Source organism: Oratosquilla oratoria, chromosome 3, assembly GCF_046742065.1.
Source record: "Oratosquilla oratoria isolate Oo_2021 chromosome 3, ASM4674206v1, whole genome shotgun sequence".
NCBI lineage: Eukaryota > Metazoa > Arthropoda > Malacostraca > Stomatopoda > Squillidae > Oratosquilla > Oratosquilla oratoria.
The window spans coordinates 14,617,960-14,749,407 of NC_134779.1; the positions used below are offsets into that span (position 1 = coordinate 14,617,960).

At 40.9% G+C, this 131,448-nt stretch overlaps 2 protein-coding genes across 3 annotated transcripts; both read left to right on the top strand.

Annotated features, from left to right (window-relative positions):
* The first annotated feature begins 20,639 nt into the window (after positions 1-20,639).
* Positions 20,640-22,067, top strand: LOC143041654 (uncharacterized). Its single transcript, XM_076213664.1, has one exon. It carries the CDS (start codon positions 20,640-20,642, stop codon positions 22,065-22,067), a length of 1,428 nt encoding a protein of 475 aa, XP_076069779.1.
* A 2,740-nt stretch (positions 22,068-24,807) lies between these two features.
* Positions 24,808-118,173, top strand: Uggt (UDP-glucose-glycoprotein glucosyltransferase). 2 transcript variants are annotated; one of them, XM_076177340.1, is made up of 28 exons: positions 24,808-24,907; positions 31,498-31,759; positions 31,925-32,223; positions 34,746-34,862; positions 35,659-35,828; positions 52,678-52,897; positions 57,641-57,830; positions 58,240-58,454; positions 58,591-58,827; positions 59,381-59,554; positions 59,666-59,847; positions 69,942-70,191; positions 71,937-72,146; positions 77,146-77,229; positions 78,977-79,133; positions 79,223-79,523; positions 79,892-80,101; positions 80,578-80,689; positions 91,223-91,335; positions 91,863-92,030; positions 93,776-93,859; positions 94,457-94,631; positions 98,913-99,095; positions 100,180-100,283; positions 100,397-100,568; positions 111,858-111,974; positions 112,623-112,752; positions 113,889-118,173. In XM_076177340.1, the coding sequence occupies exons 2-28, from the start codon at positions 31,504-31,506 to the stop codon at positions 113,912-113,914; spliced, it is 4,656 nt and encodes a 1,551-aa protein (XP_076033455.1). In that variant the 5' UTR covers positions 24,808-24,907; positions 31,498-31,503; the 3' UTR covers positions 113,915-118,173. The 2 variants fall into 2 exon arrangements, with proteins under 2 accessions (XP_076033455.1, XP_076033465.1); XM_076177350.1 differs by lacking the exon at positions 93,776-93,859.
* Positions 118,174-131,448: the final 13,275 nt, after the last annotated feature.

Below are 131,448 nucleotides of genomic sequence, written 5' to 3' on the forward strand. Positions count from 1 at the left end.
CCAACTTTAATCAGGAGATCTTTTCCACCAATGCAATCTATCCCCTTTAGTGACCTGAACACTAATGATATCACCTCTTTCTCTTTGATCTTTCAAAGATGGCAGACACAGTGCTTTTGGTTTTTCCTCATATGGTTGTGTGTGTGCGTGTGTGTGTGTGTGTGTGTGTGTGTGTGTGTGTGTGTGTGTGTGTGTGTGTGTGTGTGTGTGTGTGTGTGTGTTTTCATGTGAGTATGTATTTGTGTATGTTTCCGTGTATGTGGGTGTATGTGCATTTTTTCGTGTGTGTTTGTGTGTTTTTGCGTGTGCTTGCTTATTTGTAAGTTTTCGCGTATTTGCCTAATCGCAGTATACTCGTACAAGAAAGGAGTAACGCTCATTGGATCCCGTCTCCTACTCTCCAGTTCTGTCACACCTAGCCTCAAATGTGTGTGTGTATTTGAGTGTGTGCATATGTATACATGTGTGTAATATGACGCTATCCGACTGCAACGCTAATCATGCATGGCACTTCCACCTGGCTAGCTGGACTGTTGCTTACATGTGTGTGTGCACGTGTGTGTATTTGTGTATTTGTGTGTGTGTGCGCGTTTGCGTGTGTGTATTCACATTGGTCTTTGGATCACGTGCTGGACGAAAGCTATTTCCCTCCAGGAAGAGAGCTCAGAGCTCGTATGACCGATCTATGGGTATTGCTGTGACCTTACACGCACACACACACCCAACTCCCCGCCCACGAGAGTTGGAGTAACGACTCGAAGCGCAGTGATACTGAAATTATTTCAGCCCTGGGCAGGATTCAAACCCGGAACACCGTAGTAACAGTCGGGGACTCTACCAACCGCGCCACCGAGTCGTGTATGTGTGTGTGTGTGTGTGTGTGTGTGTGTGTGTGTGTGTGTGTGTGTGTGTGTGTGTGTGTGTGTGTGTGTGTGTGTGTGTGTGTGTGTGTGTGTGTGTGTGTGTGTTTACCTAGTTGTATTATACGGGAAGGGAGCTATGCTCGTGGTGACCCGTCTTTGTATCTCTCAGCATCAAGTTTTTTCTTAAAATCTTGAATAGTGTTTGCATACACTGTTTCTTCGTCCAGTTTGTTCCAAGTATCTATCACTATGTGTGGGAAGCTATTTTTCTTTTCAGATCTCTTCTGTAATTATCTTTTTGTTAGTTTCTTTTCGTGTCCTCTTGTTTTTCCATTGTCCCATTTCAATAAGTCATTCTTATCTAAGATTTCCATTCCCTTCATAATTCTATAGATAGTAAGTCTCCTCTTTCCCTTCTTTGTTCCAGAGTTGGTACAGTAATTCTAATTTGGACAGTCTTTGTTCATATGTCATTTTGGAAAGAGTTGGTGCCAGCTTTGTTGTTGCTCTTCGTATTCTTTCTGACTTCTTTATATTCTTTTTGGTACTGGGTGTCCATAGTGTTGCTGCGTACTCGAGTTCTAGTCTTATTAGTGTAGTTAATTTTTTTTATCATTTCCTCGTCCAAATAGGCAAATGCCACTTTTATTGACCTCAATATATTATAGGTTTCTCCGACTATTTTATCAATATGCTTATCCGGTGTCATGTCTTTGCTGATCATCACTCCAAGGTCTTTTTCCGAGTTTACTTTTTTTACCTCTTCTTCACCAATTTTATAATCTCTCGATATACTGTTTTTGCTTTTTCCAAATTCCATTATACTACTTTTCTTGATATTGAATTTCACTTCCCACTTTTGAGTCCATTTCCAGATCTTGTCCAAGTATGTGTGTGTGTGTGTGTGTGTGTGTGTATTCACTTGGTCTTTGGATCACGTGTTGGACTCGTGATCGACAGCTATTTCCCTCCTGGAAGAGCTCAGAGCTCGTAGGTCCGATCTATGGGTAATGCTATGACCTTGCACACACACACACACCCAACTCCCCGCCCACGAGAGTCAGAGTAACGACCCGAGGCACAGCGATACCGAAATAATTTCGGCCCTGGGCAGGATTCGAACTGGGTGCTGGGAGCACTTCTGCTTCCCAGTTCAGCGCTCTACCAACTATGCCACCGAGTGTGTGTGTGTGTATGAGTGTGTTTGTGTGTGTGTGTGTGTGTGTGTGTGTGTGTGTGTGTGTGTGTGTGTGTGTGTGTGTGTGTGTGTGTGTGTGTGTGTGTGTGTGTGCACGCGTATGTGCGTATGTGTATATGTGTGTGTCTGATGCACCATGGTCTTGGATCACGTTTAGACTCATGATCGACAGCTATTACTCTCCCGGATGAGACCGCAGTTCACATAAGCCCGATCTATGGATAATGCTCTCAATGCTTTTTTAATACATGAGCGGACCCAGACTGTTGAATTACCAGTCGAGTACGGTATCACTACACCGTAGATTTGCCTAGTTGTATTTTCCGGGAAGGGGAGCTATGCTCGTGATGTCCCGTCTTCATATCTCGTTTTATCTAGACTGTTTTCAAATTCGTGTATCGTTTTTGCACACATCGCAGTTTCATCTAACTTGTTCCAAACGTCTATTACCCTCTAGGGAAAGCTGTTCTTTTTCAGGTCTCTTCTATAACTGTCTTGATTTTCTTTCCGTGTCCTCATGTATATCTACTATCCCATTTTATTAGATCCTCTCTATCAATACTTCCTATGCCTTTCATGATTCTATAAATAGTTATCCTCTCTCCCTTCTTTGCTCTAATATATGTAGCTCAAGTTTTGCTAGTCTCTCTTCATAGGATAGTTCTGAGAGTGTTGGTGCCAATTTTGTAATTGCTCTTTGTATTCTTTCAAGTTTTGTTATACATTTTTTTGTACTTGGTGACCATGTCGTCGCAGCATACTCCAATCTTAGTCTTATCAAAGTGACTAGTATTTTCTTCACCATTTCTTCATCCAGGTATGTAAATGCCACTTTGATTGTTCTTATTAAATTATAAGTTTCTCCAAAAATTGTGTTTATATGTTTCTCAGGTGACATATTATTCGTAATAATGACTCCCAGGTCCTTCTCATTTTCTACTTTTTTAATTGCTTCTTCTCCCAATTTATATGATCCCACTATTCTTTTTTTGTTTCTTCCAAATTCCATTATAATACACTTCTTAATATTGAATTCCATCTCCCACTTCCTACTCCATTCCCATACTTTATTGAGATCATTCTGCAGTGTGCGTGTGTGTGTGTGTGTGTATTTACCTAGTTGTACCTAGTTGTATTTTACGGGAAGGGGAGCTATGCTCGTGGTGTCCCGTCTTCATATCTCATTTTATCTAAACTATTTTTAAATTCATGTATTGTTTTTGCACACACCACTTTCTCATCTAACTTGTTCCAACTGTCTATTACTCTGTGAGGAAAGCTGTTCTTTTTCAAATCTCTTCTATAGCTGTCTTTTTTTATTTTCTTTCCGTGTCCTCTTGTATTTCTGTCATCCCATTTTATCAGATTCTCTCTATCAGTAATTTCCATGCCTTTCATGATTCTGTAAATAGCTATCAAATCTCCTCTCTCTCTTCTTTGCTCTAGTGTCTGTAGTTCAAGTTTTTCTAGTCTCTCTTCATATGATAGTTTTGAGAGTGTTGGTGCCAGTTTTGTAATTGCTCTTTGTATTCTTTCAAGTTTTTTTTATACATTTTTTTGTATTTGGTGACCATATCGTTGCTGCATATTCCAATCTTGGTCTTATCAGGGTAATTAGGATTTTCTTCACCATTTCTTCATCCAGGTATGTAAATGCAACTTTGATTGTTCTTATTAAATTATAGGTTTCTCCAAAAATCTCATTTATATGTTTTTCAGGTGACATATTATTCATAACAATGACTCCCAGGTCCTTCTCATTTTCTACTTTTTTTATTCCTTCTTCTCCCAAATTATATGATCCTGTTATTCTGTTTTTGCTTTTTCCAAATTCCATTATACTACATTTTTTTGTATTGAACTCCATCTCCCACTTCCTACTCCATTCCTGTACTTTATATAGATATCTCTGTAGTGATTCACAATCTTCTTCTGTTTTCACTCTTTTTAGTAGTTTTGCATCATCTGCAAAGAAGCTCATATAACTTTCAATTCCTTCATCCATATCATTAATATATATAGCAAACATTATTGGGGCCAGTACTGTTCCCTGCGGAACACCACTTATTACTTTATCCCATTTTGAGTGCTGGTCTCTTATCACTACTCTCATTTTTCTTTCTTGCAAAAAGTCTTCCATCCAATTTAGTATTTTTCCCTGTATTCCTCCTTCAGTTTCTAATTTCTTAAGCAACTTCTTATGTGGTACTTTGTCAAACGCTTTCTTTAGGTCTAGAAATGCACAGTCCGCCCATCCATCTCTTTCTTGTATTATATCTATTAGCCTTGAATAGAAACATATTAAATTGGTGACGCATGATCGTCCTTGTCTGAATCCAAATTGCCTTGGATTTAACACTTTGTTTTTTTCTAAATATTTTACCCATCTTTTTTTTTATAATTCTTTCACAAATTTTTGCTATTGTACTTGTTAGAGAGACTGTTCTATAGTTTGTAGGTTCTTCTTTATTTCCTCCTTTATATATAGGTACTATATTTGCTTTTTTCCAATCTTCTAGAACTTTTCCTTCTTTCAAGGAACTGTTTAGTATGCTATGTATTTTGTCTGTCAGTTCATTCCTGCATTCTTTCAGAATCCAGTTTGCTATTTCATCTGGTCCATGCGATTTTCTGACATCAAGATTACTCAAGTGTGTCAATATTTCATTCTTTGTTACTTCCATTTCTTCCATAGGGGGGAATTTCTCTTTCCATTCGATCTCTTCAGGTTGTATGTTCTCCCTTGTAAACACTGATTTAAAATGTTTGTTCATAATTTCCGCCATTTCCATTTCCTCAGTGTATTCAACTCCCTCTTGTCTTAATTTCTCCAAGTCTTGTTTGTTTTTCAGTTTATTGTTTACAAATCTGTAGAATAGTTTTGGTTGATCTTTACACTTTTCTATGACATCTTTTTCATATTTTCTCTTTTCCTCTCTGCACGTTTGTACATATTCATTTCTATAACCGGTATATATTTTCCATTTTTCAGGTCTTCTGTCTTTTTTCCATCTGGTCCAGGCTTTGTCTCTTTTGTCTTTTAACTCCCTACAACTTTTGTTGTACCAGCATTTTACATATTCTTTTTCTTGTTTTTGTCTTGGGACATACTTTTCCACTCCTTTTTTGTAATTTTTTGTCAAAATATTCCATTTCTCTTCCACTGTTGTTTCTTCTTTGTATATTTCTTCCCAGTTTTCTTGTTGAAAGAATTCTCTTATTTTATCAAAGTTTGTTTTTTCATACATCATTCTTCCTTTTCTATATTGCTCATTTCAATTCTTATATTTTTCATCATTAAGTTCCAGTTCAATCAATATGTGGTCACTTTTACTTATTGGTGTTTTATATTCAATCTTTTCCACTATTCTAGGTTCAGATGTAATTATTAAGTCTAGTCTCGATGGTTCTTCTTCATTTCTATACCTAGTGTTCTCCTGTATCCATTGTGTCATTGTATGGTCAGTAATCATCTCAAGTAGAGCGTTTCCCCATGAGCCGTCTCCACCCTTTACTGTCATTTCTTCCCAGCAGATTTCTTTGCAATTAAAGTCGCCCATCATAACTATTCTTCCTCCATCTTCCATTATTTTATTTAATGTTATCTTTGTGTCCTCTAACATACTTTTATGTTCACTCTCTTCCCATGAGGCTGTTTTCGGAGGCACATAATTTATCACAAATTTTCTGCTCTTCTTATCTCTGTCTTCCACTTCTATCATAATCATCTCTACTGTATTCTTTCCATATATAACACCCCTCACGTTTATATCCTTCTTAGTCAGGAACATAACTCCACCCCCTTGCTTTTTCTCTCTGTTTTTAATCCAATAATTATATGCATTATGTCCTACACTGTTGGGTGGTAGTGGGCCTTTTAATTTTGTTTCTACAATTCCCATTATGTCCGGTTCTTTTTCTTTCAAATAATCATTCAGCTCATTCAATCCTGTTATTAATCCATCTATATTTGTGTAAGACACTCTTAGTTTTCTGTCACTTCCATTGTGTTCTCTTTTTCCCTGTTGTTTTTCTCTTGTATGTCGAACTGCCTTAGTTTCATATTCACTACTCTCCAATAGAATCTCTCTTTCTCTGACTCCGTTCTGCTCTCGTTTTTTTTTTCTTAGCTTCAAGTCTTTTCTGTTTTTCTTCCTCTCTTTCCTCTTTATTCATTTCCCTTTTTATCCATACCTTTTTATATTGTTCTCTTGTTGCTAGTTTCCCTGTTTTGGATAAGATATTCTCTGCCGTCGTTTGTGACCTGAATTTAATCTTAATTGGTCTGGTCTTATCTGTACTATACTTTCCGAGCCTGAATTTTTCCTCAATTTCCTTCATAATTTCTGGTTCATCTTCCTGAACTAATTTTAGTAAACTGCTTACTTTTTCATTTTCCTCATTGGTTCTTGAGGTTCTATCTGGGTTATGTTTCTCTTCCATTCCTAATATAATTATACATTTCTTTTTATCAGCTAAGTCTCTTACTATATTCTCCTTCTGTCTCATCACTTTAATAACTGAGTCTTCAGTTTGTTCTCTCATTTGCTGTTTAATTATATCAGTAAATCCATCTTTACTGTTTTTCTTGAATTGCCTTCCATCCCTCTCTGTTTTCTTTATTATTCATCTTTAACTCTTCATTCTCCCTTTTTACTTCTTTTAACTGTCTTTTTAGGTCTTCTATTTCTTTAGTTAAGTTTTTGTTCGCCTTCTCTAGTTCTTCCAATTTTTCAACCCTCTGTACAATGTTGTTAACATGACCGAACCTACGCTCCAAGTCCTCGATCATCTTATCGACCTTCTCTTCTAGTCTTGTCAGTCGGGGTGGGGTGGGGGGTGGGGGGTTGTGTCCCCCCACCCTCTTTAAATCCCTGGAAAATATTCTCATCCCTTTCTACTGTATCGCTCTTATCTATACTTCTAATCTTTACATTTTTATTAGACATTTCATCGTCGCTCAGCTGGTCGGGGGGCCGTTTGTTTACCTTTCTCCTGTCTGTCTGGGCCAAGTCTTCTCCTTCCTCATTTCCTTCCATTTCCCCCAGCAATCCCTCCCCTTCTCCTCTTTCCCTACTTTCCCACTATCCCACGAGCAATTTCCCCCCACCCTGCAAATACAATAGGCACTTCTCTTTGCTTTGGGATCCACGAAACTTCAATTTTCTTCAGAACGTCTTCTAAGCCGTCCGTTCGTTGAAGTGTGTGTGTGAGTGTGTGTGTGTGTATCTACCTAGTTGTATTTACCTAGTTGTATTTTACAGGAAGGGGAGCTATGCTCGTGGGGTACCGTCTTCATATCTCATTTTATCTAAACTATTTTTAAATTCATGTATTGTTTTTGCACACACCACTTTCTCATCTAACTTGTTCCAACTTTCTATTACTCTGTGAGGAAAGCTGTTCTTTTTCAGATCTCTTCTATAGCTGTCTTTCTTGATTTTCTTTCCATGTCCTCTTGTATTTCTATCATGCCATTTTATTAGTTTCTCTCTATCAATAATTTCTATGCCTTTCATGATTCTGTATATAGCTATCAAATCTCCTCTCTCTCTTCTTTGCTCTAATGTCTGTAGCTTAAGTTTTGCTAGTCTCTCTTCATATGATAGTTTTGAGAGTGTTGGTGCCAATTTTGTAATTGCTCTTTGTATTCTTTCAAATTTTTTTATACATTTTTTTGTACTTGGTGACCACATGGTTACTGCATATTCCAATCTTGGTCTTATCAGAGTGATTAGAATTTTCTTCACCATTTCTTCATCCAGGTATGTAAATGCCACTTTGATGGTTCTTATTAAATTATACGTTTCTCCAAAAATCTTATTTATATGTTTCTTAGGTGACATATTATTCATTACAATGACTCCCAGGTCCTTCTCATTTTCTACTTTTTTTATTCCTTCTTCTCCCAATTTATATGATCCTGTTATTTTGTTTTTACTTTTTCCAGATTCCATTATACTACACTTTTTAGTGTTGAACTCCATCTCGCACTTCCTACTCTATGCCCATAATTTATTTAGATCACTCTGTAGTGACCCACAATCTTCTTCCGTGTTTACTCTTTTAATAGTTTTGCATCATCTGCAAAGAAGCTCATATAACTTTCAATTTCTTCATCCATATCATTAATATATATAGCAAACATTATTGGGGCCAGAACTGTTCCTTGTGGAACACCACTTATTACTTCATCCCAATTTGAGTGTTTGTCTCTTATCACTACTCTCATTTTTCTTTCTTGCAAAAAGTCTTTCATCCATTTAAGCAGTTTGCCCTGTATTCCTCCTTCAGTTTCTAATTTCTTAAGCAACTTCTTATGTGGTACTTTGTCAAAAGCTTTTTTTAGGTATAGAAATGCACAATCAGCCCATCCATCTCTTTCTTGTATTATATCTATTAGCCTTGAATAGAAACATATTAAATTGGTGACGCATGATCGACCTTGTCTGAATCCAAATTGCCTTGGATTTAGCACGTTTTTTTTTTTTTCTAAATATTTTACCCATCTACTTTTGACAATTCTTTCACAAATTTTTGCTATTGTACTTGTTAGAGAGACTGGTCTATAGTTGGTAGGGTCTTCTTTATTTCCCCCTTTATATATAGGTACTATATTTGCTTTTTTCCAATCTTCTGGAACTTTTCCTTCTCTCAAGGAACTGTTTATTATGCTATGTATTTTGTCTGCCAGTTCATTCCTGCATTCTTTCAGAATCCAGTTTGCTATTTCATCTGGTCCATGCAATTTTCTGACATCAAGATTACTCAAGTGTTTCATTATTTCATTCTTTGTTACTTCTATTTCTTTCATAGGGGGGACTTTCTCTTTCCATTCGATCTCTTCAGGTTGTATGTTCTCCCTTGTAAACACTGATTTAAAATGCTTGTTCATAATTTCCGCCATTTCTATTTCCTCTGTATATTCAACTCCTCCTTGTCTTAATTTCTCCAAATCTTGTTTGTTTTTCAGTTTGTTGTTTACAAATCTGTGAAATAATTTTGGTTGATCTTTACATTTTTCTATGACATCTTTTTCATAATTTCTCTTTTCCTCTCTGCACGCTTGTACATATTCATTTCTATAACTAGTATCTATTTTCCATTTTTCAGGTCTTCTGTCTTTTTTCCATCTGGTCCAAGCTTATCTCTTTTGTCTTTTAACTCCCTACAACTTTTGTTGTACCAGCATTTTACATATTCTTTTTCTTGTTTTTGTCTTGGGACATACTTTTCCACTCCTTTTTTGTAATTTTTTGTCAAAATATTCCATTTCTCTTCCACTGTTGTTTCTTCTTTGTATATTTCTTCCCAGTTTTCTTGTTGAAAGAATTCTCTTATTTTATCAAAGTTTGTTTTTTCATACATCATTCTTCCTTTTCTATATTGCTCATTTCTTTTCCTATATTTTTCTTCATTAAGTTCCAGTTCAATCAATATGTGGTCACTTTTACTTATTGGTGTTTTATATTCAATCTTGTCCACTATTCTAGGTTCAGATGTAATTATTAAGTCTAGTCTCGATGGTTCTTCTTCATTTCTATACCTAGTGTTCTCCTGTATCCATTGTGTCATTGTATGGTCAATAATCATCTCAAGTAGAGCGTTTCCCCATGAGCCGTCTCCACCCTTTACTGTCATTTCTTCCCAGCAGATTTCTTTGCAATTAAAGTCGCCCATCATAACTATTCTTCCTCCATCTTCCATTATTTTATTTAATGTTATCTTTGTGTCCTCTAACATACTTTTATGTTCACTCTCTTCCCATGAGGCTGTTTTCGGAGGCACATAATTTATCACAAATTTTCTGCTCTTCTTATCTCTGTCTTCCACTTCTATCATAATCATCTCTACTGTATTCTTTCCATATATAACACCCCTCACGTTTATATCCTTCAACTCTCTACAACTTTTGTTGTACCAGCTTTTTACATTTTTTTTTTCTTGTTTTTGTCTTGGGACATCCTTTTCCTCTCCTTTTTTTTATATAAATTTTTGTCAAAATATTCCATTTCTCTTCCACTGTTGTTTCTTCTTTGTTTATTCCTTTCCAATTTTTTTTTAAAGAATTCCCTTATTTTATCAAAGTTTGTTTTTTCATACATCATTCTTCCTTTTCTATATTGCTAATTTCTTTTCACGTATTTTTCCTCATTTAGAGTGTTTTATATTCAATCTTTTCCACTATTTTAGGTTCAGATGTGATTATTAGGTCTAGTCTCGATGGTTCTTCTTCATTTCTATACCTAGTGTTCTCCTGTATCCATTGTGTCATTGTATGGTCAATAATCATCTCGAGTAGAACATTTCCCCATGAGCCGTCTCCACCCTTTACTGTCATCTCTTCCCAGCAGATTTCTTTGCAATTAAAGTCGCCCATCATAACTATTCTTCCTCCATCTTCCATTATCTTATTTAATGTTATCCTTGTGTCTTCTAACATACTTCTATGTTCACTCTCTTCTCACGAGGCTGTTTTTGGAGGCACATAATTTATCACAAATTTTCTACTCTTCTTATCTCTGTCTTCCACTTCGATCATAATCATCTCTACTGTATTCTTTCCATATGTGACACACCTCACGTTTATATCCTTCTTAGTCAGGAACATAACTCCACCCCCTTGTTTTGTCTCTCTGTTTCTAATCCAATAATTATATGCATCATGTCCTACACTGTTGGGTGGTAGTGGACCTTTTAATTTCGTTTCTACAATTCCCATAAGGTCCGGTTCTTTTTCCTTCGGATAATCATTCAGCTCATTCAATCCTGTTATTAATCCATCTATATTTGTGTAAGACACTTTTAGTTATCTGCCACTTCCATTGTATTCTCTGTTTCCCTGTTGTTTTTCTCTAGTATGTCGTATTTCCTTACCTACATGTTCACTACTCTCCAATAGAATTTCTTTCTTTTTTTTCTGTTCTGTTCTCGTTTTTTCCTTAGCTTCATGTCTTTTCATTTTTCCTCCTCTCTTTCCTCTTTATTCATTTCTCTTTTTATCCATACCTTTTTATATTGTTCACTTGCTGCTAGTTTCCCTGTTTTTGCTAAGATATTCTTTGCCGTCGTTTGTGACCTGAATTTAATCTTAATTGGTCTGGTCTTATCTGTTCTATACTCAACGAGTCTATACATCTCTTCAATTTGTTTCATGATTTCAGGTTCATCTTCCTGAACGAATTTTAGTAAACTGCTTACTTTTTATTTTTTCCTCATTGATTCTTGTGGTTCTATTTAGGTTATGTTTCTCTTCCATTCCTAATATAATCATACATTTCTATTTATCTTCTAAGTCTCTTACTACATTCTCCTTCTGTCTCATCACTTTAATAACTGAGTCTTCAGTTTGTTCTTTCATTTGCTGTTTAATTATGTCAGTAAATGCAACTTTACTGTTTTCTTGGATTTTTCCAACCCTGTGCTTATTTTGCTATGTCCTCTTTGTTGTCTTTATCATTCCTCTTTAATTCTTCATTCTCCTCTTTTACTTCTTTTAAATGTCTTTTTAATTCTTCTATTTCTTTAGTTAATTTTTTGTTCACCTTCTCTAGTTCTTCCAATTTTTCAACTTTCTGCGCAATCTATGCTATGTTACCAAACCTATTCTCCCAATGTTCGATCATTTGTTCAAGTTTTTCCTCTAGTCTTGCTAATCGGGGGAGGTTGGTATCCGCCCCTACCCTCATTAAATCCCTGGAAATTATTATCCTCACCTTCCATTGTGCTGTTCTTATTTATATTTCTAATCTTTACATTTTTGTTAATCCCTTCACCAAAATCATCGGTCCTTCTCTTGTTTACAAGACGCCTGGCCTCATGGACCAATTCCTCCCCTGCCTCATTTCCTTCCATTTCCCTCAGTAATCCCACCCCTTCTCCTTTTTCCTCACTTCCCACTACACCACGAGCTTTCCCCTTCCCTGTAAATACAATAAGGTACTTCCTTTGCGTTGAGATCCACCAAAATTTCACTTTTTCTTCAGAACTCCAATCTTCGCCGTCCATCCGACGAAAGTGCGTGCGTGTGTGTGTGTGTATGTGTGTGTGGGGGGGGGCCGTGCGCGGGTGTGCTATTGCGTGTGTGTATGCATATCTCTGTATGCGAGTGTGTGATCTACCACTATCTTCGATCACGTGCTGGACTCGTGATTGACAGCTATCACCTCCCAATGAGTGTTCATAGTTCATCTAAGTACGATCTATAGGTAATGCCGTGACCTTGCACACATACACCTTCAACTTCGCGCCCATAAGAGTTGGAGTGCCAGCTTGCAGCGCAGCAATGATGAAATTATTCCCTGGGCGGCAATCAAACTCGGACCGCTGGCGCTGGGGTAGCAGTTGCGAGTGTTATCACTGCTCTGTCGAGCTGTGTCTTATATGTGCCTGTATAGGTGTGTGTGTGTATGTGTGTAATAATAACAATAATAATAATAATAATAATAATAATAATAATAATAATAATAATAATAATAATAATAATAATAATAATAATAATAATAATAATAATAATAATAATAATAATAATAATAATAATAATAATAATAATAATAATAATAATAATAATAATAATAAATGTGGCAGCCGAAGGCTGAAAATACACATATAGGTGATAGGGTACATAATAAATGATTACCTATACATTTTATGATACTTAAGTGATTGTGCACTATACAAATATATAAAACATGAACATATAAAAGTGATAGATGCGTCTTAGTGTTAATATGATGTTTGGATTAGATGTTGTTTAGAAGTGTACAATAGATGGTATGGGACTGTGTTTACATCTGTTTCTGCGGGGTGCTTTGAAAGGCTCGAGTCTATTGTGATGTCTTGTGGCCTGGGCATTACGGTCAGCTTCCGACGGTAGCAGGTTATGGTGGCGAGGATGACGTAAAAGCTTGAGGCCGAATTTTCTTAGTGTCTTCTTGTGATGGTCGGAGAGTTTGGGCAGGTTGAGGATGGTTAAAGCAGCCTCGTAGTTGGAATAAGAGGAGCTTAGAATGATTTTGCATGGAGGGGGTCCAGGCTGGAGATGCAGAGCAGAGTTTAGGCAGAATAAAGGTGGAATATATATTCTTCAACTCCTCTGGTGTTCCAAGTGATTTCATCCTTCGCAGCATCTATAGTCGATAAGATGATAGAAGGAGGACCGGAGGAGGTGTATGTACTTTCATTTGCAATGATATAGCATTCAACCCCCGTACAGACATTATGAATAACGAGGGCCTCGAAGCTGTGTGGATAGAAATGCCGTTACCTAAACCGCATCCCATCTTACGTGGGGTCTGTTACAGACCACCGAAACAGATGTCTTTCTATAGCACATTAGAAACTACCTGTTTCAATCGGGTCAATATGCATGGCCAAGAAATTATTATTCTATGTAATTTCAATATGAAACTGGCAAGAACAAACAATGACCTTGTTAAGGCAATGAGGGACTTGCTAAAAGTTCATGGTCTGATTCACCTGATTGACGAGCCAACTAGAATAACAGGCACTTCCAGTTCCATCATAGATGTTATCCTGGTATCCGATTGTAATAAGATAACGCAGGCTGGTGCTTGTGATTATGGTTTTAGTGACCACAAGCTCATATATTGTACTAGGAAAACTAGGAAGACGACTTACAATAAGCACAACACAGTGAAGCTTCGTTCCATTCGTTCCACTCACGGGAACATTTTGTAGATGAACTGGGTAGGACAGACTGGTCGCCAGTACTAAATTGTTCTGATGTTTATGAGGCTTGGTCTAATTTTAAGTACACCTTTCTTACTATGATTGACAGAGTAGCGCCTCTCAAAGAAATACGAATAAAGCAGAAGACAGAACCATGGATGACAAACGAAGTACTGGGTTTGATTAGAGATAGAGGCAGATTTATTGCCAAATTTAGGAAAAGTAGAAAACAGGAGGACTATAATGGCTATCTATGCTATAGGAATCAGGTGAAATATTGGAAGGAAAAACCCAAAGTTGATTATTGTATTAACATGGTGAACCAGAACAAACACGATTTAAAGAAGCTTTGGCAAACTGAAGAACCTAGAAGCTCACACTAAGCCTGGTAACAAAGCAGACAGGATAGGACTCATGATAAACGGCGAGCTTAACTCTGATAAGAATACCATAGCTCTTTTTCACAATCATAGTCACTAAACTAGTAAAATCCCTCCCAACGGGTTCTGTGAAGTTTGGGCTGGGATACGTTCAGGAGTACTATAAAGATAAGTCCACAAAGTGTTTCTAACTACATAAGACCACTCAAGAAGAAGTGTTTAAATTACTGGCTAACATAAGTGTCAATAAGGAATAAGGCTACAGGATTAGACGATATTCTTGCGAGGTTTGTTAAGGATGGGACCACAATTATAACTCCTCCAATAACTCACATAATAAATTTGTCTATCAGGTCAGGATTTATCCCGAGCGACATGAAAAGGGCTCGGGTAACACCTGTTTATAAGAAAAACGCAAAAGCTGAGGCAGGAAACTACAGGCCTGTTTCAATTCTTGGTATTATTTCCAAAGATTTGGAACGTATCGTATACAATCATTTAGATACCTTCCTCCGGGAACGTAATCCACTATACACCATGCAATCTGGTTTTATATGGAACTACTCAACAAACACCAGCTAAATATACCTTTACTATCTGATAAAACAGAAATGCGACAGAGGTAACTACACGGGTTAAATTTTGTTGGATCTACAAAAGGCATTTGACGCAGTGGACCATGATATTTGATTAAAAAAAAACTTCAGTCATTAGGAGTGGCGAATATTGGCTGGTTTAAGTCCTACCTCTCAGGTCGCAAACAACTTGTACAGATAAATGGAGCCTGCTCAGGTGACAGAGAGATAACTTGTGGTGTACCACAAGGTTTAATTCTGGGACCGCTTCCGTTCCTGGTCTATATTAACGACATTCCAGGTGCGATGAACTGTAAGTTACTGCTCTATGCAGATGACTCCGCACTAATTGTCTCAGGTAGGGACCCAGTTGAAGTACAGGAGGCCTTGAGTGTTGAACTGTCATCAGTCCAGGCCTGGCTCATAGACAACAAGTTGTCGTTACACCTTGGTAAAACGGAAAGTATTGTCTTCGTATCAAAACCCAACCTCAGGAAACACCGCGGTGCACGGGCCAGATGTGGGGATAATGTCTTGGAGTCAAAACAAGAGGTAACTTATCTTGGAATACCCCTAGATCGGTCACTCTCAGGGAATGCCTTAACGGATAAAATTTGTATCCAAGTGTTCACATAAAGTTAATTTTGTCTACAGAAAAGCCAGAAATGTTGATATGGAAACAAAGAAGCTTCTGGTCTCAGCTTTGATACAGCATCACTTTGATTACGCTTGTAGTTCTTGGTACAGTAGTCTGAGCAGAAAAAAACAGTCTCGGCTACAGGTTGCATAAAATAAGATCATTAGATTTATGCTAAATTTACCTCAAAGTAGTCATATTGATATAGAAGAATTAAGCAAAGTAGGAATGTTATCTGTAAAATATCGTGTCCAGCAGCTGGAACTAAATCATGTTTACAATGTTGTTAATAGTTCTGCTCCTTCATATGTGAGCTGTAATTTTATGTTATCTGCTGAGAACCGAACCAGGAACAGTCAAGGGTCTTTTATTGTAATTCATGCAGGTTCCTTCACCAAAAACAGCTTTCACTTCACAGGGGTTCAACTATGGAACTCACTACCTATGTCCATTAAGCAGTCAGATAGCAAGGTTCTTTCAAGAAAAAAGTCAAGGATTACTATATATCTCAGCTATGGGCCGAGAACAGCCTTGATTTTATGTACTACTAGCCTAGTGAGGGGTACCATACTCCTTGAGTAATACCATCCAAATCTGCGTTCAATCATAACTGTTCTGGCCTCCCCTTTTGTCCTCCAGAGGTACAACAATGTTTGATGTTCAAAACTGGTTTCCACTTTTGTTTTGCTTGTCATAGTATGGTATATATCTCAGGTATGGTCCGAGAACAGTTGTGATCTGATCATAATACAAGCCTGGTGAATCAAGGTACCAGGCAACAATGTAATTGGACCTTTCCCTCGATCTCCTTGTTGTTTTACTCATACGTGTACTGATCCCCTTTACCCTACTTCTGGTGCTTCAGGTTATAATGTACTACTTCCTGGTGCCCAAACTAATGTGTAATTTCCCACTCCGTCCTGAGGTACAGGTAAATTTTGGAATTAATTAATAGGTGACCCAAGTTACCATGTAACATTCACTATAACAACATGTTGATATTGTTGATGGTCTGCTAACTTCTATCCCGTGGTACTTGATATTTACTCTTACCCTGGAATGGACCCCCCTTTATTGTCCTACACTTGCTGCTACAGCAGTAGAATAATGTAGTATATCATTAATGGTACTACAATGATCTGGTACTCACTCATACTATTTTGGTACCTTTTAGTAATATTTTGTTGTTCCTGATGCATAATGCGATGTTCCTTATTATGATGGTGCTCAAGTTTTGGTCTCAATATCCTACGTGTTACGAACATTTTAGCAGTATTAGCAAATTCATGATAATGTTTATGTGCCATATGTGTACTGATTGGTATTACTCATAACTGTCTCTGGTCTCCTTAACCCCTACGTATGTTGTCTGTAACTTAGTGTAGAAAAACAGTCTAATGAGGACCACAATGGAAATAAGCTTACATTTTTTTTTATCCTCGGCAATTGTAATTGTTATTTCGAGCTATGTGTTCTTTTCAATATCTGAACTTCATGTATATTGATTCATTGCCAAATAAACTTACTTAACGGTGTTTGTCTCATGCTGCTTCCGGCCCAGTTGGTCATCAATAGTGATTCCCAGTAATGTAGTGGATTTGGTTATTTGGAGAGGTTGGGTACCGATTGTGACATTTGGAGCAGGTACATCCTTCTTTGATGTGCAGAAGTGCATGGTGACCGTTTTTGTACTGTTAATGTTCACATGGTTGTCAGTCGTCCAGGCTTGTAGCTTATCAAGAGTAGCCTGCAGTGGAGAGTAGTCAGGAGATGTGTTGTCAACGGTGATGCCAACAGCTGAGTCGTCAACGTATTTCCACTAATGGGAACTGTCAGCTAGAGCATCGTTAATTAACATTAGGAAGCACAGCGGTCCCATCTTGCTCCCTTGGGGGACTCCACAGGTCAGGTGTTGCGGGGTAGAGATCAAGCCTTTAGACCTGACACACTGTCTCCGCTCACTCAGGAAATCCAACAGGCATGTTACTAGGTTGGGATGGAGACCAATTTCTATTGATTTCCTTATTATGTTGGTATGGTCAACCAGATCAAATGCTTTTCTAAAATCAATGAAAGTGAGAGCAAGGGAAGTGTTACGTTTGTCTAAATTTCTGTGAATAAAATCAAGTAGGTCAATTAAGCAGTGAGTAGTGGATGAAGTTTTGATGTTGCCAAATTGCTGGGGATCTATTTTATTGCGTATGTTACTATATGCCCAGTTGAAAACAAAGTCCTCACAGATGAGACTGGGGATGGGCGTGATGGCAATTGGCCTCAGGTCATTTAAGGACTGGGGGCTGGGGACTTTAGGGATGGGGGTGACATATGAAGTCTTCCAATCTCTGGGGCATTTATTTTGAGTTAGAGAGGCATTGATTATCGAACAAAGAGGAGTGGCAAGTTCAGGGGCAAATTCCTGGTAGAGCTTTAGTGGGAGGTCAACTGGTGTGGTGGATCTTTTAGGATTGAAGCATTTTAATTTTTTAACGATTTCAAACTCAAGAACATAGGTGGGGGAAGGGGTGACAGGTAGGATGGGAGGAAGGCGGGATCGAGCTTGGGGAGACTTTGACATATAGTAGCAAAGTGACTGTTGATATCCTGTGCTGCGTGTTCAGGAGGTGACTGAGAAATGCAAGGGAGAAAAGATGACTGGTTGTTCAGACCACATATCTATTTAATCTTAAAGTACCATTGGCTGCTATTTACCTGTTTGAGATGGCTGACTTTGCTTGGATAATATGATATTTTGGCAGTCTTAATTTCACGGATGATTTTGTTGTATAAAATACCTTGTTCCTCTGTCCCATCAGCCGTTTAATCCTTGGTGTAATCCAGGGAACGTCTGAGGGGTGCATGGTCAGAGTCTTGATGAGAAAAAAGTGGTGATAATCCTCAGTGATGGTATTAACATAATTATCCCACTTGGTGTCAATATCATCCACTAGGAGAACTTCTGACCAGGGATGGTGTACTATCCACTGCCCAAACGCTCCCATGGTTGAGTTAGGGGTGGGCCTGTGAGTTCTGACAACAGCTGAGCCAACAGCTGGAGAGGTGGTGGGAACTGGGGGCCAGAAGATAGAGAGGTGAGTGCTTCGTTCCATGGGTGGTAGGGGCTGGGAGGGTAGGTAGTAATGACTGGTCAATCATGATAAGGTCAAAGCTATTCTTACCATTCGTTGGGAAATCTATGACTTGAGTAAGATGGAGTTGATTTAGGATGTCTGATATGTCCAATTGATTGAAGTCACCACATATGACGATCTTGGCAGCAGGAAATCTCACTCTCAGTGCATCTGCTGTATCAATGATGTGGGAGACGAGCAGCTGCGCGGTGGAGGAGCGGGGAGGGTAGTACACAACACAGAAAATGACAGATGTTGTATGGCGAGGATGGGAGGGAGGCGACACCCTCACCCACAAAACCTCCACTCCCCCGGGGGAGTGTCAGGTGTGAAGGGTTAAGGGTTGTCCTGCAATACATTACTACACACCCTCCTCATTTGTCAGTCCTGAGATGGTGGAAAAGTTCGTAGCCCACAATTTTACACACCTCAGGAACCACTTGCCACGCTTCAGTAATGGCTACAATGTCAGCGCTGGTATATTTCACTGTTGTTATAAATACATCGAGTTTATTGTTAAGTGATGTTACACTGGATACCAATAAAGAAGGAAGATCATACCATAATCTTGGCACTCCGAAGTGTTTGTACTTTTTTTTTTTTTTGGGGGGGGGGGTGAGGATTTTCTTTTTCTTTTTCCTGTGGTAATGACAAGGATGTTTTTTTTTTCTCGCGTGTTTACTTTGCCTTCGACTGCGGTTGCGGAACAGAAGAAATGCTTTCAGGTGCACAGTAACGTCCACAGAGGGGTAGCCTGAGCCTGCCCTGAAGCGTCACAGGTCGGTGAGGCGGTAACAGAGCTTGGGAACACACATTGTCATACACTAACACGGGCATTACACTTCACAAATGTTTCAAGAATTGAAGATGGAATATCCAAGATCACTGTCAACAGTATCATGAAGAAGTTCTTAATAAGAGAAGGGTGAAGGAGTCAGGTCAACAGGCTGACCTCGGCTACTTGGTTAATAAGGATCAGGGAACTGTTTCTTGTACACTTCAATCAAATTGAGTTGGTGACTGAAGGTCGGAGTTTCGTTTGTTTCATTCGTGTAATCCGTTTCCAGATCCACTTGGCTCACTGAAATCGCTATGCTTCATTTTTCCTGTTGCCATGTTGATTAACTCCTCGCCATCATCATTGCGAAATTTACAGCACTGATGCTCATCCTGGGAAGTAATTTGGGACGTCTATTCTTCTTTGTCTCATAATTTATGTTGTTCTCCATTAGATCATACGGCGACGAGGATTCCACATCAATCGCCGTTTCGCCCATCGTAGCTTAATTAGTCACTGTATAATTCGTGCTGTCAAATGTTCCAAGTTCCAGGCAAATTCGCCCTAAACATTAAGCTAGTAGACAATGTCGCGTTCAAATGTACCCTGAGTGTTTGCTTCGGAGTATGTGTGGTGACGTTGTCTCAACCACCGACGCCGGCCGCGCCTGAGACGTTTGCTTCCTTGGCCGGCCCAACCCAGACTGATAATGTTACCAGCGTGAGCGGAGGCGTATACACTGGACAAGGCTCACAGCTTGCTCACGCACCCCACAACCAAAGGGAAGGCGGCTAATCAGAAGGTTAGACAATCTGACGGGACCCTTCTGTGAGCCCGCCGCGGGGTTTAAAAGGACGGCCTCTTGCCAACCGAATTGAGGCCTTCGAGCTCGCCAACAGAGACGCCATCATCGACGCAGGTCTTTGAGGCAAGCTTCTTGGCTGGTGCCACGACTATCTCACCGACAGACGAGCCAGAGTCCAGTTCCAGGGATCCTACTCCAGCTACCAGACCTTTGCCAACGGAACTCCCCAGGGCAGCTCCCTCAGTCCGACCCTCTTCAACTTCCTGGTCGACCAGATTCTCCGCACCACGACTCTGCCGAGTCTGACCTAGATGGTTGCATACGCCGACGACTTGGTCATCGTCTCAACGTACGACTCCTTCCACGGCTGTCAGAGGGCTCTCCACTGCCTTCAGGAAACTACCAAAGACCTGGGCCTCAAGTTCTCCGCACCCAAGACCAAGGCCATCCACTTCAGCCGGACAACACCCACAGCCAACCTCTGCCTCAACGGACATGGCATCGAGTAGGTCAACGACCGACACCTCAGCTTCACAAGCCACATCAAGTACGCCGCCAAGAGAGTCCGATGCCGTCTCAACGCCATGAGGGTCATCAGCGGTCTTCCAGGTGGTGCCAACTCCTACGTCCTCCATCGAGTTTACCAGACAACCATCCGGCCAATCCTCGACTACGGAAGCGTCGCCCTTGCCTTCGCGTCCAAGACAGCCAGGCATCACCTTGACGCCATACAGAACAGAGCGGCCCGACTCATCCTAGGAGTTCCATCCTGGTCCTGCACCCAAACCTGCCTCCATGAGACTGACCTCATCCCGAGCCAGTTCCGACACGACGCCCGCCTGGCAATCTTCACCGACAAGGTTCTACGCAGTCCCAGCCACCCCCTCCACAGCCAAGTCCGCTCCGCCCTCGAGAAGTCCAGAGAAGCCTTCAAAGACAACACCTGGCTCCTCCAGACGGCCGATAACTGGCGACTCCACACTCCAGTCGACGACTACCTCCCGGAGATTCAAGACCGAGCCGTCCAGCCACCCTGGGTCAAGCCTGCTGCAGCTCTCCGGGTCAACCGGCCTTACGACAGCAAGTCAAGCGCCACCCCCGACCAAGTCACGGACGCTGCCTACCAGAGCATTGCAGAAGCAGAAGACGGCCACGACACCGATCCTCTAGTATATTACACTGACGGCTCTGTCAACGCAGACGGTACAGCAGGTTTCGCCTTCGTCGCCCCGCACTCCACCCAGTCCTTCAGAGCAACCGACGGGTCCTCCACCGTCCAGACGGAACTTGCCGCCATCAGAGAGGCCATCATCGACTCGAGAAGCCAGCCAGAAGATGTCATCGTCATCCACACCGACAGCCAGGGCGCCATTGACAACATCCGTAACCCTCACCGAGACAACATAGCACTCAACAGAGACATCCAGGACAACATTCAACAAAGTGGCAAGACCTACGTCATCAATTGGATCCCCAGCCATGTTGGCATCCCAGGCAATGAAGCAGCAGACGCCGCCGCCAAGACCGGTACCCGGAAACCTGAACCAGACGTCGTCATCAGAGTCAGCAGACGCCAGACCAAAGCCCAGTTCCGCCGCACAGCCCGCACCAGATGGCAGAGTCTAATCCAAGACACCCAGTCCGAGTCCCTCCAGTGGAACATCAACCTACTAAGCACCAGGGAAACCAGGACCGCCCTCAACCGACTGCCAAGACGCACCCAATGTGCCATCAACGCCATCAGAGTCCGAGCCAAGACGTACAGACAGATCGCTCAGAAGTCCAACATTTGTGCCTACTGCGACCAGGATATCAGATGTCAGCACGTCCACGACCTCACCGAATGTCCCCGCACCTCCAGTCTCCGCCGGCGCCTTCTCGACCATCTCCCGATGGAGGACCACGTTGGAGACACCACCCAACTCCTGGCCATCTACATCGTGACATCCCAGACCCTCCGGTGCTACATTGAGCTACAGGATTACCACCCCTTCAACCCACCGCGGCGATAGTAATCAATGCCTGCTTACAGCCCATCCTGGGGACAAGTTTGCGACAATGTCCCATTCCCTCTCCGGTGAGGGATAAACCTACAACAACAACAACAACCGAATTCAGAACAGCCTCACCAACTGTCGCAGCAACAACTCACCTTCAGCTCCAAGACCTTCTCTTTTCTGGCATTGATGGAGGACCTCTAGCTCCAGATTTCAGGCTCGCCATATACTCGCCTTACCTGGCGATTGGAAGAGATAAAGATTACTGTATAGTTAGGAGTTTGATTTCTTTCATGGTTGTCCATACTAGAACACTACATATATTCCTCACCTCTGTTCAGAGGAGGTTCGCTCCCGACCACTGAGAGTTTGTTTCCTATCCTTTGTTTTCTCTCGATCTTGCTTATATCCTTTAGTCTGCTTGGGAGCCATATATTACTGACGCATATTCCAGTCTTGGACGGATCGAGATTTAATTTTTTTTTTTCATCATCTCTTCATCCGTATAGTGAAAAGCTAATTTAATCTTTTGCTGCAGTCCGTAAGTCTCTGCCACAACCCTGTTATGTCTGCAAGGTGTGTGTATGTGTGCATCCGCGTCCATGTGCGTGCCGTGTGTGTGTACAATCACAGTAGCAGGCATTGTATTGAGGAGGAAATACATCCATAATCACAACCATTCTGAATACAAGGAAAACAAAGAATATACACATCAGTGATATTTCTGCAGATAACAAACATATCTAAGATGTCCATTATTTAAAAAGAAATTAGGAAAAATTAAGATAATTCCTCGGAGCTATATATGTATAGGTTTGTGGAAATCGGTCGTTTACACCCTGGAATTGCTATAAAAAAAATGATAATAAAAAGGAGAACATAAGAATGAAGGAGACATTAACAACTGTCATCCCTGTCCATAAAGTTGTCTAACCGTTTCTTAAACAACTGATAGTTTCAGCTCTCACTACATGGTTCGTTGACCACCCTGTTAGTAAACCAATTCTTACCTTTTTCATTCTTCAATCTAAATTTGTCCTGCCCTGTTGTCTTAATATGATGATCTTGTTTGCGTCAAGGTCTAAATATACAGGTCAGACCGTTAGAATTCTTCTGCGCAGCTTCTGACGTCATTTGGCTGAGTCCATTTTCTCTTTGTGATACACTGAAGAAAACTGTGAAACGCCAAGGAAGACAGGAACTATAATATTTTATATATTATATATATATATATATATATATATATATATATATATATTATATTCATATATATAGACAGGAACTATAATATTTTATATATATTTATATATATATTTTATATAATATTTGTCAGAATATAACTAATTGCGTGGAGCGGTGCGAGCGAAGGCAACGTCATTTTCCAACGACGGACCAGCTTCAACTGACAGCTATAGGACCCGCTAACCCCACTTTGAACAGCCAGGTGACGTTCACGGGCCCGCTGCGCCAACTCCCTCGAAATTCGGTCGGAAGTGGTTAGACCTTATATTCTTAGATCTTGGTTTGCGTCACCCTTGTTAAAGCCTTTAATCCACTTGAACACCTCTGCGTCTTTCCAGAGAGTGTAAGTTAAGGTGCCTAAGCCTCTCTTCGTAAGGTTAATTTCTTAGCCTATGTATCATTTTGGTCATTCTCCTCTGTACTGATTATTGTGAGTTGATGTCCATTCTATAAGAGAGAGACCAAAACTGCACCGCATAGACAGGATGGGTCTAATGTTAGACAGAGTTTGATAACTACCTCTGCACTTCTATTCATAACCATCCTAGCAATGAAACCCAACGCGCTGTTAGCTTTATTTCTGGCGTTAATGCACTGTTTCCTGAATTAGAGAAAGAGGTGACTTTATCTACGATATTCAAAACTAGAAAACGCATAATAATTATGACGAAAACGACAATTGCAACGTTTATAATGCAAAACTTTTGGGGAGAGCGGAAAAATTATACTAAGCTGAAAATTGTAAATGGAAGATAGAGAAATCTATGGCGGGTCATAGGAGCAGCCACTGAATTATATACAACCGTCATATCCCAGCATGATCGCTAAATAGTATGAAAATGACGAATGTACTATAATATCCAGAATTATATATGCAATATCTACCTCTTACGTAGTTACGGGAGGTGACTTTCACTTTATATTCGTTTTTCAAAATTAGAAAACGCATGAAAGCTGCGAAGCCAAGAAAATCAATTCGACCTCTATGCCCAGATCTTCACCATCCAATTTACTGTCTTCTGGATCTGGCTGAGAGTGATCTGACGTCTGATAGTACAGGGGCCTCCTCAGAATATATTTCATATTGATATTCTCTCGTATATACGATATTTGGGTTATTGTGGCTAAATCAATTTGTATTTTGTTCTGAAAAAGTTTGACTCAAACTTTTTGTTCTGAAGTGATCCAATTGAAATTTAGTTTACTAGAAGGATATACAATTGTCAAGCTTGATTTAATAGCAAATTTTTTATTCGTAAGTTCATGCCAATATAAACATTCAATTTTCTACGATTTAGGAAAAAACTAAAATATTATTTGTATAAACGCGCTACATTTCGTCATTCATATCTGTACATGTCTGTGTGTGATTGGTAGAGCGGCGTCGTGTAATAAGTGCAACAAAGAAGTAAATATAAAACAAAAGAGCATCAAATTTAAGACAAAATCTTCTTAAACGTATTCATTTGTTTTTTACAAGCATTTCAAAACTACATATACAGATTAAGTTTTATGTGACAAATTTGTTTTATTCTCTATACACATATGATGTTTTGACTGTGTATGTTTTGAACTATGGGAGAGTAACAAATAGGTTGTATTATTCACATAAAGTAAGTAATACTTGATAGTAGTTTGTACTATATATGTTTACAATAATAGTGTATTTGTGATTTATCCTCATGATATGATGTGGGAATAGAATACACCAATATTGTTGAAGGCCTAAGGTAAAATTAAAAATGTGTTCCCATGTAACTTGTAAGTATTCTCATAACATTTAAGATGACATTCTGAAGTGATTGAAAGGGAAATATTGAAATTAATGTACTGTACTGATGCTGTGTGGCTCTGCTGTTACGCATTTTTTCGTACATGGTTATAGAATGGTAGTGTTTTTTTTTATAAACCTTATTTTTTTACATCATTTTTCAAAGCCAGGTATCTCTAGGTTAATTTCATATGTGTGTGTGTATATATATATATGTATATTTATATATATATAAATATATCTACACATATATATATCGCTTGTTTGCGAAAATGTCGTCATAACTCAAAAAACTGAATTTTTTAGTTATCTATACAGATAGGTAGGTCAATATGAAAATGGAATTCCTGATATTTGAGCTGAAGTAGCTTTCATTGGATGCAAAACGTTGCTATGAGTATAATGATGCAATTTGAATTATCCATCTAGCTGTCCTAGTTCTCGAGATATTGCATTTTGAATGGAATTAAATTGGGCCTATTTTGTCCGAGGAAATCATGCCGAAACGTGCGGTCTGACTAATCGCCGATCAAATGTAAACAATGACGGTTTTTACTGACAGGCACAATTTTATATAAAAAATTAGCATATGGTTGCATTATTTGACCTATTTTCTATAAGATGTGTGATTTTCATGTAATTTGATCATAGAATTACGTTTTTATCCTCTGCAAAATTACCCACCACAGCTACGAATACCATCAAATTACATGAAAATCACACATTTTAAAGAAAATTGTTTGAATAATTCAATTATATGCAAGCTATTACACTAATAACCCAATAGTAACAAACTTAATAGTTTAGTTTGATCCATACCACCAGTGATCATAGATAGCGGGCAGGACGAATCGTAGCTGTGGTTCGTAATATTACGGAGGATGAAAACGTAACTTCTCTTTGATCAAATTACATGAAAATCACACATTTTAAAGGAAATATTTCAAATAATTCAACTATAAGTCTATTACACTAATAACATAATAGTAAGAAACTTTATAGAGTGAAGTTTGGTCCATACCACCAGTGATAGATAAGATGGCGGGATGGATGTTGATGTTGTTATCCGATAATCCGACCCAATAGAAAAAAACTAATTAAAACCATCGATTTCTCAGCTCTACCCTAACACGCTGCCTTTATTTTGGTATTAGAATAATCCGCGATACTAGTAGTTTTGGTTCATTATGGTCAGTTGCCCGCACAATAAATTTGTTAGCTCATTTTTTACGTTGAAACATATACCAATTTTCGATCTACTGCTGAATGCAGGCCGCCATGTTTATCTTATGTTTTTATTGACCGACATGTAACTGATGATGTGAATGTTTGAAATTTACTACGATCGTAGTAAATGCACTCACACAACATTTTTATTAATTAAATTTCCCGCGGTATGTAAATTTGGCCGTTTGAATGGCGTGCGCATAAAATGACGCGCTATTGTGCTCGTCATCGACGGTGGCGCCTCTGGTGGTGTTTGACCTACCTAATACAGACATATTCATCTTCAAACACGGATTTTTTTGGTAACAGTGTCATATCTGTAGCTCAAAAATTGACCGCTAGGGAGTGCTAAATGTCCCAACGACATAACCTTACATGTTCCAACTTGTTCCAACAAATATTTTAGACTTAGTAAAAATTATGATTGTTTCAACTTCTATAAACTTTAGAGGCGTATTTGATGCTCAATTTTTTTTTCCACCTATGGTGTTTGAGGGCATTTTATAATATTGAGATCGTTTTGAAACTTTGAAATGCCTCTCCTGAAAAATTCGATATTTTGAGTTATGACGACGTTTTCGCAAACAAGCGATATGCATAGATATCTAAAAACCTAAAAGATACTAATTATAAGATTATCAACTGTCAGAATGCTGTTGATTTCAGTACTATTATATAATATACATGGGTATATAGAAGGGATATCTCCCCATCCTCTCATTTTATGCAATGGGGGCACGGAGAGGGGGGGTCGCCGATTTAATGAAGTGGCCTTGCTGTGGATGTGCTGTGTCTTGCGACACTGCTTCTGACCCAGGGCAGTGGCCAAGGTACAGGGATGACCCGTCATTCAGGAGGTGCTAAGATAAGAGGGAGGGTGGAGGGGTGTGGAGTGGGTGGGAATGATTTTATGCCTTTTTCTTTTTGGCTACCCCCCTTGTTAGGGGGAAAAAGCCTTGGTATATGTATGTATGTATGTATATAGAAGTGGGGGAGGACAGTTGTCTCTTCCTCTGGGAAATTTGTGAGAGGTTTGCAAAACTAAAATTGGTCAAACAGCCAGTTGTATAATACACAGACCCAACCATGTGAATGGTTTGGAAAGGTTTTCATTAAAAATAGATGTGAAAGTAGAACTTACATAAAAACAGTAGGTACATACATATACCAAAGGCTTTCTTCCCCTTACATGGGAGGCAGCCAAAAACAAAGGCATAAAAGCCACTCCCACCCATTCCATCCCCATGTACTCCGGTCCCATTCACCACCCTCCCTCCCTCCCTCCCTCTCGTCTTGGCTCCTCATAGATGACTGGTCATCCTTGCATCCTGCTCACTGCCCTAGGTAAGAATCAATATAGCAAGACACAGCACATCCACAGCAAGGCTGCTTCATTTAATTGACGACACCCCCCTCCATCCACCTCATGCAGAAAAAGAGATGAGGAGAAATCCCTTCAGGCTGCACTAAAATATCATTCACACATACACCCTCAGCCCCCATCCCCCACCCAGTCCCTTCCATGCATCACAGCATCATCTGTACACAACCATTCTTCACTCACCCCTACCTTCTCTCATCTCCCTTCTTTCCCCAACAGATATTCCCCTCTTTCCCAATGCCCCTTTTACCCCATCCATCTCATCCATGGTCGCCCCCCCCCCTCATGTTCACGCCTTCCAACTTTACCTTCCCCACATATCTTCTACTAATCTTTCTTCACTCTTTCTGTGTCCAAACCATCCCAATACTCTTTAATCAACCCTATCTCCTAACTCCCTTTCCACTCCTGTTCACCTCCTCCCCTCCTCAATTCTCACTCTATCCAGCCTAGTAAATGCTACCATACTTCTGAGGCATTTTATCTCAGTCACATTTAACCTCTTCAATACAATTCAAATACTTGTGGGCAGCATCAGGTGCCCGATGTACAATGATTTGATGATGCATCACAATATAAATATAAAGTTACAGCTGTATTACTCATTCTCTTTCATTCTGAATATTAATAACTACAGAAAATATGATCAAGCCAGTTCATAGAATATAGGGGTCACTCAGCTACAAACACGTTATAGATATAATCGAGACGCCATCCCTGGCATCCTCATATACTTACTTGCGTCTCATGACACCTACATAGGCGTCATCATATGGAAGGGGTTAAACTCTTCCTCTCTTATGTTCCATGTTTCTGCCCCATACAGTGCTGTTGGCACAGTCACTCCATACAATCTTCTAGTATCCATTCCCAAATGTCTGTTTTTCATTACACATTTTAATCCACCAGGGCACTTGCTTCTCTCACTCTGAATTTTACCTCCACCTCCACTCTTCCCTTTCCTGCCACATTTGCACCCAAGTATCTAAAGCTGTCCACTTCCTCCAGTCGCTCTCCCTTAATACTCACTTCCAATTTGCTGCCATACTCTCCTCTTGTACATCTCATCACCTTTTACCCACATTTATCCTCAACTTCCTTCTTTCACACACCTTCCCAAACTTCATTACTAACATAATCCTTCCTCTGATCCTGCTATAAGTGCAGTGTCAGCAGCAAACAACGACTGGTTTATGCCACACTTTTCTCAATTTTCTTTAACCAGCTCCAATCTCAGCCCCATTACCCATGCATTTACCTCTCGCATGACCCCATCCATGTATGAATTGAACAGTCAAGGCAACATAAAACATCCCTGGCAAAGCCCCACCTTTACCTCAAACCACTCACTCTCTCCATTTCTAATTCTAACACAGGCTCTACTACTATTGTAAAAACTCTTGACTGCTCTTAATAACTTTCCTCCTATCCCATATGTATGCAATACCTCCCACATTTCCTTCCTGTCTACCCTGTCATAAGCCTTTTCCAAATCCATAAAGACCCAAAAACATCCTTATCTTTTCCTAAAGCTTTCTCACATATCTGCCTTACCACAAAAATCTGATCCACACGACCCCTACTTGTCCTAAACCCACATTGTTCCTCACCAATTACTCCCTCTGTTCCTCTTGTAATCCTCTCAATTAAAACCCTCCCATAAGCTTTCCCAACTACACTCAACAAACTGATCCCTCTAAAACTACTACACTCACACTTGTCCCCTTTTCCATTGTAAAGTGGTACTATACAGGTACTCCTCCACTCCTGTAGTACTCTATTCTCTTTTAGACAAACATTAAATAACCTCACCAGCCAGTCCACCATCACTGTACCTCCCTTTTTAAGAGATTCTGCATGACACCCATCCAATGCAGGTGCCTTACCTACTCTCATCATTTTAATAACTGCTTTCATCTCATCTTTCCTTATTTCTCCTCCATTTTCCTCACTCATCAGTGTCATTTTGTTACCACTTCCCACTTCAACTACCTTTCAATCACTATCCTCCTTCACATTTAGTAACTCCCTAAAATACTCACCCAATCTTCCTCTTACTGCTGTCTCTTCCATTATTATCTCTACATCTGCACCTTTTACCTTTTTCTTATCTAGTTGGTTGACCTCCCTCTCTTAATTTCCTTCCAAAACATCTTTTCATTATTTTCAAAATATTCTGTCAAGAGTCAACACGGTCAAGACAGTAGGTACATACATATACCAAGGCTTTTCCCCCCCTTACAAGGGAGGTAGCCAAAAAGAAAAAGGCATAAAACCATTCCCACCCATTCCATCCCTAAATACACTCCACCCTCCACCCTCCCTCTTATCTTAGCACCCCAGGAGGTGCTAAGACAGTAGGTAAATTGTGTATATTTAACAAAAGTTAGTTGTATATCATGCTGCCCAACCCAACCCCACTTTTAAAAAATCCCTGTAGATGTGCATATATATATGTGTTGATTAAAATAGAAATACAAATACTTATATCCCAAGCTTACTTCATAGTGAACATAGATAGGAAAACATATTGTAAAAGAGAGAAAATGAGAATGAATGCCAGAAGAATGAACCCCAAAAAAGCAGAAACTTTTGTAAAATCAAAATGTGTAAGGAATGGGATGATGATGAGATTTAGAGTATCAGTCATTCAGTCCTTTATACCAGGTCTCTTGTACAGGAGACCTATGCCTCTGAGGGAATGGGGTAACAGCTACTGAATTGGCCCATAAGTCACTTAAGGAAGTTATGTTGTGTGGAGCAATGTAGAATGAGGTGTTAATTGTCTTCTGTGTGGTGACTGCATCTGGAGCAGGTTGCTTTTCTGACCAGGTGTTGGTATTGTTTTACTACTCAGTGATGCATTGAACATAGTCATATCAGTATGGTTCTTGCATGATGGGAGGTAATTTCTCTGTAGGGCTGATTTCTGCAGAAGTTTGGTGAAGTATGGAATTTGGTGGTCAATCTTGAAATTCTTGTTTTGTGATTTAAGCATATATGTGTTTTTGTTTGGATGTGTTGTGTGCTGCTGATGGTAAGTTGTTGTAGATGTTTGAACAATGTACTACTGGTGTTTTTTGCAGTGTTAAGTTGGTTGTGGATGTGTTATGTAATGTTTTAGTTGGGTCTTGTGGGTGGCTTTTGCATAGAAGTGTGTCTATCGTTCTCATTTGCTGTTCACTGGGTAGGATTCTGGTTTTAACATGTAGATGTTGTATTGGCACTTTAGGGCATCTGATTATTGTTCTCAAAGCTTTGTGTTTTCAGGGTTAGTTTGAAAGGTGCCTGTGTTTTATTTCTTGACTTCAGAGAACCATACCTATGAGGCATAGGTGAATTTAGTTCATATGGGTTCTCTGCTGATTAATTAGAATTTCATTCTATGGACCAAAACATGCTTGCTCTTGATTTTAATAAGTTTATCTTCTTTTTTATTCTTACTATTAGGTCCTCACTCCAGAAATCATCAGTAATGTTGCTCACTCCAGACAATCACAAACCAAAGAAACATTCAATAGTATAATTAAATGTCCAGACCCTCCCATTAGAAATGAAACATTTCTTGTCATTGCTGTAGATGTCTGGCATATCTTTGTCTGTTACTACCATAACTTTTTTTTTTTTTTTTTTTTTACAATAATACTTGAGTGATGCTTGTAAGAATTGCTGATGGAGTGGCCTTCCTTGGACAGGACTTGCAGTACAATTACATGAATTTTGAGATTTAGATGATAACTAGGAGTTTTTTAAAGGTCTTTAAGAAATCCTTGATTGTGATGAAATTGATAATGAAGTGTACTAAACTTGCTTTCTTGTTTCAGCATAAAATGGCTCTTGAAAAACAAGGGAAAACAGTATCAGGACTCGCCCTCCATCTCCTGCCTCTAATGCTCATGTGTTTATTTCCATTGGAAACAAAATGCCAGACAAAGCAAAAGCCAGTGACCACATTTCTTAATTCGAAGTGGAGTGATACACCATTGCTCTTGGAAACTGCAGAGTACTTAAATGAAGAAAATCCAACTCACTTCTGGGGATTTGTCAACTCTGTTGCAGAGTTAGATCCTGACTTCTTGGATTATAGTAAGTAATGAACTAACTGGCTTGTAATGTAAAACTGCATGTCATAAATTCATATTTGAATCTTTTGGATTCTCAAACCGGGAAAAAAGTTGGGTAATTAGATATATTGATAAGAAAACTAGAATTGAAATTAATCTTGAATAATGGTGATCTTTTGATTTGCAGAGAATGATCGGGAACGGTTGGATGTTGGTCTGTCAGAGGCATCACAGTTTCTCTCATTATCACAAATCAGTCTCTTGAAACTTAGTCTTTCAATGAGAGTTATGTCACCCAAGATAGAAATGTTCAGGCAGGTGGCATTCACACGGGGCCTGCCTGAAGACTGTGAAGCAGTTGTTGATGTGAATGGCAAGTTGACCTGCAGTGTTGAAGAGTTGGCAAAATTGATTGAGAAGGGTGATGGAAGTAAACCTTTTATTTATCATTTGGATCATCACTATCCAGGCAGTGAAAAAGGGCAGGTAAATACCTATGACTTTATGTGATTTTGTGTTTATGAGGATGCTTATGTACATGTACAGTATATTGTATATACAATTTATATACATGTGCAGAGTTATATATGTAGACATATTACTATTATCTTGAGAGAAATATTGTTTAAACTGATGTGGTAATGGAAATAATGGGAATAGCTTTTGTCTTGTAGGGATTTATGGAAGGTTAGCCTCTTCTCCCCACCCAAAGAAGCTAATTATTGTCTTGGGAGTTGATTTCTGTGAAGTATGCAATATAGCAGTCTGTTGTGTAGTGTTTTTTGCGATCTGAATGTGTGCAAATTATTGTATGGACATAGTGTGAAGTTATGTTATTGTAGGTGTTTGAGTAGGATTCTGCTAGAGATGTTTTTGCATTTGTTGGGCTGTGTTAGTATTATGTAATGTAAAGCGGTGGATGGGTTCAGGGGATCTTTGTTAAAACTGTATGCCTATCATAATCATGTGTTGCTCTATGGAAAGGGTTTTGGCTTCTTTAGTATATGTGTTCTATTGGTGTTGTGTTAGTGCAACCAGTTATTATTCTAAATGTTTTATTTAGTGTTATTTGTAGGATACCTTTGTAAGGTAACATACTATGGAAGCATAGTTGTTGTTGTTGTTGTTCCCTAGACTGTCTGTCCGAGCAGTCCTGTCTCCCCAAGGAATACCACGGCTGAAATGGGGTTTTCCCACAAATCCTTTATGGAGTGTATGTTGTGTTGTTTGTGTGTGTGATCATGTACAATGCAGTCTTCCATGATGTGTTGAATAGTATGGGGTGAAGTGTTACATCCTATGTATTTGTCCACAATGCAGTCAACCAGTCTCTTCTGGTAGCTTAGAAGGGCTGGGTGATGGCCGCATCACAGTCTGGCCAGGTGGACTCGGTCCTTTCGTGGGAGAGAGGATTCAGAAGGATGGATATCAGGGGGTCTGGCATGCAGCAATGTGTTGTCTTTTAGTGTGTTAATGGAGTAGCCTGAAGGGATTTCTCACCGTCTTCTCCTTTTCTGCATGAGGGGACAGAGATGGGGGGTTGCTGATTTAACGAAGCGGCCTTGCTGTGGATGTGCTGTGTCTTGTGACACTGCCTCTGACCCAGGGCAGTGGACAAGATGCAGGGATGACCTGTCATCCAGGAGGTGCCAAAATAAGAGGGAGGGGAGTGGAGTGTGATAGGGATGGAATGGGTGGGAATGGTTTCTATGCCTTTTTCTTTTTGGCTACCTTTCTTGTAAGGGGGAAAAAGCCTTTGGTGTATGTATGTATGACTGTCTATGTAGCCTTATGGTGTGCCTTCGGGTCTGCTATGTATGGTTTGTTAAGCCCTTGAGGGGCTGGATTTGGGGTATGTATCTTTGGGATATTGATGTGATATGTGGTATGTACTGTATGATTGTATGTTACTTTCTTTATTTGTTTTTAAATGGTGATTATTTTGACTACAATGTCTCACTTGTATACATTTTCTTCTGATTGTGGTGTACTCAGCTAAGGATAGTGGTGTGGTATGAATTTGAATGTCTCGCAAGGGAAAGTTGTTTAAAAAGAGGGAGATGAATGTGCTGGTAGAGAACAAGAAAACCATGAGGAAATAGAAAAAATATGATGTATTGCCATTATTATTTAATTTATTCATTTATTTGGGAATGGATGCTAAGGGGAGACTGTATGAAGGAGTGATTGTGCCAACAGCACTGTATGGGGCAGAAACATGGAATATAAGAGAGGAAGAGAGAAGTAGTTTGAATGTGTTTGAGATGAGGTGTCTGAGAAGTATGATGGGGATTACTAGGCTAGATAGAGTAAGAAATGAGGAGGTGAGGAGGAGAACAGGGGTGGAAAGGGAGTTGGGAGATAGGTTTGATGAAAGAGTATTTGGATGGTTTGGACACATGGAAAGAATGAGTGAAGAAAGACTAGTAAAAGAGGTATGGAAGGCAGATGTGGAGGGAGTGAACATGAGGGGACATTCTAGGATGGGGTGAAAGGGGCTTTGGGGAAGAGGGGAATGTCTGTTGAGGAAGGACGGGAGAGGACAGAAGACGGGTGAATGGAAAATGGTTGTATATGAATGATGTTGTGATGCATGAGGTGGAATGGGTGGGGGGATGGGGGGTGAGGTGGTATGTGTGAGCAAAATTTGACGCAGCCCGAAGGGATTTCTCCCCATCTTCTTTTATGCATAGGGGGACGGAGAGGGGGTGGTCGCCGATTTAATGAAGCGGCCTTGCTGTGGATGTGCTGTGTCTTGCGACACTGTTTCTGACCCAGGGCAGTGGACAAGGTGCAGGGATGACCCGTCATCCAGGAGGTGCTAAGATGAGAGGGAGGGTGGAGGGGTGTGGAGTGTATTCAGGGATGGAATGGGTGGGAATGATTGTATGCCTTTTCCTTTTTGGCTACCTCCCTTGTAAGGGGTAAAAAGCCTTGGTACATGTATGTATTTATTTATGTACTTATTTTTTGTCAGTGACACAATGTAATATGTCACATCTTTGTAGATTGGTGTTGTGCTTTATGGAGAACTTGGTACAGCAGCCTTCAGAGATTTTCATGAAGCTCTCAAACCATATGCTTCTTCAGGAAAAATTGATTATGTTCTTCGACATTATGTAAAGGTAGTAGTTTCTGATTAATGTATTGTATAGTATTAATTGTTAGTATTTTCAGTCTTATTTTCTTCTTTCTTCATTCCAGTGTCATATTCCCAGTCATCAATAATTTGGTTTGTCATTTTTGTACTAATAGTTTATTTATTTATTGACTTGATTTTGCTTCATTTAATGTTATCATATTTTTTCTTTTTTAGAATATTTTCCCTAAGATTACATTTTTCTTAACAATTGTTGCCTAAAGTTTCATAAGTCTCATCCACACAGTTCTCACAGACAAACAGGATTTTTGTCTGTCCCCAACCACTGGTATACTTAAATTTGAGACTGAACAGAACAAAATTCTTACAAATTAACTTTTGCTGTGACCATGATGCATCATGTATTACATGCCAATATGGTTAGCAGTACAATTGATGATACATGTCTGCTCTACCAGGCCACTTTAAACATAATCAAACACATCTGTGCATTTACAAAAAATTCAGTTCTTGACAGAACACAAATGCAGTCATGATAAAACAAGGGTGGAGGACTTTTGGCTCGAATCTAAGTGGTCACTTTTCACCATAATTCCACTGACATAGGGCTAACCAGCAACAACAACATCAGTGGTAATAACTTGCAGGAAAAGTGCAGAAAGGGGACTAAATTAATTTTTATAGAAACATCAAATTTTTATAGAAGGTTGTTATTGATTGATTCATAACTTTATGATTGTCATCAATCTTGAATATTAGATTGAAAGAATGGTGTCTTATAATTATGATCCTTTTCATGGTCACCGTTAATGCATTTACAGGAACCATCTGGAAGGCGGGTAAGACTTAGTGGCTATGGAGTGGAGCTGCAGATCAAGAGTACTGAGTATAAGAATCAGGATGATACTGAGATTAAAGAAGAAGGAGCAGAGCATGAATTAGATGAAGAACAGGAACAGGAAGTGGAAGGATTTGTCTTTTCAAAACTCAAGTAGGTTATTCAAATACAAAGATATTACCCCAACTCCATTAGTGATTATGCAGATAGACCTATTTGATTGTTAGTTTGAATAATTGCTTGCATGTTTTATATGATATATGGACCTGTCTGTATAGGTATATACATACAAATACCAAAGGGTTTTTTCCCCCTTATAAGGGAGGTAGCCAAAAAACAAAGGCATAAAAACCACTCCCGCCCATTCCATCCCTATCACACTCCACTCCCCTCCACTCTCTTCCCTACCTCTTATCTCGGCCTTGCTGTGGATGTGCTGTGTCTTGCGACACTGTTTCTGACCCAGGGTAGTGGACAAGGTGCAGGGATGACCCGTCATCTAGGAGATGCTAAGATAAGAGGGAGGGTGGAGGGGTGTGGAGTATATTCAGGGATGGAATGGGTGGGAATGATTTTATGCCTTTTCCTTTTTGGCTACCTCCCTTGTAAGGGGGAAAAGCCTTGGTATATGTATGTATGTACTACTCAATCCATGTATGAATTGAACAGCCAAAGTGACATAACACATTTCTGGCAGAGTCCCACCATTACCTCAAACCACTTTCTCCATTTCTAATTCTAACACAGGCTCAGCCACTCTTCCAAAAACTTTTGACTGCTCTTAACAGCTTTCCTCTTATCCCATATATCTGCAATACCTCCCACAGTGCCTTCCTATCTATCTCATCATTAGCCTTTTTCAAGTCCATACATACATATACCAAGGCTTTTTCCCCCTTATAAGGGAGATAGCCAAAAAGAAAAAGGCATAAAATCATTCCCACCTATTCCATCCCTAAATACACTCCACTCCCCTCCACCCTCCCTCTTATCTTAGCACCTCCTGGATGGTGGGTCATCCCTGCACCCTGTCCACTGCCCTGGGTCAGAGGCAGTGTCGCAAGTCACAGCACATCCACAACAAGGCCGCTTCATTAAATCGGCGACCCCCCCCCCCTCCATCCCCCCATGCATAAAAGGAGAAGACGGAGAGAAATCCCTTCGGTCTGCGTCAAATTTAGCTCACACATACTACCGCTCCCCCCATCCCCCCACCCATTCCACCTCATGCATCACAACATCATCCATATACAACCATTTTCCATTCATCCCTGTCTTCTGTCCTCTCCTGTACTTCCTCAACAGACATTCCCTTCTTCCCCATTCCCCAAAGCCCCCTTCACCCCATCCAGCCATCTCATCCTAGGACGTCCCCTCATGTTCACTCCCTCCATATCTGCCTTCCATACCTCTCTTACTATTCTTTCTTCATTCATTCTTTCCATGTGTCCAAACCATCCTAATACTCTTCCATCAACCCTATCTCCCTATCTAGGAGTTCAAATCCATAAAGACCCAAAAAACATCCTTACTTTTTCCTAAAGCTTTCTCACATATCTGTCTTACCACAAAAATCTGATCCACACAACCCCTACCTGTCCTAAACCCACTCTGTTCCTCACCAGTCCATCTGTTCCTCTTCTAATCCTCAAAATCAAAACTCTCCCATAAGCCTTCTCAACTACACTCAAGAAATTGATCCCTCTGAAACTACTACACTCACACATGTCCCCTTTTCTCTTGCAAAACAGAACTATACAGGCACTCTTCCAGTTCTGTGCTCTACCCTCTCTTAAACAAATATTAAATAACCTCACCAGCCAGTCCACCATCAGTATACCTCCTTTTTTTTTTTAGACATTCTGCATAACACCTATCCAACCTGGGTGCCTTACCTGCCCTCATCATCTTAACTGCCTTCACCTCATCTTCCCTTATTTCTCCTCCATTTTCCTCACTCATCAGTGTAATTTTCTTAGCACTTCCCACTGCAGCTACCTTTCCCGCCCTATCTTCCTTTACATTTAGCAAAATATATGTTAGTAAAAATCATCTTCACGTCCATATTGGGATACAGGCCTGAGGGAATGACACTCTGTCTTTGGACAAGGTTCAAGATATCTCTTTGTCAGCTTCAATTGCAATTGTATTTCCTTCACCTTTTTGGTGCAGTAATTCCCCTAAAGACAGAAGTGCTGGGTATTGCCCATGAAATGCCAAATACTCCTGTGAGAGCTGACAGCAACTCCCCTTTTCATAAGAACATAAGAATGAAGGAGACTGCAAGAGACCATAAGGCTTACACTAGCCAGTTCCATGTCATCCCCATCTTTAAAGTTGTCTAACAGTTTCTTAAAACAACTGATAGTTTCAGTGCTTACTACATGGTTACTAAGTCTTCCATTCGTCAACCACCCTATTAGTAAACCAATTCTTGCCTATTTCCTCAAATCTAAATATGTCCAATTACTGTGAGTCCTGCCCTGTTGTTTTGATATGATGACCTTGTTTGTATTACCTTTGTTAAAACATTTGATCCACTTGAACACCTCTATTAGATCACCTCTGACCCTGCATCTTTCTAGAGAGTGTAAGTTGTGCCTAAGCCTCTCTTCATAAGGTAAATTTCTGAGCCCTTGTATCATTTTGGTCATTCTCCTCTGTACTGATTCTAGTGAATTGATATCCATTCTATAGGATGAAGACCAAAACTGTACCACATAGTCAAGGATGGGTCTTACTAATGCTAGATAGAGTTTGATAATTACCTCTGCACTTCTATTTGTATCCATCCTAGCAATGAAACCTAATGCTCTGTCAGCTTAATTCCTGGCATTAATGTACTTTGTTCCGAAGAATACAAACGCTTCGGTACTCCTTACCCAAGGATACGCGGCGCGTTTCTACCGCTAACACTGTGTGTGCTTGAAAACACCTCACTCCGAGGGTCTGGGCAACCATTATCCTCAGTAAGGGGCCCTCCTGGGGCAAGGGGGGCCCCCCCTTCCCCCACAAGGGTAGGAGGGTAGAAGCTCCATTGTCTAAGCGGTAGCGATCGAGTCAACATCTCTCACAGTCCGGCTAACACTGAAGTCCAGTTCGGGGACCGTTTCCCCGCTCCTGTGCTTGTATCAGGAAATTAATTTCCTGCGCCAATCCCGACATCGTTCGATTATCTCGAACGCAAGGCACGCAATCGGCATCGGCCTTCTACACCCTTCCAACGGCGTCCTTTGTGTGGAACGTCCTGCATCGCCGCCTTCCCCCTGCTTGGAAGCGCTTGAGACCCCTGTCCTCCCTTTATCCCTCTCTTTAATCTCCACCGGGTATTCTCCGCTTCTCTGTAAGTATGGAATCTGGTCCTAGTGTTGTTGTTCGCGATAGCATGTGTGCCTTCGCCCGTGGTGAATTTCGCTGCCGGGCTCTTCTCCCACCGACAACTGTGGACCCACACTCTTGGTGTATCCATTGTCGGAATCTGGAATGTTCCCCTTCATCCCCGTGTACTACGTGCGCTCAATGGGGTGATAAGCAGTGGTCCGCGTATTTTCATGCTCACCGGAAGGTGCAGCCACGGGTCAAAATACGCGGGCAAGGCAGATGGCTTCCCCCCTCACCCGACACAAAGAGAAGGCATGCTACGTCGGCGGAGGACGCGGGCAGTTGTCTCCCCCCTCCTAAGCGTAGTAAACGGAAAGGTTGTACAATAGCCGCCCCGAGTCAGTCTCAGGCTAAATTGTCTCCTGTTCCTGCCGAAAGGGGGGCTAGTTTCGACGGGCACGCGCTTCTGGCCCCCGCGAACTACCCCCCGGGTACGAGCTTTTTCCCGGATGCGTCCGCTGGCCCCGCGATGCTACCCGGCAGCTCCACCCCCCCACGGACAAAGGAACCGAGTTCGGAGATTCGGAGCGCGTCAGCCTCTTCTCCTTCTCGGGTGACCCCCAGTCCCACCCCTTCCACCTCTCGTCAGACGAGCCGGGTCATCACCGGAACCCTTTCTATGCCCGGTGGGCAGGAAGCCCGAGGTGTACCCACACGCGCGTTCGTCGTAGGTGACTCAGCTTCGTCCAGAGGAGGCAGTCTCCCCCTGGTGTCTCCCGGACCATCCGCACCCAGGCGGGACCCTCCAAGAGGACATTCCCCGGACCTCCTCCCCACTCTCTGTTCACTCGTCACTACGTTGAAGGAACAGATGGAGGCCCAACGGGAATTTTTCCGCGCTTCTCAAGCGCGGTTCGTGCACCGCACGGAAGCTCGTGAGGAGTCTCTGCCCCCAAGGGCCCCCCTCGACCAGCGTCCCCTTGCTCAGGCCCCCCCCTGAACCCATCAGTGACGAGGATTGTAGCGTGCGGTTCCTCTCTGCCCGTGCCGACCTCTCCTACGCCGACGACGATGTCCACAGCGCCGTAGGGGGGGGGCCACGCTCCCTTTCCCCTCCCGTTTCCCAGTCGGAATCCTCGATGGTGGTCCCACCTTCCTTCTCGGACGTCCTCGCGAGGGTTCGGAGGGCGAATCGACTGGGCCCCCCGAAAGAAGAGGAAGCCACATTCGAGTCTGACATCTTCATGACGGCCAACTCTCAGAAAGCCCAGCCTACTCCCCTCCACCTTCCATGGAGTACGCAGACGGCGAGAGCCATGGCGATGGCCTGCTTCGATCTCGCAACAAGGACGACCGAGAAGGCGCGTTGGCTTCCGGTCCCATTGGAACACCAGAAGCGCTTCTACACCCCATCGGGGTCAACCCTCAGAGCAGCCTCGATCCCGGCGAGGTTACCAGAGCTGGTTAAGGCGGACGCCGAGTCGCTGCGCAGACGAAACGTCCTCCTCTCCGGCAGGGAAGTCAGCGACCACATTCATTCACTGGCTCTGTCCCTGGCGGTGAACTCCTGGCTAGAACGCCTCCTTGCCTCGGCGAGGGAGTTCTTACCCAAACTACAACCCCAGGAAGAATGCGACCTCCAGGCTTTTTTGGCAAGCACGAGCAGAGCCCTGAAGCATCAGGCTTCCTGTCTCTCAACGTCCTGGGCCAACTTCGAGTCCCGCAGGAGAGACACCATCCTCGGGGACCCCAGTGACCCCCTCCTCAGGGAGATTTATGCTCCTTTGAGGAGGGCCCCCCTGCTCACCCACACGCTGATTCCCCCGGATGTGGTGGACTCGGCAATCACTAGCACCAACCAGTTGCTACACAACAGAGCCATCGAGAGAACAGCCGTCTCTAGCTCGAGGCCAAGGACCACCCCCCCATCGACCCCTCGGTCCTTTCAGACGCAGAGGCAGCCTTTTCGTCTCCCTAAGCGGGAAGACGGGCCCCCTCCCCATTCGAAGTCCAAAGCCCAGACAGGAAAGCCCCGCCCCTTCCCCAATAGAGAACAGGGGCGCAAACATCATAGAGGCTCTGGACCCCAACGCAGGAAATTCTATGAACTCGCCTGCCCTCCCGCACATGATAGGAGGTTGCCTCTCTCTCTACTGGAGAGAATGGGAGGCTGACGGGGCGTATGACTGTACCATACTGGTTATCAAGGCAGGCTATCTTCCTTTTCACATCATCCCCAGCCTCTCCCCCTATCCCATCCAAGTCAGCAACTACCATCCGGACTTGGATCGCGGGCGGGACCTAGTGGAGGAAATCTCCACTGCTCCAGAAAGGAGCACTCGAGGAAGTCTCAACTCCGGACCCGGGGTTCTACTCGAGGCTATTCCTAGTACCAAAGGCTACAGGGGGGTGGAGACCTGTCATCGATCTGTCTCCTCTCAACAAGTTCCTTTCCCTGACGAAGTTCCGGATGGACACCCCAGAGGCCGTGAGGGCGTCTATCAGGGAAGGGGACTTCATGGTGTCCCTGGACCTCCAGGACGCCTATTTCCAAATACCTGTCCATCCCTCATCCCGAAAATTCCTCCGCTTCGTCCACAAGGGCACCACTTTTCAATTCACCTGCCTATGCTTCGGCCTCTCCACAGCACCCCAAGTCTTCACCAGAGTGTTCAAACTCGTCTCAGCGTGGTCCCACTCCAGAGGGATTCGCCTACTCCGTTACCTGGACGATTGGCTGATCCTGGCACACTCCGCCCAGCTATGCCGCGACCACCTGGGGACGGTCCTAGCTTTCATCCGCAAATTGGGCTCCACGGTCAACCAGACGAAGTCAGATTTCATTCCAAGACAGAGAGTCACGTACCTGGGTATGGTTCTGGACTCTTCCCTCATGCAGGCATTCCCAGTAGAGAAGCGAATCCAGAATCTCTCTTCCCTCGTCGTGCAGGCACTATCGACCGGGTTCCTCACGGCCAAACAGTGCCAAGTCCTCCTGGGCCACATGGCCTCCGTCGAGAGGTTAATACCCAGGAGCAGACTGAGAATGCGACCCCTACAGTGGCTCCTCAAGTCCCAGTGGTCCCCGCTAAGGGGAAACACCCGTCAACACATCACCCTTACCAGAGAGGTCAAGCATTCTCTTCTCTGGTGGAAGGACCCGTGCAACCTGCTCGTGGGGATGCCCCTCGGCCCATCTCCCCCCGAAGTCCTCCTCTTCTCCGATGCCTCCAAGGAGGGCTGGGGGGCCCACCTCAACGACGATCACGTCAGCGGTTCCTGGTCCACGGTCGAGCGGACAGCCCATATCAACTGGCTAGAATTGAAAGCGGTACTGCTGGCTCTCCGTCACTTCTCGGGTCAAATCTCGGGGAAAGTTGTGGGCATCATGTCGGACAATTCCTCGGTAGTAGCCTACCTGAACAAGCAGGGGGGCACAGTCTCCCAGGACCTCTGCCATCTCACTATGGAGATCCTCCTATTAGCCGAGAACCTCCAAGTGACACTCAGAGCTCGCTACATCCCAGGGAAGAAGAATGTCTGGGCGGACCACCTCAGCAGAAGGAGTCAGGTAATCAGCACGGAGTGGTCCCTCCATCCGGAAGTGGCGACCTTCCTCATCAACAAATGGGGCTCCCCTCTGGTGGACCTTTTCGCCACCAGATGGAACCACCAGCTCCCGGTGTATTTCAGCCCTCTCCCGGATCCGCTGGCAGCGGGAGAGGATGCTCTTCTGCAAAGCTGGGACAACCTCGACACCTACGCTTTCCCACCGTTTCCCTTGCTCCAGAAGGTGCTCCAGAGAGTACGAACCGCATCCAACCTTCGGATGACTTTGATCGCTCCCTGGTGGCCGGAAGCCCCATGGTTTCCAGACGCCCTCGAGCTAGCAGTGGAGGAGCCCCTGGCCCTTCAGGGAAGACCCGACCTTCTACATCAACCAGTCAACGGGGCCTGGCACAAGAACCCGTCAGCCCTGGCACTTCACGCGTTCAGACTATGGTCCGGATCCTCCTAGAGAAGGGTTTCCCCAAAGAAGTGGCAGAAGACATGTCCTCCCCTATTCGCTCTTCCTCAGCTGCCCTTTATCAAGGGAAGTGGAATGCTTTTGCAGAATGGTGCCACTCCCGAGCAATAGCCCCAGAGCAAGCCACCATTCCTCTGATTGCCTCCTTCTTCCACTTCCTCCGGAAGTCCAAGAAGATCTCCCTCTCGGCAGTGCAGGGCTATAGGGCAGCTCTTAATCAGGTGTTTTCTCTGAAGGGCATGGATCTAGCCCTGTCTCCAGAAATTTCCATGCTCTTCAGACATTTCAGAAAATCATGCCCCCCCAGGGATATAACTACTCCTCCATGGGATGTGGCATTAGTCCTCAACGCTCTGCGGGGCCCCCCTTACGAACCCCTCCGAGATGCTAATTTCAAGGACCTCACCTTGAAGACAGTCTTTCTCTTGGCCCTGGCGTCTTCCAAGAGGGTCGGGGAGTTGCATGCCATCTCTTATCGAGTCGCCCACTCGAAAGGATGGCAAGAGGTCTCCTTCACTTTTCTGCCCCAATTCGTTGCCAAAAACCAGGATCCGGCCAAAGCCGACCCTAGATTCTGGTCCTTTAGTATTCCTTCCTTGGACGACTTTGTAGGGGGCGAACATGCAGAAATGGTCCTATGCCCGGTACGTGCTATCCGGACCTACCTCAAGAGGACGAAGCATCTTAGACCAGACTTGCCAAGACTGTTTGTCTCTACCAGGGGTACACCCAAGCCCGTCACTAAGACTTCCATTTCTTACTGGATCAAGGAAGTCATCCGCAGGGCCTACGCCTCGAGCCCCACGGATTACCCTGGAGCAAAAGCTCATGACCTCAGGGCAATAGGACCCTCCCTAGTCTTCCGAAAGAATCGGTCAGTCAACCAGGTCCTTCAAGCAGGTATATGGAAGTCCCAGACTACGTTCACTTCCTTTTACCTCAAAGATGTCATGTGGGAATCCTTAGGGACCTTCTCTCTAGGCCCCATAGTGGCCGCCCAAGAAGTCCTGAGATAACATACCCCGTACCAATGGCACACAGCCAACCCTGAAGCCTCATCCAAGTTCTGGATCGGCAACCACGGGGATACCTATCTCAAGTCCTTCTCATACTCCTACATTCCCTTACCTCACCGAGGGCTCTCAAGCATTCCAAGGGAATCAGTTCGAGCCCTACAAGGGGTACAAAGTGAGTATGCCCTGTCTGTCTCCACTCTGGGAACAGATCCAGGTGCCCTTCACAGTTTCGGGGAATGTATAAGGGTCTGGTCAACGTAGATCTTAGCACTCTACATTTTCTCCTTACGAGGGTTTCCCAGGCTAGACAAATACTTCCTTCCCCCTAAGTCCAAGTCTCCTTGGGTAAGGAGTACCGAAGAGTTTGTATTCTTCGGAACAAATGTAATTTTCGCAGGAAAATTAATTTTTCCCTGATACAAACCTGAGGTACTCCTTACCTCTAATGGCCCTCCTCATCCACCCCGCTAGTAGTTCCTTCTCCCTGGCCTGTCAACCCTCGTGACTAATTTCATACCTGGCTCAGACAATGGAGCTTCTACCCTCCTACCCTTGTGGGGGGAGGGGGGGCCCCCCTTGCCCCAGGAGGGCCCCTTACTGAGGATAATGGTTGCCCAGACCCTCGGAGTGAGGTGTTTTCAAGCACACACAGTGTTAGCGGTAGAAACGCGCCACGTATCCTTGGGTAAGGAGTACCTCAGGTTTGTATCAGGGAAAAATTAATTTTCCTGCAAAAATTACATGTTTCCTGGATTTAAGATCAAGACTAACTAGAAGTCTGAAGTCTCTCTTGCACTTAGTTTTCTCAAAAAACATGTTATCTGTTTTTGGAGATGTGTAGCCCTGCATTTAACGTGCTACACTTTGAGATATTGAAGTTCACTTGGCATTTCACCAATCTTGTGAACAATTTGTTAAGATCATCCTGCAGAATCTGTGTGTCATCTCCTGACCTAAATTAGGCTCCTATTTTAGCGTCTTCCACAAACTTATTACATACATACATACATATACCAAGGCTTTTTCCCCCTTTCAAGGGAGGTAGCCAAAAAGGGAAAGGCATAAAAACACTCCCACCCATTTCATCCCTAAATACACTCCACACCCCTCCCACCCTCCCTCTCATCTGAGCACCTCCTGGATGACGGGTCATCCCTGCACCTTGCCCACCGCCCTGGGTCAGAAGCAGTGTCACAAGACACAGCACATCCACAGCACATCCACAGCAAGGCCGCTTCATTTAATCGGCGACCCCCCCTCTCTGTCCCCCCTTGCATGTAAGGAGAGGACGGGGAGAAATCCCTTCGGGCTGCGTCAAAATTTACTCACACATACTACCCCACCCCCCACCCCCCCGCCCATTCCTCCTCATGCAATCACAACATCATCCATATACAACCATTCTCCACTCACCTCTGTCTTCCGTCCTCTCCCTTCCTTCCTCAGCAGACATTCCCCTCTTCCCCAAAGCCCCCTTCACCCCATCCATCCACCTCATCCTAGGACGTCCCCTCCTGTTCACTCCCTCCACATCTGCCTTCCATACCTCTTTTACTAGTCTTTCTTCACTCATTCTTTCCATGTGTCCAAACCATCCTAATATTCTTTCATCAACCCTATCTCCCAGCTCCTTTTTCACCCCTGTTCTCCTCCTCACCTCCTCATTTCTCACTCTATCCAGCCTAGTAACCCCCACCATACTTCTCAGACACCTCATCTCAAACACATTCAAACTCCTTCTCTCTTCTTCTCTTATGTTCCACGTTTCTGCCCCATACAGTGCTGTTGGCACAATCACTCCTTCATACAGTCTCCTCTTCGCATCCATTCCTAAATGTCTATTCCTCATTACACTCTTTAATCCACCAAGGCATTTACTCGCTTCTCTCAATCTACATTCTACCTCCACCTTCACTCCACCTTTTCCTGCTACACTTGCACCCAAGTATCTAAAACTATCCACTTCCTCCAGTCTCTCTCCCTTAATGTTCACTTCCAGTCTACTGCCACTTTCACCCCTTGTACATCTCATCACCTTACTTTTACCCACATTTATCTTTAGCTTTCTTCTATCACATACTCTCCCAAACTCTGCCACCAGCTCCCTCAATCCCTCCTCCGACCCTGCCACAAGCGCAGTGTCGTCCGCAAACAACAGCTGGCTCACCTCCCACTTTTCTCCATTTTCTTTAACCATCTCCAATCCCTGACCCACTACCCTAGCATTCACCTCTCGCACCACCCCATCCATGTATAAGTTGAACAGCCAGGGTGACATAACGCATCCTTGACGAAGTCCCACCTTTACTTCAAACCACTCACTCTCTCCATTTCTAATCCTGACACAAGCTCTACTACTCTCATAAAAACTGTTGACAGCTCCCAAAAGCTTTCCTCCTATCCCATAAATCTGCATAACCTCCCACAGTGCCTTTCTGTCTACCCTATCATAAGCCTTTTCCAGATCCATAAAAGCCCAAAAAACATCCTTCCCCTTTCCTATAGCTTTCTCACATATCTGTTTTACCACAAAGATCTGATCTACACAACCTCTACCTGTCCTAAATCCACACTGTTCCTCACCAATTACTCCTTCTGTTCCTCTCCTAATCCTCTCAATCAAGATCCTCCCATAAGCCTTCCCTACTACACTTAACAGGCTAATCCCTCTGAAACTACTACATTCACACTTGTCCCCTTTTCCCTTGTAAAGAGGAACTATACAGGCACTTCTCCAGTCCTCCGGTACTCTACCCTCTCTCCAGCAAACATTAAATAACCTCACCAACCAGTCCACCATCACTGAACCTCCCTTTTTCAGACATTCTGCATGGCATCCATCCAGACCAGGTGCCTTACCTGCTTTCATCATCTTTACAACTGCCTTCACCTCATCCTCAAACTTATTAATATCATTAATAATTCCATTGTCCAAGCTATGTACATAATGAACAATAAGGGGTCCAAAACTGAGCCCTAGGGAACTCCACTAGAAACACACTCCCATTTTAATTTTACACCATTTATGGTAAACCACTGTTTCCTGTCACTGATCTAAGATCTAATCCATTCTAACACTTTTTCCTCCTATGCCATAGGCTTCAATTTTAAATAATAGTCTCTTCTGGGGCACCTTGTCAAATGTTTTGCTAAAGTCAAGGTAAATAACATTGTAACTATCATTGTTACCTGACACCTTATATACATTAGTACCAAGATAAGAGTGAGGGAAGAGGCTGGAGAGGAGGGGAGTATGTTAGGGATGGAATGGGTGGGAGTGGATTTATGCCTTTGTTTTTTTGGCTACCTCCCTTATAAGGGGGAAAAAACCTTGGTATATGTATGTAAAAAGATAAAAGATTAATCACACTTGCTTTAACCTTACCCTTGGAGAAACCATGGTGTGAGTCACGAATCAAATTATGTCTCTCAATGTGATCTCTGAGTCCATTAACTATTATTGATTCAAGCATTTTACCTATAACTGATGTCAAACTGATTGGTCTGTATTTGAATATAGGTGATTTATATCCCTTTTTGAAAACAGGAAAAATGCCTGTCCCCAGGCAGTAGGCACAAAACCAGTGTCTACTGACTTGTTAAATATTTCTGTTAACTGGTCACATTCATACATACATATACATATACTAAGGCTTTTTCCCCCTTACAAGGGAGGTAGCCAAAAAGGAAAAGGCATAAATTCATTCCCACCCATTCCATCCCTGAATACACTCCAACCCCTCCACCCTCCCTCTCATCTTAGCACCTCCTAGATGACGGGTCATCCCTGCACCTTGTCCACTGCCCTGGGTCAGAACCAGTGTCGCACGACACAGCACATCCACAGCAAGGCCGCTTCATTAAATCGGCAACCCCCCCTCTCTGTCCCCCTATGCATAAAAGGAGAAGATGGGGAGAAATCCCTTCGGGCTGCGTCAAATTTTGCTCACACATACTACCTCACCCCCCATCCCCCCACCCATTCCACCTCATGCATCACAACATCATCCATATACAACCATTCTCCATTCAACCATGTCTTCTGTCCTCTCCCGCCCTTCCTCAACAGACATTCCCCTCTTCCCCAAAGCCCCCTTCACCCCATCCATCCACCTCATCCTAGGACGTCCCCTCCTGTTCACTCCCTCCACATCTGCCTTCCATACCTCTTTTACTAGTCTTTCTTCACTCATTCTTTCCATGTGTCCAAACCATCCTAATACTCTTTCATCAACCCTATCTCCCAACTCCCTTTCCACCCCTGTTCTCCTCCTCGCCTCATCTCAAACACATTCAAACTCCTTCTCTCTTCCTCTCTTATGTTCCATGTTTCTGCCCCATATAGTGCTGTTGGCACAATCACTCCTTCATACAGTCTCCTCTTAGCATCCATTCCCAAATGTCTATTCCTCATTACACTCTTTAATCCACCAAGGCATTTACTCGCTTCTCTCAATCTACATTCTACCTCCACCTTCACTCCACCTTTTCCTGCCACATTTGCACCCAAGTATCTAAAACTATCCACTTCCTCCAGTCGCTCTCCCTTAAGGGGGTACGCGACACCTGGGGGGGTGAATTTGGTCAAGATATGGCATTTTTCAAAACTGTGTTCAAAATGTTCGTATACCACTTAGAAATAAATCCCGACAAATAATTTTCCAGCCGCGCGCAATTTAAAGGTCCTGGGTGAGGATTAAAGGGACAGATTTAAAGGCGCAACCCACACTAGAAGGAGGCGTGCCACTTAGGACCTTCAGGCGCAGCGAATAACGTTGAAATTTGATTGAATTTACACTCGCCCAGTGTATCAACGGCCAATACGATTGTGGAGGGGAAGGGAGGAAGGTGGAGGGAGAATATTTCGCCAACTTTGTGCGAAACTAAGCGTTAGTTACCGGCTAGCTCTGAAAAGGGAAGTACGCATGTCTCATGAGCTCTCATTGCAATCTATTACTTTAGCTAGTACATATTACTCTTTAGTACAGTCATCATGGGTAGCAAAAAGAACAAAGAACATCACAATGACAAAAAACAGCAGTTAAAGATGGCAAGCAGTCAAAGACAACTAAAGATCTCACCACCTCTCTCACTCCACCACCGCCCTCACCTGCACCTCTGTGACGGTGACAGAGGTAAAGGACAACATTAGACTAAACAATTCAAAGAGGAAGATTAAATCCAAAGAAGAAAGCAAGAGGAAAAAGATCAAGGCTATACAGGAAGAAGAAAGAAGAAGGGACATCATATGATGCTGGAGGGGGTGCCCTACCAACATAGATTGGCGAGGGGAATCTGATGAGGAAAGAGAAGGCGCCCACTACTGGAAAATAAACCTCTTTCCAATGATTTAGATACCCTGAAGACCCCCAGCAGTGGGGTTTCATATGAAGAAACCGCCAAAGGTGCAAAAAAGCAAATTATATGATGTCGTCTGTGCGTCGTCACTACTGTGACATACTTATACTTTAGTTTTTCAGTATTTAAAGTACTTATAATTAAAATATGTTGATAATTTTTACTGTACTTATTATATAATAAGAATTAAGCCATGAAAAAATCAGTCAAATTGGTGAAACTATAAGCAAGTTACAGATATATTCATATTTCAAGTTGCCATATCTCCGTTCGATATTTTTCTACTTTTTTTTTAATCATAAAAAATCTAATATACATTAGATTTAAATGAAACTTACAGGGAATATTACTTTTAGTAACTGCTAGGGCCGATCGTTCGAATATTTTGAATAGAATGAAAGAGTTCGGAGTAATAATGGAAACGAGCAAAAAAATTGTATTTTTTCACAATTTTTGCCAGCCATTAAAATTGAAATGCCTGTATGCAAAAGTATAAAGGAAATTGTTCAATTACTCAATGACCGGCCCTAGGTGTGCCTACTGACTAATCATAGCCAAAATATAAAACAAATTGGTCCACGTATTATGGTGCTGTGCACTTTTAAATGTCGCTACTGGTATACGTACATGTGTACATACATCATTCTGCTTCACCTAAAATGTAGGCAATATGGATACCTATTTACCTGAGAAGTTTCAGCTCTTTACTCTAAATATTTTAGAAAATGACCTCCAGGTGTCGCGTACCCCCTTAAGGCTCACTTCCAGTCTGCTGCCACTTTCACCCCTTATACATCTTATCACCTTACTTTTACCCATATTTATCTTCAACTTTCTTCTATCACATACTCTCCCAAACTCTGTCACCAACTTCCTCAATCCTTCCTCCGATCCTGCCACAAGCGCAGTGTCGTCCGGAAACAACAGCTGACTCACCTCCCACTTTTCTCCATTTTCTTTCACCATCTCCAATCCCTGACCCATTACCCTTGCATTTACCTCTCGCACTACCCCATCCATGTATAAGTTGGACATAACACATCCTGGACGAAGTCCCACCTTTACTTCAAACCACTCACTCTCTCCATTTCTAATCCTGACACAAGCTCTACTACTCTCATAAAAACTCTTGACAGCTCCCAGAAGCTTTCCTCTTATTCCGTATATCTGCATAACCTCCCACAGTGCCTTTCTGTCTACCCTATTGTAAGCCTTTTTCAAATCCATAAAAGCCCAAAAAACATCCTTCCTCTTTCCTATAGCTTTCTCACATATCTGTTTTACCACAAAGATCTGATCTACACAACCTCTACCCGTCCTAAGTCCACACTGTTCCTCACCAATTACTCCCTCTGTTCCTCTCCTAATCCTCTCAATCAAGATCCTCCCATAAGCCTTCCCTACTACACTTAACAAACTAATCCCTCTGAAACTACTACATTCACACTTGTCCCCTTTTCCCTTGTAAAGTGGAACTATACAGGCATTCCTCCAGTCCTCCTGCACTCTACACTCTCTCCAGCAAACATTAAATAGCCTCACCAGCCAGTCCACCATCACTTTACCTCCTTTTTTTTATACATTCTGCATGGCATCCATCCAGACCAGGTGCCTTACCTGCTTTCATCATCTTAACAACTGCCTTCACCTCATCCTTCCTTATTTCTCCTCCATTTTCCTCACTCATCACTCTCATTTTCTTAGCATTTCCCACTGCAACTATCTTTCCCTCCCTATCCTCCTTCACATTTAGCAACTCCCTAAAATAATCTGCCCATCTTCCCCTTACTGCCTTCTCTTCCATTATCATCTCTCCATCTGCACCTTTTACCTTTTCTTCTCTACTTGATTCACCTCCTCTTCCTCTCTTAATTTCTTTCCAAAACATCTTTTTATTACTTTCAAGATTTTCTGTCATACTCCTACCCCATTTCACATCTGCTCTCCTCTTTGCCTCATTTACCTTTTGCTTTACTTCTCTTTTCTTTTCTTTGTACCTCTCATATGACTCCCTCATCCTATTTTGTAACCAATCTGTGAAAGCTTGCTTCTTCTTTTACAACCTTCTTTGTTTCCTCATCCCACCATTCACTACCCTTCCATCTATTTCCTCCTGTCCTTCTTGTTCCACACACCATCTTTGCACACTTTGTGACTCCCTCCTTGAACCATCCCCATTCCTCCTCCACACCTAGCTCTACTCTATCCTTCACTCCATTCCACTCCTCCTTCAGCTTCTTCTTGTACTCCTCCTTTTCCTTTTCATTTAAAGAGTTCACTCTAAGCACCTCCCTACCTTTTGTCCCTTTCCTCTTTCTCCATCTATCCTCCACTCTCAACTTACCTTCCACCAAAAAGTGATCTGATATTCCCCCACATGTACATCCTTAACTCTTCCTATCATAGTCCTTTTTACCACTACATAATCCATCAACGCTCTATCTACCACCCTTCCATCCACCACCCTCTTCCATGTGTACTTATGCTTGACTCTCTTCCTAAACACTGTATTTGCTATCATTAACTCTCTTTCTAGACACATTTCCACCATCAACTCTCCACTACGATTCTTTCCTGGAACTCCACATTTCCCAACCACTACATCAATTGGACCATTTCCTACCCTAGCATTAAGGTCTCCCAGTACTATTACATTGACATTTCTCCCTAAATCCTCTATGCACTCATTTAAATCTATCCAAAAGGCCTCCCTTTCTTCTACACTCTTCTCACTGCCAGGCCCATATGCACTTACAAAGACCCACATCTCCTTTCCTAGTTTCACCTTCATCCACATTATCCTTGAGGAAACTGCCTTCCACTCCACTACACGTTTACCTATCTCTTCGCTTACTAGAACTGGTTACAGATTTCAAATTTACACTCCATGAGCACTCTTGGAAAAATTTCATTTGGACCCAGGGAATTTGTATCTTTTAGTCTTTCAGTCTGCTTGACTACAACCTACTAATGCTGATATTAGTTTACTTTCTTCATCCCCACTTAAAATTGGATGGCAGTTAGGTACCTTATCTAATCTCTCTTTAGTAAACACCGAGAGAAAATATTTGTTATACCCCTCACTCATTTTTTCCTCTGATTCTATCATGACACAGCATATCCACAGCAAGGCTGCTTTATTTAAGAACTTCATTTGAGACCTTCCATATTAAGGGGAAAAAGCTCATGGCATATAGATGGTTTATGTATATACTTATTTATATTTTTGTTTGGTGGCCTTAGACATAAAAGATTTTATTGATTCAATTTTGTCCCTAAGGGAGCTTTATCCAGAGAATGTAGCTGATTTAAAGAATCTTCAGCAACATCTTACTGAGTCTACTCATGAAATGGCACCCATGAAGGTGTGGCAGCTTCAGCATCTGAGTATGCAGGCGGCGCAACGCATCATGACTGCACCCAACGAAGAAGCCCTTAATCTTCTTGTCCATATTGCACAGAACTTCCCCACTTTAGCGCGCTCTCTTACCAAGACAAAGGTTTGTTTTGTGCTGTCAGACTAAAGACTATGATGCACAGAGTTTTATTTATGTATTTTTTATTATTATTATCATTATTATGACCCGTCATCTAGGAGGTGCTAAGATGGGAGGGAGGGTGGAGGGGTGTGGAGTGTTTTCAGGGATGGAATGGGTGGGAATGATTTTATGCCTTTTCCTTTTTTGGCTACCTCCCAGCTAAGGGGGAAAAAGCCTTGGTATATGTATATGTATGTATGTACCATTATTATAACACAAAGGAGGTAAAGAGAAGAGCAGACGAGAATTGGGGTAAGAATATGACAGAAAATTTGAATCAAGCAGAGAAGAAAAGGTAAAAGGTGCAGATGGAGAGATGATAATGGAAGAGAAGGCAGTAAGAGGAAGGTGGGCAGAGTATTTTAGGGAGTTGTTAAATGTGAAGGAGGATAGGGAGGAAAAGGTAGTTGCAGTGGGAAGCATCAAGAAAATGACTGTTATGAGTGAGAAAAATGGAGGAGAAATAAGGAAAGATGAGGTGAAGGCAGTTGTTAAGATGATGAGAGCAGGGAAGGCACCTGGGTTAGATGGCTGTCATGCAAAATGTCTAAAAAAAAAAAGGAGGTACAGTGATGGGGGACTGACTGGTGAGGTTATTTAATATTTGTTTAAGAGGGTAGAGTGCCAGAGGACTCGAGTACTGCCTGTATAGTTCCACTTTACAAGGGAAAAGGGGACAAGTGTGAGTGTAGTAGTTTTAGAGGGATTAATTTAAGTGTAGTTGGGAAGGCTTATGGGAGGATCTTGATTGAGAGGATTAGGAGAGGAACAGAGGGAGTAACTGGTGAGGAACAGTGGGTTTAGGACAGGTAGGGGTTGTGTAGATCAGATTTTTGTGGTAAGACAAATGTGAGAAAGCGTTAGGAAAAGGTAAGGATGTTTTTTTGGGTTTTTACGGATCTGGAAAAGGCTTATGACACGATAGACAGGAAGGGGACTGTGGGAAGTATTGTAGATATATGGGATAGGAGGGAAAGCTGTTAAGAGCAGTCAAAATTTTTTATGAGATTAGAAGAGCATGTGTTAGAATTAGAAATGGAGAGAGTGGTTTGAGGTAATGGTTGGACTTCGATTTATACATGGATGGGGTGGTGTGAGAGGTAAATGCAAAAGTAGTGGGTCAGGGTTTGGAGATGGTTAAAGAAAATGGAGAAAAGTGGGAGATAAGCCAGCTGTTGTTTGCTGATGACACTGCTTGTAGCAGGATCAGAGGAGGGATTGAGAAAGTTAGTGATGGAGTTTGGGAAGGTGTGGGAAAGAAGGAAGTTGAAGGTAAATGTGGGTAAAGGTAAGGTGATGAGATATACAAGGGGAGAAAATAGCAGTAGACTGGAAGCAAGTGTTAAGGGAGAGAGACTGGAGGAAGTGGATAGTTTTAGATACTTGGGTGCAAATGTGGCGGGTAAGGGTGGAGTGGAGGTGGACGTAGAATGAAGACTGAGAGAAGCAAGTAAATGCCTTGGGAGATTAACAAGTGTAATGGGAAATAGACATTTGGGAATGGATGCTAAGAGGAGAGTGTATTTACATAGTTGTATTATACAGGAAGGTAGCTATGCTCGTGGTGACCCGTCTTTGTATCTTTCAGCATCAAGTTTTTTCTTAAAATCTTGAATAGTGTTTGCACACACTGTTTCTTTATCTAAATTATTCCAAGTATCCAGTACTCTATGTGGGAAGCTTTTTCCAGATATCTTCTATAGTTATCCTTTTTGAGTTTCTTTTCATGTCTTATTGTTTTTCCATGGTCCCATTTTAGTAAATCATTCCTATCTAGGATTTCCATTCCTTTCATGATTCTATAGATAGTCAGCAGATCTCCTCTTTCTCTTCTTTGTTCCAGAGCTGGTAATTCCAATTTGGACAATATTTGTTTGTATGTTAATTTGGAGAGAGTTGGTGCCAACTTTGTCATTGCTCTTTATATTCTTTCTAATTTCTTTATATTCTTTTTAGTACTGGGTGTCCATAGTGTTGCTGCATACTCCAGTTTTGGTCTTATTAGTGTAACTAGTATTTTATAAATAATTTCCTCATCCATTTCCAGATGTTGTCCAGGTCTAACTGTAATGATTCACAATCCTCTTCTGTTCTTACTTTCTTTAGTATTTTTGCATCATCTGCGAAGAAATTCATATAACACTCTACTCCTTCATCCATGTCATTTATATATATGGCAAACATGATTGGAGCCAGTACCAAGCCATGTGGGACACCGCTTATCATTTCTTCCCAATTCAAGTATTTGTCTAATTACTACCCTCATTTTTCTCCTAGTCAGGAAGTCTTCCATCCATTCCAATAATTTTCCTTTGATGCCACCTATTGATTCTATTTTTCTTGTTAGTTTCCTGTGTGGTACCTTATCAAATGTTTTTGTAGGTCTAGAAAGGCACAGTCCGCCCATCCATCCCTTTCTTGTATTATTTCCAGTAGTCTTGAGTAGAAGCAGATCAGGTTTGTTGTACATGATCTTTGTCTAAATCCAAATTGATTTGGATTCAGTATAATTTTTTCTTCCAGATGTTTAACCCATCTACTTTTGATAACTTTTTCACATATTTTTGCTACTGTGCTTGTTAGGGAGACCGGTCTGTAGTTGGTTGGATATTCCTTGTTTCCTCCTTTATATATTGGTCCAATATTTGCATTTTTCCAGTCCTGTGGTACCCTTCCTTCTTTGAGTGAGTATTTAGTTATATTGTATATTTTGTTCCTTAACTCCTCTATGCATTCTTTCAGTATCCAATTTGCAATTCCATCCAGACCATGTGATTTTCTGACATCAAGGTTTTTTATTTGGTCGCTGATTGCCTTCTGTGTTACAGTTATTTCCTTCATTGTGGAGGGGGGGTGGTTTCTCTCTATTCCCTCACAGTTAGGTGAATTTTCAATTGTGAACACCAATTAGAAGTGATTACTCATAATTTCAACCATTTCTAGTTGTTCTGTATATTCATAATTTCCCTGGCACAGGTTTTCTATTTCTTGTTTATTTTTTAGTTTACCATTTACATACCTGTAAAATAGATTAGGTTGTTTCTTGCATTTTTCTATTATTTCTCTTTCATAGTTTCTCTTTTCATCTCTGTGTATCTTTACATAATCATTTCTTAGTTTCATGTATGTTTGCCTTTTTTTTTTCCATCTTTTCCAAGCTTTTGTTGTATGAAGGAGAGATTGTGCTGACAGCACTGTACAGGGCAGAAATGTGGAACATAGAGAGAAAGAGAGGAGGAATTTGAATGTATTTACCTAGTTGTATTTTACAGGATGGAAGCTATGCTCATAGTGACCTGCTTTCGTATCTCTCCGCATCCAGTTTATTAAAAATATCGTATAGTTTTGGCACTCACTGTTTCTCCATTTAGTTTGCTCCAGACATCAATCACTCTATGTGGGAAGCTATTCTTTTTCAGGTCTCTTCTTTAACTGCCCTTTAGCTTCTTTTCATGGCCTCTTGTTTCTCTTCTGTCCCATTTTAATAAGTTGTCTCTATTGAGAATTTCCATCCCTTTCATAATTCTGTAAATGGTCAACAAATCACCTCTCTCTTCTCTGTTCCAGTGTTGATAGATGTAATTTCTCCAATATTTGTTCGTATGTCAAATTTGATCGTGTAGGTGCCATTTTTGTCACTGCTCTTTGGATTCTTTCTAATTTTCTTATGTTCTTTTTTGTGCTAGGTGCCCATAGTGTTGCAGCATACTCTAGTTTAGGTCTTATTAGTGTAACCACTTTTTTTTTTTTTTTTAACACCAGTTTCATGTTCGTTTCTCCCCGCAAGCTCGGGTTATATAAGGAGTCAGATGTTTGTCCACTATGTTATTTCTGAAGAAGCCCTGGTGGGCGAAACGTTAAATACATTGGATCCCATATTCTGCGTTTGGCTTCTCTCCTACAGATGTATACAGTATTGTTTTCAGTTGCTTAGTTGTTAATATGATATGGTAAGTTAAAGAAAGAATATACTTATTATAGTGTTTTCGTATTAGTAAACTCATAATAGGCATCAGCTAGACGTGGTCATAAGTATGTAAATATCCTTCATCCATAATTTATCAAACTCTTCCACAAATGCCTTAGCTGCAGGCTAGCAGCCTCACCTTTCGACAACACGTGGTGAACCTGGTAACGCTCTTGAAAGCAACGAAACCACCCAGCACTCACTATGAACTCATGTGAAGCGTATTCTTCACCTGCACATTCTTTCAACATGTGAAATTAACTTGTAGCCTTACTTTGCACTGCTTGCAACGTCACTCTCACATTTCTTTGCCTATTATCTTCCAACCACGTGTATAGCAACTTTTCCATCTCTGCCATATCTGCCGTACGCGATGCCGGTTGCCACAACTATCTTACGCGCTGTGCTGCCAGACATGTACAGTAAACTTATAATAGGCATCTGCTAGATGTGGTCGTAAGTACGGGTGGTCGTAACTCGCGTACATCGTAACTCGGATAGTGACTGTATATACATATATTTATATATATATATATATATACATACATACATATATATACATATATATATATATACATACATATATATATATATATATATGCAGATGGGTGGTGATAGTCGTAAAGTCGAACAGTCATATATCAGATAGGTCGTAACTCAATGACTATCTGTGTGTATATATATATATATATATATATAAATATATTGAGATTCATAATCTAATTCATTTCTTTCAGGTGAATGACAAAATGAAAAGAGAAATATTGAAGAATCAGAACACATTTCGTACCAATTTGGATATTAATCCGCCTGACGCTGCTCTCTTTGTCAACGGCATGTATTTTGACATGGATTTCACAGATATGTTCACACTTCTAGAGTACATTCGCAATGAACAGAGGGTCATGGAAGGTCTTCATAAACTTGGTGAGTAATGGTTAACTGTCTATGTACCAAGAGGCTTCTTTCCCCCTTACAAGGGAGGTAGCCAGCCAAGGCATGATACACCCACCCCCATCCATCCAACGCCTATCTGCCAATTTGTTTCCTTTCTATCTTAGCTCCTGATGGTTGAAGGTTCATTGGGTTAACAGTGGTATTTTGGAAAGATTTAATGGTCTTTTGTCATCAGTCATTGGTAATGGGTTTGATGGGTATATCTCTTCATATTGGATCACATTATTGGAATAATGATTTGGTTTAACACCAAAAACTCCCTAATTCAGAAAGGGCTAAGATGGTGTCACTTTATGGAGGGATTTTTGAAGCAGAGATGGGTAATGATAATGACAGAAGGAAAATTAATGTTGTATATTGCAAATGTCAACAATTTCAGGTGTATCTGGACCTGCACTCAGAGCCTTGCTTAACCTGGATGCATCTGAAAGCAAAGAGGCATATGGTGTAGACATCAGGGACTCTTCAGTTATGTGGTTAAGTGACATAGAAAAGGATCGGGCATATCGCAAATGGCCAGCTTCTGTGAATGAGCTCCTTCGTCCAACTTATCCAGGAATGATCAGGAATCTGAGAAAAAATTTCTTTAACTTGGTATGTATTGTGAAGAAGTCATCATTTCTTTTGTCATTATTTTTCATTTTCCCTGTAGATGTGAATTTCTGTGGTACAAATTTATGGGTATTGGTGTCTATTTGTTTATTTATTTATTTTATTTTATTTTTTTCAGGTGATATTCATGGAGCCAGCCAAAGCTTATGCCTCTGGTCTGTTGACGCTAGCCCAGAGTTTCTATGACATGAATGCCCCTGTCCGTATTGGTTTGGTCTTTGTAGTAGACCCTGACCCTGTCATTACGGGTTATGTCGATGCAGGTGTTGCAATGCTGTGTGCATTCAACTACATCACTTTGAATAAGGCTGGACAGGAGGAAGCAAACTATAAGGGACTCCTATTCTTGGCAGAAGTATGTTTCTTTGTATTGCCGTCACATTTCAGTGTTGGGAGATCCATGACCTATTTAGAATTCTCATAATTTGATTGAATCTGGTATTAGAATTGTACTATAGTAGTTTTTCTTTTAATTTCTTACTTGGTAGTTTGACTCTTAAAAAAAGGAGAGGGGAGATGCCAAACCTGTAGTAATACTTCTTACATCTGTTATTTCACAATGAGTTTTTGAACAATAGAATAGTATTTTTTTTTTTTTATCTAAGTTTTGTATAGTGCTTCAAATTAAACATATATATATATATATATATATATATATATATATATATATATATTTGCTGTATTTTTTTGTATTCATCTCTTGTATTTTGTTTACTGTGTGCTGTATTTTTGTGTTCATTATAACTTTTGTGTTTCCCATGAGTTTTGGAAATTTGATTTACTCCCTCTCCCCCTACCAGAAATCTACTTTTCGCAAGCTTGAGAACTCACGGAAAAAGTTAATTAACAATTATTTTGCTGTCGTTTTTAACAGAAAATATATATATATATATTTCTTCTTTTTTTAGATACACAATAAAGTAGGTGGAGAGGTCACAGTGAGTGATGTCACAGCTGCATTCAAGTCTGAATTTCCAAGTGTGGATTTAGATGATGTCTTCGGTGAGGATTCTGACTATGACACTGGACGCAAACTAGCTAAGGAATTTTCAACCAAGGCTGGCTTTAGCAGTTTCCCTCAGGTGATGAATTGATACATACATATTTACCTCCTTGTAAAATTCTTGCATTGTCATATTTACATTTTCATATTTGTTAAAGTGACAACTAAGAGGAAACTTTTCTTGAATTAGGCTTTGATGAATGGAATTCCCTTGCCGGAAAAACATGTCAATGGAGATGAAATGGAGGAAGCAGTTTTGACAGAGGTTATGCATACAACAAGAAATTTGCAGCACTCTGTGTATAAAGGAGAACTTACTGACAAGGATGTTGTTATTGATTGGCTTATGGCAAAACCTAACATCATGCCCCGGTAAGCATAACCATATGGATTTGTATTTACCTAGGTATACCTTATGGGAAGGCTGAGCTACGCTTTGAATCTCACAGTATCTAGTTTGCACTTAAATTCACCTGGTGTATACACACACAATTGTTTCATCCAGTTTGTTCCAGACATCCACCACTCTTTGGGGAAAGCTGTTCTTTTTCAGGTCCCATCTATAACTGTCCTTTTTGAGTTTCTATTCATGTCCCCTTATATTTCTCTTATCCCAATTTAGTAAGTCATCTCTATCAAGGACTTCTATGCCTTCCATGATTCTATAAATGGTCAATAGGTCACCTCATTCTTTTCTTTGTTCCAGGGTTGGTAACTCCATTTTTGAAAATCACTCCTCATTAGACAGTTTTGAAAGTGTTGGGGCCATCTTCGTAATTGCTGTTCGGATTCTTTCAATTTTCTTTATATTCTTTTTAGTACAGGGTGTCCATAGTATTGCTGTGTACTCCAGTTTTGGCCTTATCAATGTAACTAGCATTTTCTTTATCATTTCTTCATCATTTCTTCGGGATAGGAGGAAAGCTTCTAGGAGCTGTCAAGAGTTTTTATGAGGGTAGTAGAGCTTGTGTCAGGATTACAAATGGAGAGAGTGAGTGGTTCGAGGTAAAGGTGGGACTTCGTCAAGGATGCATTATGTCGCCCTGGCTGTTCAACTTATACATGGATGGGGTAGTGCGAGAGGTAAATGCAAGGGTAGTGGGTCAGGGACCGGAGATGGTTAAAGAAAATGGAGAAAAGTGGGAGGTGAGCCAGCTGTTATTTGCTGACGACGCTGCGCTTGTAGCAGGATCGGAGGAGGGATTGAGGAAGCTGGAGAGTGTGTGATAGAAGAAAGCTGAAGATAAATGTGGGTAAAAGTAAGGTGATGAGATGTACAAGGGGTGAAAGTGGCAGTAGACTAGAAGTGAGCATTAAGGGAGAGCGACTGGAGGAAGTGGATAGTTTTAGATACTTGGGTGTAAATGTGGGAGGAAAAGGTGGAGGTAGAATGTAGATTGAGAGAAGCGAGTAAATGCCTTGGTGGTTTAAAAAATGTAATGAGGAATAGACATTTGGGAATGGATGCTAAGAGGAGACTGTATGAAGGAGTGATTGTGCCAACATCACTGTATGGGGCAGAAACATGGAACATAAGAGAGGAAGAGAGGAGTTTGAATGTGTTTGAGATGAGGTGTCTTAGAAGTATGATGGGGGTTACTAGGCTAGATAGAGTGAGAAATGAGGAGGTGAGGAGGAGAACAGGGGTGGAAAGGGAGTTGGGAGATAGGGTTGATGAAAGAGTATTGGGATGGTTTGGACACATGGAAAGAATGAGTGAAGAAAGACTATAAAAGAGGTATGGAAGGCAGATGTGGAGGGAGTGAACATGAAGGGACATCCTAGGATGAGGTGGATGGATGGGGTGAAGGGGGCTTTGGGGAAGAGGGGAATGTCTGTTGAGGAAGGACGGGAGAGGACAGAAGACAGGGGTGAATGGAGAATGGTTGTATATGGATGATGTTGCGATGCATGAGGTGGAATGGGCGGGGGGATGGGGGGTGAGGACGGGTATGTGTGAGCAAAATTTGACGCAGCCTGAAGGGATTTCTCCCTGTCTTCTCCTTTTATGCATGGGGGGATGGAGAGGGGGGGTTCACCGATTTAATGAAGCGGCCTTGCTGTGGATGTGCTGTGTCTTGCGACACTGCTTCTGACCCAGGGTAGTGGACAAGGTGCAGGGATGACCCGTCATCCAGGAGGTGCTAAGATAAGAGGGAAGGTGGATGGTGTGGAGTGTATTCAGGGATTGAATGGGTGGGAATGATTGTATGCCTTTTCCTTTTTGGCTACCTCCTTTGTAAGGGGGAAAAAGCCTTGGTGTATGTATGTATGTATGTATGTAGCAAGTCGTAGGTTTCTCCAACAATTTTATTTATCTGTTTATCAGGAGACATGTCTTTGGTGATAATTACTCCTAGGTCTTTTTCAGAACCCTCTTTACTTCCTTTGTACCAAATTTATATTGTCCTGATATCCTTTTTTTACATACATATACCAAGGCTTTTTCCCCCTTACAAGGGAGGTAGCCAAAAAGGAAAAGGCATAAAATCATTTCCACCCATTCCATCCCTGAATACACTCCACACCCCTCCACCCTCCCTCTTATCTTAGCACCTCCTGGATGATGGGTCATCCCTGCACCTTGTCCACTGCCCTGGGTCAGAAGCAGTGTCACAAGACACAGCACATCCACAGCAAGGCCGCTTCATTAAATCGGTGACCCCCCTCTCCGTCCCCCATTGCATAAAAGGAGAGGACGGGGAGAAATCCCTTCAGGCTGCGTCAAATTTTGCTCACACACACTACCTCACCCCCCATCCCCCCGCCCATTCCACCTCATGCAATCACAACATCATCCATATACAACCATTCTCCATTCACCCCTGTCTTCTGTCCTCTCCCGTCCTTCCTCAACAGACATTCCCCTCTTCCCCAAAGCCCCCTTCACCCCATCCATCCACCTCATCCTAGGACGTCCCCTCATGTTCACTCCCTCCACATCTGCCTTCCATACCTCTTTTACTAGTCTTTCTTCACTTATTCTTTCCATGTGTCCAAACCATCCTAATACTCTTTCATCAACCCTATCTCCCAACCCCCTTTCTACCCCTGTTCTCCTCACCTCCTTATTTCTCACTCTAGCCTAGTAACCCCCATCATACTTCTAAGACACCTCATCTCAAACACATTCAAACTCCTTCTCTCTTCCTCTCTTACGTTCCATGTTTCTGCCCCATACAGTGCTGTTTTTTACTTTTTCCAAATTCCATCATGCTACATTTCTTAATGTGGAAGTCCACTTCCCACTTCTGAGCCCATTCCTAAACCCTGTAGCAACTCGCAATCCGTTTCAGTACTTACTTTCCTCAGCAGTTTTGCGTCATCTGCAAAGAAGTTCATATAATATTCTACACCCTTATCCATGTCATTTATATATACATACATACATACATACATATACATATCTCTCCCTCTCATCTTGGCACCTCCTGGATGACGGGTCCTCCCTGCATCCTGTCCACTGCCCCAGGTCAGAAGCAGTGTCGCAAAAGACCAGCACCTCCACAACAAAGCCGCTTCAATAATTCAGCGACCCCCCATTCCATCCCCTTATGCAGAAAAGGAGAAGATGGGGAGAAATCCCTTCAGGCTGCATCAAATTTCTCATACATACTTCCTCACCCCCCATCCCCCACCCACTCTCCCTCATGCATCACAGCATCATCCATACACAACCATTCTCCATTCACCCCTATCTTCTGTCCTCTCCTGTCCTTCCTCAACAGACATTCCCCTCTTTCATAATGGACCTTTTACCCCCTCCATCCATCTCATCCTTGATTGCATCCTCAAGTTCACTCCTTCCACCTCTGCCTTCCACACCTGTTTTACTAATCTTTCTTCACTCATTCTTTCCATGTGTCCAAACCATCCCAATACTCTTTCATCAACCCTATCTCCCAACTCCTTTTCCACCCCTGCTCTCCTCCTCACCTTATTTCTCACTCTATCTAGCCTAGTAACCCCTACCATACTTCTCAGGCATTTCATATCCAAACTCCTCTCTTCCTCTCTTCTGTTCCATGTTTCTGCCCCATACAGTGCTGTTGGCACAATCACTCCTCTTAGCATCCATTTCTAGATGTCTATTTTTCATTACACTTTTTAATCCACCAAGGCATTTACTCACTTCTCTCAATCTACATTCTACCTCCACCTTTTCCAACCACATTTGCACCCAAGTATCTAAAACTATCAGCTTCCTCCAGACTTTAATCCTTAATGCTCACTTCCAGCCTGCTGTCACTCTCTCCCCTTGTACATCTCATCACCTTACTTTTACTCACATTTATTTTCAGCTTCCTTCTTTCACACACCTTCTCAAACTCTGTCGCTAACTTCCTCAATTCCTCCTCTGATCCTGCTACAAGCGCAGTGTCACCAAACAAAAGCTGGCTCACCTCCCACTTTTCTCCATTTTCTTTAACCATCTCCAACCCACTACCCACTACCCTTGCAACCTCTCGCACCACCCCATCAATGTATAGATTGAATAGCCAGGGCGACATAACACATCCATGAGTCCCACCTTTACCTTAAACCACTCACTCCCCTTATTTCTAATCCTAACACCAGCTCTACTACTCTTGTAAAAACTTTTCACTGTTCTTAACAGCTTTCCTCCTATCCCATATATCTACAACACCTCCCTCAGGACCTTCCTGTCGACCCTGTCGTGAGCCTTTTCCAGATCCATAAAGGCCCAAAATACATCTTACATTTTCCTATAGTTCTCTCAAATATCTGTCTTGCCACAAAAATCTGATCTACACAGCCCCTACCTGTCCTAAATTCACACTGTTCCTCACCAATTACTCCCTCTGCTCCTCTCCTAATTCTCTCAATCAAGACCCTCCCATAAGCCTTCCCAACTACACTCAACAAGCTGATCCCTCTGAAACTACTACACTCACACTTGTCCCCCTTTCCCTTGTAAAGCGGAACAATACAGGCACTCCTCCAGTCCTCTGGCACTCTACCCTCTCTTAAACAAACATTAAATAACCTCACCAGCCAGTCCACCATAACTGTACCTCCTTTCTTCAGACATTCTGCATGGCATTCATCCAACTCAGGTGCCTTACCTGCTTTAATCATCTTAACAGCTGCTTTCACTTCATCCTTCCCTATTTCTCCTCCATTTTCCTCACTCATCACGGTCATTTTCTTAGTGCTTCCCGCTGCAACCACCTTTCTCTCCCTAACCTCCTTCACATTAGCAACTCCTTAAAATACTCTGCCCACCTTCCTCTCACTGCCTTCTCTTCCATTATCATCTTTCCATCTGCACCTTTTACTTTTTCTTCTCTACAGAAGAAATAAAGCATGGAAAAGGTGGAAAAAAAAATGAGATGGAAAATATACACCAAACAAAGAAATGAATATGTAAAAATACGTTGAGAAGAAAAGAAATTATGAAAAAGACAATAGATAAATGTAAAGATTAACCCACATTATTATGTAGATATGTAAACGGCAAGCTAAAAAATAAACAGGAAATACTTAAATTACATCAAGGTGATAGAGAATATACAGAAGATATAGAAATGGCAGATATTATGAACAAACACTTCAAAGCTGTATTCACCAAAGAGGAAAAAATATACAAAACTGTGATCAAAGAATCAAAGTAAGATTTCCTCCTTTGAAGAAATTAAACATTACTCAGAATGAAATAAGGAATCAAATACTGAAGCTTGACGTTAACAAAATACATGGCCCAGACGGAGTCGCAAACTGGATACTGAAGGAATGTATAGATGAACTAACAGGAAAAATATACAAAATAATTGAATGCTCACTCAAAGAAGGAAAACTACCAGGAGACTAGAAAAATATCAATATAGTGCCGATATATAAAGTGGGAAATAAGGAAGACCCAACAAATTATAGACTGGTGTCCCTAACGAGTACAATATTTAAAATTGGTGAGAGAATCATCAAAGATAGATGGAGAAAATATCTGGAGGAGAATAATATACTGAACCCGAGGCAATTTGGATTCAGACAAGGAAGATCATGTACCACTAATTTAATTTGTTTCTATTCAAGATTGATAGATATATTGCAAGAAAGGGATGGCTGGGCAGACTGTGCATTCCTGGACTTACAAAAGGCATTTGATAAGGTACCACACAGAAAATTACTATATAAACTGGAAACAATAGGAGGCATACATGGAAAACTATTGAATTGGATGGAGGACTTCCTACATGGAAGAAAAATGAGAGTGGTGCTCAGAGACAAATATTCAAAATGGGAAGAAATGAGTAGTGGCATCCCACAGGGATCAGTATTAGCTCTGATGTTTGCTATATATGTAAATGACATGGATGAAGGCAATGAAAGTTACATGAACTGCTTTGTGGATGACGCAAAGTTATTAAAGAGAATGAATTCCGAAATAGATTGTAACTCATTGCAGAGTGATCTGAACAAAGTCTCAGAGTGGAGCAAGAGATGGAAAGTAGAATTCAACATCAAGAAGTGCAGTGTAATTGAATTTGGATAAAGCAAGAAGAGGATATCAGCACAGTATAAAATTGCTGCTGACCCAGGGCAGTGGACAAGGTGCAGGGATGACCCGTCATTCAGGAGGTGCTCAGATAAGAGGGAGGGTGGAGGGGTGTGGAGTGTATTCAGGGATGGAATGGGTGAGAATGATTTTATGCCTTTTTCTTTTTGGCTACCCCATTCTAAGGGGGGAAAAAGCCTTGGTATATGTATGTATAAAATTGATGGAAAAGAAGGAAAGAAAGTAAATCTTGACAGGGACCTAGGAGTAATCATCACCCAAGCCATGTCACCAGATAAATATATAAATAAAATAGTTGAAGAAACATACAATTTGTTGAGATCAATAAATACCTGGATAAGGAAATGATCAAGAAAATATTACAAACACTGATAAGGCCAAAACTGATATGGTCACCCAGTACAAAAAAGAATATAAGAAAATTAGAAAGAATACAAAGAGCAATGACAAAGTTGGTCCCAACATTTGCAAACCTAATATACGAACAAAGACTGGCCGAACTGGAATTACCAACTCTAGAACAAAGAAGAGAACAAGGGGACCTACAAACCATTTACAGAATTACGAAAGGAAAATAATGCCTTGATAGAGAGGACTTATTAAAGTGGGACAGAGGAAAAACAAGAGGACATCCAATGAAACTCAAAAAGGGTAACTACAGAAGACACCTGAAGAAGAAAAGCTTCCCACACAGAGTGATATATAAATGGAACAAATTGGATAAATGATAGTGTTTGCAAACACAATACAATAATTTAAGAACAAACTTAATCTTGCAAGATACAAAAAAGGACACCGCAAGCTTAGCTCCCCTTCCTGTATAATAGAAGTAGGTAAATACAGAGATGAAATTTATATATGTATGCACAACAGCATCACATTCTTCAATAAGACAAAATGAACCATACAGGCACCCTCAGATACAGCATCAGAAATTATCATAGTATTGAAACAAGCCAAGAAAACAGTCAGTATCACAAATATCTACTAAAAGAATATATAGATGAACTGACGGACAAAATATAAAAGATACTAGATTGCTCACTCAAAGAAGGAAAAGTACCACAAGACTGGAAAAATGCTAATATCGTTCCAATATATAAAGGGGACGACAAGGAAGACCCAACAAACTATAGATTGGTCTCCCTTACAAGTACAATAGCTAAATTAAAAAAAAAAAAAATCATCAAAATTAGATGGACTAAACATCTGGAGATCAATATGCCAAATCCGAAACAATACGGTTTTAGACAGGGAAGATCGTGTGCCACAAATTTAATTTGTTTCTTTTTAAGGTTAATAAAAATATTGGAGGAAAGGGACGGATGGGCAGACTTGTGCTTTTCCAGACTTATTAAAGGTGTTTCATAAAGTGCCACACAAAAAACTATTAAGGGCGTCCATCAGAAAATCACGAAAAAAAACGAAATTCTGAAAATATTTTCTCTAAAAGTGTTGCTCATAAGCTATCTCGTGGCTGAGTATGGAAGCTGTATCTTGATTTTTACTATCTAAAAAAATATATAATACAGTACCCCCCACCCTACTGTGGCTGGGTCGTGTGCGCTGCGTACTGCATATTACGTTTTCTGTTGTTACATATATCTGCTAACAAAAGAAGCTGTGTATTTTGCACAATATTTATGCTTTTGTATGATAAATAATAGCATACGATATGGCAACAGGGACCTGACTGCATACCGTACAGTATGAATCGTCCATCAGAAAATCACAAAAAACGAAATTCTGAAAATATTTCCTCTAAAACAACCAGTGATGCCATAAAACAGCTTAGGATGGCAGATAAAGATCGTCTGTCGCCAAAGATGCATCGCGCCAAGAAAAGGAAAAGTGCACGCTTGGAACCTGAGCAATATAACCCTGGTGGATACTAACTGGATTCATCATATAAACCTGTAATTAATCAAAAGCTGGCAACAAAGAGTAGGGTGGTGCCTATGATACCCTTTCAACACCATAACATCCTAAATAATGAAAGGGGACCAGTAACCATGAACAAAAAACTATGACGCTCATTCCTGAAAAACTTGATTTTTGCACATTTAACTTGATTCATATCCAAAATGCCTTCACTGATTTTCAACTGCAAATCCTTTTCGGATTCAGCATAATTGGGAGAACATTTGGAGGCAGATTTATGTCCTGTCAAGGACTAGTAGGATTTTTTCATATATACATTTTGTTTTTGTTTTTTGCTTTTTTCATCAACTTTGTATTTTTTTTTTTTTTTTTTTTTTTTTTTCATAACTGATCAGAACATCATAATTCTGCCTCCATTTCTTCATCTATCTTAGCTCATTATAAAGACAAAAAATAATATCCAGTCAAAGGTCTATCCTCTGAATCAATTTCAAAATTTTCAAAAATTACCCCTCGAAAATAGAAAAAAAAATCACAATAAAAAATGTATAAGCATAAATGACTTGAAAACTCGGTGGTATCTTCTCTGAGACAAGACAATTACTAGGAAAAAATCTCAGCCACTTTCACCCCAAACTAAAAAAGTTCGATTTTCTAATGGACGATCCCCTTAACCACTTCCATACGGTGACGCCTTCGTAGGCATCATGAGGAGCAAGTGGGTACCCGATGATGCCGACGTCAGCATCTTGATTATATTTATTGTAGTCGTACCTACATAACCTCCATTCTCTCTAAACTGTCTTCATCATATTTTCTATGGTTATCAAAATTCACGGGTGAAAGAGAACGAACGATTGAGCACTGACTTTATTTTTTATAATGCAATTATTATGACGCAACATCGCACGTCGGGCAGCTAATGCTGCCAGATGTGCGATGTGCCCCGGAGTGAAGAGGTTAAGAAAACTTGAAACAACGGGTGTACACAGAAAATTATTAAAATGGATGGGAGAGAAAAATGAGTGGTGCTCAGAGATAAAAACTCTACCTGGGAAGAAATGATAAGTGGAGTCCCACAGGGATCAGTATTGGCTCCATGTTTAGACACATGGAAAGAATGAGAGATGAAAGATTAATAAAAGAGGTGTGGGAGGCAGAGGTGGAAGGAGTGAACTTGAGGGTACAACTGAGGATGAGATGGATGGATGGGGTGAAAGGGGCATTGAGCAAGAGGTGAATGTCTGTTGAGCAAAGAATGGAGAAGGCAAGAGATAGGGATAAGTGGAAAATAACTGTTTAGACAATACTGTTATGCAAGGAAGGTGGGGTGGGGGTAGGTGGTGCTTATGTGCAAATGATATTTTGATGCAGCCCTAAGGGATTTCTCCCCATTTTCTCTTTTTCCGCATGAGGGGACTGAGAGGGGTGGTTGCCAATTCAGTGAAGCAACCTTGTTGTGGATTTACTGTGTCTTGCTGCATTGCATTTAGCCCAGGGCAGTTGGTGGATGCCGGAATGACCCATCATCCATGAGGAGCAGAGACTGGGAGGGGTGGAAAGGGCGGTGGAGGGGAGTGAAATTGGTGGGAATAGGTACATGCATCTGACTTAGCTACCTCTCTTATAAGGGGGGGGGGGAATCTTGGTATTTAGGTAGATACACAGGCAAATAACCTGAACACACACCGGCAAATATTATCTATACAGATAACATATCCTAGAGAACACAGAATCCTTGTACAGCTCTCAAAAAACCTGAACATAACTGCAGCAACTTCTCTACAGAACACCCCAGTCCCTGACAGGGTGTGTTTATCACTTAATGTTGTATGCATGTTGATGGTTGACATATTTTTTTATAGAGATAGAATATTATCTGGGTTATTAGACTGTATTCTTGGGTTATTTATTTTTCATCTTAATCTTGATTCATAACGTGAATTTGATTTGCACATTCTTGTAGCAGTAAGTGCTATAGTGATACAAAAATGTTTTCTGTTATATGTGTAGATATTTTTATTTCAGTTTCATAATTCCTTTTCAGGTTGAATAAACGTATTTTACACCAAGATACCTCCACATTTATTGACTTGACAGGATTTTCGAATGTAGAGCTCACAAGTGAAACATTTGTGACTTTGAGCGCTTCAGATATGACTGCTGCAATGATGAGGTCTCGCCGCTATATGTCCTTGAAAAATGATGCATCTGTACGACCACTTACTGTGTGGGTTGCTGGTGATTTTGACACACCAGAGGGTAGGCAGTTGCTAAAAGAAGCCATTCAGTATTGTGTAAGTTTCTGGTTTCCAGGGATTTGATATTTGATATACGAGGGAAGAAGCCTATTGATACATAGATAGGGATTTCATAAAATTAAATGTTTGTTCATTTTCACTGAATTTGAACTCCAAATTTCAAGTTTTTGTTTTCTCTGTATGGATAAACACTGAGAAAAAACAACTTACAAGTTCAAATTCAGTCAAAATGAACACAAGAAAGAATCATACCTTTTGTTGAGTGTTGTTAAGATCTGTAAAATAAGTAGAAAAACATGATTTTAAAGTATACATCAGTTGTTTACTAAATGAAAGCTGCTGACTTATCTCCAGAAAGTTGCCCATGTACTCCATGGGGTGCATGTCACAGTTTGAGAACCACTGATCTATATTATATGATCTATATTGCATATTTGGTATGTAAAGAAAGCAAAGAAATCCAGATTGTTTATAGGATTGGCCAGATGCTTGCTTTTGTGGTGAAATTTAAAATAATCATGCCTGGTAAGTAATTGTGCAATATCTCTAGGTCCAGAGAATTGGTTTGTAAGAATGGTGCTCTTGGATTATGTAAGTACACATGTACCGTATTTTCTGGCGTATAGTGTGCGACTTTTTTCCATTGGAAGGGCCTAAAAATGGGGGGGTGCGCATTATCTACGGCCTACGATAAAAAATTCTGCGGCTGTGTGTGTAATTTTTTTCACAACAATGTGACGATGTTGGCCGTCACAAAGTCGGGAGGCACACTTCACCGTGACGTTCCGTGAGAACAAGAAGAACAGCCATGGTGACATGAAAGAATACGCCAGCATGGGCTACCGTATATAAATATTTGGTATAGGTAGGTATCTATCGAATCTTATATTTCATGATTAAATAGGCCTAAACACCATGAAACATGATCAATATTCATGATATTTGCCCATGTTCACAGCATCTTAGTTTGAATTTTTATGTTGGCTTTGTTGCTTCACTTTAGGTATGGTACAAATTCCGTTGCGGCCGTTCATAAACTCGTGTCAAACACCTGACTACAACACCCTCTTTCGGGAGTTATATTAACTAAACGTCACCTCGATGAGAGACTGTCCTATTTCACCACTGTCATTGCAGGTTCAAAGCTAAAATGAAACAGTCTGTAGTTTGTTTCAGTATTAAATAAAAAATGGTAAAGATGAATTATTTCCTTAAGATATAAAATGAACATTTTCTGTAAAAATCCCGAAATTTTTCTGTATATTTTACTTTCAATAAACTTTTTTTAGATCATATTTCCTACAAACTATTTAAGCTACAAAGTAATAAGGGACCAACGCACAACATGAGTCATATACTGGTACGTGTAGTTCCGACTTTTTCTTAGTTGTGTCCTGATTGATGCCTATTTAGACACTTAATTTAGTGACAAATCAACAGATTTCCCAGCGGTGGCTCTAGCCAATGAAAAATACTTCTCCATGTAACCTCGTTCACATGATATAAATACCGAGGTAAAACTGCGTTATAGACAAATGCGATCGGGCATGCGCGTTATACGTCGGTGCGCGCTATCTGTGTACTGAGATAACGAAGTGCATGGGTGCGCATTTTAAGCCGGAAAATACGGTACTATAGTTTAAAGGTAGAGTTACCATGAATCCTTCAAACCAATTCATTTTTCAGTTACAGTGTAGGAAAAAGTTGAAAAATTAGTAGGCAACAACAAATGTGAATATGTTCTGTATCATTATTAATTCATCATTATTTACCTTTCACAGAGGGAAAGTAACAGTGTAAGAGTAGGAGTTATCCAGAACCCGAAAGGAGAAGTGTCGGAAACAAGTCACCCAATTAGCTATGCTGTTGAAGTTGCTATGGCAACCTTGCCACCAGTCACAGCTCGGCTCTTCCTTGGCAAAATTTTAAGCAAAGACAATGCTGAAGCACTCCTCTTAGGAAAAAAGAAAATGACAAATTTTGAGATACCAGTAAGTTTATAATTTTTCTTTTATATATATTTGTATCTGTAAAATGGAATTTTGTCTGCAGGTTAAAGTTTTATTCAAGGAGGTGAATAATGTTTTATTGGATTTGATATTGATATTTAAATTATACTTCTGAATGAATATATGAGGTATTGCAAAGTTGTCAGTCAGTCCATTACCCCTGGTCTCTCTTGCAGAAGACCTCTGGTCTCCAGGAATCCAGCAAGAGCCCACAGGCAGAACCTTAATTCACTTAGAGAATATATATTGTGTTGTTGTCTGGGGATTGTTAGTGTGGGGGATATTAATATGTGGTGTTCTGTGTCTTCTGTGTTGTGGTTACATCTGGGGCAGTTTGAATCTGTGGTCAGACTTGTTTTATATTGGTACACACATATACCAATGGCTTTTTCCCTCTTATAAGGGAAGTAGCCTAAAAACAAAGGCATAAAATCCACTCCCACTCATTCCACCCCCCACATACTCCACTCTCATTTACCCCCCTCCCTCTTATCTTGGCTCCTCTTGGATGACAGGTCATCCCTGCATCTTGGCCACTGTCCTGGGTCAGAAGCAGTGTAGCAAGACAGCACATCCATAGCAAGTCCTCTTCATTTAATTGGCAACCCTCCCTCTCCATCCCTTCATACAATCATAAATTTTATGGGGTGGGTTTTTACATTATGAGTTTCATTATTTACAAAATGAAGATACTGTTTTATCTTACTGTACTGTTTCAGAGTCATCGGCTTCTGAAAAATTGGTCTTTCAAGTTCATCTTGTGACCATTTCATTTCTTCTTCTGGCATTTTCACAATAACCCCAAGTATTTTCATGGCAAAAAATATGAAAATTTCGGCCTCTGTTACAGGGCACCACAAAGAATCACCTTGTCCAATTTGTTCACCAAAATGATTAGTCTCTACCAGTACACAATCAATAATCCTGTTATTGATAAAAAGACTGAAGATTTCAAAAGGACTCATTCTGTTGGGTCTTCATCAACCATAATTTCAGGATTTCCTGCGAATGGGAAACGTGGTGATGCTGCATTCATGCGGTCCTCTGACACCTCGAGGCTTATCCAGGCTCTCCTATCACCTCCCTCCTCCTTCTGATGAACTGGCACTGTCATTAGAAGTATTCAAGCTTCTGAGGGAAGGTTCATATTCACTATCTTCCTCAGAATTAGACATTTGGGGTGTAATTTCTTTGAAAAAGATATAAAATACGAGTGTTTATGGGATGAAAACTGCATCCAACCACAGTGGCTGCCATAGCAAATCTAGTAAGAAAGTGGCCTTGAGCTGCGCAAGCGCTACCTTGTACGCCTCTGCCAGTCTTACGATTTGCTGAGAATACTCATTTCACACATGGAATGGTTTAGAAAGGCTCAGAATCGACGAGTGGTTATGTGGATGAAAACTGCACCCAACCACAGTGGCTGCCATAGCAAGTCTAGTAAGAAAACGGCCTTGAACTGTACAAGTGCTACCATGTACACCTCTGCCATCTGTACGATTTGCTGAGAATACTCATTTCACATGTAGAATGGCTTAGAAAGGCTCAGAATCAATGAGTAAATACGTCTGTAGCTGGTTTTTGAAAGTTAAGTTTTAGCTGAGTATTCTCGTCGATGACTGAAAAAGGAACATTAAGTGAAAACAACTATACCCGTTTCTGCCGGGGAAGGGGTTAAGTCCATATTACACCTGTACTACAGGCATTTGTATCTTCATGAAAGTACAACCTTGGCTGTGCCGAGCCATCTTCCTGCGAGACTGGGTCGTTCACTACTTTAGCATACATAGGGTGCATATATAAGGATGCCAGGTTTTGGTGTCCACATTCAGTTCCCTTCTGTACTTGTCACCAGTGGTGCTTTACCCAAGGCTCACGGTCACTCTTGCGGTTAGGGCATGCGTCGGAGCCCTGACCACCGACCCAACCAATGTCGACACTCGCAGCAACGATAATAAAGTCCAATAACCCACTCAAGTCTCCTGGAAGTTTCGACGTGAGTGCACCATGGCTACTCTGGTTTTTGACCCGCTACTACCAACAATGACAACTAGCTGCTGCGCCCTACACACCACTACCATCACCCCGATGAGGAGGTTATCGCTTCCACTGACATCACTCACAACCGCCTCCTCGCTTGACATCTTTCACGGCCTCGTCCCTGCAATGGACATCACATTCAACTTCAGGGAGCCATCGCTTCCTACATCGTCATCTGTGCTGCCTTCAGGGAGTTCATGCTTCCACTGACGTCGCTCACGGCCTCTCCTCACTATTGATGCGCAGATTAACGACGCTACTTCAAGGAAGCCACTACTTCCAACATTTCCGTCTGGGCCACCTTCAGGGAGCCACCGCTTCTTACATTACTGTTTGCGCTGCCTTCAGGGAGTTCACGCTTCCACTGATGTCGCTCATGGGCTCTCCTCACTATTGACACAGATCGACAACGCTACTTCTAGGAAGCCACCGCTGCGGCCATCGCCACCTTCACCAGTGCTGCCTCAAGGGAGTTCACGCTTCCACTGACATCGCTCACGACCTCTTCTCCTGCAGCCACTGCTGCCGCCGTTGCCACCATCGCCAGTGCCGCTGTTGCCGCTGTTGACAGTGCTGCCTCAAGAGGTTCCTGCATCCACTGATGTCACTCATGGCCGCTTCCCTGTTTGGACATCATGATTCCATGCTTCGCAGGGGAAGGAGGGTAATGTGGTGAACAGACTCCCCCATGTGTGCTTCTGTGTGATATTTTGGCTTATAGTATTGCCGCTTCAGAAATGGGATGGACAAGGAATGGATATGTGTTGTAGAAACAGCTGGTCTTGTATTAGAAGTATTTACGTTAAGTCCAGGCATTTGTATCCTCATGAAACCACAACCTTGGCCATGCCAAGCCATGTTCCTGCGAGACCGGGTCGTTCGCTACTTTAATGTACACAGGGTGCGTATATAAGGATGCCAGGTTTTGGTGTCACGTTCAGTTCCCTTCTGTACTTGTCACCAGCGGTGCTTTACCCAAGGCTCGCGATCACTCTTGTGGTTAGGCATGCCTCGGAGCCCTGACCGCCGACCCAACCTAGGTCGACACTCGCAGCAACCATAATAAAACCAGCAAACCACTCGAGTCTCCTTCACTCCCACAGCACCAAAGCACAAATAATGTTCGCCTAATGTTACAGCATTAAACCATATCATCATTATTTGTTTGTTTATTATTTGCTTGATTTTCATTTATTATTTATCTGTCAATTTATTATTTACTATTCAGCTGTTTATTATTTAACTATAACTATGCAATTTTTTATTATTATTTATATCGTAATCATTTTTACTTATTTTATTTTGTTTTATGTATAATTTTTTTTTTTTTTTTTCCCCGCATCCGACCTAGTTATGGAGCAAAATGTTTCCTGTCGGTATGCTCCGTCTTTGTAATCCTTTGGTTGAATGTATTTACCTAGTTGTACCTAGTTGTATTTTACGGGATGAGAGCTATGCTTAAATTGATCCGTTTTCATATCTCTCCGCATCCAGTTTATTCTTAAAATCGTGTATAGTTTTGGGACTCAGTGTTTCTCCATTTAGTTTGTTCCAGACATCAATCACTCAATGTGGGAAGCTATTCTTTTTAAGGTCTCTTCTGTAACTGTCCTTCTTTAGCTTCTTTTCGTGTCCTCTTGTTTCTCTTCTGTCCCATTTTGATAAGTCGTCTCTATCAAGAATTTCCATCCCTTTCATAATTCTGTAAATGGTCAACAAATCACCTCTTTCTCTTCTCTGTTCCAGTATTGATAGATGTAATTTCTCCAATCTTTGTTCATATGTCAAATTTGATCGTGTAGGTGCCATTTTTGTCACTGCTCTTTGGATTCTTTATAATTTTCTTGTGTTCTTTTTTTTTTGTGCTAGGTGCCCATAGTGTTGCAGCATACTCTAGTTTAGGTCTTATTAGTGTAACCACTATTTTCTTTACCATTTCCTCATCCATGTAGTTGAAGGCCACTTTCATTGATCTGAATAAGTTAAAAATCTTTCCAAATAATTTATTGACATGTTTATCAGGTGTCAAGTAGCATGAGATGATCACTCCCAGGTCCCTTTCTGAATTGACTTTTTTGACTTCCTTGTTTCCAATTTTATATTGACCCAATATCCTATTTTTGCTTTTTCCAAATTCCATTATGCTACATTTCTTAATGTTGAAGTTCATCTCACATTTCTGACTCCATTCCCATATTTTGTCTAGGTCTTCTTGTAGCGATCTGCAATCTTCTTCTGTTCTTACTTTCTTGAGTAATTTGACATCATCAGCAAAGAAGTTCATGTAACAATTCACTCCCTCATCCATATTTATATATATGGCAAACATTAAAGGAACCAATACAGAGCCTTGTGGGATGCCACTCTTCACATCTTCCCAGTTTGAATTTTTGTCTCTTAAGTACCATTCTCATTTTTCTCCCAATTAAGAAATCCCACTTGAGTCGTACGAGGTGACAAAAAATGGGACAGAGATAGGACTAGGAATCCTACTACTTGAAGCCCCAAAGGGGACATTCCTAAAAAAAGTAAAGTAAAGGCATATATTGGTACAATTTAAATAATGGATGATGTCCTTAGTACAGGCATGCTAGTGTAGATCTTGTCAGGTGTGTTTGGATTTTCTTTATGGGACTTATATCTTGGGAATTTTTCTGTAATATTGAGTTTGGCAGTCTTTCTTGAAGGGTTTATTTAGTTATCTGGATGTGTATGTGTTTCTGTGTATGTTTTGTGTTGTACAGGTGGTAGGCAATATCAAAATATCTCTTCTCTAAGTGACTTATGGTCTTGCCTAGAGGCTGTTGCCTGTTTCCTGGATGCTGCTGGTCTTTTGCAAGAGAGACCAGGGGCAACAGATTGATTGGTTGATTTCTGTATTTTTATAGTAATGGATTGCTTTGAAAAAATATGTGGTAATTATGTTTATTTCATCCAATAGGGTATGGATATGGAAGCCTTCCAGTCTCGCTTGAAATCTCTGAAACCTGATACTATTAAGGCACAGAGCTTGTATGCCTCCAAGGTAAGTTCATTTACAGATCTCTTATAATTCATGTAATGATACATCTAATCAACATATTCTTGCCCATATTTATTCATAATTTCCTTCTTTCTCACACACTTCCAATCTCAATTAAGTGCTGCTTCAGTCTCTTGCCAGAATCAGCCACAAATGCAGTGTTACTCATAAACAATAATTGGTCCTCTTTTTGCGACCCTGCACCCATACCCACAAATTCCAAACCATTTCCCATCACTCCTTCATTAATTTTCCTTACCACCTTGTCCATGTCTGCATTAAACAATCATGGCAACATCACATAGCCCTAATGCAGCCCCATATCCTCTTCAGCCCATTCACTATTTCTGACTTTCCCATGTATTTACCTAGTTTTATTTTATGGGATGAGAGCTATGCTCGTAGTGACCCATTTTCGTATCTCTCCACATCCAGTTTATTCTTAAAGTCATGTATAGTTTTGGCATTCACTGTTTCTCCGTTCAATTTGTTCCATACATCACTCTATGTGGGAAGCTATTCTTTTTCAGGTCTCTTCTGTAGCTGTCTCTCTTTAGTTTTTTTTCGTGTCCTCTTGTTTCTCTTCTGTCCCACTTTAATAAGTCGTCTCTGTTGAGAATTTGCATCCCTTACATAATTCTGAAAATAGTCAACAAATCGCCTCTTTCTCTTCTCTGTTCCAGTGATGACAAATGTTATTTTTCCAATCTTTGTTCGTATGTCAGGTTTGTCAGTGTAGGTGCCAACTTTGTCGCTGCTCTTTGTATTCTTTCTAACTTTCTTATGTTCTTCTTTGTGCTAAGTGCCCATAGTGTTGCAGCATATTCTAGTTTAGGTCTTACCAGTGTAACAATTTTTTTAACCATCTCCTCATCCATGTAGTCGACAGCCACTTTCATTGACCTCAATAAGTTATAAATCTCTCCAAATAATTTATTGACATGTTTATCAGGTGTCAAGTCACTTGAGATGATTACTCCCAGGTCCCTTTCTGAATTGACTTTTTTGACTTCTTTATTTCCAATTTTGTACTGTCCCAATACTCTATTTTTACTTTTTCCAAATTCCATTATGTTACATTTTTTAATGTCGAAATTCATCTTTTTTTTCCGACTCCATTCCCATATTTTGTCTATGTCTTCTTGTAGCAATATGCAATCTTCTTCTGTTCTTACTCTCTTGAGTAATTTGGCATCGTCAGCAAAGAAGTTTATATAACAGTTTACTCCCTCATCCATATCATTTATATATATGGCAAGCATTAAAGGAGCCAGTACAGAGCCCTGTGGGATGCCACTTTTCACATCTTCCCAGTTTGAATTTTTGCCCTACTACTCATGTAAAAAAAATTTGACGTCTTCCTCATATTCTGTTCATCCACTACACACTCCTCAAAACCTTTCTGTCAGCCGCATTATAGTCCTCTTCCAAATCCTAACCACTTACCAAATACTTCTCATGTACCTGTCATACTACAAACACTTGATCTATGCTTACTCTTTCTTTTCTAAACTCACACTGCTCTTTCCCAGTTACCTCAGTACTGCTAATCTTATAGATGTGTCTTGAAAACAGAACAGTACACAAGGGTCATATGATTTAGTGAATATACAGGTTTATTTTCCTGGCTACTGTACAGTAGAAACACTCAGAGACAGTATCTGAAGTTTGTTAAAATTCTGTTTGATTTATTTAGTTATTTCATATCTTATTTCATTATTATCTTATTTCATTTTTTTTTTTTTTTTAGGTATTAAATCTTGCTCGAGGACAAAGAACAGTGATAGCCAATGGCAGAATGATAGGAGCTCTGGAATCTGAAGAAAGTTTTGTGTCTGAAGATATGGCATTACTTGAGAGGATCTTTACAGGGTCTTTTGGTGACAAGATTGCTGAAACGATAGAAGGTAAGGCAAGGAGTGTGTCCCCATGCCTTCAGAATTTTGCTTTTTATTTCTCTCTCTCTCTCTCTCTAAATTTTTACTTTTTATTTCAGAACACCAGTTTGGTAAAGATGCAAGTGACTTAATAATGCAAATAACAGCAGTACTACAGACCAAACCACAGTCAAAGCCAAGACACACACTACCTCATCGCTCAGAAGAACACTCAGTCATACATATAGCTCCAAAAGTTCCTGAACAGCCAGCTTTTGATATTGTTGGTGTGTTTGATCCAGTTTCTAAAGCGGCACAGAAAGTTGGACCTATTCTAATGGTTCTACAGGAAGTTGTCAATGCTCAGATAAGAGTATTTTTGAATGCACAAGAGAAGCATTCAGAAATGCCCCTTAAAAGGTATCTTTGTTAATAGAAATGTACTTTGCAGTTAGTAGTTGCAACATACTGTGCTAACTTCATGGACAAATGTAGTATTTATTTATTTTTTATCCATCTTGTATGTCATTACCCTTTAAATAAGGTGGCTAGGGATAGGGGAGTTACCATCATCCCTGTCACACCAATCACTTTTGTCCCTTTCCTTGTTCATGCACATTACCATCTTACAAAAAATAAAACTAGAGTCACATCAGTGACTGCACAATGTATCATGATACTCAGCCATCCAGATGGACCCCACCACAACAAAAATTTCAGTAGTAAAATTATTGATCACCTCCACTTGCTAAGGTAGATGTCTTATGAATTGACCTTTTTCCTTTCAGTTATTTCCGCTATGTACTAGAACCAGAACCACAGTTTACTACAGAGGGAGATCTCACTTCAGGACCTTTGGCTAAATTTACCAGTCTTCCTGCATCTCCTATTCTCACTCAAAACTACCATGTTCCTGAAAATTGGCTTGTGGAGTCTGTCAAGTCTATTTATGACTTGGATAACATAAAATTGGAGACAGTAGAAAGTGGAGTACACAGGTAAGGGTACTGAAGTTTACATTTATAGGTTTATATGATTTTTTTTTTTAATGTGAAGTGTGTAGCTCAACCTTTTCTACCATATAAAGGGCCTGGTTGAGTTAAAGCATGCACCTACCCTACATCCACCCCACACCCATTCATTGGCCCTCCCAGAGCACCTTGTGGATGAAGAGTTGTCCTTGTCCTTGCTTCTCTTCCTCCTTCTCCTCCTCCTCCCTCCTCCTCCTTCCTCCTCCTTCCTCCTCCTTTTCTTCTTCCTTTAACTACTGTTAGCCAATGACATAGAAATAGATGCACACTTATACAATAAAGACAGCAGTCCAAAGTTTCTTCCCAGAGAGAATAATGGAAGAGGCCAAGGACTAATGCTGGCTACTGTGGGCCTGCAAGTTTTAGCAACCCATGAAACTTTATGTTGAAGACCCAGAAGAAATAAAAAATGCTGTGTATGACATAAATCTGGTGTTTTACAGTGAGTTTGAACTGGAATACCTGTTACTGGAGGGTCATTGCTTTGAACAATCAAGTGGAAACCCACCACGTGGACTGCAGTTCACCCTTGGTACACATCGTAACCCAGTGATGGTGAGTAGGTGGTTTTGTCACCAGATATACATTGCCAACTTAACATCATTTCAGGCACTCTGACTACTCTCTTTTTGTACGTAGGCATCACACAGCTTCATAGTGCCCGAAGGCTATTGCCACACAAATAGTTATCCATACAGCAACCACAGTCGAAGTAAGATGTGCCGGAACGAACAATCTGAACCCGCTATTTAGCAATTCATGAACAAACAAATTTGAAAGCAGGCATAAATGTTTACAAAGATATGGTGAAGGGAGAAATGTATCCACTGTGACCAGAATGTAAACGTCTTTGTGTGTATATATATATATATATATATATGGGGGGAAAAGAATACTGCCAGCAAGTAATTCCACTTGGATCGTAAGAGGCGAGAAGAAAGGGACAGGGATTGGGACTAGGCATCCTTCACCTTGTAGCCCCACATGGGACATTTCTAAAAAAAGTAAAGGCATAAGAGGGTCTAGGAGTTTTCCGACCAGCACCCTAAGGTTTGGGTCTTTTAATGTGTGTGGATGTGGTACTGATGAGAGTAAAAGGGAAGAGATAGGTAGTATGTTTGTGAGAAGAAAGATGGATGTGTTGGCTTTGAGTGAAACTAAGTTGAAAGGGAAGGGTGAGTGTAAGTTTGGGAGTGTAAGTGGGAGGTTATCAGGAGTGAAGAGAGGGCAAGGGAGGGAAGGGGTGGCTATACTAGTAAGTGAAGAGATAGGTAAATGTGTAGTGGAGTGGAAGGAGGTTTCCTCAAGGATAATGTGGATGAAGGTGAAACTGGGAAAGGAGATGTGGGTCTTTGTAAGTGCATATGGGCCTGGCAGTGAGAAGAGTGTAGAAGAAAGGGAGCCCTTTTGGATAGATTTAAATGAGTGGATAGAGGATTTAGGGAGAAATGTCAATGTAATAGTACTGGGAGACCTTAATGCTAGGGTAGGAAATGGTCCAATTGATGGAGTGGTTGGGAAATGTGAAGTTCCAGGAAAGAATCGTAGTGGAGAGTTGTTGGTGGAAATGTGTCTAGAAAGAGTTGATGATAGCAAATACAGTGTTTCGGAAGAAAGTCAAGCATAAGTACACATGGGAGAGGGTGGTGGATGGAAGGGTGGTAGATAGAGTGTTGATGGATTATGTAGTGGTAAATAGGATTATGATAGGAAGAGTTAAGGATGTACATGTGCTAAGGGGTGGGGAATTATCAGATCATTTTTTGGTGGAAGGTAAGTTGAGAGTGGAGGATAGATGGAGAAAGAGGAAAGGGACAAAAGGTAGGGAGGTGCTTAGAGTGAACTCTTTAAATGAAAAGGAAAAGGAGAAGGAGTACAAGAAGAAGCTGAAGGAGGAGTGGGAGGGAGTGAAGGATACAGTAGAGCTAGGTGTGGAGGAGGAATGGGGATGGTTCAAGGAGGGAGTCACAAAGTGTGCAAGGATGGTGTGTGGAACAAGAAAGACAGGAGGAAATAGAAGGAAGGGTAGTGAATGGTGGGATGAGGAAACAAAGAAGGTGTAAAAGAGAAGAAGTGAGCTTTCACAGATTGGTTACAAAATAGGACGAGGGAGTCATATGAGAGGTACAAAGAAAAGAGAAGTAAAGCAAAAGGTAAAGGAGGCAAAGTGGAGAGCAGATTTGAAGTGGGGTTCAAGAGTATGACAGAAAATATTGAAATTAAAAAAAAGATGTTTTGGAAAGAAATTAAGAGAGGAAGAGGAGGCGAATCAAGTAGAGAAGAAAAGGTAAAAGGTGCAGATGGAGAGATGATAATGGAAGAGAAGGCCGTAAGGGGAAGATGGGCAGAATATTTTAGGGAGTTGCTAAATGTGAAGGAGGATAGGGAGGGAAATGCTAAGAAAATGAGAGTGATGAGTGAGGAAAATGGAGGAGAAATAAGGAAGGAAGAAGTGAAGGCAGTTGTTAAGATGATGAAAGCAGGTAAGGCACCTGGTCAGGATGAATGCTATGCAGAATGTCTATAAAAAGGAGGTACAGTGATGGACTAGTTTATGAGGTTATTTATTGTTTGCTGGAGAGAGGGTAGAGTGCCGAAGGACTGGAGGAGTGCCTGTATAGTTCCACTTTACAAGGGAAAAGGGGACAAGTGTGAATGTAGTAGTTTCAGAGGGATTAGCTTGTTAAGTGTAGTTGGGAAGGCTTATGGGAGGATCTTGATTGAGAGGATTAGGAGAGGAACAGAAGGAGTAATTGGTGAGGAACAGTGTGGATTTAGGACGGGTAGAGGTTGTATAGATCAGATCTTTGTGGTAAGACGAATATGTGAGAAAGCTATAGGAAAGGGGATGGATGTTTTTTGGGCTTTTATGGATCTAGAAAAGGCTTACAATAGGGTAGACAGAAAGGCTCTGTGGGAGGTTATGCAGATATATGGGATAGGAGGAAAGCTTCTAGGAGCTGTCAAGAGTTTTTATGAGAGTAGTAGAGCTTGTGTCAGGATTAGAAATGGAGAGAGTGAGTGGTTCGTGGTAATGGTGGGACTTCGTCAAGGATGCATTATGTCGCCCTGGCTGTTCAACTTATACATGGATGGGGTAGTGAGAGAGGTAAATGCAAGGGTAGTGGGTCAGGGATTGGAGATGGTTAAAGAAAATGGAGAAAAGTGGGAGGTGAGCCAGCTGTTGTTTGCTGACGACACTGCGCTTGTGGCAGGATCGGAGGAGGGATTGAGGAAGTTGGTGACAGAGTTTGGGAGAGTATGTGATAGAAGAAAGCTAAAGATAAATGTGGGTAAAAGAAAGGTGATGAGATGTACAAGGGGTGAAAGTGGCAATAGACTGGAAGTGAGCATTAAGGGAGAGCGACTGGAGGAAGTGGATAGTTTTAGATACTTGGGTGCAAATGTGGCAGGAAAAGGTGGAGTAAAGGTGGAGGTAGAATGTAGGTTGAGAGAAGCGAGTAAATGCCTTGGTGGATTAAAGAGTGTAATGAGGAATAGACATTTGGGAATGGATGCCAAGAGGAGACTGTATGAAGGAGTGATTGTGCCAACAGCAATGTATGGGGCAGAAACATGGAACATAAGGGAGGAAGAGAGAAGGAGTTTGAATGTGTTTGAGATGAGGTGTCTGAGAAGTATGATGGGGGTTACTAGGCTAGATAGAGTGAGAAATGAAGAGGTGAGGAGAAGAACGGGGGTGGAAAGGGAGCTGGGAGATAGGGTTGATGAAAGAATATTAGGATGGTTTGGACACATGGAAAGAATGAGTGAAGAAAGACTAGTAAAAGAGGTATGGAAGGCAGATGTGGAGGGAGTGAATATGAGATGGATGGCTAAGGTGAAGGGGGCTTTGGGGAAGAGGGGAATGTCTGTTGAGGAAGGACGGGAGAGGACAGAAGACAGAGGTGAATGGAGAATGGTTGTATATGGATGATGTGATGGGTGGGGGGATTGGGGGTGAGGTAGTATGTGTGAGCAAAATTTGACACAGCCCAAAGTGATTTCTCCCCATCTTCTCTTTTTATGCATGGGGGGAAGGAGATGGGGGGTCGCCGATTTAATGAAGCGGCCTTGCTGTGGATGTGCTGTGTCTTGCGACACTGCTTCTGACCCAGGGCAGTGGACAAGGTGCAGGGATGACCCGTCATCCAGGAGGTGCTAAGATAAGAGGGAGGGTGGAGGGGTGTGGAGTGTATTACGGGATGGAATGGGTGGGAATGATTTTATGCCTTTTCCTTTTTGGCTACCTCCCTTGTAAGGGGGAAAAATCTTTGGTATATGTATGTATATTTTTTTTTATAACAAAATTGAAAGAAGCAAAGAAACTCCAAAAGATGCTTGGAAGAAAGTAGAATAGAGACTACACTTGGTGTCATTCGAAAGAAGACTCATCTTTCTCTAACACCAAGGGAATACCAAAGGTTTGAATTTTTTTTTTTTAGGTTTTGAAGGGGAAGGAAATATTATGCATAGGGGGTTAGAAATGGATAGAGAGCCCAGGTATAGAAATATAATGAGAGATAGAGATATTGATGACATTTTGGATGAATTAATAGAGTTCACAAGTGAGTATAAAGTAATGTGCAAAGAAGTAGCTATGCTAAGGAAAGCCAATGAGGAGAATGATAGGGAGATAGATGACATAAAAAAGGAATTAAATAAATTAAAGTTAGAAAATGAAAGGTTGAAAAGTGAAGATATAAATAGGAATGAGCCATTAAAAAAGGAGATAAAAGATCAAATGCAAGCAGTGACTGAAAAGGTGGAAGAAAAAATCAAAGGAAATGATTTACAGAAAATAAAGAAACAGTGGAAAGTTGAACAGGAATTTCAAAAAGTATCCTTTAAAGAAATAGTGGAGCAACAGGTCAAGGAGAATGCCAAGGAAACGATGATTCAAGTAATTAAAGAGAAAGGCAACTTAGTTAGGGACACAGTGGATAAAAAAGATGTATTGTAATCTGTGGCATTAAAGAGAAGCATGATGTACCTAGATATCAGAGGGAAAAGGAGGAGAAAGAGATCGCTAAGGAAATTCTGAAAGAATTATAAGTGGAAGGACAAGGTTTGGATAGGGAAATCAAGGAGACTTATCGAATGGGTAGATAATCTAAAGAAAAATAATACAGGCCACTGAAAGTATAGCTTAGATCACAAACAATTGCAGAGGAAGTACTATCCAGAACAACCAAATTAGCAAATAGTGAACAACACAGTGAACAGTACCAAAAAGAATATTAAGAAATTAGAAAGAATACAAAGAGTGACAACCAAACTAGCACCGACTCTCGCCGAACTAACATATGAGCAAAGACTGTCCAAATTGAATCTACCAAATTTGGAACAAAGAAGAGAAAGAGGAGATTTGCTGACTATCTGCAGAATAATGAAAGAAATGGAAGTTTTAGACAGGAACGACTTGTTAGTGTGGGACAACGGTAAAACGAGAGGACACAGAAAAAACTGAAAGAGGACAGCTATGGAAAAAAATTGAAAAGGAACAGCTTCCCATACAGATACATGGAACAAATTAGACAACGAAACTGTATGTGCAAACACTTTACGAGATTTTAAGATAAAACTGGATGTGAAGAGATACAAAGACGGGTCACCACAAGCATAGCTCCCTTTCCATATATTACAACTAGGTAAATACAAGAAATGTAGCATAATGGAGTTTGGAAAAGGCAAAAATAGAGTTTCAGGAAAATATATGATTGGAGACAAAGAAGTAAAGAAAGTTAACTCAGAGAGGGACCTAGGAATAATCATCTCAAGTGACTTGACACCTGACAAACATGTAAACAAGATATTTGGAGAGACAATTTGTTAAGATCAATGAAGATGGCATTCGACTACATGGATGAAGAGATGGTTAAGAAATTAATTGTTACATTGATAAGACCAAAACTAGAATATGTTATATCAATGTGGGCACCTAGCACAAAGAAAAACCCAAAGAAATTAGAAAGAATCCAAAGAGCGGCAACTAAGATGGCACCTACACTATCAAATTTGACATATGAACAAACATTGAAATTACAACTGACAACGTTAGAGCAGAGAAGGGAGAGGGGCGATTTGTTGACCATATTCAGAATTATGAAAGGAATGGAAGTTCTTGATAGAGATGATCCATTAAAATGGGACCAAAGAGAAACAGAGGACATGCAAAGAAACCAAAGAAAGATGGCTATAGAAGAGATCTGAAAAAGAACAGTTTACCACACAGAGTGATTGACGTCTGGAACAAATTGAACAGTGAAATAGTTAATGCCAGAACTATACATGAATTCAAAAGCAAACTGGATGTGGAGAGATACAAAAATGGGTCAAAATGAGCATAGCTCTAGTCCCATAAAGTACAACTAGGTAAATACAACTAGGTAAATACAAAAATATATGGATAAAAAAATAAATGAGAGAAGAAGAAAAAGAAAAAGAACTTAGAAATGAAGTGAATGAAAAAAATGAAAAAAGTACTGAAACTGAAAAGAATGATTTGTTTTGGAGAGTGGTGGACCTGAGGCTGAGAAAATGGTATATAAGGAAAAGGAAACAAAGACAGAAAAAGACAAGGAGAAAGGAAATTAAAAATAGCTTATACCAATATAGATGGAATAACTTCAGGAATGAATTAATTAAATGATTATCTGGCCTTAGAGAAACCAGACATAATGGGAATAGTGGAAATTAAATTATAGTGTACTCTACCACCCAACACTGTGGGACAAGGTTTATACAATTGTTGGACAAAGAATAGAAAGCATAAACAGGGTGGTGGAGTATTAATTTTAACTAATAAAGCTTTGAATGTAACAAAAATAACTGAAGGTGAAAATACTGTAGAATCAATTACAAATACAAGTTGAAAGCAAATATATGAAGAGTAGAAAATTTGTAGTGGTGCATGTCCTGGACAGAAAGTGATCATTCCAGAATATTAGATGATACAAAATATGAATGAACTAATATACTGAAGGACAGAGGAAATATAGTAATTATGGGTGACTTTAATTCAAAAGAAATATGTTGGGAGGAAATGACAGTGAAGGGTGGAGAGGAACTCTGGGGCAACATCCTGCTCGACATGACCATCGAATACACAATGAGTCAGTGGAAAAGGGAAAATACCAGATACAGAGGTAGTGAAGAACCATCAAGGCTGGATCTAATATGACAGAGCCTGAAATTGTCGACAAAATTTATTACAAAACTGATAGGAAAGAGTGACCATGTACTAATAGAATTTGAGATGAAAGAGCAAATGGATCAAAGCAGAAATGATAAACATAGAATAGGAAGACTAATGTACAACAACAAAAATTTTGAGAAACTCAAAAAATTCTTTTGCAATGTGAACTGGGAAAAATTCCTAAATGAAGAAACAGGGATGGAAGAGAAATGGAATATACTAAAAGAAATTTATAATGAGGGAGTGAATAAATATGTACCACAACACAAAAAGGAAAGAATATACATAAAATGCCGGTACAACAAAAAAATGTAGTGAGGCTAAGGATAAAAGACAAAGCTTGGAAGAAATGGAAAAAAGACAAGACAACAAGCAAATGGCTAATGTACATAAAACTAAGATTTGATTATGTACAAATACGCAGAGATGAAAAAAGAAACTACAAAAAAAAAAAAATAATAGAAAAATACAAGGAAGAACCCAAACTATTTTACAGGTATGTAAATGGCAAACTGAAGAATAAACAAGAAATAGAAAAGCTACACCAAGGTAAATACAAATATACAGAAGAACTTGGAAATGGCTGAAATTATGAACAACCACTTCAAGTCAGTATTCACAATAGAAAACTCACTTAACTGTGAGGAAATAGAGATATCCCTCTCAATGAAAGAAATAATTGTAACACAGAAGGAAATCAGTGACCAAATCAAAACCCTTGACGTCAGAAAATCACATGGTCCAAATGGAATTGCAAATTGAATACTGAAAGAATGCTTGAAGGAATTAACAGATAGAATATACAATGTAATTAAATTCTCACTTCAAGAAGGAAAGGTGCCATAGGACTGGAAGAATGTAAACATTGTACCAATTTATAAGGGAGGAAACAAGGAAGATCCATCAAATTACAGACCGGTCTCCCTGACAAGCACAGTAGCAAAAATTTGTGAAAAGGCCATCAAAAATAGATGGGTTAAACATTTGGAAGAAGAAACTATACTGAATCCAAATCAATTTGGATTCAGACCAGGAAGATCATGTACAACAAACTTGATCTGCTTCTACTTGAGATTAATAGATATAATACAAGAGAGAGATGGTTGGGCCGACTGCCTTTCTGGACCTACAAAAAGCATTTGATAAGGTACCACACAAGAAACTAATAAGGAAAATATAGGTGGCATCAGAGGAAAATTATTGGGATGGATGAAAGACTTCCTGACTGGGAGGAAAATGAGAGTATAATTAGAGATGAATTCTCAAATTGGGAAGAAATGATAAGTGGTGTCCCACAGGGATCAGTATTGGTCCCAATCATGTTTGCCATATACATAAATGACATGGATGAAGGAGTAAATGTTATATGAATTTCTTTGCAGACAACACAAAAATACTAAAAGTAAGAACAGAGGAGGATTGCAACTCATTACAACAAGACTTGGTCAAGATCTGGAAATGGACTCAAAAGTGGGAAGTGAAATTCAATATAAAGAAGTGTAGTATAATGGAATTTGGAAAAAATGAAAACAGAATATCGAGAGATTATAAGATTGGTGAAGAGGTCAAAAAAGTAAACTGAAAAAGACCTTGGAGTGATGAGCAAAGATATGACCCCGGACAAACATATTAATAGAATAGTCGGAGAAACCTGCAATTTATTGAGGTCAATAAAAGGGGCATTTGCCTATTTGGATGAGGAAATGATAGAAAGATATTTAACTACACTAATAAGACCAAAACTTGAGTACGCAGCAACACTATGGACACCCAGTACCAAAAAGAATAAAAAAAAGAATTAGAAAGAATACAAAGAGCAACAACAAAACTGGCACCAACTTTCCAAAATGACATATGAACAAAGACTGTCCAAATTAGAACTACCAACTCTGGATCAAAGAAGGGAAAGAGGAGAACTACTATGTATAGAATTATGAAAGGAATGGAAATCTTAGATAAGAATGATTTATTGAAATGGGACAATGGAAAAACAAGAGGACATGAAAAGAAACTCAAAAAAGATAATTACAGAAGAGATCTAAAAAAAAAATAGCTTCCCACACAGAGTGATAGATGCTTGGAACAAATTAAACAAAGAAACACTGTGTGCAAACACTATTCAAGATTTTAGAAAAAAAAACAATGCTGAAAAATACAAAGGCTGTTCACCATGAGCCATGCTCCCTTCCCGTATAATAGAACTAAAGAGAAAAAAAAAAAAAAAAATCAATATGAGTTGAACACTCATGCACAGTGTTAGGCTGCCTGATGAATGATGATTTGATGGTGCATCACAACACACAACTTGTTAGAAAATATAAAGTGACTTTTGTAATACTTGTTCTTTTTCACCCTGAATGTTGATAACCATAGAAAACACAATCAAGCCTGTTCACAGAATACAGGGGTCACTTGGCCACTACTACAATATAAATGTAATCAGGATGCTGACACCAGTATCCTCAAATACCCACTTAGCTACAAGAGGAATGTCTGTCAAGAAAAGGAGAGAGAGTGCAAAAGATTGGAATGAATGAAGAGTGCTTTAAATGGATTAGGCCTGAAGGAATGATCTTGTTATATGTTCCATAACTTTTATAAGGTAAAGGGGGGTGGATTAGGGATCACATGTAATTCACTGGGACTGGGGGATTTGTTAATCAGCTCTGACTACCAGGGCCTGCTGTGTTGCCTTTGACCCAAACATTGTGTTGGGGACAAAAGGTGACCTTTCATCCCCAAAGTGCTGATATGGGAAGGTGGATGAATTGGTTTATTTATATATTTACCTAGTTGTGTTATACAGGAAGGGGAGCTATGCCCGTAGTGACCCATCTTTGTATCTCTCAGTATCAAGTTTGTTCTTAAATTCTTGCATGTTTTTGCACACACTATTGTTTCGTCCAATTTGTTCCAGACCACTCTGTGTGGATTTTTTTTTTTTTTTTTTTTTTTTTTTTTTTTTTTTTTTTTTTTTTTCCTCTTTCTTTCCAGATCTCTTCTATAACTATCCTTTTTGAGTTTCTTTTCATGTCCTCTTGTTTTTCTTTTATCCCACTTTAATAAGTCTTCTCTGTGAAGGACTTCCATGCCTTTCATTATTCTGTAAATGGCCAGTAAATCTCTCTTTCTTCTTTGTTCCAGGGTTGGTAGTTCCAGTTTAGACAATCTTTGTTTGTATGTCAATTTTGAAAGTTTTGGGGCCATTTTTGTCATTGCACTTTGGATTGTTTCTAATTTCTTTATATTCTTTTTTGTGCTGGGTGTCCATAGTGTCGCAGCATACTCCAGTCTTGGTCTTATCAGTGTGACTAATATTTTTTTTTTACCATTACTTCATCTAGGTAATTAAAAGCCATCTTTATTGATCCTGGTAAATTGTAGGTATCTCCAACCATTTTGTTTATCTGCTTGTGTGGGGACTTGTGTTTGTTAATAATTACTCCTAGGTCCTTTTTAGAGCTAACTTTTTTTACTTCCTCTGTACCAATTTTATATTGTCCTGATATATATATATATATATATATATATATATATATATATATATATATATATATATATATATATGGTGGGGGAAAAGAATACCTCCACCAAGTATTTCCACTTGGATCGTAAGAGGCGAGAAGAAAGGGATGGGGAGTGGGACTAGGCATCCTTCTCCTTGTAGCCCCACAGGCTACCTCCCTTGTAAGGGGGAAAAAGCCTTGGTATATGTATGTATGTGTATATATATATATATATATATATATATATATATATATATATATATATATATATATATTTTTTTTTTAACTTTTACCAAACTCCATTACACTACATTTCTTACATATATGTAGAGAGGACCTTTGGTATGTTTGTGTAACAATACTACAAGTTCAAAATCTTTACAGGTTGATACCATAGTTATGGCAAATTTGGGATACTGGCAGCTGAAGGCAAATCCAGGAGCATGGCTCCTCAGGTTACGTCAAGGAAGATCAAGCGAAATCTATGATGTTGTCAGGTAAGTTGCTTTATTATTGATGATCTAGATGTTCCTATTAATTTCTTTAACACAATGCAGATTTTGTTCAAGGAACTGTTGTGCAATTTTATTCACTTCAGAGACCATTGTAGTTGATGGTTTTTATATAATCCCAAATAAACCCTTTAATCTAGTAATGCTCATGGCAGATTTTATTCAATCTATCTATATACCAAGGGCTCTTTCCCTCTTACAAGGGAAGTAGCCAAGTCAAAAGGCAAGTACCCACTCCCATCCATTTCACTCCCATCCACCACCCTTTCCTCTCTCTCATCTTAACTCCTCATGGATGACAGGTCATCCCTGTATCTTGCCCACTGCCCTGGGTCAGAAACAATACAGCAAGGCTGCTTCACTTAATTGGTGACACCCAACACAGGAAAGGGAAAAAAATATGCCAGCAATAGAGGGCGAAGGCAGGGTGGGCAGATTATGGCTTGTAGGGGTTGATATTGAATGGGATTCATTGATATATTTCAGAAAACTGAAGTAAGATTTTCTTTCAGCCACGAGGGTACAGACACTCCAAAGGGATCTGAAGATGTGCAGGTAGTAATGAGTAGTTTCAAGTCTCAGGTGGTGAAAGTTCGTGTTGCAAAGAAGCCAGGAATGCAGAATGTTGAACTGCTGCAAGAAGAAGAAAATACTGGCGGACTTTGGAACTCCATTACCAGGTATGAAAGTGTGTTTGAATTTTCCCCCATATTTCTTTATTTTTGTAAATTTGGACATCACTTTTGTATCACCTGAAGGCAGAGACACTGATGCATTCTTAGAAATAAAAAGGTTTTAGTCAAAAGTATTATATAAGAAAAAATCGAGGTCTAGTGTGCAGCCACAAATCTTGTGTAATAGTGTGCAAAGTTTTATGGTAATTGGTAAAGTTTGTGTATTGTTTAGTACTCACAATACCAAATATGAAACAACTTATGCTTGTATGTTTGCATAGCTATGGTGTAGTGGTGATTGTCTACATCTAATTAGGCTTTTATTTAGACTTTTATTATGATCTTAGAGCATGTGATGCTATACAATAACTTGCTTCAAGTTTCACAGACTAGAAACTCACAAATGTATGGGTTGGGTTGTGGGTTACCAGCCTTTGGTCCTTTAGGTTTAAGGAGATAACAGAAAGAAGGAACAGCAACAATAAATGAAACCAATCATTATTTCTCCTTGAGTAGAGATTTTTGTCACGTAGATGCGTAGTTCTGGTTTGTAGGGGAGTGTGCCAGAAAATCCATAAAGTATTGACTGTGTTTTACTATGCAGTTAGTACCCCAGTACAGGGAGATTGTAAATGTATATCCATGGTTCATATAAAAGTAAGAAAAGAAAAGAAAAAATATATATTTCCCCTCAGTCAGAACTCATGTTTTTATGGAAGTGCTTATTTGTATGCCTTGGACAAGTTAATCAAAAGTTAGGAGGATTTTTTTTTTTTTTTTTTTTTTTTTTTTTTTTTTTTTTTTTTTTTTTTTTTGTGGGCTAAGGTCTGTAGACTTCACAAACTTCTTTTGAGACAAACGTTCAGAATACTACATCTGGTGCACCAGTACTTTTTTTTTTTTTTGTGGGCTAAGGTCTGTAGACTTCACAAACTTCTTTTGAGACAAAAGTTCAGAATACTACATCTGGTGCACCAGTACCAGAACTGTTCAGTCACTTGCACCATATCTGAGAAACAAGCAAAAGTTAGTGTAAATATCAAGAAGTTCATTTGTCTGCACACAGGCCTGTGCAGTCCACAGGCTGCTATATTTGTAAATATGCATTCTTGAGTGTTTTCTGTGCACAAACTTAAACTACTTTTAATTTAGTTTTTCTGGTCTTGAGTAATTTCTTTGTGTATTGTTTATGTTATCTTTTTAATTTTGTCATAAAAATTTACATAAAAGTGCATGTCCTGTAGATAGATTGTAGATGAATAATAGAATGCACACACACTGCTTACCTCTAGAATGGTAATGTTATCCAGGTTCCTTGATTGTCAGTAACACATAGGTTGGTTAATTGTCGTTTTACCTGAAATCAGTCCTCATGGAGAGTTTTTGCTCTTTATATTAGAAAATTAACACCTGTTCCCTTTGCTTGTAGTCAAATGCTTCTGATATATATGTGAAACCAAAGATCTGTAGGGTGTAGGTTGGGTGTATACTTCGACTTGGCCTCCCTCCCTTGTGACCAAAGATCCTTTCTTCCTTAAAAGGCAGGGGAGGAAGTCAGATCACACCTGAAATCATAAACAAATAAAACCCATTCATCCACACCATCCCATCTCAGCACCTTGTGGATGAAAAGTCTTCAAGATGCTGAGTTGGAAGGAAGATGCCGAAATTAGATGCTTCTAATACTTATTACTAATGACAGTTAAAACCAAAGGTTGACTGCTTATAAGTGTATTCCTGTCCTTTGCAAGCATGCCAATTGTGGGCCCCATTCTAGAGGAATGGAGACTCTTGTCTCAAGAACTCGTTAGACTAGCTAAGCACATGTTACCAAGGTACTCAACGTTTTTTATGTTTTCTTGTTGTAAAGGAAGTTTTAATAAAATTTCATGTTTGATTTTTTTTTTTTTTTTTTGCCTGTTTGATTTTTTTATTTGATTGATTTATTTTATTTTATATTTTTGTTAATTGATGTATTTATTCATATATATCTATTTGTTTAATGTACTTGTTCATGTACTTATTCATATATGTATCAATTTGTTTGGTATATATATCTTGTTATTATATTTTATTTATTTATTTTATTATCATTATTATATATTTATATATTTTTTCTATTTTTTTTTTTTTTTTTTTTAAGGTGTTACTTAAGAAATTTTTAGCACTTAGAAGCTTTTGAAGTTCATTTTGCACTTTCACTTGTGGTGGTATTTGGTATAATGCCTTTGCAGACTGATTTTAATCTTTAATATTTTAACCTGCTTGTTTACATATTTGTTCTTTATTTTAGTATGATTTTATTACTAAATTTTTCTTCTTCCCATCCAAACCTTTAATCAAATATACTGGATAATGCTTTAATAGAAATACACAATATTGGAAGTAGATATACTGATCAGATATTTACCCATAACATTTATATTTAACAGTACATTCAGCTCCTCTGCTGGAGAAGAACCTGAAGAGACAGTTAATGTGTTCTCCTTGGCATCAGGCCACCTTTATGAACGATTGATGCGTATCATGATTGCATCTGTTTGCCGCCAGACCAAAGCACCTGTCAAGTTCTGGTTCTTAAAGAATTTTCTTTCACCAAGCTTCAAGGTAGGCTGAAAGCATTTGTTTTATACTTACCTAGTTGTATTTAAGGGATGGGAGCTATGCTCGTTGTGACCCGTTTTCGTATTGCTCCACGTCCAGTTTTTTCTTGAAATCGTGTATAGTTCTGGCATTCACTGTTTCACTGTTCAATTTGTTCCAGACATCAATCACTCTCTGTGGGGAACTATTCTTTTTCAAGTCTCTTCTGTAACTGTCTTTCTTTAGTTTCTTTTCGTGTCCTCTTGTTTCCTCTTGTCCAATTTTAATAGGTCATCTCTATCCAGAACTTCCATCCCTTTCATAATTCTGAAAATGGTCAACAAATCACCTCTTTCCCTTCTCTGCTCCAATGTTGACAACTGTAATTTCTCCAATCTTTGTTCATATGTCAAGTTTGATAGTGTGGGTGCCATTTTTGTCACTGCTTTTTGGATTCTTTCTAATTTTCTTGTGTTTTTCTTTGTGCTAGGTGCCCACATTGATATAGCATATTCTAATTTCGGTCTTATTAATGTGATAATTATTTTCATAACCATTTCCTCATCCATGTAGTCGAAGGCCACTTTCATTTATCTTAATAGGTTGTAGGTCTCTCCAAATAACTTATTTACATGTTTGTCAGGTGTCGTCCAGGAGGTGCTAAGATGAGAGGGAGGGTGGGGGTGTGTGGAGTGTATTCAGGGATGGAATGGGTGGAAATGATTTTATGCCTTTCCCTTTTTGGCTACCTCCCTTGTAAGGGGGGAAAAAGCCTTGGTATATGTATGTATGTCAGGTGTCAAGTCACTTGAGATGATTACTCCTAGGTCCCTCTCTGAGTTTACTTTTTTGACTACTTTGTTTCCAATTGTATACTTTTCCAAATTCCATTATGCTACATTTCTTGATGTTGAAGTTGATTTCATATTTCCGGCTCCATTCCCATACTTTATCCAGGTCATCTTGTAGCGATCTGCAATCTTCTTATATTTTCACTCTCTTGAGTAATTTGGCATTGTCAGCAAAAATGTTCATGTAACAATTTACTCCTTCATCCATATCATTTATGTATATGGCAAACATTTAAGGAACCAAAACAGAGCCTTGTGGGATGCCACTTTTTGCATCTTCCCATTTTGAATTTTTTGTCTCTTAAGTACCACTCATTTTTCTCCCCATTAAGAAATCCTGAATGTCTGAAAAAGGGAGGTACAGTGATGGTGGACTGGTTGGTGAGGTTATTTAATGTTTGTTGGAGAGAGGGTAGAGTGCCGGAGGATTGGAGGAGTGCCTGTATAGTTCCTCTTTACAAGGGAAAAGGGGACAAGTGTGAATGTAGTAGTTTCAGAGGGATTAGCTTGTTGAGTGTAGTTGGGAAGGCTTATTGGAGGATCTTGGTTGAGAGGATTAGGAGAGGAACAGAAGGAGTAATTGTTGAGGAACAGTGTGGATTTAGGACAGGTAGAGGTTGTGTAGATCAGATCTTTGTGGTAAGACAGATATGTGAGAAAGCTATAGGAAAGGGGAAGGATGTTTTTTTGGGCTTTTATGGATCTGGAAAAGGCTTATGATTGGGTAGACAGAAAGGCACTGTGGGAGGTTATGAAGATATACGGGACAGCAGGAAAGCTTCTGGGAGCTGTCAAGAGTTTTTATGAGAATAGTAGAGCTTGTGTCAGGATTGGAAATGGAGAGAGTGAGTGGTTCGAGGTAAAGGTGGGACTTCGTCAAGGATGCTTTATGTCACCCTGGCTGTTCAACTTATACATGGATGGGGTGGTGCGAGAGGTAAATGCAAGGGTAGTGGGCAAGGGATTGGAGATGGTTAAAGAAAATGGAGAAAAGTGGGAGGTGAGCCAGTTGTTGATTGCGGACGACACTGTGCTTGTGACAGGATCGGAGGAGGGATTGAGGAAGTTGGTGACAGAGTTTGGGAGAGTATGTGATAGAAGAAAGCTAAAGATAAATGTGGGGAAAAGTAAGGTGATGAGATGTACAAGGAGTGAAAGTGGCAGTAGACTGGAAGTGAGCATTAAGGGAGAGTAACTGGAGGAAGTGGATAGTTTTAGATACTTGGGTGCAAATGTGGCAGGGAAAGGTGGAGTGAAAGTGGAGGTAGAATGTAGGTTGAGAGAAGCGAGTAAATGTCTTGGTGGATTAAAGAGTGTAATGAGGAATAGACATTTGGGAATGGATGCTAAGAGGAGACTATATGAAGGAGTGATTGTGCCAACAGCACTGTATGGGACAGAAACATGGAACATAAGAGAAGAAGAGAGAAGGAGTTTGAATGTGTTTGAGATGAAATATCTGAGAAGTATGATGGGGGTTACTAGGCTAGATAGAGTGAGAAATGAGGAGGTGAGGATGAGAACAGGGGTGGAAAGGGAGCTGGGAGATAGGGTTGATGAAAGAATATTAGGATGGTTTGGACACATGGAAAGAATGAGTGAAGAAAGACTAGTAAAAGAGGTGTGGAAGGCAGATGTGGAGGGAGTGAACATGAGGGGACGTCCTAGGATGAGGTGGATGGATGGGGTGAAGGGGGCTTTGTAGAAGAGGGGAATGTCTGTTGAGGAAGGACGGGAGAGGACAGAAGACAGGGGTGAATGGAGAATGGTTGTATATGGATGATGTTGTGATAGCATGAGGTGGAATGGGCGGGTGGATGGGGGATGAGGTAGTATGTGTGAGCAAATTTTGACGCAGCCCGAAGGGATTTCTCCCCGTCCTCTCATTTTATGCAATGGGGGGACGGAGAGGGGGGGGTCGCCGATTTAATGAAGCGGCCTTGCTGTGGATGTGCTGTATCTTGCGACACTGCTTCTAACCCAGGGCAGTGGACAAGGTGCAGGGATGACCCGTCATTCAGGAGGTGCTAAGATGGGAGGGAGGGTGGAGGGGTGTGGAGTGTATTCAGGGATGGAATGGGTGGGAATGATTTTATGCCTTTTTCTTTTTGGCTACCCCCCATGTAAGGGGGGAAAAGCCTTGGTATATGTATGTATGTAAGAAATCCTTCACCTAATCCAACAGTTTGCCTTGAATTCCTCCTATTTTTTCAATTTTACTTATTAATTTCTTGTGTGGTACCTTATTAAATGCTTTTTGCAAGTCCAAGAAGGCGCAGTCTGCCCATCTGTCTCTTTCTTGTATTATCTTAATTAGTCTCAAGTAAAAACATTAGATTTGTTGGTGCACGATCTTCCACTTCTAAAACCAAATTGTTTGGGATTTATTATTTTGTTATCTTCCAAGTGTTTGGTCCATCTGCTCCTGATAATCTTTTCGCATATTTTTGCTACTGTACTTGTGAGGGACACCAGTCTAGAATTTGTAGGATCTTCTCTATTTCCTCCTTTATGTATTGGTACTATGTTTGCATCTTTCCAATCTTGCGGCACCTTTCCCTCTTTTAGTGAGAAGTCTATTATCTTGTGTAGTTTATCTGACAGTTCATCTATACACTCTTTCAGTATCCAATTTGCAATTCCATCTGGTCCGTGCGACTTTCTGACATCTAGGCTTTTTATTTGGTCTCTTATTTCACTTTGTGTTATTTTTATTTCCTTCATCATGGGTGAACTTTCTAGTTGTCCATCCTCCCAGGGTTGTGAGCTCTCAATTGTAAAAACAGACATGAAATGTCTGATCAGTAGTGTGGCTGCATTCATCCAATACTAGAATAATACCAACACAGAATGTAGCCCTGGTCACAGAAACTGCTCTAGATGCAGTGATCACACTGAAGACAATAAACTTCATGGTGCACTGCCCCACCCTAGCCTTACCCAGATACCACAACATTTCTTCCTTGAGTGACTAAAAGGCCAAACTGGTGGTTGTTGCCAGTTTTCTGGGAGCCATGAATACCCTGCAAGGGAGATATCTAAGACAACAGATTGATTCATTGATTCAGTACTATATACAACCACAAATACTTAAAGCTACCTCCTCAACCATTTCACCCATCACACTCGTGTTCAACCTCCCACCATGTTTCCTTGTACACTCTCGTGTGTGTATGTCAAATAGTCTTCCAACTCCTCAACCCCCTTTTGTAAGTGAGGTGGCTGATTCCAAAGATGCCTGAACTTCTCATGGGACAAAAATATAGGATGGGGAATATTCATTCCACCCACTCTGCCCCATTCAGTCACATTTTATGACATACATGGGTGTACAATGGCACCCTTATCCACTGCTACAGGAACTCCACTCTTACAAATCACAAATTTAACTATTGGTTTTATTGAATATCCAATACATGAGGCAATTATATAAAAAGTTTTACTTTTATTCCAGGATTCCTTGCCAGTACTGGCAAAGCACTTTGGATTTGACTACGAATTTGTACAGTACAAGTGGCCTCGTTGGCTGCACCAGCAGACTGAGAAGCAGAGGATTATTTGGGGATACAAAATTCTTTTCCTGGATGTCATGTTCCCTCTCGATGTCAAGAAGATTATTTTTGTAGACGCTGATCAGGTGAGTAAATTTTCATAATCTGCATTTCATGTTTCTAATTGGGATGCTTTGCTGGTCAAGTAGATCAAAATATTGCAACTTGTGGCAGAGGTCAGGATTGGAGGTGGTTATATGAGTCCTACCTAGCAGTGAGTACATATTTAGGGCAAACTACCTTAAATTCCCTGCTTTAAAAAGTCCTCTGTGAAAAGGCATTGTCCTAGCAGTACATCCATACATCACTCTTAAGACAAGTAAAAATTGTACTCTTATACCCCTACAGTATATTCATTTCATCACTGTGCATTGAAACACTGTTAGCACTGAAGACAGAACACTATATACTACACTGCCCCACAAATACTCTTTTTCTAGACAGAAACATACATACATACATATACCAAAGGCTTTTTCCCCCCTTACAAGGGAGGTAGCCAAAAAACAAAGGCATAAAAACCATCCCCACCCATTCCATCACTAATACACTCCTCTCCCCTCCACCCTCTACCCTCCCTCTTATCTTGGCACCTCCTGGATGACGGGACATCCCTGCATCTTGTCCACTGCCCTGGGTCAGAAGCAGTGTCGCAAGACACAGCACATCCACAGCAAGGCTGCTTCATTAAATTGGCGAACCCCTGTCCGTCCCCTCATGCAGAAAAGGAGGAGACAGGGAGAAATCCCTTTGGACTGTGTCAAATTTTGCTCACACATACTACCTCACCCCCCATCCCCCCATCCATGGGGGGATGATGAAACACAAGCTCTTTTCATTGAGTGACTTTTGCCCAGAAGTGGTAGACATGACAAGTTTCTTGGGTGCCATGGATTATTGTGGACAGTGTTACTCCACATAAGTGGTAAAGGTAGTGATGTACACATCTTATCACTCTACTCTCAATGTACAAGCCCTGTAACCAGTGAGTTGGACCAAGACTATGGAACATTATATTCCACACAACAAAGTTCATTATAAAGGGCATCATCCTAGCCTCCTGATAGGGGGAGTTTTGCAATGTTAAATTGAATCATTATCATCATCGTCATCATCACTATTAATTATTTCTTTATAGATTTTTTAAAAAGGTTCCATTTTGTATTGCAGGTGGTACGAGGTGATTTGACAGATTTACGTGACCTGGACTTGGAAGGTGCTCCATATGCTTACACGCCATTCTGTGACTCAAGGAAGGAGATGGAAGGATTTAGGTTTGTTTTTCAGTACTGCAAATGTTAGATTACTTAAAAGTCATATTTTTCTCTTAGTTGTTGCCATTTCCTTTTTACATTTGAAAATATTTGGATATAATCTTCTTGTGCAGGTTCTGGAAGCAAGGTTACTGGCGCAATCACCTCGCTGGCAGAAAATATCACATCTCTGCAATGTTTGTCATTGACTTGAAGAAATTCCGTCGTGTTGCTGCGGGTGATCGTTTACGTGGCCAGTATCAAGGACTGTCCCAAGATCCCAATTCTTTGTCTAATTTGGACCAGGTAATGTTTCCCCATATAGATATTCTAGTTTATTTATTATCATTGAGATGAGAGTAAAAGAGAAAAGATAGGCAGTGTGTTTGTGAGCAGATGGATGTGTTGGCATTGAGTGAAACTAAGTTGAAAGGGAGGGGTGAATTTGAGTTTGGGAGTGTAGTGGGCAGGGTGTCAGAAGTGAAGAGAGGATAAGGAAGAGAAGGGGTGGCTATAAAAGTAAATATTTACCTAGTTGTATTATACAGGAAGGGAGCTATGCTCATATTGACCCATCTTTGTATCTTTCAGCATCAGGTTTGTTCTTAAATTCTTGCATAGTTTTTGCACACACTGTTGCCTCATTCAATTTGTTCCATATATCCACCACTCTGTGTGGGAAAATATTCTTTTTCAGATCTCTTCTATAACTATCCTTTTTGAGTTTCTTTTCATGTCCTCGTTTTTCTCTTATCCCACTTTAATAAGTCATCTCTATCGAGGACTTCCATCCCTTTCATAATTCTGTAAATGGTCAGTAGATCTCCCCTTTCTCTTCTTTGTTCCAGGGTTGGTAGTTCCAGTTTGGACAATCTTTGTTCATATGTGAATTTAGAGTTGGTGCCAACTTTGTCGTTACTCCTTGAATTCTTTCTGCATGCATTCATACATACATATACCAAGGCTTTTTCCCCCTTACAAGGGAGGTAGCCAAAAAGAAAAAGGCATAAAATCATTCCCACCCATTCCATCCCTGAATACACTCCACACCCCTCCACCCTCCCTCTTATCTTAGCACCTCCTGGATGATGGGTCATCCCTGCACCTTGTCCACTGCCCTGGGTCAGAAGCAATGTGGCAAGACACAGCACATCCACAGCAAGGCCGCTTCATTAAATCGGCGATCCCCCCTCTCCGTCCCCCCATGCATAAAAGGAGAAGACGGGGAGAAATCCCTTCGGGTTGCGTCAACTTTTGCTCACACATACCACCTCACCCCCCATCCCCCTGCCCATTCCACCTCATGCATCACAACATCATCCATATACAACCATTCTCCATTCACCCCTGTCTTCTGTCCTCTCCCGTCCTTCCTCAACAGACATTCCCCTCTTCCCCAAAGCCCCCTTCACCCCATCCATCCACCTCATCCTAGGACGTCCCCTTATGTTCACTTCCTCCACATCTGCCTTCCATACCTCTTTTACTAGTCTTTCTTCACTCATTCTTTCCATGTGTCCAAACCATCCTAATATTCTTTCATCAACCCTATCTCCCAACTCCCTTTCCACCCCTGTTCTCCTCCTCACCTCCTCATTTCTCACTCTATCTAGCCTAGTAACCCCCATCATACTTCTCAGACACCTCATCTCAAACACATTCAAACTCCTTCTCTCTTCCTCTCTTATATTCTATGTTTCTGTCCCATACAATGCTGTTGGCACAATCACTCCTTCATACAGTCTCCTCTTAGCATCCATTCCCAAATGTCTATTCCTCATTACACTCTTTAATCCACCAAGACATTTACTCGCTTCTCTCAATCTACATTCTACCTCCACCTTCACTCCACCTTTTCCTGCCACATTTGCACCCAAGTATCTAAAACTATCCACTTCCTCCAGTCGCTCTCCCTTATTGCTCACTTCTAGTCTACTGCCACTTTCACCCCTTGTACATCTCATCACCTTACTTTTACCCATATTTATCTTTAGCTTTCTTCTATCACATACTCTCCCAAACTCTGTCACCAACTTCCTCAATCCCTCCTCCGATCCTGCCACAAGCGCAGTGTCGTCAGCAAACAACAACTGGCTCACCTCCCACTTTTCTCCATTTTCTTTAACCATCTCCAATCCCTGACCCACTACCCTTGCATTTACCTCTCTCACTACCCCATCCATGTATAAGTTGAACAGCCAGGGCGACATAACGCATCCTTGACAAAGTCCCACCTTTACCTCGAACCACTCACTCTCCATTTCTAATCCAGACACAAGCTCTACTACATACATACATATACCAAGGCTTTTTCCCCCTTCCAAGGGAGGTAGCCAAAAAGGGAAAGGCATAAAAACACTCCCACCCATTTCATCCCTAAATACACTCCACACCCCTCCCACCCTCCCTCTCATCTGAGCACCTCCTGGATGACGGGTCATCCCTGCACCCTGCCCACCGCCCTGGGTCAGAAGCAGTGTCGCAAGACACAGCACATCCACAGCAAGGCCGCTTCATTTAATCGGCGACCCCCCCTCTCCGTCCCCCCTTGCATATAAGGAGAGGACGGGGAGAAATCCCTTCGGGCTGCGTCAAAATTTACTCACACATACTACCCCACCCCCCACCCCCCCGCCCATTCCTCCTCATGCAATCACAACATCATCCATATACAACCATTCTCCACTCACCTCTGTCTTCCGTCCTCTCCCTTCCTTCCTCAACAGACATTCCCCTCTTCCCCAAAGCCCCCTTCACCCCATCCATCCACCTCATCCTAGGACGTCCCCTCATGTTCACTCCCTCCACATCTGCCTTCCATACCTCTTTTACTAGTCTTTCTTCACTCATTCTTTCCATGTGTCCAAACCATCCTAATATTCTTTCATCAACCCTATCTCCCAGCTCCTTTTTCACCCCTGTTCTCCTCCTCACCTCCTCATTTCTCACTCTATCCAGCCTAGTAACCCCCACCATACTTCTCAGACACCTCATCTCAAACACATTCAAACTCCTTCTCTCTTCTTCTCTTATGTTCCACGTTTCTGCCCCATACAGTGCTGTTGGCACAATCACTCCTTCATACAGTCTCCTCTTCGCATCCATTCCCAAATGTCTATTCCTCATTACACTCTTTAATCCACCAAGGCATTTACTCGCTTCTCTCAATCTACATTCTACCTCCACCTTCACTCCACCTTTTCCTGCTACACTTGCACCCAAGTATCTAAAACTATCCACTTCCTCCAGTCGCTCTCCCTTAATGTTCATGTAAGGGGGGAAAAAGCCTTTGGTATATGTATGTACCAAAAAAGAAACAAAAAGAGATTTATATAAAATGTTGGTTTAACAAAAGGTGTAGTGAGGCTAGAGGCAGGAGAGACAAAGCCTGGAAAAAATGGAAAAAAGATAGAAAAACATCTAAATGGCAAACATATATAAAACTTAGGAATGAATATATGAATATACACAGGAAAGAAAAAGGAGAATATGAAAGGGACATCATAGACAAATGTAAGGATCAACCTAATCTCTTTTACAGATGTATAAATGACAAAGTAAAGGATAAGCATGAAATAGTGAAACTGCATGAAGGAGATAAAGAATACATAGATGGTACAGAGATGGCAGAAGTTATGATCAGACATCTCAGATCTGTTTTTACAATTGAGAGCTCACAATCTTGGGAAGATGGAAAACAAGAAAGATCACCCATGATGAAAGAAATAAAGACAATATAAAAAGAAATAAGAGACCAAATAAGAAGCCTAAATGTCAGAAAATTGCAAATTGGATACTGAAAGAGTGTATAGATGAACTGACAGATAAACTATACAAGATAATTGACTTCTCACTCAAAGAGGGAAAGGTGCCGTAAGATTGGAAAGATGCAAACACAGCACCAATATATAAAGGAGGAAATAGGGAGGATCCTACAAACTTCAGACCAGTATCCCTCACAAGCACAGTAGCAAAAATATGCAAAAAGGTCATCAGGAACAAATGGATCAAACACTTGGAAGATAACAAAATAATAAACCCCAAACAATTTGGCTTTAGAAGTGGAAGATCGTGCACCACAAACCTAATCTTCTTTTACTCGAGATTAATTGAGATAATACAAGAAAGAGATGGATGGGCAGACTGCACCTTCTTGGATTTACAGAAAGCATTTGACAAAGTACCACACAAAAAACTAATAAGTTAAATTGAAAAAAAATAGGAGGAATTCAAGGCAAACTGTTTGAATGGGTGAAGGATTTCTTAACTGGGAGAAAAATGAGAGTGGTACTTAGAGACAAAAATTCGAAAGGGGAAGATGTGAAAAGTGGCGTCCCACAAGGTTCTGTTTTGACTCCTTTAATGTTTGCCATATACATAAATGATATGGATGAGGGAGTAAATTGTTACATGAACTTTTTTGCTGACGATGCCAAATTACTCAAGAGAGTAAGAACAGAAGAAGAATGCAGGTCATTGCAAGATGACCTGGATAAAATATGGGAATGGAGTCGGAGATGTGAGATGAACTTCAACATAAAAAAATGTAGCATAATGGAATTTGGAAAAAGTAAAAATAGAGTTTCGGGACAATATAAAATTGGAAACAAAGAAGTCAAAAAAGTAAACTCAGAGAGGGACCTAGGAGTAGTCATCTCAAGTGACTTGACACCTGAAAACATGTAAATAAGTAATTTGGAGAGACTTACAACTTATTAATATCAATTAAAGTGGCCTTCGACTACATAAATGAGGAGATGGTTAAAAAAATAGTTGCTACATTGATAAGACTGAAATTAAAATATGCTGTATCAATGTGCACCTAGCACAAAAAAGAAAATAAGAAAATTAGAAAGAATTCAAAGAACAGCAACAAAAATGGCACATACACTGTCAAATCTGACATATGAACAAAGATTGGAGAAATTACAGTTGTCAACACTAGAACAGAAAAGGGAAAGAGGCAATTTGTTGGCCATTTTCAGAATTATGAAAGGGATGGATGTTTTTGATAGAGACGACTTATTAAAGTGGGACACAAGAGAAACAAGAGGACATGAAAAGAAACTAAAGAAAGACAGTTACAGAAGGGACCTGGGGGGGAGAGAGAGAGAGAGAGAGGAAAAAAAAAAAAAAAAAAGCTTCCCATATAGAGTGATCGATGTCTGGAACAAACTGAACAGAGAGACAGTGAATGCCAGAACAATACATGATTTTAAGAACAAACTGGATGTGGAGAGATACGAAAACGGGTAACTACGAGCATAGCTCTTATCCCATAAAATACATCTAGGTAAATACATCTCCCTTCCCAGTTTCATCTTTATCCACATTAACCTTGAAGAAACCTTCCACTCCACCAGATGTGTACAAGGAAAGTTATTGAATTGGATGGAAGATTTCTTGAATGGGAGAAAAATGAGGGTGGTACTTAGAGACAAAAACTCGACCTGGGAAGAAATGATAAGTGGAGTCCCACAAGGTTCTGTATTGGCTCTGATAATGTTTGCCATATATATAAATGACATGGATGAAGGTGTGGAATGTTATATGAACTTCTTTGCAGATGATGCAAAACTACTAAAGAAAGTAAGTACAGAGGAAGACTGTGAATCACTACAGAAAGACCTGGATAAAGTCTGGGAATGGAGTCAAAAGTGGGATGTGAACTTCAACATAATGAAATGTAGTATAATGGAGCTTGGAAAAAGTAAAAAATAGAATATCAGGACAATATAAAATTGGTACAAAGGAAGTTAAAAAAGTTAGCTCGGAAAGAGACCTAGGAGTAATTATTAGCAAAGATATGTCACCAGACAAGAATATCAACAAAATAATCGGAGAACCCTCAATCTATTAACCCCTTCCATACGGTGCCGCACACGTAGGCGTCATGAGGAGCAAGTGGATTCGCGACGCTGCCATATCGGCGTCTTGATTATATTTATTGTAGTCGCCCCTGTGTTTTTACATTCTCCCAAATGCGCCCTTAATCCCATTCTCTGTGGTTTTCAAAATTCGCGGGTGAAAGAGAGAACGATCGATATAAGCGGCGACTATATTTTATGATGCGAATATTATTTCGTTACGTCGTACGGCTGGCATTGGCTGCTGCCCGCGAGATTTAAGTCCCGTATTGAAGTGGTTAAGATCAATGAAAGTGGCCTTTGGCTACTTGGATGAGGGGTATGGGCTGCTTGTTATTGTGGCAAAGTAGCATGCAGTTGATACTTTAGGGTCTATATGAGCCACACATCATTTTGTCTATGATAGAGGAAAACTCTTCATAGAGAAATGATGACACTTTTATACTACGACTGTTCCTCTGTTATGCTGTCCCCCAACCCCTTGCTGCTGTCCTGTACCATTTCTGTGAGTATTCATTTTCTGCTGTGGGGGAATTCCCTGTGGTGGGGGAAAAGAATACTGCCACCAAGTAATTCCACTTGGATCGTAAGAGGCGAGAAGAAAGGGACGGGGAGTGGGACTAGGCATCCTTCTCCTTGTAGCCCCACAGGGGACATTCTTAAACGAAAAAGTAAAGGCATAAGAGGGTCTGGGAGTTTTCCGACCAGCACCCTAAGGTTTGGGTCTTTTAATGTGCATGGATGTGGTACAGATGAGAGTATAAGGGAAGAGATAGGTAGTATGTTTGTGAGAAGAAAGATGGATGTATTGGCTTTGTGTGAATCTTTGGCTTTGAGTGAATCTAAGTTGAAAGGGAAGGGTGACTGTAAGTTTGGGAGTGTAAGTGGGAGGTTATCAGGAGTGAAGAGAGGGCAAGGGAGAGAAGGAGTGGCTATTCTAGTAAGTGAAGAGATAGGTAAACGTGTAGTGGAGTGGAAGGAGGTTTCCTCAAGGATAATGTGGATGAAGGTGAAACTGGGAAAGATGTGTGTCTTTGTAAGTGCATATGGGCCTGGCAGTGAGAAGAGTGTAGAAGAAAGGGAGGCCTTTTGGATATATTTAAATGAGTGCATAGAGGATTTAGGAAGAAATGTCAATGTAATAGTACTGGGAGACCTTAATGCTAGGGTAGGAAATGATCCAATTGATGGAGTGGTTGGGAAATGTGAAGTTCCAGGAAAGAATCGTAGTGGAGAGTTGATGGTGGAAATGTGTCTAGAAAGAGAGTTGATGATAGCAAATACAGTGTTTCTGAAGAAAGTCAAGCATAAGTACACATGGGAGAGGGTGGTGGATGGAAGGGTGGTAGATAGAGCATTGATGGATTATGTAGTGGTAAATAGGACTATGATAGGAAGAGTTAAGGATGTACATGTGCTAAGGGGAGAGGGTGGGGGAATATCAGATAATTTTTTGGTGGAAGGTAAGTTGAGAGTGGAGGATAGATAAAGAGGAAAGGGACAAAAGGTAGGGAGGTGCTTAGAGTGAACTCTTTAAATGAAAAGGAGAAGGAGTACAAAAAGAAGCTGAAGGAGGAGTGGGAGGGAGTGAAGGATACAGTAGAGCTAGGTGTGGAGGAATGGGGATGGTTCAAGGAGGGAGTCACAAAGTGTGCAAGGATGGTGTGTGGAACAAGGAGGACAGGAGGAAATAGATGGAAGGGTAGTGAATGGTGGGATGAGGAAACAAAGAAGGTTGTAGAAGAGAAGAAGCGAGCTTTCACAGATTGGTTACAAAATAGGACGAGGTAGTCATATGAGAGGTACAAAGAAAAGAAAAGAGAAGTAAAGCAAAAGGTAAAGGAGGCAAAGAGGAGAGCAGATGTGAAATGGGGTAAGAGTATGACAGAAATTTTTGAAAGTAATAAAAAGATGTTTTGGAAAGAAATTAAGAGAGGAAGAGGAGGTGAATCAAGTAGAGAAGAAAAGGTAAAAGGTGCAGATGGAGAGATGATAATGGAAGAGAAGGCAGTAAGGGGAAGATGGGCAGAATATTTTAGGGAGTTGCTAAATGTGAAGGAGGATAGGGAGGGAAAGATAGCTGCAGTGGGAAATGCTATGAAAATGACTGTGATGAGTGAGGAAAATGGAGGAGAAATAAGGAAGGATGAAGTGAAGGCAGTTGTTAAGATGATGAAAGCAGGTAAGGCACCTGGTCTGGATGGATGCCATGCAGAATGTATAAAAAAAAAGGAGGTACAGTGATGGTGGACTGGCTGGTGAGGTTATTTAATGTTTGCTGGAGAGAGGGTAGAGTGCTGGAGGACTGGAGGAGTGCCTGTATAGTTCCACTTTACAAGGAAAAAGGGGACAAGTGTGAATGTAGTAGTTTCAGAGGGATTAGCTTGTTAAGTGTAGTTGGGAAGACTTATGGGAGGATCTTGATTGAGAGGATTAGGAGAGGAACAGAGGGAGTAATTGGTGAGGAACAGTGTGGATTTAGGACGGGTAGAGGTTGTGTAGATCAGATCTTTGTGGTAAGACAAATATGTAAAAGCTACAGGAAAAGGGAAGGATGTTTTTTGGGCTTTTATGGATCTGGAAATGGCTTACGATAGGGTAGACAGAAAGGCACTGTGGGAGGTTATGCAGATATATGGGATAGGAGGAAAGCTTCTAAGAGCTGTCAAGAGTTTTTATGAGAGTAGTAGAGCTTGTACTTATACATTGATAGAAGAAAGCTAAAGATAAATGTGGGTAAAAGTAAGGTGATGAGATGTACAAGGGGTGAAAGTGGCAGTAGACTGGAAGTGAACATTAAGGGAGAGCGACTAGAGGAAGTGATAGTTTTAGATACTTGGGTGCAAGTGTAGCAGGAAAAGGTGGAGTGAAGGTGGAGGTAGAATGTAGATTGAGAGAAGCGAGTAAATGCCTTGGTGGATTAAAGAGTGTAATGAGGAATAGACATTTGGGAATGGATGCGAAGAGGAGACTGTATGAAGGAGTGATTGTGCCAACAGCACTGTATAGGGCAGAAACGTGGAACATAAGAGAAGAAGAGAGAAGGAGTTTGAATGTGTTTGAGATGAGGTGTCTGAGAAGTATGGTGGGGGTTACTAGGCTGGATAGAGTGAGAAATGAGGAGGTGAGGAGGAGAACAGGGGTGAAAAAGGATTTGGGAGATAGGGTTGATGAAAGAATATTAGGATGGTTTGGACACATGGAAAGAATGAGTGAAGAAAGACTAGTAAAAGACGTATGGAAGGCAGATGTGGAGGGAGTGAACATAAGGGGACGTCCTAGGATGAGGTGGATGGATGGGGTGAAGGGGGCTTTGGGGAAGAGGGGAATGTCTGTTGAGGAAGGAAGGGAGAGGACGGAAGACAGGGGTGAGTGGAGAATGGTTGTATATGGATGATGATGTGATTGCATGAGGAGGAATGGGCGGGGGGTGGGGGGTGGGGTAGTATGTGTGAGTAAATTTTGACGCAGCCCGAAGGGATTTCTCCCCGTCCTCTCCTTATATGCAAGGGGGGACGGAGAGGGGGGGGTTGCCGATTAAATGAAGCGGCCTTGCTGTGGATGTGCTGTGTCTTGCGACACTGCTTCTGACCCAGGGCGGTGGGCAGGGTGCAGGGATGACCCGTCATCCAGGAGGTGCTCAGATGAGAGGGAGGGTGGGAGGGGTGTGGAGTGTATTTAGGGATGAAATGGGTGGGAGTGTTTTTATGCCTTTCCCTTTTTGGCTACCTCCCTTGGAAGGGGGAAAAAGCCTTGGTATATGTATGTATGTACATGGGGGGTAGCCAAAAAGAAAAAGGCATAGAAACCACTCCCACCCATTCCATTTCCTATATATTCCACTCCCCTCCACCCTCCTCCCTCCCTCTTATCTTGGCACCTCTTGGATGACGGGTCATCCCTGCATCCTGTCCACTGCCCCAGGTCAGAAGCAGTGTCACAAGACACAGCACATCCACAGCAAGGCTGCTTCATAAATTCGGCGTCCCCCTCTCTCCGTCCCCTCATGCAGAAAAGGAGAAGACAGGGAGAAATCCCTTCGGGCTGTGTCAATTTTTTTCTCATACATACTTCCTCACCCCCCATCCCCCACCCACTCCCCCTCATGCAACACAGCATCATCCATACACAACCCTTCTCCATTCATCCCTATCTTCTCTCCTCTCCCGTCCTTCCTCCATAGACATTCCTCTCTTTTGTAATGCCCCTTTCACCCCATCCAACCATCTCTTCCTAGGACGCCCCCTCATATTCACTCCTTCCACCTCTGCCTTCCACACTTCTTTTACTAATCTTCTTCACTCATTTTTTTCCTTGTGTCCAAACTATCCTAATACTCTTTCATCAACCCTATCTCCCAGCTCCCTTTCCACCCCTGTTCTCCTCCTCACCTCATTTCTCACTCTATCTAGCCTAGTAACCCCTGTCATACTTCTCAGACATCTCATCTCAAACACATTCAAACTCCTTCTCTCTTCCTCTCTTATGTTCCATGTTTCTGCTCCGTACAGTGCTGTTGGGGGATTAAAAAGTGTAATGAGAAACAGAAATTTGGGGATGGATGCTAATAGGAGATTGTATGAAGGGGTGATTGTGCTAGCATCATTGTATGGGTCAGAAACATGGAACATTTAAGAGGAAGAGTTTAAATATGTTTGAGATGAAATGCCTGAGAAGTATAATAGGGGTTACTAGACTGGATAGAGAGAGAAATGAGGAGGAGAGGGGGTGTGGAAAGGAAGTTGGGAGATAGGGTTGATGAAAGAGTATTGGGATGGTTTGGACACATGGAAAGAATGAGTGAAGAAAGACTATTAAAAGAGGTGTGGAAGGCAGAAGTGGATGGAGTGAACATGAGGGGGTGACCATGGATGAGATGGACAGATAGGGTAAAAGGGGCATTGGGAAAGAGGGGAATGTCAGTTGAGGAAGAAAGGGAGTAGACAGAAGATAGGGGTGAGTGTAGAATTATTTGTATGGATGAGGTTGTGATGCATAGAAGGGAGTGGGTGGGAATGGGGGGTGAGGGAGTATGTGTAAATGATATTTTAAGCAGCCTGAAGAGATTTCTCCTCATCTTCTCTTTTTATGCATGAGGGGATGGTAGGGGGAATCACTGATTGGGTGAAGCAGCCTTGCTGTGGATGTGCTGTGTTTTGCTGCATTGGTTCTGACCCAGGGTAGTGGGCAAGATGTGGGGATGACCCCTCATCCAAGAGGAACCATGAAGAGTGGAAAGGAGGGTTGATGAATGGGATGTGGAGCAGAGCTGGGCTCATTCCTAGGTACATCCCTCGGTGTCCTGACTATATATGTGTCAGTGAGGACACCAAGGGATGTGCCCAGGAATGCACTGAGGAACGTGCCCAGCTCTGGAGTGACGTATGAGAGAACGAAATGGGTGGGAGTGGATTTATGCCTGTGACTTTGGCTACCTCCCTTGTAAGGGGGAAAAAGCATTTGGTATATGTATATATTTAGATCTTTCTAGAGTGGGGATATATATTGTGATTGACTTACTTTCTCTGGTTTCTTATTGTAGGTTTATTTTTTATGATTTACTAACTTGTAAGATAAGAGGGAGGGTGGAGGGGTGTGGAGTGTATTCAGGGATGGAATGGGTGGGAATGATTTTATGCCTTTTCCTTTTTGGCTACCTCCCTTGTAAGGGGGAAAAAGCCTTGGTATATGTATGTATGTACTAACTTGTATTTTATTATACCCTCAGGATCTACCTAACAATATGATTCATCAAGTACGCATCAAGTCCCTACCACAGGAATGGCTTTGGTGTGAGACCTGGTGCGATGATAGTTCTAAAAGATATGCAAAAATTATTGACTTGGTGAGTGTTGTTCCTAGGAATGTTTCTTTAAACTTGTTAGTGCTCAGGAGGGGTGTCTGCAACCTGAATAGTTGTTAACCAGAATAAGTCAGTCAAGACTTTTGTTTTTAACACATTAAAACCCAGGGGATCACTGATTAAATGAAGTGGCCTTGGTGTGGATATACTGTGTCTTGGTGCATTGCTTCTGACTCAGGGCAGTGGGCGGGGACAGGGAGGACCTGTTGTTCATGAGGAGCTAAGATGAGAATGAGGAAAGGGTGGTGGATGGGAATGGAATGGGTGGGAGTTAGTATGTGCCTTTTGACTTGGCTACCTACCTTGTAAGGGGGGAAAAATTTTTGGTAGATAGAACCCAGAGGGGTTCCTACACCCTAAATAAAGTAATTTTGCCCACTTAGTATCTCTGGAAATTGAACATGCCCTTGTTGTATGGATGACTACTTCCACCCAGTGATGCCCCATGGTTTTGCTAATGCCAAAAATGAAAATTATGTAAAAATCCATGTTGGACTATGCTAGCCCAGCATGCGCTATATATGATCTTTTTTTAAGGTTCTTGTAAATATTCTTTGTATGCTTTCATTAGAGAAATTGCCCTTGAAGTAAATTACTGCCCATATTTATTGTTTAACTTTTAATTTGCAGTGTAATAATCCATTAACCAAGGAAGGAAAATTAGATGCAGCACAGAGAATCATTCCAGAATGGATAGAATATGATAATGAAGTTAAGGGTATTCTTGCCGAAAAGGAAAAGAGTCAAAGTACGCCAAATGGTAAGCTGTCTTGAAATTGCTTTGTTTTAGTTTGGAAGGAAAGCCTAGATAGAATCTCTTTAGCCATACAAAGACCAATTGTATGTACATGTAGTCTTACCATGTTATCAACCTCCCTATTTTTTTAATGAGCCTTATGAATTAGGTAAACCTGCTGGTAATAGTTGAGTTAGGTACCCTCTTCATGGAGGAGAGATCCTGTAGGTGGTTTTAAGTTAGGAGGAGGATGTTGTTTCTAGGTTGTTTCCATCACCCAAAAATTCTTCAGTTGTACTACTTGCCACAGACAACAAGTCTTCAAAGCACCCACTAGTTGGACAGTGTGTACCACAAAGACCTCCACCATTTATGTGACTCAACACACGACATTCAGTTCCCACCTGAAGAACAATGTTGGATTCCTTTTTCCCAGACACACTGCCCTGACTTTTTGTAGGAGGAAAAACAGTGGGGAATCTCTAGTTCCCTCACTCCATCCCATTTGTTGATGTGTACAACCTATATGGGAACATAGTGGTGGCATTCTTCTCCCTCACAGGGGGTGGAAAATGGAAGAAGAAGAGTTATAGAAGTGGTAAAGAATAGGTACAAGGGAACATAGAAGTACAAAAGTATCTTGTCATTCCTTTATGAGTTCAAATTTTATGCTTATGTAGACAAATGGCATGTGGCTTTGGTCCAGAGAAAGTTAAGGAGCCTATACCAGGAAGCACATAGCTGTGGCCAAAGCCATCAACTTTGCCCCACGGGCTTGGACTCTTGGGGTAGTTAACAATCATGCCTGGGACTTGGAGAGAAAAATGGGAATCAAAACCCACAACTAAGCAAATATGAGGCCAGCATGCTCCCAATTACTCCACCAGCACACACTGGTTCAAAGGGGTGCCCCCAAAAAGAAGCCATAAAGTACCATGCAGTCATTACCCTAGTGTACATACAAATTTACATACATACATGCATGCATACATACATAGGATGAAATTATGAATAAATACTCTTATTTTCCTGCAATGGGAAAAGGTAATAGTTTTGAGAAATTATTTGATTTATATAGCACTGTGCTTAGAATGAGGATATTTAAAATGTAAGATACAATAACTTTTGAAAAATGCTAATTGTTTTCTTTCATTTTGCAGGTTCACATAAGCATACAGAACTATGATAGTCTCGTACATTTCATTAGTTAACTTCAATTTCATCAATTCTTTAAGTGACGTGTTTAGTGCATTTGGAGTGAATGAGCTGGTTCAAAGCATTTGTATATACAAATATATATATTTGGTTGTAATAAAAGAAATTCATGTCATCCAGAGTCCATTTTATGGTATGGCTAGGTAGGAGACAGTGTTAAATCAATCTTTATAATCCATTTTTAGTGGTTACAATTGTAATGAGAATTTGGTCATATTTGTTTTATTTATTTATTTATCTTTATTATTTTTTTTTATCAGATTTGTTGTTGAACGTATGCAGTGTGTGTATATATATATATATATATATTGCTCTGTATTTTTTTTTTTTTTTTTGTCAGAAGAATTGGCTGTATATTACTGAAGATCTCCACATTATTTTCAAGATATTCCTACTGTTGTACCCACAGTTGAATTAGCTGTATATTACTAAAGATCTTTACATTATTTTCAAGATATTTTTACTGTTGTACCCAAAGTTGAACCAAGTGATATTGAATACAGAAACAATCATGACATTAGCCCTGCTGACATTTCCTTATATTTGTTCCTTACTCTTCTGAACTCATTGAAGTTAGCTGCTTGGTTATCATCCTAATACTTCAGTTTTCCTCTGTGCCCATGTTACCTAGTATTATGTACTTATTAGTACTTGTATTGGTCACATCATCTATTTAAATCAAATATATCAAAAAGGAAATACATAATTGGGAGCATAATCATTGAAAGGTCTATTGTAAGGGGTAATTCAGCAATTTGAATAAACATTGGACTGTCTTTTCAAACCTATAATCATAGAGGTACTATATACTGGGGCATAGAGAAGTGTTGTGATGGTCTACCCAACAGTTGTGTTTACTTTACTTGGAGTTATGACTAGATACATTGTTGGCCCATGTTTGTGCTTGTATTTATTATATTTGAACATATTCTGTCAAATGACATTCCTCATGTTTTACAACAAAAGCAGTGCTGTCATATCTTTTAAGACCATGTAATCTGTTTGCTCTGTTTGTTCATATATATTTATGACTAGTATATTTTTGGAATTGGTGATGGGTAAAATAAGAAAAGTTGTGTGAAAATTATAATTCCCTTAAACATGATCACAGAAGACAGAACATGCCATTGTACACAGTGTAACAACCACAAAGTACAGACAACAATGTAAAGTTTCTTTTCTTGAGTGGTTTACAGGGCAATCCAATGCTTATGGTGATACTGTGAGGCCAAGGGTCTCCTACGAAAAAGAAGAGAAGCAAGAGATTGAAATGTAACAATCATTAAAACAGTTGTATGTATTGATTAGAAGGAATCCATTGCTCTATGTTAGGTAAGTCCTCTGTGTTCTAGGTTGATTGTAGCTTAGAAAATTCACAAAGATAATGATGGCTTTTAGAAATTCAATATAATTTTATGTAAACATAATCGTAATTTTGTGTTAATGTAATATATGAAGATTAATGTAATGATATTAGGTTTCCCTTTGTGTACAAGTAGAGTGAATAGTGTTGACATCCAAACTATAATGGGAGAAAAAAAGAAAAGAAAAATGACATCTCCATTTGTGTCTTTTCTTGTTTTTCTTTGTTTTAGGATATATATTTTTTATAAATATGTCTTGGAAAGAAGTAGCAAGAGAAGAGGATTTTCAAGGTGGATGTATGTATATATGTACACACGGTTGGAAGGTAGTCGAGAGAAGATTCAAACACCAAAAAATTATTCATTCTTTTATGAAACCCATCCACATCAATTGAGGCATTTCATGTCACAGTTGAAGACACCAGCACCTCAAAAATATTATTCTTTGAACACCTGATTTGGTCAAACTTTGGATAGTTATAGCTCAAAATGTTTTGTCATCTTTGTATGTTGTGGAGTGCCTCAGTTGTAAAGGAGCACCTCAGGAGAGGTGATCTAGATCATGAATAGGACTCATTTATGGTACACATAGCAAGAGGCATGTAAATAGCAGTGTGCTAAATGAAAAGAAATATTTAATCAAAATAAAAGCACATCATTGACAAATGTATGCAGTAGCAGGTCTTCTGCAATAGAGGCCAGAGGCAACAGATTGATTGATTGAATGCAGTAGTTTTGATTAGCAGGAGATTTATTTTGAAAGCGGAGTGACTTGTGGACCTGCCTGGAGGCTATTGTTAATTTCCTGAAAGCCTCAAGCCTTCTGCAAGAAAGGCCAGAGCCTCATGTTCCTGTCTTTTTATATTATGATATAACTTCTCAAATTTAATTTAATACATCTTGTGTGTGTCAATGTTTTCATTAGATTATTTATTCTACATTGAGAATAAAATTAGTACTGGTGCCAAAAAATTTCAAGTTGGACTACCCTTCATCAGTGTTGTAGTATCCTTCATGGACCTCATGTGTAGACATCCTCTTTAAGTACATCACCTTGTTTACAATATTGAACCAGTCAAAAAGAAGTTGTGAATTGCCATCATGTTGTTATTTATTGTCACTAGCTTATTATACAGGTTAAGAATCCTTTATCTGGAACTCCAAAACCTGAATCTTTTTTATCGGAAAAGTGCCACAAGTGGAAATCCAGGGTTTTGAAATCAGACTTCCTTGCTGGAATGTATGACCAAAGAGTGAATTGCGTCAACTTTGTATGAAATAGGGAATGAATAACAGTAATTCTAAATAATACAGTCTTGTTCTACATAGAATGATGGAGAAATTCCCAAATAATCATGAATAATCATAATGAATTGTAACAAATAAGTGCTGTTATGGGGACCAACTGAATACATAATTCACCTATTGCATAACTACATATACCCTTATAAGGGAGGTAGCCAGAAAACAAGGGCATAACCTCTCCCACCCATTCCATCCCTAACATACTCCACTCCCTCCACCCTCTTCCCTCCCTCTTATCTTGGCATCCTGGATGACAAGTCATTCCTGCATCTTGCCCATTGCCCTGGGTCAGAAGCAGTGTTGCAAGACACAGTGCATCCATAGCAAGGCCACTTCATTAAATCGGTGACCCCCCTTCCTGTTCCCTCATGTAGAAAAGGAGATGGGGAGAAATCCCTTCAGGGTGTGTCAACTTATTTCTCACACATACTTCCTCACCCCCCCATTCCCCCGCATGCATCACAGCATCATCCACAACCATTCTCCATTCACCCCTATCTTCTGTCCTCTCCCTCTCTATCCAGCCTAGTAACCCCTATCATACTCCTCATGCACCTCATCTCAAACACATACAAACTCCTCTCTTATGTTCCATGTTTCTGCCCCTGTAATATTATTACTCAGGTGAAAAAATTGCCTTTTTACAAAAGTAATACTACCATGATTTTTATAAAAATGCCTAACATTGTAAGAACATTGGTAGATTAGAAAACTATACAAAAGTTTGTCCTGATTGACTTCAATTGGTATTCATTATCATTAAAACAAAACTGAACAATAGAATCTCATGAAATATTTAGAATTGCTTTGGCCATATATGCATGTTTACAGTTTTGTGTTGTGTATTGATGAAATGTTTTATGTACACTTAAATGTTGGGTTTTGGTTGTTTTTCACCATTCTTAAACTGAAACTGATCATGTGTTGGTGGTCTGTTAATGTCAGCATTGGAGTGAACACCTGCTGCTTATTGGTCCCATCCCCCAAACTGTTTCATTGTATTAGTGCAAATGTACAATCATTAAGGAATTAGAAAAAAGTAAATCTGTAACCTAAAACACTTCTGGTCCTGAATATTTCAGATAAAGGATTCTTAGCCTAGAGTGGGAGGAGGGGAGGAGTCACAAGTTCTCAATTTAACCTATGTGAAAAGGTGGAGGAAATAATCATTTAAGTTGAAAGATCTTGGGCCTGGTCTACAGATTGAGTGTCAGTCTCACTGGGGTACACCTTCAAATGAAGGTGAGGAGATGGATTTTTAAGAAAGGTGGTAGGGAGATTCTCTTTGATGTCTGTATTTTATGACCAATCACAGGGACCTGTCCTTGGTCTCTTGTTATATGTTTGTATGTAATTATATACATATATATTTTTCTCTTCTTCAGAACCACTTCTATTTAAGTTGAAATGTAAAGGAAATGTCCAGCTATAGAAGTTTTGTAGTGTTGCTCAATTCTGTAACTGCGGGGAACCCACCTCCATGCCATCCACTCCAATTGTATGTTTGTATCTTGTGTGAAAGGTGAAAAGGTTGCCACTGAAAATAAACAATTGCCCTTTTTTTAAGTTATTTTCTTATCAAGATGTGTTCTTTAAATGCTTAACATAGTGGGGCTAGGACTTTCTCCAAATCCTTTCCTGGAGGAAGGCTAACTGTTGCCTCACCAGTTCCTTATCATGCTCCATAGTCAAGTCCCATTAGGGGAGTTCTTGCTACCAATCAGTCTGGTGCTCCAAATCTCTCTTCCAGGAGACACATGTCTCCCAGGTAATGGCAACAGCCACCAGACTGGTCCACAAGTCAAAGCAGAAATACAGTAATGGGTTGGCTATGTGGGGCAGTGTAGGATGAGGTGTTTGGTATCTTCTGTATGATGATTGCATCTTGGGCAGGTTGCTTCCATGGCCAGGCCCATTTTGTGTTGTGGGTCATTTAAACTGATGCGCAGATTGTAGTTCCATTTGGCATATAAATATTGCATGAGGCTGCAATGCTTTAACTTTTCATGATCAAGTTGGTTAGAGATGGGCCTGGGTTTGATCCTAGTCACAACATCCTAATAGTTAATAATATGACATCACTGTACATGAGTGATTTACAACATACTAATCACTGATGGGGTTCAGGATTGCATAAAACATGCTCAGATTAGTTTTGAATACCACTAGACATATGTATTGAGGGTTTCAGTCCTTTTAACCCTGTGTGGTCAAGTTGGAGATGGTGTTAGTAATTCAAGAGTCCTAGGCTTGGTCCCAGTTACAACAGTTTGATAATCATATATTATACATAAGTTATGTTATACCTTTGTATCTATAAACCAAAGGCTTCTCCCTTACATAAGGGAGGTGGCCAAGTCAAAGGCACACACCCACTCCTACCTATTCAACTCCCATCCACCACACTTGTTTCCTTCTCATCCTAGCTACTTTTGGATGAAGAGTCATGACAGTATCATTACTGTTTTTTTACTACTGCACATAAGTTGGCATTAACCTCTTCAATACATGTCAAATTCTTGTGGGCAGCATTAGCTGCCTGATGTATGATGATGCATTACAATACTTGCATTATAAAATATAAAGTTACAGCTTTATTAATTGTTCTCTTTCACTCAATGTTATTAACCACAGCAAATATGATCAGGCCAGTTCACAGAGTATGGTAGTCACTCGGCTACAACTACAAAATAAATATAATGATGCCAACGCTGGCATCCTCATATACCCACAAGCTCCTCATGATGCCTTTGTAGGAGTCATATTGAAGGGATTAAATATTGTAAAGCATCCACGACGCTAATATATAGAGGGCTTTTTTTCCCCCCCTTTACAAAAGAGGTAGCCAAAGTCAAAGACAATCCATTCCCACCCATTTCATCTCCATATACTACGCCCATTCATCACCCCTCCCTTCCTCTTTTCTTAGCTCCTCCTGGATGACAGGTCATCCCTGCATCTCACTCACTGTCCTGGGTCAGGAGCAATGCAGCAAGACACAGCGTATCCACTGTAAGGCTGCTTCATTTAATTGGTGACCCCCCTGCCTCTCTGTCCCCTCATGCAGAAAAAGAGAATATGGGAAGAAACTCCTTTGGGCTGTGTCAAAATATTCACACACACTCCCTCACCCCCTCCCACACCCACGCATCACAGCATCACCCATACAAAACCATTCTCCACTCGCCCGTCTTCTGTCTTCTCCCTTCCTCAACAGACATTCCCCTCTTTCCCAATGCCCCTTTTAATCCCATCCATCCATCTCATCCTTGATTGCTCCCTCACATTCACTCCTTCCACACCTCTTTTAATAATCTTTCTTCACTCATTCTTTCCATGTGTCCAAACCATCCCAATGCTCTTTCATCAACCCTATCTCCCAACTATCTTTCAACCCCTGCTCTCTTCCTCACCTTGTTTCTCACTATCCAACCTCGCAACCCATATCATACTTCTCAAGCATTTCACTCACACATATTTAAAACTCTTACTCTCTTATGTTCTGTGTTTTTATTCCATACAGTGTTGTCAGCACAAGCACCCGTTCATACAATCTCCTTTTAGCTTCCATTACCAAATGTTTCTCATTACATTTTTTAATGCCCCAAGGCATTTACTTGCTTCTCCCATTCTACATCCACCTCCATTCCTTTCCTGCCACATTCACACCCAAGTATCTAAAGTCATCCACCTCCTCCAGTCTCTCCCCCTTAATTGCTACCATCCTATCCCCTTGTCCATCTCATCACCTTACTTTTACCCAAATTTATCTTCAAATTCCTTCTTTCACACACCTTCCCAAACTCGATCATTAACTTCCTTAATCCCTCCTCTGATCCTGCTACAAGTACAGTGTCATCAAGAAACAACTGGCTTATCTTTCATTTTTCTTCATTTTCTTTAATCATCTCTAATCTCTGGCCCATTACCCTTGCATTTACCTCTTGCACTACCCCATCTATGTACAAATTGAACAGCCATGGCAACATGACACATCCATGGCAAAGTCCCACCTTTACCTCAAACCACTCGCTCTCTCCATTTCTAATTTTAACACAAGCTCTATTACTCTCGTAAAAACTGCAAACTGATCTTAATAGCTTCCCGATTATCCCATATATCTGCAATACCTCCCACAGTGCCTTCCTGTCTGTCCTGTAATTAGCCTTTTCCAAATCCATAAAGGCCCAAAAAACCTTACCTTTTCCTAAAGCTTACATATCTGCCTTACCACAAACATCTGATCTACACAACCCCTACCTCTCCTAAACCCATAATGTTCCTCTCCTAATCCTCCCAATCAAAACCATCCCATAAGCCTTCCCAACTACACTCAACAAATTGATCCCTCTGAAACTACTGCTTACACTTGTCCCCTTTTCCCTTGTAAGGTCACTCCTTCAGTCCTCCAGCACTCTACCCTCTTTAAGACTAAACATTAAACAACCTCACCAGTCAGTCCACCATCACTATACCTCCCTTTTTTAGAAACTCCAAATGGCACCCATCTAACCCAGGTGCCTTACCTGCTCTCATCACTTTAATAAGTGTTTTCACATCATTTTATCCTATTTTTCCTCCATTTTCCTCATTCATCGATGTCATTTTCTTAATGCTTCCCACAGCAACTGCCTTTCCCTCCCTATCCTCCTTCACATTTAGTACATACATATGCCAAAGGCTCTTTCCCCCTTATAAGGGAATTAGCCAAAAAACAGAGGCATAAAAACCAATCTCACCCATTCCATCCCTATCACACTCCACTCCCCTCCACCCTCTTAGCACCTCCTGGATGACAGGTCATCCCTGTATCCTGTCCACTGCCCTGGGTCAGAAGCAGTGTCAGAAGACACAGCAAGGCCGCTTCATTAAATCGGCAACCCCCCCCCTCTTCATCACCTCAGGCAAGAAAGGAGATGGGGAGAAATCCCTTTGGGCTGCGTCAAATTTTTCTCACATACTCCCGCACCCCCCCACTCCATCTCATGCATGACATCATACATATACAACCATTCTCCATTCACCCCTATCTTCTGTCCTCTCCCGTCCTTCCAGACATTCCCTCTTTCCCAAAGCCCCTTTTACCCCATCTCATCCTAGGTCAGCCCCTCACATTCACTCCTTCCACATCTGGCCTCCACACTTCATTTACTAGTCTTTCTTCACTCATTCTTTCACCCTATCTTCCAACTCCCTTTCCACCCCTGTTCTCCTCCTCACCTCCTCATTTTTCACTCTATCCAGCCCAGTAAACCCTATCATACTTCTCAGACACCTCATCTCAAACACATTCAAACTCCTTCTATTTACAAAGGATTACAAAGGCGGAGCATGCCGACAGGAGACCTTTTGGTCCATATCTAGGTCGGATGTGAAAAAAAAATCATAATAATAAAATAATAATTATAAAAAAAAACTATAATAATGTATGCAACAAACAAAATACATAAATAAATGCATAGGTATAGTTGAATAACAAACAAACAGGTAAACAGTAAATAATAATAAATTGACACATAACTAATAAGAAATGAAAATCAAACAGACAAATGATAACAAAGCAAAAACAAATAATATAAAATAAATTATAATCATTACAGCATCTTAGGTGTTTATCTAAATGAGTCTTAAAGCTTCGAACTGAACTACATTGCACTACCTGTGCAGGAAGTTTATTCCATTCATTAACTACACGGTTGGCAAAGTTGTTTCTACCTACTTCCAAATTGAATCTATTTCCGGATAGTTTGAGACCATTGTTTCTTGTCTGATTCTCATTCAATGTGAAAATTTGGTCACTTTTGATGTTGTCAATTCCCTTTAGAATCTTAAAGACCTGTATCAAGACACCTCTGAGTCTATGCTTTTCCTCTCTTATGTTCTATGTTTCTGCCCCATACAGTGGTGTCAGCACAATCACTCCTTCATACAATCTCCTCTTAGCATCCATTCCTAAATGTCTATTTCTCTTTACACTTTTTAATCCACCAAGGCATTTACTCACTTCTCTCAATCTACATTCTACCTCCACTTCCACTCCTCCCTTTCCTGCCACATTCGCACCCAAGTATCCACTACCTCCAGTCTCTCCCTTAATACTCACTTCCAATCTACTACCACTTTCTCCCCTTGTACAGGGTCTAACAGATAAATCCGTACAACTTCTTATCACATGTTTTAAGATTAATATCTCGGGTTATAATAAACAGAGAGTTATGAAATTTTCAGTATATTTAGAAAAGGCAATAAGAACAATGATTTCATTCAATGTAACCACCTTCAGCTGTTATGACGCTTTCAACGCGTTTACGAAACTTGGATACAGCGTTGATGATCTCAGACTTTGATAATGAACCCACAGCCTTCTTGATGTCTGTCTTCAGGGTTGTTATACTTCTGTGTGGCTTGTCACATGCCTTGGCCTCAATTCGCGCCCAAAAATAATAATCTAAAGGGTTTAGGTCTGGCGAATTTGAGGGCCACAACTCTTTGTTCCAGAACTGCACATTTGACCCTTCGAGAAGGTTGGTGGTCCTCTTCGCTGTGTGGGCTGGAGCCGAGTCTTGTTGGAAGACAAACTGGTTGCCACTAGCCTTATCTTTCATCCAGGGTATTATTTTCTCTTCTAGAACTTTGCAATAGACAACGGCATTGACTTTCTCCTTGTTGTTGAAGAAGTGAGTGAAGACGTCCCCCTCAGTTGACACCACACAGAGCACCATGACACTTGCTGGTTTCTTCATCGTTGTCTTGTGTTGAACCTCTGAGGATGAGGAGGCTATCCAGCGATCATTCCGCTTATTGAAAGTTGCATCAACCGTTTAAATCTTCTCGTTGGAAAAAAACTTGATGACTGAGCCATTTTACTTCATCCAGTTCAACAGCTTTTGGCACCTGGTCAAGCGGATTTCTTTCATTTTTCGTGTCAAAAGATGTCTTTTTCCTTGTGAGAATGAGGTTAATCCCAATTTCTTTAATGCTCTGTGAATTGTCATTGTGCTGACACCTCTCTTCTTTGCCAATGTCGATAATGGTAAGGCTGGATTTGCATCGACACTTCTCTTGAGACCAGCTAAAAAGCGAGGTGTTAGAATTCTGCCCCTTCTGGGCTTGTGAGCAGCTCGTTGGTCTTCGCCGGTCTCATCAAAACGTTTACAAACATCGTAAACAGTTTGTCTGGAGTATTTTAGCATCCTTATTATGGCGCTAGGAGTGTGACCCGCGCGACAAAGTTCGCATATGGCTGAACGTTTGGCTTGTTCCATTGCTTAATGTTTATTGCACCGGTGCTAGTATACAACTGGCTAAATTATTAGACAAATGGAAGTATCTGGAAACAATCAGAATTGCCATATGTTACTTTTTAAGTGCTTAAAACCTCTTCAAAGTTTGTACGGATTTATCTGTTAGACCCTGTACATCTCATCACCTTACTTTTACCCACATTTATCTTCAATTTCCTTCTTTTGCACACTTTCCCAAACACTGTCACCAACTTCCTCAATCCCTCCTCTGATACTAACACAAGCGCAGTGCCGTCCGCAAACAACAGCTAGTTTATCTCCCACTTTTCTCCATTTTCTTTAACCATCTCCAATCCCTGACCCACCACCCTTGCATTTACCTCTCACACCACCCCATCCATGTATAAATTGAACAGCCAGGGTGACATAACACATCCCTGACGAAGTCCCATCTTAACCACTCACTCTCTCCATTTCTAATCCTGACACACACTCTACTACACTTGTAAAAACTCTTGACAACTCCCGTATATCTGCAATACCTCCCACAGTGCCTTCCTGTCTACCCTGTCATAAGCCTTTTCCAGGTCCATAAAGGCCCAAAAAACATCCTTCCCCTTTCCTATAGCTTTCTCACATATCTGTCTTACCACAAAAATCTGATCTATGCAACCTCTACCTGTCCTAAACTCACACTCTTCCTCACCAATTACTCCCTGTTCCTCTCTTAATCCTCTCAATCAAGATCCTCCCATAAGCCTTCCCAACTACACTTAACAAGCTAATCCCTCTGAAACTACAACACTCACACTTCTCCCCTTTTCCCTTGTAAAGTGGAACTACACAGGCACTCCTCCAGCACTCTACCCTCTCTCCAGCAAACATTAAATAACCTCACCAGCCAGTCCACCATCACTGTACTTCCTTTTTTTTAGACATTCTGCATGGCATCCATCCAGACCAGGTGCCTTACCTGTTTTCATCATCTTAACAACTGCCTTCACTTCAGCCTTCCTTATTTCTCCTCCATTTTTCTCACTCATCACGGTCATTTTCTTAGCATTTCCCACTGCAGCTATCTTTCCCTCCCTATCCTCCTTCACATTTAGCAACTCCCTAAAATATTCTGCCCATCTTCCCCTTACTGCCTTCTCTTCCATTATCATCTCTCCATCTGCACCTTTTATCTTTTCTTCTCTACTGGATTCGCCTCCTCTTCCTCTCTTAATTTCTTTCCAAATCATCTTTTTATTACTTTCAAAATTTTCTGTCATACTCTTACCTCATTTCACATCTGCTCTACTCTTTGCCTCCTTTACCTTTTCCTTTACTTCTCTTTTCTTTTCTTTGTACCTCTCATATGACTCCCTCGTCCTATTTTGTAACCAATCTGTGAAACTCGCTTCTTCTCTTCTACAACCTTCTTTGTTTCCTCATCCCACCATTCACTACCCTTTCTTCTATTTCCTCCTGTCCTTCTTGTTCCACACACCATCTTTGCACACTTTGTGACTCCCTCCTTGAACCATCCCCATTCCTCCTCCACACCTAGCTCTACTATATCCTTCACTCCTTCCCACTCCTCCTTCAGCTTCTTCTTGTACTCCTTCTCCTTTTCCTTTTCATTTAAAGAGTTCACTCTAAGCACCTCCCTACCTTTTGTCCCTTTCCTCTTCCCCCATCTATCCTCCACTCTCAACTTACCTTCCACCAAAAAATTATCTGATATTCCCCCACCCTCTCCCCTTACCACATGTACATCCTTAACTCTTCCTGTCATAATCCTATTTACCACTACATAGTCCATCAATGCTCTATCTATCACCCTTCCCTCCACCACCCTCTCCCATGTGTATGCTTGACTTTCTTCCGAAACACTGTATTTGCTATCATCAACTCTCTTTCTAGACACATTTCCACCATCAACTCTCCACTACGATTCTTTCCTGGAACTCTACATTTCCCAACCATTCCATCAATTGGACCATTTCCTACCCTAGCATTAAGGTCTCCCAGTACTATTACATTGATATTTCTCCCTAAATCCTCTACGCATTCATTAAAATCTATCCAAATACCCTCCCTTTCTTCTACGCTCTTCTCACTGCCAGGCCCAAATGCACTTACAAAGACCCACATCTCCTTTCCCAGTTTCACCTTCATCCACATTATCCTTGAGGAAACCTCCTTCCACTCCACTACACGTTTACCAATCTCTTCACTCACTAGTATAGCCACCCTTTCCCTCCCTCGCCATCTCTTCACTCCTGATAACCTCCCACTTACACTCACCCTTCCCTTTCAGCTTAGTTTCACTCAAAGCCAACACATCCATCTTTCTTCTCACAAACTTACTACCTATCTCTTCCCTTTTACTCTCATCTGTACCACATCCACGCACATTAAAAGACCCAAACCTTAGGGTGCTGGTCGGAAAACTCCTAGACCCTCTTATGCCTTTGCTTTTTCTTTTAGGAATGTCCCCTGTGGGGCTACAAGGAGAAGGATGCCTAGTCCCAATCCCCGTCCCTTTCTTCTTGCCTCTTACGATCCAAGTGGAATTACTTGGTGGCAGTATTCTTTTCCCCCACCACATTTTGTAATGAGTGAAAAATAAAATAAAGTATTTTTAATTTACCAATGCAGGACATACAATGTGTTGATGTTTACATTGTAAATGTAGATAGCTGAGGATTGTTGATGTCAACATCATCAGCTGATTCTTGTTGTTCGATGCATTTAAAAAACTGGTCAAGAGTGCCTTGAACCATCTTCCTCTTCTTTTCCTCAAGGACTAAATTATAAGGAGCAAAAGCTTCATGACAAGCCCCCATTATCTTGGAAAAGCGTTGAACATTTGGATCCATATCCGCAAACATAGCAAGACCTTTTACGATGTGTGCAAATGCTTCCTGCATTTTCTTAATGGTGAAGTGGTGTGGCTCAGGTTCAACATGCTCTTCTTCTTCTTTCTTTTGTTGCTTGTGAAGTTCTATCAAATCCTTGTTCATTGGTAACTCCTTGTCTTTTTCAAATAGATCTGTGAAATCCTCTTTCTCCAAATTCATATCCGGCTCTTTGCTCATTGTAACCAAAGCTTTGTTGACGACAACAGTACTGAAGCCCTTAAATTTATGCACAAATTGTGGGCATAGCTTTTTCCATACACCATTCATAGCAGTGCTCTGAACATCATTCCATGCTGCTGCTACATTCTGTAAAGCTTTATAGATGTCATATCCCTTCCAAAAGTTGCAAAATGTGATAGACTCATCCATATCAATTGCAGCTATTGCTTGCTGTAGCGTACGCTTCATATAATAACGCTTGAAGATAGCAATTATCCCCTGATCCATTGGCTGGAGAAGAGACATAGTGTTTGGGGGGAGGTATATGACGGTAATGTTGAGGTGAAAATATACGATGTTTTGTGGGTGGCCAGGAGCATTATCTAAGATAAGTAAAACCTTAATAGGAATCCCCTTCTCCTTACAATACTTCTCGGCTGCTTGGACAAAATGATTGAAAAACCAGTCTTCAAAAAATAACAACAGTAACCCAAGTTTTTTAGTTAGCCATCCATATAACAGGGAGAGATGCTTTGGGTATGTTCTTTAGGGCACGGGGGTTGTGTGCATGATAAACAAACAGAGGCTTTTATTTAAAATCTCCTGCACAAAGGAAAAGGAGTACAAGAAGAAGCTGAGGGAGGAGTGGGAGGGAGTGAAGGAGAGAGTAGAGCTAGGAATGGAGGAGGAATGGGGATGGTTCAAGGAGGGAGTCACAAAGTGTGCATAGATGGTGTGTGGAACAAGAAGGATGGGAGGAAATAGAAGGACGGGTAGTGAGTGGCAGGATGAGGAAACAAAGAAGGTTGTAGAACAGAAGAAGCGAGCTTTCACAGATTGGTTACAAAATAGGACAAGGGAGTCATATGAGAGGTACAAAGAAAAGAAAAGAGAAGTAAAGCACAAGGTAAAGGAGGTAAAGAGGAGAGCACATGTGAAATGGGGTAAGAATATGACAGAAAATTTTGAAAGTAATAAAAAGATGTTTTGGAAAGAAATTAAGAGGAAGAGGGCAAATCAAGAAGAGAAGAAAAGGTAAAAGGTGCAGATGGACAGATGATAATGGAAGAGAAGGCAGTAAGGGAAAGATGGGCAGAGTATTTTAGGGAGTTGCTAAATGAAGGAGAATAGGGAGGGAAAGATAGTTGCAGTGGGAAGTGCTAAGAAAATGACCATTATGAGTGAAGAAAATGGAGGAGAAATAAGAAAGGATGAAGTGAAGGCAGTTGTTAACCTCTTCACTCCAGGGCACATCGCACATCTGGCAGCATTAGCTGCCCGATGTGCGATGTTGCATCATAATAATCGCATTATAAAAAATAAAGTCAGTGCTCAATCGTTCGTTCTCTTTCACCCGTGAATTTTGATAACCATAGAAAATATGATGAAACCAGTTTAGAGAGAATGGAGGTTATGTAGGTATGACTACAATAAATATAATCAAGACGCCGACATCGGCATCATCGCGTACCCACTTGTTCCTCATGACGCCTACATAGGTGTCACCGTTTGGAAGTGGTTAACCCCTTCCATACGGTGCCGCACACGTAGGCGTCATGGGGAGCGAGTGTATTCGCGAGGCTGCCATATCGGCGTCTTGATTATATTTATTGTAGTCGCCCCTCCATAATGACATTCTAATTCTTTTGTAATCGCATTTTCTATGGTTATCAAAATTCACGGGTGAAGAGAGAACGATCGATATAAGCGGTGACTATATTTTATGATGCGAGTATTATTATTACGACACGTCGTACGGCTGGCATTGGCTGCTGCCACCGAGATCTAAGTCCATGACGCCTACGTGTGCGGCACCGTATGGAAGGGGTTAAGATGATGAGAGCAGGTAAGGCACCTGGTCTGGATGGATGCCATGCAGAATGTCTATAAAAAGGAGGTACAGTGATGGTGGACTGGCTGGTGAGGTTATTTAATGTTTGCTGGAGAGAGGGTAGAGCACCAGAGGACTGGAGGAATGCCTGTATAGTTCCACTTACAAGGGAAAAGGGGACAAGTGTGAGTGTAGTAGTTTCAGAGGGATTAGCTTGTTAAGTGTAGTTGGGAAGGCTTATGGGAGGATCTTGATTGAGAGGATTAGGAGAGGAACAGAGGGAGTAATTGGTGAGGAACTGTGTGGATTTAGGACAGGTAGAGGTTGTGTAGATCAGATTTTTGTGGTAAGAGATATGTGAGAAAGCTATAGGAAAAGGTAAGGATGTTTTTTTGGGCTTTTATGGATCTGGAAAAGGCTTATGACAGGGTAGACAGGAAGGCACTGTGGGAGGTTTTGCAGATATATGGGATAGGAGGAAAGCTTCTAGAAGCTGTCAAGAGTTTTTACAAGAGTAGTAGAGCATGTGTCAGATTTAGAAATGGAGAGAGTGAGTCGTTCGAGGTAAAGGTGGGACTTTGTCAGGGATGTGTTTTGTTGCCCTGGCTGTTCAACTTATACATGGATGGGGTGGTGCGAGAGATAAATGCAAGGGTGGTGGGTCAGGGATTGGAGATGGCTGAAGAAAATGGAGAAAAGTGGGAGGTGAGCCAGCTATTGTTTGCAGACAACACTACACTTGTAGCAGGATCAGAGGAGGGATTGAGGAAGTTGGTGACAGAGTCTGGAAGAGTGTGTGAAAGAAGAAAGTTGAAGATAAATGTGGGTAAAAGTAAGGTGATGAGATGTACAAGGGGTGAAAGTGGCAGCAGACTGGAAGTGAGCATTAAGGGAGAGCAAATGGAGGAAGTGGATAGTTTTACATACTTGGGTGCAAATGTGGCAGGAAAGGGTGGAGTGGAGGTAGAACCGTAGAATGTAGATTGAGAATAGCGAGTAAATGCCTTGGTGGATTAAAAAGTGTAATGAGGAATGGATGAACGAGTGATTGTGCCAACAGCACTGTATGGGGCAGAAACATGAAACATAAGAGAGGAAGAGAGGAGTTTGAATGTGTTTGAGATGAGGTGTCTGAGAAGTATGATGGGGGTTACTAGGCTGGATAGAGTGAGAAATGAGGAGGTGAGGAGGAGAACAGGGGTGGTAAGGGAGTTGGGAGATAGGGTGGATGAAAGAGTATTGGGATGGTTTGGACACATGGAAAGAATGAGTGAAGAAAGACTAGTAAAAGAGGTATGGAAGGTAGATGTGGAGGGAATGAACGTGAGGGGGCGACCTAGGATGAGATGGATGGATGGGAGAGGACAGAAGACGGGTAAATGGAGAATGGTTGTATATGGATGATGATGTGATGCATGAGGTGGAATGGGTGGGGGGATGGGGGGTGAGGTAGTATGTGTGAGAAAAATTTGATGCAGCCCGAAGGGATTTCTCCCCATCTCCTTTTCTGCATGAGGGGACAGAGAGGGGGGGTTGCCAATTTAATGAAGCAGCCTTGCTGTGGATGTGCTGTGTCTTGCGACACTGCCTCTGACCCAGGGCAGTGGACAAGATGCAGGGATGACCCATCATCCAGGAGGTGCCAAGATAAGAGGGAGGGTAGAGGGTGGAGGGGAGTGGAGTGTATTTAGGGATGGAATGGGTGGGAATGGTTTTTATGCCTTTTTCTTTTTGGCTACCTCCCTTGTAAGGGGGAAAAAAGCCTTGGTATATGTATGTATTTATACTGAACAATGCACAAAATTGTTCATTGATACCAGACAGAACATGGTTTATGAGCATTGGTTGGACTGCCGCCACCTATTGGGTATTTCTGGCAGTATGCTAGGCAGGCCGGCTGGACTCAAATTATTAGCTGAACACTGTCCGGATAAACTGAAATCCAGATTAATGGGGTGTAATTATGTTTAACTTTCTTCCTAAACACTGCATTTGTTATCATCAACTCTTGAGACACATCTCCATCATCAACTCTCCACTACAATTTTTTCCTGGCACTCCACACTTCCCAACCACTATGTTTATTGGTTTGTCTCCTACCCTGGTATTGAGATCTCCCAATACCACTATATTGATATTTTTTCCTAAATCCTCTATGCACTCATTTAAATCTATCCAAAAAATCTGCCTTTCCTCCACACTCTTCTCACTACCCGGCCCATATCCACTTACAAAAGACCCACATCTCCCTTCCCAGTTTTACTTTCATCCACATTAACCTTGAAGAAACCTCCTTCCACTCCACCACACATTTACATATCTCATCACTTACTAGTATAGCCACCCCTTCTCTCTCTCATCCTCTCTTCACTCCTGAAACCCTCCCACCTACACTCCCAAACTCAAACTCACTCCTCCCTTTCAACTTATTTTCACTCAATGCCAACACATCCATCTTTCTTCTCACAAACATATCCCCATCTCTTTCCTTTAACTCTCATCTGTACCACATCCACAAACATTAAAAGACCCAAACCTTAGGGTTCTAGTTGTAAAATTCCTCCCAGACTCTGTAATGCCTTTTTTTTTTAGGAATGTCCCCTTTGGGGCTGCAGAAAATAGGATACCTAGTCCTATCCCCATCCCGCATTTCTTGTCTTTAATAATTCAAGTAGGAACACTCAGTGGCAGTA

What these genes read in the sequence shown, in the direction of transcription:
- LOC143041654 (XM_076213664.1), top strand. Translation starts at nt 20,640, where the DNA reads ATGAGGGTCATCAGCGGTCTTCCAGGTGGTGCCAACTCCTACGTCCTC.
- Uggt (XM_076177340.1), top strand. Translation starts at nt 31,504, where the DNA reads ATGGCTCTTGAAAAACAAGGGAAAACAGTATCAGGACTCGCCCTCCAT. An exon ending in GCTTTAGCAGTTTCCCTCAG is followed by an intron (nt 59,555 to 59,665) that starts GTGATGAATTGA and finishes TTCTTGAATTAG; the next exon opens with GCTTTGATGAATGGAATTCC. An exon ending in GAAATCTATGATGTTGTCAG is followed by an intron (nt 91,336 to 91,862) that starts GTAAGTTGCTTT and finishes ATTTTCTTTCAG; the next exon opens with CCACGAGGGTACAGACACTC.